Source organism: Phascolarctos cinereus, unplaced genomic scaffold (genome assembly GCF_003287225.1).
Source record: "Phascolarctos cinereus isolate Bilbo 61053 unplaced genomic scaffold, phaCin_HiC Scaffold_726;HRSCAF=1367, whole genome shotgun sequence".
Lineage (NCBI taxonomy): Eukaryota > Metazoa > Chordata > Mammalia > Diprotodontia > Phascolarctidae > Phascolarctos > Phascolarctos cinereus.
The window spans coordinates 79,347,328-79,491,506 of NW_027556098.1; the positions used below are offsets into that span (position 1 = coordinate 79,347,328).

At 36.3% G+C, this 144,179-nt stretch overlaps 1 protein-coding gene across 2 annotated transcripts; it reads right to left on the bottom strand.

Moving 5' to 3' along the window:
- Positions 1–10,062: 10,062 nt before the first annotated feature.
- ZFX (zinc finger protein X-linked) lies at positions 10,063–67,869 on the bottom strand. 2 transcript variants are annotated; one of them, XM_020989873.2, is made up of 9 exons: positions 67,779–67,869; positions 61,608–61,754; positions 52,179–52,267; positions 42,698–43,267; positions 16,986–17,135; positions 16,648–16,791; positions 15,892–16,026; positions 15,176–15,316; positions 10,063–14,137 (listed from the first exon to the last, which is right to left on the bottom strand). In XM_020989873.2, exons 3-9 carry the CDS (start codon positions 52,237–52,239, stop codon positions 12,954–12,956), a joined length of 2,385 nt encoding a protein of 794 aa, XP_020845532.1. In that variant the 5' UTR covers positions 52,240–52,267; positions 61,608–61,754; positions 67,779–67,869; the 3' UTR covers positions 10,063–12,953. The 2 variants fall into 2 exon arrangements, with proteins under 2 accessions (XP_020845532.1, XP_020845533.1); XM_020989874.2 differs by lacking the exon at positions 67,779–67,869 and adding an exon at positions 67,561–67,670.
- Positions 67,870–144,179: the final 76,310 nt, after the last annotated feature.

Consider the following 144,179-nt stretch of genomic DNA (forward strand, 5'->3'; position numbering starts at 1 on the left):
GTTTAACTTTCCTTTTAAGAATTTAGATACTATGCCATTTGGTGCCTATCCAGTATTAATATTAATTCATTGCCCATGGTACCTTTTAGTAAAATGTGGTTTCTCTATTTTTTTAAGTAGGTCTATTTTTGGTTTTGCTTAGTCTGAGCAACCTTTGCATTTTTTTTCCTGCCCTCCACTTCTTTATAATGGTGGCTGTTAAATTTTGTGTGATTCTTACTGTGATTCCATGGTACTTGAATTGTCTTTTTAGCTTTTTGAAGTTTTTTTTTTTTATCTAGGAGTTACAGATTTTGGCTAGAATATTCCTGGGAGTTTTCATTTGGGGATTTCTTTCAAGAGATGACTGATGAATTCTTTCAATTTCTACTTTGCCCACTAGTTCCAAGATATCTGGTAGTTATCCTTCATAATCTCTTGAAATATGAGCTTAGTCTAGGTTCTGTTTGTTTGTTTGTTTATGGCTTTCAGGCAGACCAATAATTTTTATATGAGCTCTCCTCAGTCTTTGTTCTAGATGAGTTGTTTCTTTCTATCAGATATTTCATATTTTCTTCTATTTTTTCAGTCTTTTAATTTTGTTTATTTCTTGATGTCTCAAGAAGACAGGGGCAGTTAGGTGGCACAGTGGACAGAGCACCAGCCCTGGAGTCAGAAGCACCTGAGTTCAAATCTGGTCTTTGACACTTAGGGGTAAGTCACTTAACCCCATTGCCTAGCCAAAAAAAAAAAAAAGGAGATATCAGCCTCCACTTGGCTAGTTCTAACTTTTAAGGAGTTTTTTTCTTCAGTAAGATTTTGTACTTTATTAGTAAGCTGTTATTTCTTTTCATAACTTTCTTGATTAGTTCTTGTTTCTTTTCCTAGTTTTCCTCTACCACTCTTATTTAGCTTTTCTTTTCTTTACTTTTTTTTTTGCTTTCTTTAAAATCCTGTTTTAGCTCTTGTTTTAACTCTTCTAGGGATTCTTTTTGAGCTTATGTCCAATTTGCACTGTTCTTTGAGGCTTTACTTGTAGTTTTCAAGTCATTGTCTTCTGCGTTTGTGTGTTAAACTTCCCTATCACCATAATAGCTCTTCATAGTGCTGTTCCTTTCTTTCCTCATTCTTCCACCCTACTTCTTGACTTTGGACTTCATTTTAGTGCTGGGCTCTGATCTTTTCTGGCTGAGGGATGGGAAAAATGTTTGGCCTGAGCTTCTGCTGTTTTCACAGCTCAGTCTGACGACCTGAAAGTTTTCTGTTCTGTTCAAAGTTGCACGATCCAGGGAGAGTGTTATGTACAGCCCTCCTGATCTTAGTTCCTGATTCAGATTTAGGTCTATTGGCTTACATGTAATTGAATTTCCATAGACTGTTGTTTGATTCAGTCATTGTTAGCCCTCTGGGGCTGTTTGGGTTTTTTGTCTTCATCTTAATCCATTACTGAGACAAAAATAAGACAAAGTGGTGAGGGCAGAATGGTGGAAAGGAAGAGGCAAAGGGAAGGCTACAATACCATTAGACTTCATTCTCCTTGTAGCGGCTTTCTACTCACAACCTGTATCCACCTTAGTTATTGGGCAGGCCCAGCCCTGACTGCTAGTCCCTGGGAGAGTCTTTATAATTGTTTGTTGTTACTAAGGGCAGAGTCCAATCCCATCAACTATTCCATTAAAGATGTTTTTCTCAGTCTAAGTGAAGTTAAGATAGCAATTTTTGTGGCTGGTGGGATGGCAGTGCAAAGGTCAAAAGGTCCTTCTGATCTTCTCTATCTAGCCCAGCCCCTGAGATTCGTTTGGAACCCTGGAAGCAAGATGGGGTATAAAGAGGTAAGAAACATCTCCTTAGTACAGTTTTACCCAGCTCCTATGTATTTTGTTAGGTAGAGATCGTGGTAATCATAATTTCAGGGGTATGGTAGGAATTAAGAGATTTTCTTACAGATATAACAGATAGAGTACAAAAGATAGGGGATAAGGGTTGGTTCAAAAAATTAACTTACAGATATCTAAGAGATTCTGAAGCTAGCTCCTGGAGTGCTATTTGTTGTGATTCACATTTAAAAGGAGATGGCTTCCGGGCCATCAAATTTGTTTGTCCTCTATTTTTTATGAAGACCAAAGACATCAATGTTGGAGTAAGGGTCTGGTGTGTTCAGCTGTGATTCATCAGTCCAATATGAGTTTGGAAGGCACCTCCACAGGTGAGGCACAAGTGCATCCATTAGAACATTTAGAGTGGAAGTGGCTCTGGATTTGTGCAGCTCACATTTCCTTTCTGCTTCTATGAATCTACGATACTTTCTTTGATGCAACCCTCGATGGTCCTGTGACAGCATCTCCTATGCTGTCAATATTAAAGTTCTTCAGTGATACGTTGAGAGTGTCCTTATACCACTTCTGATCACCATGTGAACACTTACCTTGTGCAAGTTTTCTGTGAAATAGTCTTTTGAGTAAGTGTGTATTTGGCACTCAAACTACATGGCCAGCCCATTGGAGGTGTACTGTCTGCCGCAGAGTTTGAATGCTTGGTGGTTAAACTCTAGAGATGACCTCAGTGTCTGGTATCTTATTTTTATCTTTATTTTTTGCTTTTTTTGTGTGTGAGGCAATCAGGGTTAAGTGATTTGCCCAGGGTCACAAGTTAGTCTGATATCTTATTTTGCCAAGTAATCTTTAGGATCTTCCTGAGATAATCAATTCAAGTAGCAGCGGTTCCGTTTTCTGGTATGGCACTGACTGTCCAGGTTCCCAGGTATACAATAGTTGTAGTCAGCACAATAGCTCTGTTAAACCTTCAGTTTGATATGTAGCCTGATACCACTTTTCTCTCACACTTTCTTTCCAAATATTGAGTTAGCTCTGGCAGTATGCCTCATCACCTATGTGGACAGCCCTGGCAAGTAGACTGCCAAGGTAAATGAACTTATCCACAGCATTCAAAATTTCACCATTTACTGTACCCAATGGTTCTAACCTATGGATGGTGCGGAGTTGGCTGGTGAAGAAACTCTATTTTCTGGTTGTTGATTGTCAAACCAAATTAGCTTCAGGCAGCAGAGAATCAGTCCATACTCTGCTGCACCTTGGCTTCAGAGGCTGTGTTGAATGCACTGTCATCTTTGAACAAAAAGTAAAGAATTGACAGAGTCCCCACCTCATCCTATCATTTCGTAAAAGAGAAGAGACTGCATTGTAACAGAAGTCCAGCAGATGGTAGCAGAGAGCAGCAGCCACCCTAGAAATTCCCAGCTGATAACACAGCTCAGGGCAGCGAACAACATGGAAAAGTGACCAGAGCAGCAGAGAAAACAGATCACTCAGTGATATGAAAAGATAGCAGCAGCTTTTCAGTAATCAGGAATGAGTTGCTGGGTCAAATGTGGGTTCCTTAGCCATATATATCCCCTGAAGAAAGGAAGAATGGCAAAATGAGCTGGATCTGGAATCAGAGAGCTTGGGTGTCCATGCTGGTTCTTCCACTTACTAGCTATAGGATCTTGGAAAGTTATTTAACCTCTCGAGGCCTCAGTAAGTTTCCTTTCCAATTCTAAATCTATGGTTCTATGTTCAACACCTGTATCATCTTCCAGCTGAGGCGGTGGCAGGTAGATTGTGAGAGAGTATACCCCTGAGTGTATGAGGGAAATCTTTGTCATTTTTTAAAAAATGCTATGTGATTAAATGTCTTTTGCTTTGAACTAATATGTCCTCTGATTGTCCAGTAAAAGATGCACACACACACACACACACACACACACACACACACACAATCAGTGGGAGCTCATAAAGTGATGCTCTCCCACAGCTATAATGTGGCTCGGACCTGGGGTAGTTTTTAGGGCAGGTCATATGCAAGGGAGGGTTTCAAATGTTACATATGCTGTGACAAACTTTAGATTATCTTTTTTTCAAATAAGCTATGTATCCACCCACAATAGGAGCATAGTATAAGTGCTGTTAAAATGGGTTGAAGGAGAAAAGAGGGAAAAGAAGATACAGACAGAGGACATATACGAGAAAGAAGAAAACATAAAGAAGAGATGTTATAAAGGTAGAAATGAAAATACTCAAAACCAACTGGATTATGAGGGTGAGAGAGTGAAGAGCTGAGGATGTCACCTAGGTTGTGAGCCTGGGTGACCAGGAGGATAGTGATACCCTCTACAGTAATAGGGAAGTTAAGAGTGGCAGGTTTGGGGGAAAGATAATGAATTTAGTTTTGAACGTGTTTAAGATGCCCATGGACATACAGTTTGAGATGTCCAATAGGCAGCTAGAGATGAAAGGCTGCAGATCAGGGCTGGACAAATAGATCTGAGAATCAACTGCATAGAGATGACAACTGAACACAAGGGAAGGTGGAAAAGCAGGGAAGCTATCAAAACGGGAAAATAAAGACAAGAAGGAAAATGGAAGGAGGAAAGAGAAAATGAAAAGAGGAGAGCTGAGAAAGCCAAAACCTTAGATTAAAGTTTTCATGAAGCTGCTCTTAGTTCTCCTCTTACCTGTATGACCATACTTTCTCCGTCTCCTTTCCTGGATCTTCATCTAGGTCATGCTTGCAAATCATGAGTGTCCCCCCAAACTCTGTCCTGGACCCTTTTTCTTCTCCTCCCTACTGAAATATACTCTACTCCTAGTGAAATATACTATTTCACTTGTCAATCTCATCGGCTCCCATGGATCTCATCATACGGCATACAAATCTAAATGTGCTCTAGTTGTGAAGCATTTCTTGACTGTGATTCTCAGAACAAAGATGAGATTTCTTGGTCATGAAAGGCAGTTTCTGAAGCATATCACAGAGCTTGCTACTGGTGACAGAAATAAATTAGAAAACTGGATTTGAGTCCTGGCACTTACTAGCTTAGAACATGAGCAAGTAATTTAACTTCTCTGACTCCCAGTCTCTTCATTAGTCAAATGAGAAAAATAGTATGCAGAATCGTAGTGCACTTACAGTAAGAAATGTAATATGAATGAGTGCCAGTTTTCTCATGTGTACTATGGAGATACTGGTGACTCTCTACTGAGAGGAATGGAGGCCAGTCAGTTCTCCAATCCCCCAAGAAGAAAAGGGTGCCTGGCCCGGGAATCAAGTCCAATCTGAACAACAAACATGCTTCTTTGTGCTGAATTTTTCCAGGTCCAAAGCTTGTGCTAACAACAGTATGACTTATAGCACAGTATACACAAAATGGGAAAGGGGGTTAAAAAGGAAAATAATGAGGATACTTAAAAAATAAAATGATGTGATAAGTGAATTCTATTGGCATTCATGTCGTCTTTTTTTTTCCCTTTAATACTTATTTATTTTGACCACTGAAAAAAGTATACCTTGCTTTGCAGATGTTTTCTTTGGCACTCAGTCCTGGGATCTCAGGCAAATGTATGCTATCTCCATGTAACAGATGAGATGACTGGGGTAGAATAAAATGGAATGACTCATTTGTTGCCTTCTGACACAGGCTAGTGTTCCAAGAAGAAAAAATACTAGTTGTACCACCTACTTCAACACAAATAAGTACAAAAAACACTTCATAAACCTTTAAGTGCTATAATGTACTTATAAGGCTCACTGCAATGATTCTGGGCTTTTTTGGGTGATGCTAGTACAACATGAACTCTCCCAAGTCCTCCCAATCTGAAAAAGGCTTTTAATATGGGCCAGCGATGGACTATATGCCAGCCACCTGAGGCCCGATCTAGCAAAGTATGGAGAGGCTCATCAGCCTGGTTTTCAGGCAGAATTTTTTGGCCACAGTCACTTTAGAAGACAATCTAAGTTAAAATGAACACTGGAGGCAGCTGTTAGTGCAGTGGGCCTTGAGTTAAGAAGCCCTGAGTTCAAATCTAGCCTCAGATACTTTCTAACTGTTCGACCCTGGGCAAGTCACTTAACTTCTGGTTCCTTATCTGTAAAACACTATATACTTATTCTCTTTCCTTTCCCTCTTCCCTAGATCAATTGAAATATGCATCAGTGGATTGATATTCTTGAATTGTAAAGGTATTATCATTATCAACATCATGATCATTACGACTGCTGCCTTGGTACCATTTGGTTGTATATATGCTGAAAGTCATTTGAGACAAACAGGTAATTAGTAAAGTAAAAATAATGCCTTCACTCCTTTCAGCCTGACGGTGCTTCAATTACAAAAGTAAAGGAAAAGTGCACCAAATCAGAGTTAAGGGGGAAAAATGTTTAAAGCAACTAGAAAAAAAGACAGGACTTATATTTGCTCTCCTTTTGTTTTGTTTTGATTCCTCTTTCTTGTGGTTCCTCCCATTGGTTCTAATTCTTCTTTACATCCTGACTAATGTGAAAATATGTTTAATATGAACATGTAAATAGAGCCTACATCAGTTTGCACGCCCTCTTGGGGAGGGGGGAGGAGAGAAAATTTGAAACCCAAAATCTTACGAAAGTGAATGCTGAAAACTAAAAATTAATAAATTCTTCAATAAAAAAAGACATGACTCAGAAATGATTCTACTGAATTCTACCTATGAGAAATCATACATATGTAAATATTAATAATATTTATGTTCGTTTTAAGAAGGAAATATTTGAAAGTCTCAACCTTTTATTTAATAATATTGCCCCTTTAAGAATATTTTTAGAACATAAATTCAAACATATATAGTCCATCTGGCAGAGTGGATTGAGCCAGCTGCAGTCAGGAGGACGAGTTCAAGGCCCAGCTGTGACATATACCAGCTCTGTGATCCTGGGAAAAGGGACTTAACATCTCAGTTCTCACTCCCCATTCTCTAAGACTCTAAATTGTAGAACAATTGCCTATCTTTGCTGATGGTTTATTCAACAGTTCCCTGTATCAATGAAATCACAGGTCAAAAAACCCAAACAATTCAAGAACACTGCTTTGGTTGTTATAGACTACATCCTTCTAAATCCACACAACTGACAAAAGAGTCTTCTTAAGGTGTTAGTCTCACTGCTGGCAGTCTTCCCTCAAAAGTGTTCAGTGGTTCTCTATACCTATAAGATTAAAATACAAACTCCTTACCAGCCTCACTTCATGTTATTCTCCTTTACAAACTCAGTATTCCAGAAAAACTATACTAGCTGTCCCTTGAACTCAACATTCCATCTCTTTGCAGCTGTACATGCCTAGAAGGTATGAGGATTCATCTCCACATCTTACAATTCTTGTCTTCCTTCAAGGCTCAGCTCAGGTGCCATCTACTGCACTGAAACCTGCTGAGCTCCCCAATTGCTAGTGTTGTCCTTCCTTCCTTTTTTCACAGCCCCTTCCCCTTTGCCCTCTTCTTTCCCAATGTAAAATTTCTTGGGCCAAAGGCTATTTTATCTCCATATTCTCAAGTGCCTAGGATATTTATTTTTGGTTTTAACATGTGATTTCGTGTGGAACTCCTGGTATGGAAACCTTCTTCACTACTGTGGCTCTGCAATCTGTCTCGAGTCCAGGGAACATTCTGTCTACAGGTGATTTGCATTTGGTGCTAGTATTTCAAAGGCAGAACTTGGACTCAAATATTCCCTACCCGAAGTTCTATCCATTACATCATGCTGCCTCTTTATCTGAGATGGGACAGAAAAAGGGAAGAACTCCATTAAGATTTAATGCTGGTGGTCATCCCACTTATTATGCCCTTACAATAGGAATTAATCATCCTAGAACATTTTTATGCTTCAGATTTTCTTGAAAATACCTTTATTATACTTGCCTTTAAAGATTTTGGGGTGAATAGAAAACTCGATATTAGTTTTTCAGAACAAGCAAATGAAAATACAGAAAGTAGATTCTACACTTTGAACAAAAACATTAATAAAGCTAGGATCTTTTCAGGGAAAGCAATATGAGAAATGTAATCTTAATTAGCAAGTATCTAAAAGAATAAGACCAAGGCATATTTAAATGAAAAACTCTGCAAATATTGGATATAGGACTATAAAACTTCAAGGATCAGCAATTCCAACATGGGTAATCACTGCACTTAGAAAGATCACACCTCCTCTGTAACTTAATAGGGTTACTATGGTTGAAAAATTCATCACCAGTGAGTGAGCCAACTTGGTGAAGAGCTTTCTTTGAAATTAGGTGGATCCTCCTTGGAAAGCATTCATTACTGGAATCATAAATGCATTAACTACACAACTAAATGCCATTTGGAATATTTAAGCTAAGTATCCAGATTCTCTAACATGACGAGAATTTTTCCAACTAGTTTCTTAGGTCATCACAATGCAAAGGCCGGTATATGACAAAGTTCATCTGGTCTACCTGATACATAGGAAAAAAAAATAGGAGGCTAAGCGGATAGGAAAGGTCATTGAGATAATTCAACAGTTTTGGAGATTTGGAGATTTGCCCTCAAACTAAAAAATCAAATCATTTGCTATACACCTACACTTCGTGGGCATGTTGTGGCAATTAAAATTCTAAATTGTACATGCAAATACAAAAGATATCTTAGTGCTATGTAACAGTACTTACTAAATAATTAAAATGGTAAAATAGCTCCTTTATACCATTAGGAGTGGAACAATATTCTCACCTCTCTCAGCTCTGAAGTTAAGAACAAAATCACCTCACTTCGTTTGCTCATACACAAATATGCCTTTATCCATAGCCAACACTCTACTAGAATAGCTTAAAACAAAATAGGAATTTATTTACAAACAATAGCAAAGCTGTCAAAAGAACAAGGAAGAATATGTAACAAATTCAAGAGTTACTTTATAAACAAAACAAACAATATATACAAGATGGAACATAAAATAACATAAACCAACAGGGCAAACTTTACCTTGACCTTACCTAAAAAACAACTGCAAGAGGTGGAAAGTATGGGGTTTTTTTTTATTTAAAAACTTTTAAATACCCCTATGGTAGTAAAAAAATAAAACACAAAAGCTTTGTCTCTACCTTTTACTTAGTTGACCTTCTGTTTATACCCTTTAAGGAATGTAACATATCAGAGGCTATGTAAAATTTATGAAATGGGAGAGATGTTAACAAGATAGACATCTTATTGAACTTTTATCATCCAAATCATACAAGGTAAGCATGAAGTTCAAACTTCACAAGTATGTTTCACCTCCACTTCTTCATTCTGATGTTTTGTAATACTTTGCCTTCTATGTCCCATATAATGAAATGTCAGACTAATGATCCTAATTTTCTGCCAGTGCTCTAATGTTGCTTTTCCTTTCAAAATTAAGGGGGGAAAATAACAGCTGTTAATGATACCCAAAGGATAAAGAGAGAAATAGACAATGTACAGACTCAAGAGATGGCTAAACCTATTTATTAGCTATCTTATTAAATTAGTTAGCTGAATCCTGGATTGCTATGGTTTTTACATTTGATTCACAACTTCAAATAAGTTAACAATTACAATATTTTGTTCCATTTAACTGTTTCAGATGGTAGTTTCAATTACTAAGATTTTTTTCACTGAAGAATTATTTTCTCCATAATCAGATAATGCATCAGATGAGCAAAGTTTAATTACTACTTTATATTGAGAAATGATTACACTTATTTACTAAACTAGTCATCGAATGTTAGTAATTCTGTCACCTTAATCCTGTCTTGTCAGGGTTGCTATTAGGACTCCTGCTAGCTAACTTCAAACTAGCTTCAAATTTGACAAGATCAGTTAGTCCTTTATTAGACTAGTCATCTGAAAGAGTGAAAAACACGTGGAATGTTTTTCTGTCATGGACATAAAGAAGGCTCATGAAATTAAACACTGATTTGATGTGTTGTGGATTTGTGGCAAAAAAAAATTTCTAAATCCTCTCAAAAACAGCTTTATGGACATTGCGGCACTAGTCTGTACAATATTTTTCTTCTCTTTATCGTTTCCTCTCAATGGCTGCTAAAGAAACAAAAACCCCACAAATGAATTTCAAGGACATACTCATTAAAGACCTCACCAATTACCTCAAATTTTATAAAATATTACTTGCAAAATCACAGAACTAAAGGATTCTCAATATATGCATTTGTGTCAAAAATTCAAAGCAATGACATTTTGCATTCCAGTACTGCACAAAATGAGTTAAGAAAGGGGGAAATGAAAATAATCCACTGTATTTTGTTTATTAGGTTTACAAAAACTGTACATTTTTCTTAAGAAAAAGCATTAACTTAGTACTGGTATCAAATAGACTAAACATTCATTAACAGGAAAATATTCTGATTTTTATTTTTGCACGTTATTCTCAAGTACACAATTACAATAATGTCACACTTCCCTATATGATTTTCTTTTTATGTATTTTACTTTTTTACAAAGTGTACAGAGGGAGGGACATACAATATTTAATAGGATATTTCTACAGAACAATAACTTATATTATGTCCTTGTAAAAATCTGTACCTCTTTAAAACATTTAACTGAAACATCCATTTTATAGCATTTGCTAAGCAAATTGTTTTAAGAATTAAAACTATCCTGTAACTAATGTCAGTACATAACAATAACTACAATTTCATTTTCTCTTTATACAGACGAATACATTTTACAAAATCCACTTGACCAAACCCTTAATTACCTTTTAAAGGTTTCAATATTGTGCTTTAAAAAAAAATTGTGTATGATTCCAGACTATGTAAGAGAAATACAAAGTGTGTAAAGTGTTGTGTTCTTTATCTTTCAGTTTATTTAAAAAAATATAGTTAAAATGGCTACTTTTATACTAATTTCATTTTTACAGCATGTTCTTTCAGTTCTTTTACACTGTTTAAAAGAAAATCAAGATTACCAGGGGAGACTTAAAAAAAAGATTGTGATGAAAATATTAACATTTAGTTTTCAAGGACAATACTAGATATCGATGGATTGCACAAGTATATGTGACCAATGAAATGTATTATGTGGGGCGATGTATTATGGACATTAAAGTACCAGAAAACATATCTTAGCTTTGATTACCACTGGTCCAACTGCATAGCAGCCTGAAGCACTTAACTTACAACTAAATAAATCTGACACCCTGGGGATTTGCCAAATACTTTGAAAAATGTAGTATTCTATACAATTCTGAATCCAAATACTGGGGCTAAAAGGAAAGATGATGAAAGATGAAAATCAGAAAGCAAAGGTAAGACAGAGCAGCATGACAGTTAACAGGCAGCACTGGTATCAGACTTGAGAGGATAGCAGGCAAGGCAATGGGAAGAGGCATTTGAAACGTCCAAAAAAATGCCAGAAACAGAAGGGAATTGAATTAAGTGGCAGTAGCCATTTCTGGGTACTTATATGTATTTCCCTCCCCCATCTCAAAATCCACATTAATTTCAAGCAAATTTAGGTTAAGAATGTCCGGAATCTACTATCTATTACATCCTTGCTTATTTAGATTGATTTAGACTCGTTTAAAAATTCAATTGCAATGAAAGACAAAACAATGAAAGACTTGGCTAATCGATACAAGGCCGTAGCTCTTCTTTCTGTATACTTAAAAATGCCTTAATCTTTAAATCAGTGCTGACTAAGGTGTTGAACCATTTACATTTTCACTCACTGCAGTTGTTTAAGGTATAATAACTGGAACTTGCTATGTTTATACAGTATTCAGTACTCATTTATAGAGATCTATAACTCCTTCATTCTCTTCGTACTCTTAGCTTGATGAGAGAGATATATAGTGTTCTCTCAAGGTGCTTATATCACAGAACTGAATTTAGTTGTGTATGCATAATAATTACTTTTCTGGAATAATATGAAGCTGAAATATCATGAAAAACATTCTATTTAGAAATGTATCATTTCTATTTCTCAATTATTAAGGATATTTATTGAAAATACCTTTATTCTTTTAAAAATACTACATATGTATTGTCTTTCTACTTCTTTACCTGAGGTCTCTTCTCTAAATAGCATGTTTTACAAAATGGCCTATCAAGTACATCCCTGAATTTCTCACAAATTATTGTAAATTAAGTCCTTTTTAGTTTGAAATTTTTAACTCGGCCATCATCTTAGGATGTGTGTATAAATGTGTAAAATAAGTAATACACAGATATATATGTATACATAAAATTTGGGGTACACTTACATACAAAGTTGCAAACTACTCTATGAGCCATAGGAATGATCTCTCTCAAATTCCAAAATTCATAGTCAGTACTGTTTCATTTGTAGTATACAACCATTCCAAGACAAAAAAGCACAGATGGAATAGCAGACACAATAGTAATAAGCAAAAATCTTCAGTATGTCTTTTTAAAAGTTTGTTGTGCTGACAAAAGATGTAAATACTCCAAAAAAGACCCAAACAACTTTTCTGCTAAAAATGAAAATTTAAAAACAACCACAGCTTTTTCATTCAGTAATGTTACAGACTTAAAAGCTTAAATGTAAAGTTTTGTTGTCACGTGATCTTAAGATAGTAAACAAGACAATTAAATGAGTTCCATATTATGACAGCTAGATCTGACAATAAAATCTCCCATATATATTTATATATGTATATACATATATATTAGATGTGTCTATGACAATTTCATCATGAGAAAATGCAAAATACCTTTAAAATTTGTGACACAAATGAGTCAACATGAACACTTTGCAAGTTACCAATCTTAAATTATCTTTAGTTAAATGGTATTAGGTGAGTACCAACAAGGTAAGCAAGGTAAGCAAGGTAAATATTTAAATAAATATAAAAACTACTAGGATTGAAAGATTCAGTATAGAGGCAGGGATTACTTTATTAAATGCAACTTTATTGTTGCCATCTTTTCCTCATTTATTAAACAAACTGAATAGAATCCAGAACACGCTATTTAACAAAATGTAAAAAAAAAAACCCAACTAGAAGCAATAATCCTATTTGTATACAGCATAAATCAATGCACAGTATTTTTTTGTAATCACAACTGATTGGCTTTAAAATGAATTGACTGTCTCAAGGCCAATATTCTTTACAATTCCACTCCACAGAAGTCAGTGAAATAATTTTTATGGCAGTCCAACATCTTTATGATGTCGCATGATGTGCTGGTTCTTTTCTGAGGGTCTTCGAAACCCTTTCTTGCAATACTCACACCGATGGGGATAGTCTTTTGTATGAATGGAAATAACATGCCGCTTAAAGCCTGAGGCATCTGTAGTGCTATACTCACAGTACTCACACTGGTAAACTTTCCTGCCGCTATGCGTCTTCATATGTTTTTTGAGCTCATTTTGCTGCCTGAACCCCTTCCTACATCTCTTACACCTAAACGGAAGATCCTTTGTGTGAACAGAGAGAATGTGGCGACTTAGAACAAATGGATCTGCAATCTTAAAGTCACAATGTCTACACTGGTGCATTTTTTTACCCTTGTGGGCAGCCACATGTTTCTTGAGTTCTGAAGGCCGATGGAAACCTTTATCACACATGTCACACTTGTGGGGGTAGTCCTTTGTGTGAACTGAAATTATGTGTCGTTTCAAATCACTTGAGTTCGAGCTCTTGTGATCACAATGCAAACACTGATGTGTTTTGCTTTCTTGGTGGATAAGGGCATGCTGCTGCACCTCTTTGGTATCTGAGAAAGTCAGAAGACAAATCTCACACTTGAATGGCATCTCTTTACTATGTTTAGTCTTTACATGAGTTTTCAAGTTAGAAGAGTCAGCAGACCTATATTCGCAGTACTGGCATTGGTATGGCTTCTCACCAGTATGGATTCGCATGTGTTTCTTGAGCTCAGATGGGTGACGGAAACCTTTGCCACATTCCACACAAATGTGAGGAAAGTTCTTGCTGTGGACAGCCAGAAGATGGCGGTTCAATAACCCTTGTTCAGCTGTCTCATAGTCGCAAAATTTACACTTGTGCATTTTGTTGGCTCCTTTTTCCTTATGCACCATTTTGTGAGTAAACAAAGCTCCAGCATGAGAGAAATGTTTCCCACATTCATCGCATTCAATTGCCTTTTCAGTTTTGTTGGTCAGCTTGTGGCTCTCCAGGTGGTTGTGTAAACTAATTTTTTTATTAGTAGTGTAATCACAGTCTGTGCATCGATATTTTTTCTTGGTAAGGTGCTCTGGATGGTTTTTCATATGCCTCTTCAAGAATCCTCTAGATTTAAACTTCTTTCCACAAATCATGCAAGGATAGACAGTCAATGGATGACCATCAGGGCCAATAATTATTGCTAAGCAGGAAGAAAAAAGAAAAGATTATGAACATCAAAACAAAGATTTAAGAGCATTTAAATTATATGTTTTATAGATTATTAGACAAGTAACTTTAAATTACATTTAAGGCATTTTTTCTACAATTCTCCAACACTCAGACATCCTCATCAAAAAAAGTTATGTCCATAACTATGGACATAGCCTTTTCCTCCACTGAGTAGTATTAGATATTACTTCACCAAGTATTGCCCTACCATCTGCCAAAGGTAAATGCCAAAAGCTCAAAATAGCAAATGAAGCCATCTCAATGTTGAGATCTACAGTATCAGATCAAATCATAAAGGAAAAAAGTAACATAATACTTTTCACATTTCTGTTTAATTCTTCCAAAACCGTCATTTAGACTGAACTTAACATATAGCTAAAATACTTTAAAAAAAAAAGCCAAGAGACCTTAAAATATTCCTGCAAAGAAATTACACTGAATGTCACTGTCATACCTAGACTGTCATAACATGGCTTCTTGTTTCTTCTTTTAAATAGCTTATGTTACAAGCTTGGCCCAGAAGAGTAGAAGAAATGCACCTCCCACCCCACTTTACAGAACTATGGGACTATGGGCGGCATATCCACATGTTGTCAGACATGATTAGTTTTACTCTACTGTTCCCCCCTTAAAAAAGGGGGGGACCTTTATTATAAGGGACAGTCTGATAGATATGTGACCAGGGAGGGATATATTTAGAAATAAACACGATGTAAGAACAAAAGATATCACTAAGTTTCTAAAAAATAGTGGTATCATGGCAGGGATAAGGAAAAATTTTTCATCTGAATTAGAAGCAGTCAAGTTAATAATCCTCTTTTCTCTCCACATCTTGAAGTTATCTTGCATTTTCAAATTCAACATACAAATCCATGTTTTTGCTACTATAGCTTAAAAAGTATTGCAATACAGTGGTAAGCCCAAGGTCATACTCTTCCTTTTACCCAAGGGATGACTGTCAAATCCCCAGAGAGTGAACACTGCATTAATGATGTCATTAACTTCTCACCTGTTTGGTACTGCCTGGAATCAGGTCTTCTCCTCTTCTTTGGTTTTTGTTTTGCCAGTCTGCCAAGTCCAGCAGACTCATCTATGTGCAAGAGGGCACTTGCAGTGCCATTCCGGTTTTCAATTCCATCAGTATTATTACCTAACAATGCGCATTAAAAACAAAATTATACAGTATTATCACTTTGAAGACTATTTGTATTATGGATTCTTTATTAATAATAACATTGCAAAAATAGCCATGATCCTCACGAATGACAGAAATTCCCCATCCTAGGTAATGAATTATAGGAAAAAAAATTTTTTTTTTTGGTGATGGGGGAGGTGGGTCTAGGAAACTCCTAGTTGTCAACTTAAAAAAACACATTACAGCATTTTGCCCCATGGAATCCCTTGTTGTCTCCCAAAATTGTAAAGCCACGGGGCAGATATTATCAAGATGGAAATTTTCAGCTTGGAAGTCTGTGTACTTCTTGCAGTACTTCCTTCTACGTAATATAGACATGAAGGAAATTCCTGTTAAAAATAGAGACAAAAAGTAGACTTTATAATCTTCCTCTATCCTTGCTGAAATTAAATAACCTTTATAGGCACTGGTATTTTAGCTTACTGGGACTTAAACCACAAAGAGGATTCTTTGAATGTGCACAGATGTTTATAGAAAAAGCACCAGCTTTTTGTTGTTCCCAGGACTTGAAGAGTTTTCCTGAGACTTACCATAGGCTGCTGCCCAAGCTATTGGCATGAAAGTTTTTATTTCAGTGTCATCAATTTGTTGTTCATGTGCCACTGCTGCATCTTCCTCACCAACAATCACTTCCATATAAACTTCATCAGCGATTTCTGCAACATCTAAAAAATAAAGAAATAAGCATTAACAACATTTTCCACAAGCAGATTTCTAGATATCCACAGAAAGGCAGGTAAAATGTAGGACAATAATAAGCACATTTAGAATGAAAAATCTGAAAGCACAGGTTCTACTCCTCAATCACCGCTAACAATTTGTTCTGTGTCTGAAGGGATGTCACTTTGCTTCTCTAGACCTGTTTTCTCATCTGTAAAAATCAAGAAGCTGGACCAGATGATCACTGAGATCCTTTTTCTAATATTAATGTTGTATGAGGGTGAGTCCATAGCTAATGTCTCTTTCCTCCTCTAACAGTCTCTGAGTCTAAATCTGAGATAATGACTTTTTTTTTCCATTTTAATATAGTTACTACATCAATAAAGAAAAAAATAAATAAATAGAGGTCAAATTACAATCATCACCTGGTCTTTTTATGCACCAGCTACCCCCTATAAAATTTTAGGCACACAAAGAAAAGCTTCATAGAGCATCTTTATTTTCTAGCTTTTGAAGTCACATAAATTTTTCTACAATTAGAGTTGCCATTACTGTCAAATATCAAGTGAAAAAAAATTCCTAAAAATCATATAAAATTTTCTCCCACAAAAAGGCCACCTACTTACTTAAATCTTCATCTTCTTGCTGAGAGTCATTTACAGTCATGTAAACCATCTTTTCCCTTGGAACACGAATACTGCTACTCTGATCAAGTAGTCCAACTCCATGATCATTCTCAGGTTCACTCTCCACAATATCCACCGTACCACCTAGTGGAAATAATCAGAGAACAAACAATTTATTTTCAGGCTTCATATCTAGTTAGTTACAGTATTACACTGAAATGTTTTGTTCAAAGCACTGTCCTTTCACTGAAACACTATTTCATAAAAGACATATAAAAAGGGATAAGATTTAAGAAGTGGGTTAAGATATATAATACATGGTAAACATTTTATCTCACCTAAATCATCTTCTCCAGGATCTGCCTTAAAAATATAAACTTTGATGACTTCAGGGCAAGTGCCATCTACTTTACATGGGTCAATTTCAGATTCAGCATCCATGGTGATTTCAGAAGAGACGTCATGTTCTATCTTCCCAGCATCATCCACTACAAAAGTAAAATTGTAAAATAGGGCAAGTAAAACTAGGTTTCAATGAGGTTAGTAATAACAGAACTACAAATGGAAAATATGTGGCTTTCTGGAAAACTAAAAATGGGAAGAAAAAAAATATCTAGCCAACATGCACACAGACACATACACAAAATTGTAAATGTAACACAAAAACTACTTTTGTAATACTTAACACTAAAACTATATACCCATCACAACCTGTTCATTTCTATAGAAAGAATGTAGTAATGAAGTCAGGAAAAACAAAAAATACTTCCTAAGTCTTACTCATGACCTTTTGGTAAAATTTGCTTTTGATTATTATTAACAGCCTTGTAGAAAACACTTTATGAAAAGTTAGATTGTTTATAATATTAAACAGCTAAACAAAATTCAATTTATTTAAAAAGAATAAAAATAACCATATAACGTAGTATCAAAACTCTTTAAAAGCACATATATTTAGGTAGCATTCTTGGTGTACTTGGGTATAAACAAAGTAAATAAAGACTGATCTTGTACAACATCTAAATAAAACATGAGAGAAAAAATATTCTTTTGCATCACCATGGAATAGAGGTGACCATCAATCTCAAAGGAGATACTTACTAGTGAACCATAGTATGGAAAGGCTTCAAGTATGCATGAGAGATTGAGAGTCTATACTCTAAAGAACACGAGCAAAATTCATAAATGCTGTTCACCAGAAGGTTGGTCACTAGGTGATAATTTTTCTTTATGACTATAGGAATTCATAAGGAGCATGTGCTTTTACTCAAGTATGAAGGGTATATAATCTCTTGTTGGAAGAAGTACCTACACCAGTGAAATCAATGGCTCTTTGGAACTATTTAAACAAATACTTTACTTATCATTATATAGTTATTAATAATACATGCCAGAGGGAAAATTTGTTCAATTTTTTAAAAATTAATTGCCTTAAAGGAATATTTAACAAAAAAAGCTAAATAACATTTCCTAATTTGACTGGTTTGCTCACTTACTTTAACTGATCTGGGATCTTTCCAATACAAGTATTATTGCTCCTTCAACCACCAGTACAAATCCATTCCTACCTTTGTAACCTATGAAATTTTTATCCATGATCTCACCTAAATCCACGGTAGTCTTTTAATATTTTGTAGGTATTAGTATAACCACTGAGAACAATTTGCTTGATCTTGCCACTAGACTAAGCCATCTGTTTTTCCAGTCACATGTCGTGGATGTTTTCTACATCCTTTTTGCATGCAAGTCTCTGTTAGTGACAGGATGTAGCCTATTTATACCTACCGTGCACTTCTCCACTGCCCTTTGGTCATTTGCAATTTTGATTCCTTGGAGAGAATAGTGTTCCATGATTTGCAGCTATATAGCAACCCTAGAAGAATGTAGGTGCCAAAACCATAAGCTTTTGTGCCAAGCAGCAGCTTAAAATCACTGGAAGCACCAGGAAATTTTCCATATGCAGTTCAACCTATTCTCAACCTATAACTCTAGATTTAGGTTACTCTTCAGTTCCTTCTTCAGTTCCTGCCCAATGTGAATACACTGATAGATTAAGGATACTTATCCAACTTCATATATAATCTGAGGAATACCATTTCTTCATGAACTAACGGGCAATATCTTCTCATTGAAGAGAAAAGCCATACAGTATTCAGCGGCTTGATTAATCAGCATAATGTTATCTGCTAACAAAAGTATCTAGAAGACCTCAACATGAGTAGAGACTCTTTCATCTCTTTGACTTCTACAAAGACATGAGTGAATACCTCTAGTGACTATGTCCCCAGTTTTATGTCTCAGAGAGCCTTTAAGGTTGGATTTTGCAACTAGAGTTATGATTTACGATTAATACTGGTCTTTTTTTTTCTTTTTACTGTTGTATGTGTGTACAATTACAATGATATGGTCAATGTGGCCACCAAATTATATGCTGTCTGAGAAAGATCTCAAAACTCCACAACCAACATAGGCAATCACATGAATATTCAACAAGATTTCCATAGGCTCATTTTCCCCTCTGCTACTTTCCATTCTTTTGTGAAGTAAAACTGTTTAAAATCTCCCATCATTCTATTGATTCACTGATACTACAGGATGACAGATCTAGAGTTGGGGCATTTTACATATGAGAAAAATGAGACTTAGCTTACATAACTTGTCCAATGTCATACACAGAATAGTACTGCCCTCCTAACTGCTTTGTAATTGGGCTAGTACCTCAAACCAAGTTAATGTGTCTCTGGTAAAGATATCAAATTATTTGGCCTGTTTAGGTAGTTTTTAAGCTCTCCTGGCTTTCTTATGGCAATTACTTTACACAAACTGAGCTTCTCTAAGAAATAGAGATAATTGATGATAATAGTTATTGTCATCAATCTCCCATTTTTCAGAATCAACAGCTTGCATATAAGGACAGTAGAATTCTTATAACTGCATGATGTTCCTTCCCTCCTTCCTTCCATCTACTCTATTATAACTTTTAACTCTTCTCTAGCCAATTGACAATCCAACAGAACATTGCCAATTGATTCTGAACAACCATGTTGGTAACGAGTCATTCCCTTTCTGTTAAGATATAAGCAATTTTGTTTTTCAAATGACAACATTTAGTGCTTCCTATATACAGATCCAGCCAGCTATAATTTTCTTGAAAAAATTATTCAGGATATACTGCAGCATCTGCATAATCCAGGTCTCATGAATTTCTGGGATCAAGAAAGACCACATTTTCCAACACATTTTTTGCTGTCATTGAGCCTACCTTTATCATGAAGTCACCAAGGAACATTCTAAATGGTCACATGACCTTAACATTAAAAATTATACTATAAAAGCTCGGAAGAGAAGCAGATCATCTGTTTTCACAGTATTCTTAACCAAACAAGAAACACAGGAAATTATCTTTTAACTTTACATACAACCAAAAACCATTCCTCAATAGTTAACTGGATAAAGGAGTTTTCAAAAGCAGAATTGCAAACTATTAACCATATAAAAGAATACTAAAAATCACTAATAAAAGAAATGCAAATCCAAACAACCTGAGGTTTCATCTTACACCCTAAAGATGGGAATTTTGGTCAATGTTGGAATTTGTATATGTTCCTAGAGGCTATGTGTTGCCTCTTAAGCACAGAAGTGATGACGTCAAACTTTTCCTTACAAATATCAAAGACAGTTTCATGGGAGATAAATGAAGAGAGACTGGGGAAACAATTATGAGGCTATTCCAAGTTTCATATTACAGACATGTTCCACTAGACAGCTCCCTCCAAATCAGCATCAATCCATTCATTCATGACTGACTACCCTTTGGGTATAGTCATACCACCAATTTTGAATCCAGCTAATTGCACATTAAGCCTATTTTGTCCATAAAGAGATTAGGAAAAGACTAGCTAATGCTTTGCTAAAACTTACATAAATTAACCTACAGAACGTCTAGTAAATCTGTCAAAAAAGGAAATCATATTACTTTGGCATGATCTGATCTAGATGAAATCATGAAGCTCTTTTTGATCACTACTTCCTTTTCTAGTCTGATAATCAAACTTTCATCAGGAATCATAGCTATCTTTACCAGCTTATCATTTTACAGACTCATTTGGGGGGAGGGAGGAAAAATGGGAACAATCTTTATCCTCTCCAATCTATAATTCCATAATCAAAGATCATGCAATGGTGACTAAGCAATCACACCTTGTTCTCTCAGGTTCCTACCCTTAAAAGTACTCACATCTGGATAGCCAAATAAGCCTAACTTGTCATAGCCCTAAGCTATCTCTGATGGTGAGCTCTTACTTCAAAATAGCTTTACAAGTCAAACTTTTTTCAACTAAAAAACATAATTATCCTAGAATTTTCAGAGCTTATTTATGGATGGACAAAATAATTTTTTTCCTAGTTGTTTCCAAAATATTTTTCATGCCTTCAGTGAAAGAATATTTCCAAATCAGAGGCTAACCTGATAGCAAAGCTCCTCTCTTTCACTAGACAACTACTGAGAGCTTGATCTAAGAATATCTATTAATATTTTCCCTATCTTTTGTTCCTGCCAATGTTACTTCACTTACTCACCCAGGGTCTTATCCAGAATGCCAAATGTTATCACAGAGGGAATGTCACAGGAAAGTTTATCTAAGATTTAAATGTTGCTTATGCTTAAATTCTCACAAATCACAAACATTACAGGGTAATTGTGGAATAATAGAGTACTGACTCTTGCCTGAGGACCAGAGTTCAAGTACTACCTCTGATGATTTTTACCTGTATGGGCTTGTGCAAGTCAGTTTCCCTAAGCATCCATTTCCTCATTGATAAGGTTGGAGGGAATGTGGATATGATGGTGGTGTCTGATGTCTCTTTTAGGTCTACATCTATGATCCTATGGATAGTCTTGGGAAAACTGTTGCCTGGTATCTTCTCTGAAGAAGGATATTTTTCTAATTGTAACTAGAGAGAATTTATATGTGATAGCTTATAGCCTTCACAAAATACACATTCACATATACTTAGAATTCACACCACATCAACAAAAGTAATGCAATGTTTATGGTTTGATGCAAACTAGGAGATTAAGGTGGGACATCAATAATATAGAAATAACAATATTTTAATGATGCTAAGAAGTCAAAGGACATGATAAGTGATAACCCATTCAGTCCTTTGTCTCACACTATCTATAAAAAGATTCCTGTCTGTATCTACTATTATATTAACAAATGATGCCTGTCCATAATGATAAGATCTTAAGTACGTAAAAAAGAAAAAATTTATAAAGTATACCCTGTATCCTAAGGCAAATCAGCACGCTTTAGAAAGATCTCCACCAAGAACCATTATAATGGAGAGATTTAGGTTAATTAAAATATATAATAATTATCAATTTTCTGGATGTCTCATTTATACAGAACACTCCAGTCCTACTTTCAGGAAAATGAGGTATTATTTTAATAGGAAATGAGTTGCTCAGATCTCTTCTCATCCTAAGAGTTTAAATTAAAATACAGTCTGAAGGTCTGAAGGTACTTTCCTCCCCTTGTTAAATAAGTAAATACATTTTCTAGGAAATCATACAGATTAAAAAAATAAACCCAATTATCTTCAAGGGAGCAAAACTCAATTACTAACAAGTATATCTGTGCAGTGAAAACACACTAACTAGAATCAGGAGACCAGGTTTCAAATCCCACCTATAACCCTTACAATGTATGTGACCTTAAGTAAATCATTTCCTAGGTCCTAGTTTCCTCATCTGAAAAATGAGGGAGCTGGACTTAGATGATCGATCTTTGAGATCCCTTCCTACTCTAAATTTGTGCTTCTATGTCCCTTAGTCTACTTAGGGACTTCCTCCTGAAGTCAGTTGATGGTGATGATGATAATATTACTTATATAGATTGCTTACCACGTGCCAGGCACTACGCGAAGCACTTTACATTTATTACTTCATTTGAACCTCACAACAACCCTGGGAGGTAGGTGCTATTATTATTCCGTTTTACAGACAAGGAAACCAAGGCAAACAGTGGTGTCACATTGCTAGCAAGTATCCAAGACCGCATCTGCACTCCAGTTTTACTGATTCATGTAATTTCCAACCTTATCACCTTAATGCCAAATATCCAGTGTATTTTATATTAATCCGATTCACCACATACATATATATATCCAAATAGGAGAACATATTTCAATTTACATGAGACCACAATACAATTTAGTTTCAGGACAAACTTCTACCAAATCAAATCTGAACTTACAATCACAACTGGTTAACAGTCAAAATCTCAACTTTCCAAATTTCCCCAGATTCTCAATTTTTCATTAGCTGCTAGCACCTCAAATTAGAGCTCATTGTTTTCAGTTACCTCACTTTCAAAGATGCATAGTGGCAGCCTCACATTCTCATTTCCCTCTTTTGGGTCCCATAAAATTCTAAAAATTGGAGAGAACCCTTCTAATGATCTTTTAAGGACCTAGCACATGATATTCTGGAGCTTTTTGCAAGTCCTAGAAATTAATGATTTAATGTCTGACACCTCTTGTCCAATCCCTTTGTGCAAGGTTAAAAACCTCCAATTAATGACACTTAAGAAATGAAAATTTGCCTAGATCTTTATAAATTGCCTCTTTAACAACAATGCAACTTTTCTTCAGTTCCTAATTAATTTCTCCTGCAGAATGCAGGCCTTTACTGCTTTAATACAATCACGGCCTTAAAAATCACAGGAATAAATTATCCATATTGCCAGCAGAAATTAATAAAAACTTCAGGAAATATGCAAAAACAAGTTATCAATAAAGATCTTTTTCAAAAAACTCAAAAACCCCATAAGTTCTAGGAAAAGGAATAGAATGAGAAAGAAAATTTAGTTCAAGTAAATGACTAAGTTAAGGAAAGTTCTTTATAACTTGTAGTATCAACTTGCCCAAGGAAAGTATCGTTAAGACAAATTCTCAGATTGATTGATCTAAGAAGATTAGGTTCATCCCTGTGGGAAACTGAACACAAAACTCAATATTCCTAAAAACAAAGTCCTGGTTTCATCTCACACCTCTGAAACTGGTAAAGATAACAAAATGGGGAAATGAAGGCAATTGTGGGAGAGACTTTGAGGTGGAAGGCACAAATGTGATACACTTATCAGAGGTGCTGAGACATTTTCTAGCCTGACTAGTGTGTTGATTTATTTTTGCTTGAGTATACTTATTTGTTCTAGAGAAAGTTTCTTTTTTTATGGAAGTAACTGTTGATAAGTCAAGATAAATTAATTTCAAAAATAAATATAAAAATAAAAAACCAAAATAGTCATAGCTGTACTCTTTGTGATAACAAAAATATTGCAACTAAAATGAGACTAATCCCAAGTAGGGGATGGCTAAAAATAGTGGCATATAAACGTGTGGTAGGAGAAATTCAAAGAAACATGGTAAGACCTGAAGTGATACAGATTGAAGAAAAGAGGACCAAGAGAATATTAAACAATATTATAATAACATAACTTATCACTAAAAAAAAAAAAAGTTGAACTTAAGTGAACTGTGATAGAAAACTAGAATACTGACAGAAAAATATCATTTTCTTCCTTTCCCTAGAGAGGCAGAGATTGTCACACACAGTTGCTGGGTAGGAAGCGTTCACTGGGGCTGAGAGGACAGAATTTAAAAGAATGACTGGATTAAAAATAAAACAGTAAATATTTTATGTTAAAAAAAGCAGCCAGAGGCATTTAAAATAACATGAAGTTATTCTGCTTTAAAATGGCATTTCATTTATTACAATCTTTTCTAAAGAATATGGTTATTAATGATTTTGTGAAGTTTCAGTAAAAAGAAAAAAAAGGCAGCATTTTAACAACAGATGCACTAAATACAACAGTGGTTGCATGTTCAAATTTCAAAATATATGTACTTGTGAGAATGGCAGAACACGTTTAAATGGAAAAAGGAACAATCCATCTTTTCTTCTACATTGATCTGTGAAACCTAAGTTTTCATAATCAAGGCCCAGAAAGCAATAAAATGGTTTTTACAAAAGAATCAGAGAATTTTAGAATTATTCAATTTGAAAAATGTCACCAGAAGTAACCATTAAATGAACACAATAAATATTTATTGCCTATATCCAAAGTGCAAGCTATTTTATACTTCATGGAGAGAAATAACAAGTTAACAAGTTTCTCCTAAAGACTAAGTACTATCCATTAGAAAACCATAAAAGAATATTTTAAAAGTATTATTTGAACAAGATGGGATAAAATTTAGAAGTCATTACATTTGAAAATAACAATAGCATGTCTATGGATAACCATATGTCTACAAACCATCAAGAATGAAGCTTGAAACAAGAGAACCATTTAGAAAGAAAATTAAATATATGACTCAGATTTGAAAAAACTATTTTGATCAACTGCTATTCTCTTTCTTTGACAAAACTGACACTTTAAACAACAGAAAATAGTACAGTATTTCTCTATAAGTATGCTAGTATTAGTTTAGAAATTAGCAATATACTTCATAGCAATTAACAAGCACCTCCAGTCCAAAGCTAATTAACCTTGGCAGTTTTCTGACATGTGGTTACAGCAGTCATTGTAAAATGGAATTCAATGGCGGTTAAAATCTATTCTATGATCCTGTCCCCAAACTCGAAAATTTCCTAGGGTGGACCATAGCATAAATAGCTGAAATCTTTCCTAATGCAAACATGTACCTACTACTACATACAGGGATGAGATAAAATCAGATCAATCTTTACAGGGGTATGTGAGTAGTTGTGTTTGCTGGGGGAAGAGGATCAGGATGATAAAACAGTGTTTATTCAGGCTGAAGTATGCTAGAAGTAGGTTGGCACTGTTGGGAGAGATTACTAGCTGAGGATGTACCTGTGAGTAATTCTACTCCAGAATTAAGAATGGCTTTCTGGGTATTTAATTGAGGGCACTGTATGGCTGCTAGTATCCTACTGGTTTGAGTATTACTTTGGAGCATGAGATGAAGGGAGAGAGAACTAGTACCTCTGGAATATGCCAGGGTCCCATCAGTCCTGGAGTTGTGCATTTCACCCTTAAGGGTCTGGTTGTTGATCAAATCACAAGAGAAATGCCTAAGTCTGTATTCTACTTCTAGGGAATAGCAGATAAGAGATGGTGCTGGTCTTTTTTTTTTTCCCATAAGCACCAGACACTACACAGCTTAACTACAGTACAAGCCTCAATATCTGATGACGTCACGCTTTTGTACAGCCTTACAAACCTGTTTTTAATGGAAGAGATAAAACAGCCCCTGACAAGGGTATTTCATAACATTAATTCATCTCTGGCAAAAATGGGAAGGAGTTACCTGAATAGTAATCATGTCTTTTCTATCAGCTCTACCTATTACCAGCAAGGAAATTAAATGAATGGATGACCAGTATAAGCAACTAAGAAAACAAATTTGGTTCTTTGTTTATACAAATTGTTAAGAGATAATTGCTTACTCAAAGTCACACTTCCAGCCAAAAAAAAAAAACAAAACCCAAAAATCAGGTTAATTTTTCCATGGAAATTAAAGAAAACCAAAAAGAAAAGCCTGAAAAAATGAATTCTGAATATTCACACTGATGCAATCTCCTAGGAAACTAATCTGTTCTAAGAAACCTATTCTAATTTAACAGCTGACAGACATAATAACGATTGCCAGTGGCAACGAGGTTTTTCAAAGAGATAGCTACACTTGACTATCTCTCCTGACCAATGTAATGCCTAAAAAAATTTTCAAATTAATTACTGTACCCTTCTCATTTAAAAGAATATGATCCAAAGAGATTTACTCCAAAAGTATTCCAAAATTTCAAAGAACAATATGGAATTAAGAGTCAAGAATACAAATATCAATTTAAAAAGGTTACAGAAGGAAAGAGAAAACTATAATCAATTAACAAAAAAGAAGCCATGACACAAAATAAAATCATCAAGATATAAAGAGATATAGTTGGATAACTGGAGACATTTTTCTCAGCTTAAATATAAATGAAAATAGGCATCTTTTCAAAACACAGTTCTAATAAGCAAATTAGATAATTGAGAATTTAAATTGTTACACTGAATAAATATAAATTGATAGCACAGTTAACAATGCATGTATAATATTTCAAGAATCCGTAATTTGTTGGTGTGGGTATTCCCTTCAATCACTCAAATCATAACTCTTCTGCGAATGTCATACATAGTATTTGAAAGCTGCTATTGCCAAAAAAATGTGGTGACAAATCTCTCTAAACTTATCAAGGCTGTTTCTGTAACAAAAAACATACAGTCTGTCACCAGGCCCACATTGAAAGACTTTACAATATTTTAGGAACTGCCAGAACTTCCACTATTCTAGCATAGCCCTTGAGAACCCAGGATGATCATGTGAGAATAACTTTAGTAGAAGGCCAGAAAACTTAAGTTTGGAGTTGGATAATGTGTGTTCAAATCTTAACTCTATCACTTTTTGTTGTTCAGTCATGTCTGACTCTTCATGACTATCTGGGGTTTCCTTGGCAAAGGTGCTGGAGTGGTTTGCCATTTCCTTCTCCAGTTCATTTGACAGTTGAAGAAGCTGAAGCAAACAAGGTTAAGCAACTTGCCCAGGGTAACACAACTAAAAAGTGTCTGAGGTCAGATGAGTATTCCTGACTCCAGGCTCAGTACTCCATCCACTCTGTCACCCAGCTGCCCACTACTACACATAAGAGAATGGGAAAAGTCACTTAACTTTGATCTTTAAGTTTCTTTCCAAGGCGTAATAACAAAGTAGAAAAAAAACAGTTTTTTAAAAGCAAAGGAAAATAAATTATCTATATGGATTCTATTGGGGAAATTATGTCAATAGGCATTCTTTTTTTTTTTTAATCTCAGGCAACTGAGGTTAAGTGATTTGCCCAGAGTCAGACAGCTAGTAAGTGTTATGTGTTTGAGGTCACATTTGAACTCAGGTCCTCCTGACTCCAAAGCCGGTGCTCTATCCACTGCGCCACCTAGCTGCCCCAATAAGCATTCTTAAAGTGATAAATTAAGATGAAAAGGGAGGAGGTGGTGTGGTTACAGCAGAAAGAATACTGGCTTGGGCATAAGAGAATATGGGTTCCAATCTCTTTTCTGACATTTCCCACTTGTGTGACAAGTCATTTAATCTTCATAGGTCCTGGTGTGCTTAACTGTAAAATAAAGAGACTTGGAACAGATGGTCTTTAAAGTCCCCTTCCAGTCCTATTTCAGTTATTTAGATCTTCACATTATATTTTTGACAAGGTTCCACACCAAAGGCTTAGGGAAAAAAAATACCATGAGACTATTCTGTTCTGTCACTTAACAGGGAACTGGTTCAGAGACAGGAAAACAAATAAGGGTTAAATGGGCACGTCTTTGGAAGGAGAAGTATTAACAGTGAGGTCTCCTAGCGATTGGTAGGAAACCTAGTTTAACATTTTTTATAAATAATCTGAAAGACAGGGTACCCTGTGAACTGACCAAAGTCTGTAAGTCTGTGCTCTTCTGAGTGGTGAGACTCAAATCAATAGATCAAAAAGCTGAAGATTTTTTAAAAAAATCTCTATGACAAGAAAAAAAAAGTGGCAAATAAGCATGTATGAAGTAGTTTAAGGGGAAAAATAGCCTGGCTGTACTTTGGAAATGATGGGCTTTTAGTTATCCACTATGATCAAGGGATGGTATCTCAAAGAAACTGTTCCTGTAGACACCAGTCTAAGTAACATTTTGACTCAACCCAATATACTACTACAGGTTAAAAAAAAAATCAAAACTACAGGCATCATTAGGAGAGGCACTGGAAACAAAACAAGTAAATCTGCAACATTTCATTCAAATCCACAATGACTCATACTTGAATAAATTACCATATCTCATATTTCAGGATTTGAAAGAGTTGATATGGTACAAGAAGGAAAACTGAAATGATGAAAAACAGTTTAGAGAAAGTGAAATTCTCATGACAACAGATTAAAAATTAGGATTCTTCACTCTGGAAAGATAAAATTGACCTGGATTATTACTGGAGACAACAAAATCATGAACATTATTTATTAATATAATTGAAACTGCTGGGTAACATAATAGAGTGCTGGGTTTAGAGTCAGGAAGGTTTGAGTTCAAATCCTTCCTCAGACATCACTAGATGTTTGGCTCTGGGCAAGTCATGTGATCTTCTTTAGCCTCAGTTTCTTCATCTATAAAATGGAGTAATAACAGCATGGTTGTCTTGAGGATTAAAAAAAGATAATATAAGCAAAACAGTTTGTAAACCTTAACACACTTTAAAAATAGCTATAATTAATACAGAAAAAATGGATTCAATATTTGTCAAATTGCAGTTTCCTGGAATTAAGTGGTACTTCATCCAACTTTAAAAAGGTCAATATAAAGGAATAAAAAAGGAAGCCTCTGATCTTTTGCTCTTTACCTCTTTCTTATTTGGAAATTACATTCACTACCATTGCTTCAACTACCACCTGTAAAGAAGTAACTCCCAACTCTCTCTTTAGAACTGACATTTCTTCAGAGCTCTAGAGCAACACTGCCAACAGCTTATATGTCATCTCTGTCTAACAGTCCTACTGGCACCCTAAACAAGGCCTTAAACATTCTCCTTTTCTGAACTTTAATTTAGCAATTTTTGATACCCCTAAAGCACTGTGCTAAGGTGTTAAGGATACAAGAAATAAATAATTTATTCTCAAGGAGCTTACACTCTCCTAGAAATTTGGGGTTGAATATCTTATACACAAATTAGTAAAACATAAGGAAGACTGAGGAAAGAGAGAGTACCAACAATTGGGGAAGTCCAGAGAGGTCTTCATGGAGGTTATGAGTTTATTATTTCTGTCTGCCGCACTGCTATTTTTATCCATGCTTCCATATTCAAAAACCCTTGGAACTCCTCCATCTTTACCACTTCTCATAGATATAATCAGTTCCCAGGTCCTGCCAATTACACCTCTGCACTAAAATTTCCATCTGTCTCCTCTCCACCCTCACTGCCACCACCTCAGTACTGGCTTTTATTACCACTAATAGCCTAACAGATTCCTTGTCAACTCTCCTCCCCTTCCAATTCATCTTTCATTGCCATACTAATGACCATGCAGAGTTCATGATCATGTCACTCATGTACTAAGAAAAGTCTTCAGTGGTTCCATGTTGCCTATGGAATGAAATTCTAACCCCTTAGCCTGGTGTGGTGGATAAATCACACTACAAGAATCAGAAGACTTGAGGGTCTGAGTTCTGGCTCTGATACTTTCTAGCTATTTGTGGTCAAGTCGCTTAACACCTCTCAACATCATATCATCTATAACATATAAATAATATTTATGCTATCTCTATCACACAGCTGTTTTAGAAAAAGCACTCGGTAGATGATGTTAACATTTCTTGAAGAGTGTAAAACTATAAAAATGCAAGGAGTTACAGGATTATAGACTTAGAACTGGAAAAGGACTTCTGATATCTATCTAGTCCAACTCTCTCATTTCACAGATGATGAAACAAAGGTTTAGAATGGAGAAGAGAAAAGATCCTATAACTGAGGTCAGAAGAAAAATCCAAAGGCTATGGCTGTCATCATGAAGCTGGTCATGAGGATTTTGTGGCCCTGACTCTGACGTCTATTCAAGGCTGTACATTCTAGTCACAGTGGACTATCTGCCCGTTGAACACTCTCTGCATGATCCAAACCTCTTTCTTGGCTCGCACTCTTTCCTATGACTGGAATACCTCTCTTTCATCACCACCTCCCCTAATCCCACCTTTGCCTTGTTGAATTTCTACCCATCCTTTAAATCCCAACTCAAGTAGCCCCTCCTCTGTGAAACCTTATTTGATTCTGTCAGCAACAACCTTCCTAACAAAAATCAGATTGCATCTTCTTGTTACTTTCTAGTACACTGACCACATAATCTTGTTTTGTAGTTACCATAGCTTGTATATTTCCCTTTCTCCACTATCCTACAAACTCCTTATAGGGCAAAAACCAAATCATAATTAAACTTTATTATCTCCCCTTTGCCACACACAGCACTTTGTACATAGTAGGCAATTAACAAATATTTGCTAACTGAATTAATGTAATAAAAGATATTGTTTCTCATAATGGGTATAATGTATATGGATCTAGTTGTCCCAAGATATGGAACAAGCTTAATACAGAAACAGCTCCAAAATTGTCTAGCCAGATTCACAGAAAACAGATCCATAATTGGTTATGAAGAAAAATGATAAGTTTAAGTAGTCTGTCACTAACCTTTTAATAATGAGGCCAGGAAAAATAAAACAGGCCTTTCCACAAACTATTCTTTGGTTTACCAAGCTAAGAGATAAGCCACTAAACTTGATGTATCCTAAGCCTGACTAAGGCAATTCTCTTAATTGTTTAATCCCAATTTTGGTCTCCACTCTAGAAATATATTAAAACAACTTGTTTAAGAAGAGAAAGTTAAGTATAACATAATTCAACATGTATAAGCAGGCTGGGGTAGGCACTACAACTTAACCTCCTAAAACTGCAAAAACATTTTGGTAAAGAGGTAGACCATACATATCTCTTTGTATCCTCCAAAAATAAGATTCTGTTCTTCATTTGTTGAGATTTTTTTTTTTTAACAGTAAGATCTTCACAATAATATACTGTTAAAAGATATAAGCAAATTAGCAAAGGATTACTATATGAATAATTTATCAAACTTATATATGCTAACACAATTTATTGCTCAAAAAATGATGTACCTTTTGCTGGAGTTTAGCAGTAACATATACAAGTGGACTTTCCCATTAAATAAAAGGTAAGGATAATGGCCTTTTAACTACACAAAGAGTTGGTAGTTCTGTTCAGGAAAGATATGCCATTGTGTAGTTTTCTATTTAAGGTAGCGTGCTGATTTGGTTGGCAGTAGAAATTATCAATCCACAATGCATATTGATGACTGTCATGGTGAAGAAGAATAATCAAAAAAGATTCTCTAAAGAGACTATACAAACATGAAGTTATCAAGATTGCTAAGCTCTCTCTAGGGCTATAGAGCTCCAAAGGATGACAGAGACTAGCATTCCACCTAGCTAGGTAGGCCTTTAGCTCCTAATTCCCTTTTCCCCTACTCAAAGTCCTTTTTTCAGGTCCGTCTCTGGTTTCTAAGATGGACCTGAAATCTCTAGTTGCTAGAGAAATGGGAGGGGTCTGAGGAGAGTAAAAGTATTGTTTAGCAAGTGGCACATTCAACTAAAGTAATATGAATGCCACTCAAGGCAACGAGGAAAAAAATCGAAGATTTACATGCTATAATAAATAACTGCTGCAAATTTTTCCCTCCTTATTATATGGCACAGGTACATTTTAGAAAATTTTACATCTTATGGATGAAATCTCAGAAAAACAAGACTGAATAGGATTCTAACAAAGGGCATCTGGGGTAGCTTCTATTACTGTTAAGTAACAATGAAAATTATTTAAGCTAAAATTTCCTGATTATTCTTAAAAATTTAGAGATTCCCCAACAATGGAGGCCTTGGATTGACATAAAGGACCTTTGAAGTCTCTTCCAAATCTGTGACTCTAAATCAGAAAGATGGAGAATTGTGGAGCCATGGGAATAAGCTGGCTAAATTCAGAAATAGTAAACAGTTTTCTTTCTAAACTTGACATATAACCCTTCAGGATTTACTTCAATTTCTCCCCACTCTTTGGCCTAAAGTCTATTATAAGTACATTCTTTCTTTTCTTTTCTTTTTTTTGGAAGGGGTGGTGGTAGTGTTTCTATGCTGTGTACCAAAAATCTCAGTGTAGTTTCAAGTTCTAGTAACTTTTGGCACACCACGTTTAAAAAATCCTCAGTTTTTTAAACCTATCTGTATAACTACCACAAACTCAACTTAAAGGAATAGTTTGATAGTAAAATAACTTTTTTTTAAAAAGCAAAACTTCTCATATAGATACACTTCTAGATAATAAAGCACAAGATATATCCTGAATTTTTCTTCAAGAGGACCCTAACAACATTAGAAAAGGCATTTGCTTTTTGTATAGAACTGCTGGACAAACAAAATAGGACAAAATCCAGTTGACTTGAGTGAATCAAAGAATGCAATATTGCCTAAAATCTTCCTTGAATATATTAATTAAATTGGCTCACAAAATGACAAACACTAACTTAGGCATCATAAAACCAAACCAAGTTAATGATTTAGTTATCATTTAATTCACCTATGCAGCCAGTATGCACACTGCTTGGAACTAGTACAGTTATAGTCTTGGGATATTGTCCAATCATCTTGGCCTTGTCGTAGTCATACATTCATTTACCCTGAAGCTACCAAAAAGTCTTAATACAAACACCAGGATTCCCAGGACTAGAATAGATCTAAAATGGTCACAATAGGAGTGAAGTTAAATTTTTTAAAAGTCTGCTCATTTTAAGACTGACAAGTACTTTAAAAATACATTTTGTCTTGTCTTATTTTAGAAATGGGGAATCACTAGCCTAGAGAAGAAGGAAATATCACACTAGGTCAGCCCTAAGATCTATTCGAGTTCAATCTTTGTCTCTGCCTATCTTCCTTACCATCATCTTTAAAGGTGAGAGTTAAAACCCTAATAACATACTAGTTTCCCCCTAGTAACTCAATATAGATCTAGCACTCATTTGTCTAAAACTGCTTTCAAATCAAAATTTTATTTTAAAGCCTGAATGACTTCTTTAATGAGCTTCCTTAGATAATAAGCCACTTGAGGGCTGAGACTTATCTTTTGCCTCTTTTTCTATCCTTGGCACTTAACACAATACAGTGGCTCACACATAGCAGGTACATAATAAATGTTTATTGAATGATTTATTGAACTTCAAAGACTCATTCTTCATTCTACTTTTATTACCAGATTTGATGAATAAAACCCTTGCCAATACCATTTATGATTTTATAGACTTCAAATCATATCTCTGCTTAGCCTTCATCTATCCAGGCTAAAATTTTATTCTGTTAAGTTGTCTTTATATAGTAAGCCCTTCATCTCAATCATTTAAGATGCTCTTTTTAGATCTTTTCTAAGTCCATAACATTTTCTTGAGGATCAGGGGTAATCATGAGTGTACTTTCTGCAATAAATGTAAATAGCACGTTAATCAAATTTTGTGCTCACATTAAAAAAGATTAGACAGTTAAAAATAATGCAAACAAATGTAAGCACCTGCCTCTTGTCACTCAACAGCCTAGAACTTCCTAATTTGAAACTAAAGCCAAGAGTTAACCATTATTACAAGAAACTGGATTTTAAGAAAATCAAAATTAGAATGAAACTGTAGTCACAAAAAAGCTTTTTCACAATCCCAGAATATTTTATTAAGTAACAATTTAATCATGACATCCTTCCCTAGATAACTTGGAAAATAGCTGACTCATGATGAGAAGTGATACTAATGCCACTAGGAAGCAGAATGGAAAACCTACTCACCTATTCAGTAAACCTCCAGTTGTCACTCCTCTCTGCTCAGCTGTTTCCATAGAAACTGGGGCAGGGAAAGCATCAAGGACAAAAAGCAGTCGGGGACCAACTACTGTTTATTATAAAAAGGGACATGGGAGCATATTTTGTGCCTTTGTATAAAATCTCTACTACTCTATTCAATCAGCTATGAAATTAAGTGCACAAACAAAATTAAGACATGAAGGAAACAGAAGAATAGAAAGGCACGAAGAATAATGAAAAGGGAAATGAGAAGAGCAATAAACAAAGTCTTTATGGTACTGGTTGGATAACTAGTAAATTTTATTTGAAAATGTTCATTTTCCTTTTTAATAATTCTCTCTTTTCTGTTACTAAAATAAGCAGAAGTAGAATCAATCAAACATAGATAGAATCTCAACTGGGGAATCACTAAGCAAACACAAATGCAGTGAAAAATTATTGTACCTTAAGAAACAATGAATCTAAAGAATTAAGAGAAGCATGGAAGATTTCAATGAAACCAATACAGACTGCAATAAGCAGAACCAAAACAATATCTACAAAAACATCAATAAAAAGAAAAAGAAGAAAAGCTGTTTAATTACAGTGACCAAGCCAGGCCCCAGAGAAGAGCAGAGAAAATGCACCTCCCTTCCTTCTTATTTAATATTATATATACTATCAGACATGGTTGTCCTGCTTGTTGGTTGTACTGCATGTTTTTCTCTTTCCTATAGGGATAGCTCAGTAGGGTAGGGCAGAGGAAATGACAGAGTTGGATAAACAAAACATTTCAATAATATTAAAGATTTTTAAAAAATCCAACACACATATATATGGATGAAAATTGTCCATTTTCAAAGTATGATGAATATAAAAAGGCACTTAATAAACATTTGTGAATGAACTTAAATACGTGATAGTCAAAGTAGAGCCAGAGAAAATTAAAAGTCTAAGAAATTTTCTCCCTTTCGGTACCAAGACTTAATAGACATTAAAAACACCATGTAAAAGCATTTCAGGTAAAGGATGACTTTGACACTTGTGGCAATAATAAAGACTATAATAATGAAGTAACTAAACCTTCAAGGACTGAAAAGCTAAACCAAAGTTTAATATTCCATGCATTAGTCCCCAATCATGAACACAATCTATGTACTGAAAGACAGTGTGGAATAGCGGAAAGGATGGTAAAGTCAAAGGGCCTGGGTTCAAATATTGGCTCTACCACTACAAATGGCTCTACAAACGTATGATCTCTTTGCAAGGCATCTTTACACCCTCTACTCATTGGTTCCCTTATCAGTAAAATCAGGGAAACGAGTTAGAATACCTCTAAGGTTCCTTCTCGTTCTAAATCTTACAGTTCCATGCAATAAAATGACATCATGGGTATAAACCTAGCTCTAAACATCAACAGATATCCTAAAACACTTAAATTCTATAGCTGTATAAAGGAATTGTGCATAAACTGAGTATCATCTGATCTGCTTCTAACTTTTCCACAATATAATTGTCATAAAGTGGCAACCTGTCTATATGCAACATGATGCTCCTGAAAAATGAAGATTCATTCAAGGAGCTTTGTGACAACTCAGTAGCAATCTAGAATCATGGACTATATTTCCTAAGTGGGTTCTCCAATGAAACATAAGAAATAACACCATTACAGGTTCTTTTTTTTTTTTTAACAAGACCCTCAAGGCATTAGCTGCAGGAAAAAGAGAAGTGTATCTATCAATCCCTCATAGCTTTTTGTTCCAGAAACAAGAAGATCAATTTCTGTAGAAATTTGAGGATGCTATTTATTCAACAAATATTTAATGAGCACATATTATATACTAAACACTGTGAAGGACTGAAAAATAAGAGATAAATCAAAGAAATATTTAAAGAACACACAGAAGTGAGCAGAAGGAAGTTTTGAAGGAGTCATAAACTGCGCAGGTTTGGTGGAGTTCTTTTGCTATTGTTTAAAAGACCTACATAATAAAAGTTCAGTTTCATATACAATCTTCTTTTCTGTTCCTTATACATTGAAATATTCAAGTCTAAGCTTACAATAAAAATATAATCATAAGAATTTAAAGACAACCTCTTCTCTTAAGCAACTTACAAATTATTGATCAAGTTATGAAGCACATATGGACAACACAAAGACCAAAAAAGATACTCATTTATCCATGTGCCCTCAAATAAAATTCATATATAATACCTTACAGTGTACGTATATGTCCATATACACTACCATGGCATTGATAAAGAGTTCATCTTAAGTATAGATGAAATTTCCTGGTGAAAAGAATCAGTCAAAGTAGGACAATAAGAAAACTTTCAAATATTTGGAAAAAAATCAGTTATGAAGCTCCTGGGCATTCCTGATATGCAGTCTGCTTTACATGCTGTATAATGTACCACTGTCTATCACTGCTAAGATTCTCATTAACAGTTTTATAGACTACTATACTGAATACAAAACAATACTAATCCTAAATTGATAGCCTTAAGTGGTAATGCAAGATAAAGGAAAATAATTTTTTGTTGTGAGACAGATTATAGGACTATACCAAGAACACAAAAACTACCTGGTGTAAATAGAAATTTCTAAAGCCCAGAACTTATGTGAATTGATGCAAAGCATGAGGAAAGCAGGGTCAAAATAACAATATACGTAACTGCAACAATGTAAATCAAATGAACAGTAAGAGGTAGTCAAACCTGGGGTCAAATACAATGGACGTGGTAGGATCATGCTACTAATTGTGAGCCACAACATCTTTCCTATTTTGTTAACAATACAATCAACAACCAATAAACATTAGTTACAACCCTGCTATTAGGTGATACAGCTTAACTATTTCAGGGATAGAGGGCATTGTTTCTGTGTTCGCTGGTTTAAATGTTTGTTACATCAAAATAAAATGAATTATTAAATTTATAAAAACAAAGAAAGCTTATTGGTGTCAGAAAACCCGGGTTTGAGTCCCAGTTTTCATATATCTCTGACATTTCAAGTTTCTTTTCTGTAAAATGAGAATAGCAGCAGCTCCATACCTGCCTCAAAGATTTAGTGAGAATCAAATGAAATAACATGTTAATGTACATCATTAAACTTTGAAGCACTATCCAGCATCACATATTTAAAGCTGCAATTTGTTTATATGCTACTTTAATCAACATTTCTACTTTTATGTCCATTTATAGCACCTATCATAGCCTTTAGCACAGAGAAGGTACACAGTAACTGTTGACTGAACTGAGGCCTAGAATTAATTAAGCAAATCAGAATAACTAAAGAAATCTACTAAAATCCTATGTCTATTCCATGATGCCAGTCATAATGGAAACGACACTCATTCCCCATCAAGAAGTGAGAGCAAGATAAAGCTCATCTGTCAGGAACATAATTTGTCAGGAACATCAAAAGCATATGTGTGTACATTTACACCTATCTTCCACAAGCATAGTATTCGGATTCCCTATTATGGTAATGAGGTGAACCTAGGTCCTTGAAGGGCAACTAGATAGAGCAGTGGATAGAGTAATCAGAAAGACCTGAGTTCAAATCCAGCCTCAGACACTTACTAGCTCTGTGATCCTGGGCAAGTCACTTAACCCTGTTTGCCTCAGTTTTCTCATCTGTAAATGAAATGGAAGAGGAAATGGCAAACCACTCCAGTATCTTTGCCAAGAAAACATCACGTGGGGTCATGAAGAGTTGGACATGACTGAAATGACTCAACAACAAAAAGGTCCTTGAAAGCAATGTATTAGCAAATCTCTAGTCAAGTTCTACCCAGCTGAAAAGCCTTTAAATATTGGTCATGGGAATGAAAGGTTAGTTCTATCACCCAAGGACAGACAAGTCTGGAAAGGTTCATCCACATATTTCTTGCAAGGTGAGGAAATCTTAAAATACAGTAATTCCTGAAGACTACACACTAAATTGTAGAAAGGGATTGCAATCTGCATCAATAAGAAAAGTAACCACACCAATAAAGGACTAGATCCTTAATGTATACACACATATACAAATGTTAAAAGGTAGCACCAAGAAAACTGTCCTTCCAAAAATATAAAGCAACTAGTCAAAATTATTTGGTAATAGATTAAAGATACGTAAACCAGTAAAAACAAATAAAATAAGCCAAAAAATAGATCCAAACCTATTTTAGAGTTTAAAGGCAAACCAAAATTTAAAAAATGAAGAAAGGAATAATTATTTCATAAGTACTACTGGAAACACTGGGTGTAAATAAGAAAAAGAAATACTTAACTACAGTTGGATTAAGAATTTACATTTAAAAAACAAACCACTTAAAGAGTAATAATGTACATATTCCAATTCTGAGGAGATAATTTCTTGACTATTAAAACAAGAGAAATAATTACCAGCAAAGGAACACAGTTAATATTGCATAAACATAAAACATTTCTGCACAACGAAACAAAATTTTAAAATAGGAATATATGTATGTATTCACAATTAAAATTACAGATAAGATTTTGATCCCTAAAATATATAGACAACCAATTGATATATAATCTCCAAAGGACAAAATAATGCTCATATAAAAAGAAATACAAATACTAAGTACCTATGGAAATGATTCTCACTCAGTAATAATTAAAAACAAGCATATTAAAAGTACTATCACACTCACTAAAATAACAAAAATAAATGAAAATAAAAAAGCACAATGTTGATGAGGTTGAAGAAGGAAAGAGATAGACTTCCACACTGTTGATGACACTAAAAAAAACTTCTTGAGAAACATCTTGCTAATGGGTAAAAAGAGTAATAAAAATAATCATATCCTTTGACTCAGTAATGCCACTTTGGGCACGACATTCCAAGAAAACAAGAGGAAAAAACTGTACAAAGATGTTTGTATCTGCACCATTGTGTGTGTACTTGTGGGTGCATAAAGTATAAATGCTCAGCACTGGAATGCTTATGTTATGTAAATCTGTATGCTAATCTGACTATAAATTCGCCTTGGAATAAATCATTCAATCAATCAACATTTATCAAGCACCTACTATGTTCCAGGCACTATACTAAGTGCTAAATGAAGACATATGTAGAAGCAGGGAACAGCCAATAATAAGTAATAAGAAAACAAAGGAGAACTCAGAATGAAATCATTCTGACACCTTGATGACAAACTTTATAATACTATGTCTAAATAAACAGGAGATTAGAATACAGAGCTGGGTAGTATTTGCTTTCTACTTTACCAGAGCTGTTGTTTTTTGACATTTCTGGTTAATTTTATTTTTAGAATTGAACATGTATCTAGTTTTAGCTAAATTCTTCAGCCATGTTCAATGCTTAGAATTAGGTTTAGAATACAGAAATCCTTTGAACACTGTAGTTTATGAGAATAATATCCAAATGCTAGAGCTGCTGTTTTCAGAATTTTCAAGCGTATATGGGGATTATGGACAGCTCTGTAGAGCTTGTTTAGCAATGACAGACTGAAAGTAAGTCTACAGAATGAGGTACCAGATTGTACCAGGAAAATTCTACAATCTATAAATACAACAAGTATTTATCATTACTAACACTACTTATGTAGTATGCCATACATGAGGTACCAAGGAACAAAGTAAGCAACAAAACCAGAAAAAGAGTAGTGTCCTCTGGAAGCTTTTTCAAGTATAATATCCACCCACATAGCAACAAAGTCCTAACCATTTTCAATCTTTCATGTAACTGGAAAAATCAGAAGCTGCTAGCTATTTCATTAGCTATGGCACCACAACTAGTTGAATTCAGAGAGGATAATTCTAGAAGCTAATTCTAGAATATGTACACATAACAGCTGGTAGGGAAGAAAGAAACTAAAGATTGTAAAAGACAGAGAAAATAAAGTCATACTTTTTCCAAGGCAAATGTTGGTAACTGGCACTTCTGCTAACCTTCCCATCCAAGGATACTTAGCTACTTTTACCACTGTCTTAGTCCTTTACAGTTACAGTTACAGTTATAGTTTTCCTTAGGTACTATGCTCAATTTGTAATGAGACACTGCTGACAATTCCAAAACCACCCAGATCACTGACAGAATGTAAGCTCCTTGAGAGCACGGACTGTTTCATTTTTGTCTTTGTGTCTTCAGTACCTAGAACATAACAAGTACTTAATAAATATTTGATTGAAAAAAAAAAGAAAAAAGAAAATAAACCATCATCACAGAATCACAGTTTTAAAAAAATTAATGCAACCATCTCAATGGTTTTCTTAATGTTTATCAAATGTGTAATTAAAAGGTAAAAGAACAAGTGTTTCTCCTTTGGTGTCAGTTTATATTTGGGTTATTAGAGGACAATTAGACATCAGCACCAAATGTAAGCCCTCATTATATCTTGGAATTTCAGTTCAAATTACAAATTATTTTCAAACTGCTGATATTAAAATATACTATATGGAAGTGAGGCAGTGTGGTATAGCAGAAAAAGAATACACTGGGAGTCAGGAAGACTTGGGTTCAATTCACTCCTCAGACACTTATTAGCTGTGTAACCCTAGGGAAATAATGTAACCTCTCTCAATCCAGTTCTTCATCTGTAAAATGGGGATAATAGCACTTACCTCATTAGGTTATCTGAGGATCAAATGAGATAATATACAAAAGATTTGCAAAAGTTAAAGTGCTATATTAATGTTAACTATTATCATTACTAACAGCTAGATTATGGAAACTTTCATTCTGAAGGCTTTAGATTAGTTCTTTTTTTTTTTAAGCTAAAAGAGCCATTCCTTCTTTAATATGTATTTACTCAGTGGAAAAAAAAGGGGGGGGCGAGCATCTTTAAATTAGACCCAGGGCCTAAAATAAAGCTAAATAAAAACGTTAATAAAAAAAGAACAAACTACATAATAAAGTATGAAACAAATGATTCACTATTACCAGGCCCTACCCCCAAGTAAAGACTGTTTTTCATGAGCCCCTTAAAAAGATGTGAAAGGTGGGGGTGGTTGGTGTTAGGCTGTACGCTATTAAAAAAATGCTGACTCCAAGTATTGTACTCCAGGGAAAACTAAATTTGGGTTTTTGTTTTCTTTGAGATGAGGAAGAAAAGGCATCCAGAACTGGTCAAGAACACTAGAGGAACTCCTTTCCCAACTGGACTACCACACACCATATGCCTGTCACTCTTTATTATCTTGATTATAGTATTTGCTATATTTGTAGGATCCTTTGATCTCCCATCCTCCGGTCTCTGCTCCCTATTGAATCCATTTTATATAGTAGTGCCACTTTAATTTCCCAAATCCTGATATGTTCATGGCACTATGTTGCTCAATATCTTTCCAAAATTCTCTAACTGCTATCCAAAAAGAGTACAAGCTCTGGTCATTCAAAGTCCTGGTTCCAGACCATTCTTCTAGCCTTATTCTCTATTTCCTTCATTTACTTATTATTATTATTATTATTATTTCCTTCATTTACTCTGTTCAACTAAACTGGACTAATCATTGTTACCTGAACATGTATATCCATTCCTTCATTCACACCCTACTCTCCTTGGAATTTCTACCTCCCCTATCTCTGCCTATTGAAATTCTATCCCTCCTTCAAGCTCAAATCACCCCTCCTTCCTCCACAAAACTTTTCCTGATCCTCCCCAGTTTGAAATGACTTCGTACTTAAAACTGTCCTAGAACTTTATTTGTACCTTTTATAAACTGAGTGCACTTTTTTGGGGGTACCATCATTATTTTTTTATCTCCTTTCCCTTGTAAGTGCCAAGTGGGGACAAGACTTTATCAATCTTTGCATCTTCCTTAACATCTAACACTTTGCACAGAATAAAGACAAAAAATGTTTGCAAAATTATACTGAACATATAGCCCTTAAATATTATAGGTTTCCTATATATTATTATTTAACAATGCTCTGTGTTTAAAAGAAATAGTCATATAAGACTTTAGAGAAGCAAACTGTTTGCAATCATTTTCTATGGAAATTCATTCTAAAACCATTAAAATTTCATATAACAATTAGAACTGTGATACATCCAATCTTATACTCTGTTTCTGACAGCAGGACTAAGAAACATTTTGTTCAAGGGCACAGCTTGCCTGTCAAGCAGAAAAGATAGGAAAGTAACAAATATCATAGTTTCATTCAGTCATCAATTTGTCCAAACCCTTTTGAAGATGCTTCTACTTTTCTCTGTACTCATCTCTTATCTGTTGTATCGTACATTTCCTTTTATTCCTCCTAAATTACCCCATTTGAAATTTCAGGCATTGCCCCCTAGTTCCAGTTTATCAAGATTAAGTGGTCCAGCTTCAATTAACCTTCATGATTTAAGGAACCAATTAAAAATTCCCTTTCAATGTCTATCTTTCTGAACTACCAGCAGTCCCTTAAGCACTTTAATTTTCTTAAGATTCTAACTTAATAGGATCCAACTGAAACACAAATACAGATAGGTTTATGAGATTTACTTTAATTTTATAGAAGTTTCAAGTAAAGTAAATATCATCCCTGATATCATTTAGAGAAGACATCTTTCAAAATATATCTTTAACAATAGAGCTTTACCCCAAAACTTACAGGAAATCATAAGGTAATCCTCACAGTTGCTTTTATCATCATCTTGTTGTTCCACAGGGATTCCATTGGCATCTATAACAGCTTCTGAGGCACAGTCTGCTACCAATACTTCTTCTGAAACTACATCAGTTGTCAGAGGATCTGTGACAATTTCTGCTTCTACAACATTGTCATGAACAACATGTTCCACATGTCCAACATCAGGTACATGCATAGAGTCACTTGTCAATACGTGTTCTGGTATGGACATAGTAGCTGTAGTTATGTCAGAGGCTAAAACATCATCAGGCACAGTGCAATGTGCTAATGAGACTTCTTCAGTTACATCTGTGTCCAGCACTTGCTCAGGAATAATGACTGTTTCAGAAACATCTGCTTCTTCCATGATATCTGGGCACTGAACGTCCTCTATAACAACGTCCTCAATAACATCTTGGATTACTACAGAGTCTGGGTCATCAGGGACAAAGTTATGCACAGTTATGTCTGAATCCACCACATCTGAAACAAAAACAGTTTCTTGTACTTCCACAACAATTTGATCACCATCCATGTGTGTAGCATCAGCTCCTTTAAAAAATAAAAACAAAAATGAACCACTTGCAGGCGTACAAACCTATTTCAAATGATAATTACTTTTTTAAAAAATTTCCACAGGGAATACTACTGACTTCAAAGTTTTCTCTTGTATTGAATAACACTAAAACAATAAATGTGTGATTTATTTCTACTTTTGGGAGGAGGTTGGGAGAATACAAACTTATAACACATTGATCACTTTTTGACCCATCATGGGTTTTTTTTTTAATTTTAAAAAATGTTTTATTTTCAGTTTCAGATTCTCTCCCTCCTCTCTACCATCCATTGAGAAGGAAAAATATATGATACCCATTATACATATGAAGTCATGCAAAACATTCAAATAATATTAGAAAAAATGTTCTAGAGAAATCAATGACCAGAGGCAATCAGAGAACATATTCATAGGAAAAATACTTCTGGAAACACAAGGATAAAAAGTTTAAACAGTATTAATACTAGTAATGTCACTGAAGTATTTATAGATGACTATAAAATTAAAAAATTAAATAGGTACCAGAAATTTTATCTGCAAAACACACTTCCTCCCTCCTTCACCATACATTCATTTTTCCCCTTTTTCCTCACAAAACATTCACCCTCTTCTGATTTCTACTTTCCACTTCTTTCAGTAGAATACTGTTCCCCTTATCCCTTCAAATTTCTTTCCTACTGTTCTGACAATGATTTGGATTACAATGCTAAGTATGGGCATACATATTATACATTTAAGTTGAGAAAAAGAGATATCTTAATTTATAGTATAATAACCATGATATAAGTAGCATGAGAGAAGTAGGAAAGATGATAAGCAAGGCCTTTTGAAAAGGAAGGGATGCTTTGGGAGAAACTAGGTTCAGGAAGCAAATAGGGCAACATTCTTTGATAGTTAAGGACTAGGATAAGAGAGAAAAAACTAAAACTTCAAGTTGGAAAAAACACTAGTCTATTCCAACACCCATTCTTACCCCTATACTTAAAAGTGACTAACCCAGTGTTATACAAAGCCAAATTAAGCAGATGACCTAGAAATAGAAGCCAGGTCTTTTGACTCTCAGACCCAGTGATCTTGTCATTACAAGAAAAATAACTTTAGTTTCTTAACCAAAAGACCACTCCTTACTACTTTTCGCAGGCGTATAAAATTAATCACTACATCACTACTCAGAGACACAGAGATATTTTTGGTGAATTTCTTTAACACTCTATTTGTTCTGAAGAATAGGTCAAAAAAAAGACATTTTATTTGTCAAAAATTATTTTAAATGAGCTGAAACAGTAAATTTATCTTCAATTTAGAAGGTATTTTAAGTTCTCTAGAATTTCTTCTGTAAAATACTTTAACAATTTATATCCATTTTTCCTTACATTTATATAATTTGTTCTTATTAAATCAATCCCACAATTATAGTTTCAAATATATTTACATGTTGAGGTACTAAAAGTATTGGATTAATGTCAGGGGACCTTGGTTCTAGTCATAGGCTCTGCCATCCAACTTGACAGTTACAGAACCTCTCTCACTCTGGTCCTTCATTTGTTAAACTGGGATGATAACTTCTATGCCTATCTCACATGGTTTGAGCACCAAATGAAAGAGGGAGAGAAATAGGGATATACGTGTGATTTCACTGACATATCATACTCCCAGATGACAGAACTCCCCCTATCAATGCAGCTCAACACCTTCTCTGCAACTTAGTCTTAAAAAGCTGCCTAGAGCACTAAGAGATTAAAAGACTTGCCCAAGGTCACACAGCTAGTATGTGTCAGAGGTAGGACTCGAATCCAGGTCTTCCTGGCTTTGAGCTCAGCTCTCTATCCATTATGCTATGCTGCCTATCAAATGAGAGAATGCAGATTAAAGTCCTATGCAACTATAAGATGATATAGCTATTCTATACTAAAATTACTTTATACATTAAAATTTCTATATCCCCAAATTTAACAATTTACTCAAAGGCAGACAAATACTTTTAGTATTTAGAAATTTGAGACACCCTTTTCCATTCTCTGAACTACATGGACTTGTCATGCTATTCCTATTAAATTAATTTCTCCAAAGAAATTATTGTGATTTAAAGATAAAGTTTAACCATCCCATATATATTGCAATAAAATGGGCAAGAAAACATAATCAACCCCTATTTAACAATATCCTCAAAGTGAACTATAAAAATTAGTTTTAAAAAAAGGAATTTACAAGTAATATAAACTTGTCAAATTAGAAAACTGGCAAGAAGGTTAGATATAGCTGTGATGAAAAGCTTTAAATATCTGGAAATCTCCTAAAGGACTCTTTCTGCCAAGAGCTATACATCCTACAAATTCCTAATTTGTTTATAATTACCTATTTCAGAAGGTAGAAAAAGTGTCTAGGGAAAATGCTATTCCAAACTTTATTCTAAATAACAGGAAAGTACTGGCAAACTAGAAGAGTAACCTTGAAAGAAAATGGTCATTTGAGAGCCTGTGAGAGCCAAGGGAAGAATGCTGGTATAATTTATTGTGTACCCTAGAATTTAGGAGAATGTAACTGACAAATATCAGGAAAAAAATAAGTTATACTTGAAGGACAATAGCCTGTAGAACAGTGGAAAGAGCACTGGTTCTGAAGTCCATTCAAATCCTGCTTCTGGAGATGCCTGTCAATTGGGAATAGCTGAAACAAGCTGTGGCATATAATTGTAATGGAAGAATACTATTGTGCTATACGAAATGACAGGCAGGATGGTTTCAGAAAAACCTGTAAAGACTTACATAAACTGATGCAAAATGAAGTGAGCAGAACCAGGAGAACATGGTACACAGTAACAGCAATACTATACCATGGTCAACTGTAAATGACTTAGCTATTCTCAGAAATACAATGATACATGATGATTCCAAAGGACTCATGATGAAAAATGCTATCCACATCCAAAGAAAGAACTGCTGGTGTCTGAATGCAGATTGAAGCACACAACTTTTAACTTTCTTATTTTTTCATGGTTTTTTGATCTGTGTTTTCTGTCACAACATGACTAATATGGAAATGTTTTACATGACTGCACATGCATAACCTATATCAAACTACTTACCATCTCAGGGAGGGGGGTGGGGATGACGGAAAGGAGAGAATTTGGAACTCAAAATGTTTTAAAATGAATGTTAAAACTGGTCTTTATATGTAATTGGGGGGGATATACATATATTTCTATATATGCATATATTTTTTAAATCCTGCCTCTGACACTACCTGTGTGATGTTAGGCATGTCACTAAACTTCTCCGGACTTAATTTCCTCACCTGTAAAAAGACGAAATTGGACTAGATGACTGACTTCTCAAGGACCTTCCGGCTCTAGCTCTATGAGCTTGGTCTATGATCATGAAGGGTGAAAAGACTCTTAAGCCGGGGCGTTGAGGTGGCGCAGTGGATAGAGCACCGGCCTTGGAGTCAGGAGAGCCTGAGTTCAAATCCAGCCTCAGATACTTGACACTTACTAGCTGTGTGACCCTGGGCAAGTCACTCAGCCCCAACTGCCTCACAAAAAAAAAAATTAAAAGACCCTTAAGAATTGTATTGCTCAAAAATGAAATAAATTCCAAAGAGGGACCTAAAACATTAATAAGGCCATACAGAGATTTTTAAAAGATACATACGAAATACGGTTCAGTCTTGGGCAATGAAAGAGGCCAAAGGCTTTTAGACTCACACCTACATCACTAGCTTCTGAATCAGTTTTCTTCAGGCAAATGGACCACTGACTAGCTAGAGCAAAGATCAAAGTCTATGAATAAGAACATTATTAAAGATGAAAAGTCACCCTGAATAATTAAAACAACTTCAATCTTACCCATTCAAATTATCCATCAATGATGAAAAATTGGAATGAGAAGAGAAATAATGACCTCAATTATTACTATTTTTTGCAAAGAGCTAACTAGTATAAAACAACCAGTGAAAGTAGGAAATCAAAAGAGCTCAGGAACTACAATAACAAGTAAACACTTGATCTTCTTGCCAAGTAGAGTTAAAAGCCAAGGGCAACACTGATTTAGACTATAAATCCATTTGTAAAGCAATGGAGAATGATGGCAAAAGATTACAAACAATAAAACCTCATAAAAGAGCAAAAAGCAATGGAAGCAAAAGCAAGTCAAAGGATAGTCTGGCATGTGATCCAAAAGAGCCACATCACTCCAAGAGTAAACTGATGTAAAATGGAACAAATTTATTAATATTTTTATAACAAACTATTTTCATCATCATTGATAAAGGGCTCTAACACCTATAGCCAATGTAATCCAAAGTTAGAAACAGCATATAAGATGAAGTCAGGAAGAACAGATAAACCAAATTATATACATCTTGAAATCCATGCCAGGGTCACAGCTAGTATCTGAGGCTGGATTTGAACTCATATCCTGAGCTCTATCTACAGCACCACCTAATTGCCTCATACATATATGTATACACACACACACACACACACACACACACACACAATCTAGGGCTGGCACGATAGATAGGCAATAAGCGGGGTTCAAAAGTGGAAAAAAAGTTAGTAAACTAGATTACTTTGATACTCCAATTGATCTCTGATATTACTGATGTGGGTGTTCTTTCTAACAAGGTAGGCTGCAAACCATCCATCCTTCCCTATCCTCTGTAACTCTTTTCCATGTCCCCTCATAAGTACATCACAGGTTCACTCAGTATAGTAACAACTTTACAAAAATTCTCATAGCAGGTATGCAGGTTTTTCACTGATAATCCTCTATTTTAGCCATACGGTTAGCTCATCTTTTTGGAGAAACTTATCTTTTATGACATCCTTAACACCACTTCTTCATAATTACTTGTTTGTAATATGGTGCAAACCTACTATAAGCCTCTTGATTGTCCTTTGGATGCTCTTTAACTTCAGTTTTTTGGAGCCTATATTATCTCATAACTCACAACCATACTAATATTATAAGGATGGGCCTTTATTTTAGAGAAGCTTGGGGCCATTAAAAGAATTTTGCAATTTCCCAGAGACAACCCAGCTCATTTGTCTCTTGTTTAAGTATGATCACAATTCTCGAGACATTTGTAGTGTCTAAGATATTTACCGGTGGACAATGGCTAAAGGCTGTCCATCCAAATACATATAGTCTAGACCTCTGACTCCTGCCGGTTAAGAATGGTCTTTATGTTTCAAAATAGTTTTGTTGTATTTTAAAATGTAAAAACCATTTTTAGCTCACAGGCCACACAAAAGTAGGTTGAGATCTTCTGGTCATAGTCTGCCCACCTTGACTAGACAATAAGCATTCTTCATCTACTTTTTCCTGTGTGAGTGGTTTAAAGCTGTTTTGAATTATCATGAATTTAATTTAGGAAACTATGAAATGTTCTGGGGCTTAATGTAATGACTTCAGTCTTCATCCCGGCACAAACATCCATCTTTTAAACACAAATTTTCTTCAATCAACGCTCCTGGTTGCAAATATGTAAATATCACAATTTCTAAGGAATGAAAGTTATAGGTGACCCACAGGGTAATAGATACATATGGTGAGCTCAAACAGTTGCATAAGGTATATCATGAAATAAATGTATGGTCAGAAAAGCAAGTAGGCCAGTCACATGTTGAAAGCAAAGAATAATAAATGGACAGCCCAAGTATGCTACTGGGACACACAAAATATAAAAAAGACTGAAAGAAAGGCTCCCAGGAGTCTGGGTAAATCCTAAGGAGATGCATAAAAAATACAGCCAAGAATCTAATGAAAAGAATATCCATATTGATTAAGATCTCAGATCCACTGAAATATTAAAGTCTACGTTCAAAATATGGCATTAGGAACATTTAACTAGGAATGAATAAAAATAAATGTAGAAATGGTGTCAGGAAGACTAGAGCCCTAAATAAGTTGAAGCTTGTGAAAAATTCTAATAATGATTACAAAAATACCCTTTCAGTTTGGAGCAAAAAATAGGAATAGAGAAGCTCTAACACTTAGGATCAATATGTAGATGACAGAAAATCAAACTATCCAAATATTTCTGCTTTTTATATACCAAGGAAAATCATTTCAGAGTAAAAGGTAAAGTAAAAGTGATTGAGATGAAATTAAAATCCAAGACAAGTGAGAAAGTAAGAGACTGCCTGGCTGATCTCATTAAATGAGTTAAAGTCACTTAGAATTGGAGAATTCCTAAGTTGCTTAAACGGGACAGCTTAAATCACTGTTTATCTTTGAGGAACCACGTACAGAAGAGGTGCCAGGACTAAAGACTGACAAATATTTCAATTTTCAGAAAATGAGAGAATGTAAATTTGTTCAATTATAGACCAGACAATGTTCATGATCAACAAAATTCTAGAACAAATTATAAAATTTTAGCACTTGTAAAGGATATTGGTGACCATTAGGAACCACAAGAAGTCATGAAAAATAAATGTCAGACTACACCCATTTTCTCTTTTGACAGTGTCATTAAGCAGGTATATCAGTATGAACATGGTATATCAAGATTTCAGAAAGGTATATCATTATGGTCAGCAGCTAGCAATGCTATCTGGATCACAAAATTAAGTGCATTCAGCATCCACTGAAAAACTGGATCCAAAGAGTATTAATGAATTTATATCAAAAGGAACTGAAAAAACTTTGTTTCCTCCCATTTTACAAGTTTTTATGGTCAAAAAATTAACCACCTTAGGTCTAATCTTCTAGTGTTACATATGTTCCAAAAACAGCACAAAAGACACTGGAAAGAATATGTATGACCAGAAACGACCAGGTATGTACCAAACACAAGGGGGGGAAAAGGTGAATATTCTAAATGTAATAGATATTAAAAACACATCAAATGAACTGGACTGATCTTCTATGGCAAACATATGGAAAAGATACAGATAAATATCACAAAGGATAAGAAAGAATAGAGGGATTACAGTGCAAGTTAAGAATTGGGAACAGTTAGCCTGAAAACTTGAGGCAGATAAGGTAAATGCCTTTGATATTTAGAGGGCTATCTGGATGAGGGATCATCAGACTTATTCTACTTGTCTTCAGAGAAAGTAACAAGGGCCAATGGGTAGAAATTTGAAGGAAGCGGTCTTAATCTTATCAACATAAGGAATATCCCAGCAATTAAAGCTATTTGAAAATAAAAGGAATTGTTTCAGGAAGTAGAATTGCCTATTTACAAAGAGACTAGATTGTCATTTGTCAGGGTTAATGTAGAAGGGATTTACCATTCAAGCAGGTGATTGATCAAAAAACTCTTCTAAAGCCCCTTCCAACTCCAGTATTCTGCAGCACTTCACAAGTGCAAAAAGTTTAAGAATCTAGAGGATCATAACATTTGTAACTGGAAGGAATCATGGAGCTCATGTAGTCCAGCCCTTTCACTTACAGAAAACTGAACCCCACACAAAGGTTAACTGACTTGCCCCAGGTCACAATGACACTAAGTAGTAAAGCCAGAGTTTGAACATAGGTCCTACAACTCCAAATCCAAAACTCCTTGCACACACCATGCTGTAACTCTATGATTCTAGCTTCTTTAAAAGCAAATTTAAAAAGCTAACAAATTTCTTGGTTATGTACATTTATTTTTTAATAATTTTATTTTAATAATAATATAAAATTTAACTTAAAAAAAAGCCTACAAAATTGAGCCTACATTTTAAAGTGTACCTCTTTGCAACACTGATGGTTTGGGCAGAAAACTTAATTCTTTGCTACAGTGTTAAAATATGATATTAAGGGGTTTTGGACAAAGTGGTTACATTTCCAAATTGATAATGTCCTATGAATAAATTACAAATATTTTTCTTTTAAAATTCATTCATTTAGCAAGTATTTATTGAAGATCTGTTTTGTTTTGAGCTCTTAGAGAAGCTGTGAAAAAACAAAAGAATTATAAAACATAGTCTTTTCCCTTAAGGAGCTCATATTTTAGCTGGAAAGATAAGACTTAACACACTTGAACTAATCATATGCTATCCTGTCAAAACTATAGTTTTGATATAGTCAAAATAAATACTATCAAATAATAAATGCTAATAGTTCAAAGGAAGTTAAGACCCATGTGGGCTTCATAGAAGAGGTGGACCTTGAGCTGGGCTTTGACTATTAACGGATCATATTTATATACTGCTTTACAATTTGAAGAATAAAAGACTTAAACAATCAGAAGACATTTCAAGTAAACAAAGAAAAAGAAAAATTAGTGATGCATGTTGAGTGAAAGGTAGGCAGTGAAAAGATTCCTTTGCCTGCTAGAACATATTCCTATTGTGACTAAAGTACAGAAAGCAAAAATTAGATTGCACAGAGCCAAGATTGCTATATTGGAGGCAATGGGGAGTTACTGAAAGCCAAAGAACAGAAATGGAATGATAAAAGCAGTTTTAAGATAATCAATCTGATGGCAATGAAAACTCTTGTAGGGAGGAGAAACTGGAAGCAAGGAAAACAATTAAGAGATTATTATAATAACACAGGAGGAAGGGAAAGAACAGGAAAAGCAGCTGAATCTGATTAGCAACTCGAATTTGGTAAGGTTATTGACTGGAAAATAGCATAAAAGCAATAGTAAAAATTGGCTCTAAGACTCATAAGACAGAAACAGGGAAGTTGAGAGGGAAAGCCAATTTAAGAAGAGATCACAGGATTTAGGACTGGAAAGGGCCTTAGATATCATGCTCCCTTGTTTTATAAATGAAAAAACTGAGGCCCAGAGATGGTTAAATTACCTGCCCAAATTTTGGTATACATATTGACTCTAAAGTAATAATAGTTCAAATATCAAAATGTGTAATCAAAAGCATCGCTTATTAACAATTTATCCTCTTCATAATCACCTTAACATCTTTAAGTGATTAAGTTAAAACAACCCAAGAAGTTGTTGTGATACCTGTTGCATCAAAAAATGAGTTTGGCTCTTGTGGCTGCAATTCAAGTCCATCTTCATCCATGGCCTTTAATTCTCATCAGTCACTGATCCTGAGCCAGGAAAAAACCAAATCCCATATTAATCTTTACACAGTAAGTCAAAGTTATAGGCTTATAAATCATGAAGTTATTTTCCTTGCCTCAGAATGAGTATTTCTTTTTCTTTGATAACACTAATTACTATCAAAAACTTGTTGGTCGAAATCAAAAATAAAGAAGCCCATACTCTTAAAAATGGGTATGTTTGAAAAAATAACTAGGAAAACCAGATAGCCCAACGAGTAACTCAAACTAACTATCTCCAGTCCAAGGATCTTACTCTAACCTTTATTTCTTTCCAGAAGTTTAATTTTAACCCTTTCTTTAACTTAAGAATTCTCACAATCAATCAATGAGTACTTATTAAGCACCCACTACAGTTTCATGAATTGGGCAAGGTGCTAGGGATACTTGTACAACAAAACAATGCCTACTTAAAAAGCACTTAACATTCTAACCCAAGACTTCCAAATTGCAAGCCTAAACCTACTATGCTTTGCAATATTGCTGCAACAAATCCTGAGGATAAAAATTCTAAATACAGGTAATAATAGCATAAGTGCAGAAGTTAGCAATTTTGGTTTACTTCTATTGGGGACAAGAAAAAGCTTATGCTCACAAAAACTTAAAAACTCTAGGTGTAAATGTAAGACAATGTAAAATTTTAGCTCTTCTGAAGAAAAGTGTTAAGTAAAAGGTGGTAGGATATTTCTATATAAGATAATTACATTGAGTATGACGTCAATAAAAGGAGTGTCATCTTATGATATTGATATAATGAAAAAAATGAGAAGTAAAAATACTGTTTATATACATCCGTAAGCAAATATGATTTTTATCCAGGAAAAAAGTATCAAAAATAAACTGAACATGCAAACCAAACAGAGAATTCAAGGTAGTATTTAACAAAACAATATTAATTGTTTAATGAAAAAAAAATTTTGTCAAATAAATTGATATTCCAAAAAGAAGATAATTGCTCTGAAATTCCACATAATGTGTTTTCTCAAGGCTATGTGCCCACAGTTCAGAAATCCTGCAATTTTATTTTACACTTATGAAAACTGACATGACTTTATCCTAGATTTTCTTCAATAATATAAAATCGCAGTCTTTGGATACACTTCAATTACACACAATGCAAATTAGTTCCTTTTATATGATTAGAAGCAGGCTACAATGTTATGGCAATTGTTGAAAAAGCAATGTTATCCAATACTACTTGTAATTAAACAGGGCACCTCAGTCTGGATACAATTTATATCATTTTAAAAAGAGGAATAAATTTGAATACACACACACTATACAATAATATTTACACAAAGATTTTTACTGAAACAAGGAGCTATTCAATCAAAAGCTGAATAACCATCTTTTAGGGAAACTATGAGATATTATATTTGGTTAAATAATATTGGCTTTAACTCTAAGGTCTATGCTAACTTAAAATTGTATTATTTCAAGACAGTTTCATGAATAATGTAAGAAGCCATTTCAAACCATTTATTCCTATTACTTTTTATTGAAAAGACAGCATGTTAGCTAAAACAACAGCCAAAAGAAAAACACCCTGGAATTTTCAATCAATGGAGCACTGTACAAAATAAGAGAAAATTGGAAGACCTTCATTTTAATCTTGCCTCTGCTAAGTCCATAAAGTTCATGGATCTGATTCTTCCTCTTTCCAATGGAGCTAAACTAAATCATAGAATCAAAGTCTTAGGCTACACCTCTTTTCCCTTCACTGAGGAGGTGGGGGACTACTCAATGAAGAGATGTGGAACGCTGGATATGCTGTCAAATGTTGTTAGTGGGCTGACTGGTGTCGCTGACCTGGTTTTTATTTCTTAAAAACTTTGTTATAAGAAATAGATTAATGGGGAAGGAAAGATGGAAAAGTTTTATCTGGAAATTTAATATAAAACACGTGATTAAAAAAAAAGACATTAGGACTAGAAGGACATCAGGTCATTTCGTTCAACCCCCTCATTTACTAGATGAGAAAACTGAGAGCCAGAAAGGTTGATTTACTTACCCAAGGTCACACAGGGAGTAATAACTTCAACCAAGGTTCTCTGGCTTAAATTTGCTAGTCTTTCTACTGCACCAAGGCGCAACATTTAGGTCTTTCCATATAAACAAGTTCTTATCTTGGTCCTTTCCTCCTTATTGAAACCCTCTTCATACTTGGGTTTCATGACACCAACCAAATTTAGTTACATTCCTACATTCCTACCTCTCTGACTTCCCACTTACATTCTTCCTCTTATTCACTTGTTCTCTATCACTCCCTAAAGTGTGGGTATGTTTCCCTCAAAGGTCATGGGATTTATTTTCTTTTCTCTACATTCTCTCTCAAGGATCTTATCCTTTCTTATAGCTCCTGCTACCACCTTATCTCCGGAGGACTCCCAAAATGTCTATCTACTTACACGCCTAACTTTGCTCCAGAGCACCCACGCCACATTTTTTAAAAAATTCTTACTGATATCTTGTTATTATATCACCTAAAACTTCCCTGTATACTTCCCCATCTGCCCAGAAAATCATTTCATAAAACAAAAAATATTTTTAAGAGAATAAAGTCAGAAAAACTAAAAAATACATTGAAAAATTCTTAAAATACATGTCTTTCCATGCTTCTCTATACTCATCATTTGTCATTTCTTAGAGCACAGTGATATTTAATTACTTTCATGTACCACCATTTGTTTAGCCATTACCCAATAAAAGGAAATTTACTTTGTTTCCAATTCTTTGCCACTACAAAAAAAAAGAGTTCCTATAAATATTCTGATATATATGAACTTTCTTCTTAGTAGTGATCTCCTTGTAGTAATGTGCCTAGTAGAGGAATCACTGGGTCAAAGAGTTATGAACATTTTAGTCACTTTATTTGCATAATGTCAAATTGCTTTCCAAAATGATTGTACTTATACATAGTTTCATCAACAATGCACTCACTGGTCTGCCTATCTTCCCACAATCCCTCCAACATAGACTATTTCCCATCTTTTTTCATCTTTGCAATTTGCAGGGCACAAGGTGAAACCTTAAGGTTGTTTGGATTTGCATTTCTCTTACTATTAGTGATTTGGGGCATTCTTTCATAGGGTTATTTATAGCTTGCAATTCTTATTTTAAGAATCGTTTGTTCATATTCTTCAACTTCTTATCTACTGGGAAAAGGCTTCTGTTCATATATGCTTTAATCTATGTGGATGTGGATGTAGATGTGTGTGTTTGTGCATGTGTATGTTTCTGTACACACTTTATTTGTTTCAAGGCAATGGAGAAGATAGGAAGCTACCCTTGAAACCAGGAAAAACCTAGGTTCAAGTACCATATTACCTCAGATACATAATGGTGGTGTCACCCCAACAAGTCATTTAACCTCATTTATCTAGGCAACTTTCTAAGACAATAAAGTAAGTTTCATAGAAGGTGTCAGCCTGCATTGGTAGTGGAAGTTTCCTCAAAGAGAATTCCTTATACATTGAAATCACAGGTCAGGTCCCTATCGCTATTACCTATCATTTCGAAACTGAATTAACTGTTAATTATACAGACATAGTAATAAATTGAGAAATTAGTAAGATCAGTTTTCTTCTCCTTAAATATTAACAGACTATTGCAAGGTCCCATAATGTGGGAATTGCTCCTTCTACATATACTAACCGTCTGGTTGAAAATGAATTCCAAGATAGCATAGCAGAAAAACCACTGAATTTGCAATCAGAGGCTCTGTACAAGTAACTTTACCACTCTAAACCTCAGTTTCCCCATGTGTAAACAACTCTAAATGACACTAAGGTCCCTTCAAGTTTCCAGCATCCTCTTACTCACAGAAATAGAGGGGTCCAGAACAAAATTTGTAATCAAATCTATGAATAGCACTTACATGGCTGAAAAAAGAGAAAAGACCTCAAGTAAGGGTCTCACTAACAGTAATGCTTCCTCGATAAACAAGTTCCCATGTCTCACTTCAGTTCCAATTATTTTTTCATAGGTCTGGTCTGACCATTTAGTCAAACATCACAATTTTCTAGTTTTATTAAGATAGCATGGTATAGTAGATAGAAAGTCGGACTTGGAAGTCAAGAAGATTTGGGTGCAAATCCTGCCTCTGACACATGCTGACTGTATGATGCTGGACAAGTCACTTTACCTCTCAGTGCCAACAGGCAATTCTCTAAGACTGTAAATTGCAAAGCAGTTGTTGATATGCATTGATAGGGGGAGTTTCCTCACTGGGAATTACCTATACCAATGAAATCACAGGTTCAGACCAAAAAAAAGTTATTAACTTTAAGTAATAACAAAACCAACTGATAATAGGTTCAAGACACAGAGGCAGCAAAATGAGGATATTGGGCAAAAGGTGAAGGGGATGGCAGATGATGAGATGGATAGATAGTGTTATAGAAACAATAAACATGAGCTTGAACAGATTTTGGGAGATAGTGAAGGATAAAAAAAAACTTGGCCTACTACATGGGGTCACAAAGAGTGACACACAACTGAACAACCACACAGCAGCAACAACAACAAATGAGGATGAATATAAAAGAGTGGCAACTTCCTATAAAAAATGCCACCAACACCAAAGCATACAGGATTACCCAGGCTTTTCATGAATGCTAAGAACCAAGAGAAAGCTTTTTTCAAGATCTACTTTGGAGGCAGAAGGAAGACGACAGAGGTGTCCTCATCAGATCAGTCAGTCACCCAGGTTTGCAACCTGGAAGTCATTCTCAACTCTTAACTCTCCCTCCCTCTCAGTCTACCCCCATATGATTTTATTTATACTGTTTATAGCTTGTTTGTATGTTTGTTACTTGTTATATCCTCTATCAGACTGTGAGCTCCTTGAACGTTAGTCTTCTGTCTCTTTTTGTATCCCCAGAACATAGCACAGTGCCTGGCACATCGCAAGCACTTAATAAATGTTTATCGATTGACTTTAGTCCCAGTCATCTCTCTGATATGGGGCCTGTGGCTGCTCCCTCTGGGCAATGGGCCTCTTGGTAACATGCCCTGGGTGATTTTAATAAACATGACTTTGGAATTGCAACCCTGGGAGACGTGCTTTCCTGAATGAAGAGTCAACTAGCATAAATGGCTCACTATATCTAGACAGTTCCAGACTATTCACTGGACGATGTTTCACATCCCATATGACTATCAATCGTCTCATTTCCTTTCCATCTGCTCACCCTCTTGGCTCTAACATAAAAAACAAACTTCTTAACCTGACATTTAAGGCCCTGCGCCATCTGGCTCAGACTAGATTTACTTGTATTCCTCCCCTGGTCTCAAGTCAAACTAGCTGTTACCCTGCTCTTGACATGCCATTTCCCATCTCTGTGCCTTTCTAAAGCCTGTCCTTCATGTCTTTTCTTCCCCCCACCCTCACCTCTTAAAATCCCTAGTTTTGGGGGCAGCTAGGTGGCGCAGTGGATAGAGCACCAGTCCTGGAGTCAGGAGGACCTTAGTTCAAATCTGGCCTCAGACACTTGACATTAACTAGCTGTGTGACCCTTGGCAAGTCACTTAACCTCAACTGCCTAAGCAAAGAAAAAAAAATCCCTAGCTTTTCCACTGCACCATGTTTTCTCTCTTCCCCTTCCATAACTCCCCTCCTTCTTTCCACCTTCTTCTTTCCCCCTCCTTCTTCTTTTACCCTGTCCTCTTCCCCACTCTTTGTATTCTTTCCCTCTCTCATACTTCTTCCTCTTCCTTTTCCCATTCATTGTTCTACTTACCTTCTTCATTTCTCTCCTCCCTCAGAACTTCCTCCCTCTTGGTTGGCCCTAACCCACCCTGGCCCCAATTATTACCTTAAACACAAAACTTTTAAAAATACTACCTATACTCAAATAATCTTATCATACTAATTATTCTTTGCTTATTAGCCACCTCTGCATTTGTGTATATAAACATATATATAATGTCCTATTACATAGTTGGGTTATTGGGGGGAGGGGGGGAAGAGTGGATGGGGAAGCAGTCTAGATATATATAATAATTTCAATTGTGTAAGAAGAGGCCCAGAAGGAGACTCTTTGTATCCATGCAGATGGGCAACTCTTCTACAGCTTCTCATCTTATCTTCCTGGCTTTGAAAGTGACCTCTACTGACTTCAGCAGACTGTTAGGCTGCTAACAGATACAGACTATCAACTAATTGGTCTTCTGATTGTCCTTTCTTCACTTTGCATTACTTCATGTCTTTCCATATTACTTTACATTCTTCATATTTGTGATTCTCAATTGCATTATAACGATGACCAATTTACAGCTATAGTTTCCCGAATAATTTTCCATTTCAAATTCAGCATATCCAAAAACCAGCAGTCTTAGAATGACTTTTCTCCTAATTCAACCCTCCATCTAAATTTTTCCATTTTATTCAAAAAGCACCAGTATTCTCCCTAGCACTAAAGTCCAAGTTGTGCTTCATTCACTAATTAATCTACCAATAAAATCTTCTTTTACTACTTCTCTCAGTTCTTCCTTTCTCTCCATACCCAATGACCCCATCTATATCATCTCAAATCTAACTCATCTCACTGTCTCCAATCATACACTGTTAGACCAAGGAAGGCATCTAACCCAACTCTCCCATTTTAAAGACAAAGGTCATACAACTAGTTAGTGGCAGAAACTGAAGTTGAACCCAAGTCTCCTGACTCTCCTAGTCCTGTGGTAGACAGAAGAACACAGTAAACGAAGTTTACCTCAATTTTAGTAAAGCTTTTGATAAAGTATATTATCAGACTAATCTTCAAAGCACCACTTTATCATCTTACATTATTAATTCAAGAACTTATAACAGATTCCACACTGCCTAGCTAGCACATAATACTTAAGATTTGTGGAAATGAACTGAATTAACCAATGCCAATATACAGTAAGTCATGTAACAATAATAAGTTGAATATCTGCATTAATCTGAAAGTAACAACAATTTACCTTGAGATTAAGAATTCTTATACAAATAATAAACCATTGAAGATAGGAGAGTTAAAATGACTGCCAGTAGTCAGTCAACTAGCACTTATTAAGCACCTACCATATATGTGCCAAGCATTGTGCTAAGCGCTGGAGATACAAAGAAAGGCAAAACAGTCCCTGATCTAAAGGCACTGACAGTCTAATGAAGGAGACAACATGTACAATGAGAGGACAGTCTTGGAGGGAAGGCACTAACATTAAGGAAAATGAGAAAAAGACAGGCTTATTGCAGAAGATGGAACTTTAGCAAGATTTGAAGGAAGCCAGGAAGTGGAGATGAGGAGGGAGCATTCTAGGAATGAGGAACGGCCAGTGAAAATACTCAATAGTCAGGAGATGGAGTATCTTGTACAAGAATAGCAAGAAGGCCAGTGTCATTGGATCACAGGGTACGTGGGAGAAGAGAAAAGATTAGAAAGGTAGGAAGGGACCAGGTTATAAAGGGCTTCAAAAGTAAAGCCAAAGTTTGTAGTAAGAGGTGCTCAATGAAAAATAATAAGTTGAAAGTAAGAACAACCACTGCAGAAATTCTTACTACACAAACAAGGAGAAAGAAACACAAGTTCCAACATGAATTACAAATGAGCAGATGTGAAATCAAAGTTCATTTTACTAAAATAACATCTGATATTTTTGTAGTTCATTACAATTACTTTTGTGCATTAATATTTAGGTCCTAGGCTTTTAAAAAAGCCAAGACAAACATCTTTCTTAAAATTCTCAACATCCTTCTCAAATCATTTTTCATAATTATGTAGTACCATGTTGGTAATTCACGAGATCAAAACTATTTTTTGATAGCAACCAATTTCAATGTTGGGTCTCCCTTAATTCCAATATTCAATTAGTTAAAGCTAGTTTTGAATTCAACTTTACCTTCTGATGATTAAAAAAAGCATTTACTAGAAACATATTTTAAAAGATCAACAAAATCAAGCTTATTTTTATGTAATACATAGAACTATAAAGAAGTTGACATAAAAGGTAAATTTGAATTAAGAATTGAATTTTTCTGAATAAAGAGCAAAACTGTTAAGTGTTACCCTTATTCTGAATGAATTACTAATAAAATCCACAAAAACACCAACAGAAAGTGTGCAAAGTAAAGTTGTGTTCTGCCTGGATTATAGTCAACAAGCTCACAAATACATTTTAAATTAATTTATGTATTTACAAAAAGTCTTTAATCAATCCAAAATGCCCTGGTCAGAAATTATTTCTTCACTGGACCCATCATCATTGAGATCTAGCTATCCTATTTAGCATCACTGTACAAAATTCCTCTATTCTACTAATGCAAATGAAATATAAGCTGAATTTTCAACAAATAAGATCTCATTTTGCCATTTATGTATAATTTCTGAACTTTTTTTCCTTCATTTTGGATTTATCTTTAATTACTGGCACATCTCTCCAAACATCTGAGCTTTTAATTTCTCTTCTCACTATTCATGGATTTAAGCATTCATTTCATAAATATTTATTAAGAACCTACAACTTACAAAGCACCATTCTAGGAGAGTTATAACCACTAGGGTCATATACTTAATGAAATATATGCCTTATTTTGTAATATAAATCATTAAAACATCCTAATATACACTTCTTTGCAAATTCAAATTTTGATGACGTCTCCACAATATGGAATCTATATTATTTAATTCACCCAAAAAAATGACATAAAATGATTCAATAAGATATTTCCTTTCTCTCATTTAAAACTCACAAATGCTATGTCCTTCAGGAAATATGTATGCTTACGACACGTAAGTTTCCATTCACATCACAGAATAGATAAATATTTTAAATGTTCAAATTAGGAAAACAATAAGATTAAAAATCAGTAACTTTGGTCACAATCATTTAGAGAGAAAATAAAATAGATTTGGCTATGATGAAAGCATTCAACAATCCTTCTTAGGATCATAAGTCACAGGATCTAGAGTTAGAAGTGACCTCAGGGACTAATTTAGTCCAATTCTTTCATTTTACAGATGAGGAAACTGAGGCTGCTAGAAGTTAAGCTGCATAGGTATAAAGTGGCAGAGATAGGATTCAAACACAAATCCTTGGACTCCAAACCTATTGCTCTACAGCAAATCTGAAGGCTCAGGGTAAACCATTCAAGAAAGTTATTCTCTAAAATGCTTTTAAATAAGAAAAGACAATAGAATTTTTACTTGACTACCTGAAGTCATGAAATGCTTTTCAATCCAACAATTAATATTTAATATTTAAGCCGCAATTTACATGCAAAGGGAATAAAAGATGAGTAAACTAGAGTGAGTCTTCAAAGAGCTTATGATATGATCTACTGAAGTAGAATCCAACTTACAAAAGCTTTATCTGCCAGTGAAGAGGCAACAGGGTCTGATGGAGAAAGCACTGGATTTGTACAAAGGCCTGGATCCAAATTCCGGCTCGGCCCCACCATGTGGTGGTCAACAAGTCACTTCACCTCTCTGGGCTTCAGTTTGCACATCTGTAAAAGCAAGGTTGAGATTAAGATTATCTAATGCCCCTCTTGGCTCTTCTTTGATACTATGAGCAAAAAAAATTTTCTTCTTTAGAATAACTTTCTCTGAACTGAAAAACCCACTTAGAAACTCACAAAGTAAGTTAACTTCATCTTATTTTTCTAGTCTACAAATAAACTGGAAAAAAAAAGACAAAGTTTAGTTCCATAACTCTGAATTTTAAGTGTTCACTTCCAAATCTGCTGTCTGCGAAGTAAGACTGTCAAATTATAAGAGCAAAAATCAAAATATCAAATTAGAAAACAAAAAGACAGCACATTGAATTAGACTACCTTCAACCTCACCTATCCAAACAAGCCACTGAAGCCAATAATTGGGAAATGAATGAAAGAAGAACCAACACATAATACGCTCAGTTGCTAAGAAAGTGAATACATGAATTCCTTAAAATGTACAACAAGAAGACCAAAAAAGCTTATTAGATACCATCTCAAGTAACAAACATATTATCTCCCTGAACAGGAGAGTTATATGGCAGGCAAGGATAACACTAGCTTAATATAGAGAAGATGATGGTAGAAGATTATGAACATCTCATTTTAAAAAGAGCAATAAGCAGGTAGGGAAAAAAACAAACTTATAAAAAATTGATAGGAGGGTCAATTAAGTGAGATAATTTCTAGAGCATTTAAGGATGAACTTGGAAGACACTAAACAAGTGGATATCAAGTACTGACCCAAATGCCTCCTTTCTTGTCTCTATATAAGCTAGACAAGCAGTCAGTGCATCCTTAATGAAGAGTAACAAGCAAATGATATCTTTCAGATGCTCCTATTTGTGGGATGACATTGTGCTGATTTCATCTAGCAACAAAGCACTGCAGAGTCCACAAAGGAAATTTATGATCTCTTACTAGAGATCAGCCCAACTAGTCATACATGAAAAAAAAGTGGATGAAAGAATGTCTGTTGTCTGGACTATGAACGGAGAACCCACAAAGCTGGTCCCTATCTATTAAGATATCTATCTACAGATAGATACAAATATAAATATCTACGTGTGTGTGTATATATGTATACACACACACACACATATATACATATATGTTATATTTACATGTAAATACATATATAGATATGTATAAATACGTATTGCTCTATCTTTATCTATCTACATAGAGACAGAGAGAAAAGTATCTCTATAGACAGGTCTTGGACAAAAACTGCAGATAAAAAATGAACTGAACTACAAATTAAATAGAAGGAATAGAGCTAGCTGAATTGTATCTGATAGATTATGTGTGCTTTCAACATCCTAATTCTCCCTGAAACAAAGTTCTATCTTTAAATATATATATATATATATATATATATATGTATATGTATAAATATAAAACCAAATGAAAACAAATGGACAGCCCAGATTTTCTTACACTGGTATCCAGGTAACATCAAAAGAGCTGGAAGGCAGACCCAGCACACTGAGTAGTTGTCAACACCCCCTCCTCTCCTCCCCCCAACCCCCCCCCCAGCTCTCACCTTTGGACCATCATCAGAATGACATGAACAAGAGTTGTCCAAGGAAGATAAAAACTTTTGTGATCTGCACTATTACAGGAGGTCCCCAAAATAATGAGATCAAAGATCTACTTAAGTACTTACTGACATACAATATGCTAAGCCTGTTCATATTCACTGGAACTCTTTTTCTTCCCAAGAAACATATTTTACCTAAGCATAGTTTTTAAAAATTCAAAAGAGAAAAACTATTAAAACTCACGTACCTTTCTTTTGTTTGTTTTCATATTCTCATTGAAGAAAAAGCACTACTTTAGGACATGTTTCCCAAATACGGGAAAAATCTATGATTTGGGGAGCACAGGAAACAGTGTGGGAATTCCTTCCACAAACAGGCAGATAAAAATTCATCTATGGCTTAGTAAGTAACTCATAGGAAATTATCGGTGTCACAAAGAGGTTCAGTGACTTGCCCAAGGTCATAGAGCTAATAAAGTATTGGAATGGTTTTTGAACCCAAATATTCTTGACTATGAGCCCAGTACGCTATGTACTATACAAGCTCCTTTTCTTTTAAAAACATGTTTCACTTAAATAAAAACTGCACTCCTGTTCACAGTGAGTGATGGTAGTTGTCCTACCTAATAACATGGCAGAAAACATCCCTTAAAAATATACTTAATCTACTGAATAGGAGGTGGCTCCTTTCCCAGTGACTTCAAAGGCAACTATTCTAATTAGCTTTGGTAAATATAATAATCCAATCAATTTTCTTAGAGTTGCAAAATGTATCTCTCCCCTTGCCCCCATATTAAACTGGCTGAAGAGTATTAGGGTTAAAAGGGTTTGGACTATTTTTGTTTTTTGAAAAGGGAAAATCTAACAGAGGGAGACCACAGGAAGGCTGTAAGATGAAAGAGAAATGGGGGATAACTAGTGGAGAGGGAATCAAGAGAGGTACAGGGTTGAAGAAACAGAAATTTTTTAAGCCAAGAAGAGGGAAGTTACAGGATCTCTCATCAGATGGCACAGCTTTCAGCAATTCTTAGAATTCTCCAGTTAACTGAAGCTTATCCCTTCCAGCTCCAAAAGAATGTTGGATTAGAAGTAAAAAGACCAAGGTTCTGGACCAGGCCCCACTATCTTAGCCACATCTTTAGACAATTCAGTGTTTCCAAACCTTACACTTTGATCTATAAAATGAGAAAAATATTTGCCCTTAACCTTACAGGGTTAAGCATCAAATAAAATCATTCATATGAATGTGTTCTAAATTTTGCAGAGCACAATATAAATGTACAGTAGTAGTATTGTTAACAATTTCTTATAAAACTCTTTTGCATATAGGTATGCTTCCTTTAAAAGTCTTAATGAGATGTTTTTACACCAACTAAAATAATCAAAATATCCCTCCATCCTCTCTAGACTACAGCCATTTCTTAAAAGGGTGGGTAAGGGGAGAGGGAAACAATTCAGCAAAACAACAACATATAGACCAAGTCCAACATTATATGTAGTGTTTCACATCCATAGTCCCCCATACATGCAAATGCAGAAAATTCCTTGCCTTTCTAAATAGCATAATTTAATCCCTTCTCGATGATTCTGTCATTATCAACATGCATTATTGTAATAGGATAAACACTATCCTCAGTATTTTTAGCTGTTCTGCCTTCCTCTCTACAGGTCAGGCCATCAGCTGTCAGTTTTGCCACAATTGTGTCTTCCTCTAACTTGCACACCTCTCTGGGGTCTCTCTGATTAATGTAACACAGGGTGCTCTCATCTCTTCTAGTTTGGTGTCTCTAATCTGTGGGAAACCAGAAAACCACATTTAAGGTATGTTTAATGCAGTCAACTTCAAGAATGTTAATAAAGCTGAGTGGCAGTCTAACATATATAGATTGCTTGGCTTTAACTCTCCAGATAAGTGAGGTGTAAATATATATGGAACATAACACTTGCCCTATAGTTTATCCCCAGAACAGCTATCACTTCCCCCCATACATTTCATATTAATTTTCATTTAAAAAAGAAAACACACCTACACAAATGAAAAGTTAACTGTGCCCAACTTTAATCACTCACCAATTTGTTATTCTAAGTTTGGGTCCTCTTATTCATTTTATAAAAGTTACCAGATCTCCTTTATGCATCTCCAGAGCACTTAAAATGATTCAATTTACAAAAACATGATTCATACAACCCCTCAAAAACACGTCTACTTCATAAAGACTGAGGAACCCATCTGTTTTTAAAAACCAGGCATACCCAGAAGAGGAGAAATCTCTGAGAGATCCTTTTACTTAAAAGTTGATAGACTATTGGTATACTAGCAGTCACTCTGCCAAAAGCAGTTTATATCACCACTGCTACAATTTTGTGTTGGAATTATCTTTTACAATGTAACCTGTCACATAGATTTAGGTCCAAAATTCTAGAATATAAGGATTTTTTATTCATCCCCTAGTTTTTAGGACAATCAACTATCATGTAAACATTGGCCAAAGGGCTAGATGAACAAACCGAATTATCCTTTCAAACAAAAAGATGATTAATAATTCCTTTATAACCAAGTTGAAACACATTGGTTGAATGAGGCAATCTCTAAAGTCAGTGCTTTTTTAAAAAAGGGCTTTTCTACACTATAAAGAACTACAAGACCTATCAAATTCACTAGAATTCTCATAGGACTGATTCCCCATAGTGTGAATTTGACCTGTAGCATCACCATTCCTTCGAGTTCATGATAGACAACAGCTTCTGAGCAAAGGTTACTTGGGGTGCGCAAAGGCTCGAATGGAAAAAAGCAACAGGGGCAACAATCCACCAAAGGTATTCAAGAGGTATCAACTTTTGGCAGGGTCATCACACTATATATCTCTTTACTGTCCTACAACTGATTCAAAATTCTGAAAAGGCTTTCTGGTGACAACAGTTCAAATTGTTTCCAGAATTTCTTAATTCTACAGAGAAACGTTGCTAAGATTTTAAAAATAATGATATGGAAGAAAGCAGCCTTTAAAAATGTTACAAACAGGTAAGAGAAAGAAACCATATATATGTACTTAGGCGACAAACTCCGCATTACATCACTGTTCTCATTCTATTAGAAACCCTTCAAAAACTTCCATCTCGTCTGTATTCTATACATCTGAAAATGCACCACCGACGGAAAATGATCTACAAAAAGGCAGTAATCTCTAGATTTAATTTTTATTTTTAAGATAAGAATTTTATTAAACGGATATTTAAATCGTGATGACGTTTTATCGGTCTGTGTGATTTGTACTTTTTCTGTACGGACAAAATGAGAATAGATCGAACTTCTTTCCTAGCCAGTTAGTTTCTTTTTAATTCTGCAGTAACCCAAAGCAACAATGTTTCTCGTTGTATGACTGAGGCAAGAGCACAGGACCATCCGAACGTGCCTGTAAAATCAATCTACAATTTCTCCTTTCTCTTTGATTCCGAGAGATCTTTGTTTCCTGGACAAGACCACCTTTGAATGGTCCAGTAAGTTACAGGAGCACAGTGAGCCTCGGGGCAACGGGCTGGAGGACGCGGGACCCCGGGGGGGAGGGGGCAGTGAAGGACCCCGCGGGAATGGGGGAACCCCCCCCCCCGCCCGACCCCAAGCCCACATCAGGGCTCCGGCTCATCGGGGGAGGACCAGAGCCGGGTGCAGTCCGTGGGAGGCACACAAGCGTTGGAGGGAGGCGGTGGCGGCCGCCTGAGGCTGCACAGTTAAAATTCCGCGGAAGCTGCAGTCACGGGTGCCCGAGGAAGAGCAGGAAGGTGGCGCTAACGCCAAGAATTTGGAGGCAAAGTGGGAATGATGGCGGCGCCGGCTCCGGCAGTCCCAGGGAGAAGAGAGAGCACGCCCCCATCCGCGCAGACTCCGCAGCTCCGTTTCTCCCGAGCTCCTAGCGGGGGCAGTCCTCGCCTACCCTCCCCCCACACCCTCTCACGGTCTGTAGCGGAATTTTCTATCCCGACGACTAATTCAAGATGGCGGCTCCCCCGCTTCACCCCCCCAACCGCCCTCCTGCAGCAGACAGCGAGCCGCCGCCATCTTGTCCCCCAACCACCCCCCCTGCGGATATTTACATAGCGAAAAATCTCCATCTACCCCTAGCCCGCCTGCGGCCTTCCCCCCACCCCTGCAGCCTTCGCCTAGTCCCGGTTCTGCCCCGTGCACGATACCCCCGGCCCCGGTTGTAGCACCGACCTTGTGTCCCCCCCCACCCCGCCTCTCACACTAACCCTCCCCCCCACCCCCCTCCCGCTTACGGAGCGCGCCTCCGCCGGCCCCGCCGCCGCCGCCGCCGCTCTGGGCACACGGGCTCCTCCCTGGGCCTAGCTGCGGCCTCCTCGGGGCCTGCACCGCGCCGCGCGCCATGCCGCCCGGCCTAGTGCGCGGGAGGGGGGGCCTTGCGGCCGGCCAGGCCACGACCAGGCCGCCCTCCCGCGCACTAGGCCGGGCGGCCGTCACCGCGCCGGGGACTCACCGTGCAGGCGTGGAGGGATGTCGGCGGCGGTCGCGGGTGCTGCAGGCCGGGCTCTCTCTGGAGCACTGGGCCGGGCTCCGGCTGGTTGGGGCGGGCGGAGGGAGGGAGGAGGGGCCGAGCTCGGAGCTGACAAAAAGCGGCCCAGATCCCCGGCACGGGCCCGCCGTCAGCACGTCACGTCACCGCCCGGGAGAGAGACCCAGGAAAATGCGGAAGGGGAGATGGTCTCTCACCTCCCCTCCGGGTCTCTCCGTCGCCCCGGCCCCGCCGCAGCCTGCTCCCCTCCGCCGGGGGAACCCACTTCCCTCGCTGCTGCGGGGTCCCCGGCGGCACCGGAGTCTCCGTGACAACGCTCCCCCCTCCTCCCCGCTTCTTTCCAGCACCGACGCCGCCGCCACCTCCCTCCTCCTCCTCCTCCTTCTCCCGCCCGCCCGACACACACGCACCGCCACTGCCGCCGCCGCCGCCGCCGCCGGCGCCGCCCTAGCTCGGCCGTAAAAACCCGCTCGGGGCTGCGACTTGCTCATCTCCCACCCGCTGAGACCCGGGGAGACTCTGCCAGGAGGCTACCCTCAAAGCCCCCCCTCTTCCTCCTCGCCGCCAAAAAGGCTACCCCAGTGTAGCCCCCGCACCCCTTTCCCCCGGAGAATCAACCCTGTCCCTTCACGTAGGACTCACCAGCAGCCTAGCTCCACGTCGGGATCGAGGGTTTCAACTCCATTTGTTGAAGGCCTCAAACCGCCCCCCCCAAAGCGGATTTATTCATCCTTCGTGGCATGGGAGGATAAATTTTGCATCTCCCCCCTCCTGATACATTAATTTCCTTTTTAAAAATAGTATTGCTCTGATTTTAAAATGAAAATGAACTTACCAGTGTAAATGGATGGGGGAGGGGGGGAAGGAGGAAGGGAGGGGAGGAAGGCCAGCCTAGTGCAACTGCAAAACAAATTAAGTTAAATATTTTAAATTGTTCATTGATCCATAAGACCCAACTGCTTCTGTTATTTTGCAAAAAAAGAGAAAAGTAGGGGGGAGGAAAATGACTACAATTTTAAAATGGCTTTGCACATGTGCAGAAATACATGTAATAAAGATTTTTAAATTGTGTATTTTCTACATGTATATTATTTTTTTTCCTATATTGTAGTGATGGTAGCATGGAAATGCCCAGGTCTTATGCTCATAGTTTTAGGAGCTCAAGGGGACCTCAAGTCCATCCCCCTCATTTCACTGATGAAAAAACTGAGGACCACAAAGGTAACTTATCCAAGGTCACATAGATACTAAACTGGTAGAACCAAGAATTTGAACCTAAGTCCTTAACCTGAGGCTTCAAAAGTTATTTCCCCAATGTTTAAAATATAATAAACTGACTTGGTTGCGGTACTGAGGTATGTGTACGTTAAAATGAAAAAGCACTGCCATCTTCTAGTTTTAAATAATTTTGTAAGAAAAATGATATTGTAAAACAAAGCAACATTAACAAAAATAATCTTCCTTTTCCTTTTTTTAACCTTTATTTTTTTTAAGTGCATCATTTTTTCCATTCTAAATACCTGAGCCAAACCATGTGAATGTGAAAGATTGAACTCTTATTTTTACTATAGTTCTGATTGGCTACATTCTATGTGCTCTTTCAATCTAAGTTTAAGTGTGTGATCAAGCACAGAAGACCAAAATTATAAAACAAAAAACTGATAAGAGTCCAATCACTTTGTATTCCACAGACTGATTTGGCTGTTTCAGCATTGCTCTTTTTTTGCCAGTATCATAAGAATGTATAAAATATATGTATATGAATGAAGTTTCTGGCCTCAAAACCCTCACCATGCATTAAAGCACTAAAATAGAGCCTTAAGAAGTTTATGAGAAAACAATATTTTTAAATTGAATATAAGAGTTTTTTTAAAAAATCTTAAAGGGTAGTATGTTAACACCTATTTCAGTAATATTTCCCAAGTGTTCTAAGTGATATAACTTTCCCAATATTTTTCATTCCTAAAGCTATAAATTTGTTTCATGAAAGAGTCAAATAATACCAAGCATTAGTTTTCAGATGGAAATTTAAATAGTTTTGAAGTACTAATTTTTTAAAATATTTTTTAAAGGTCTATTTTCAAGAGATCAAATACCTCAAACTTAAGATATTGATTGAAATTCAAGAATAATATACATTGTAACACTCTCAGGTAGCCTTATAACTCTAGTTAGGACAGAACCAAACTCGAAAAACTTCAACCAAAAAATTTTTCCTTTGCCTACATACTAACTAGATTTATTATTATCATTGTTGTTATTATTACCATCACCATTGCTCTGTGATCACTACAAGACTCTTAAGGAAACTATTAACTGCATGAAGAAGCAAAAACATTGTACCTACTGTCAATAGTCTTATTTAAAAGGCCGGAAACTTAGTTTGAGGGTTGTTACTCAAATGCATGTTTCTTATTTGTATCTATCTCCATAAAAATACTTAAAATTTATAGGAAAAGCAAGGAGGAATGGTTGTGATTGTATATTAAATAATCCAAGTCAACAAACATGTATTAAGTATCCACTTTGTGAACAACACTACTCAAACTGCTGAGGATACACAGATGAAAACACAACAGCCAGAAAGTTGTTTGCCTGGGATGGAGAATTCATGAAGGAGAATGATATATCACAAGTATGGAAAGGTAGTTTGGAGTCATATTCTGGAAGGTTCTCCATGCAGAGTTTGAATTTTGTTCTAGAGGGGACACTGAGCCACAAAAGGTTTTTTAATATGAGAGTGTAATGGTCAGATGGGTTCCTCAGAACAGTTATTTAACTCTGTAAAGGATGAATTAGAAGAAATATTGGAAACAATAAGTCTAACTAGAAGGCTATTAGCATAGAACAAGGCTAGAAGTGATTAAGGAGTGAACAGTTTTCAACAAATGGTGACAGCTCAGGAACTACTGAGAAGGGGACAAATATGCAAGATATGTTACGGAGAGAGATGGCAGGATTTGGCATTTTATTGGATATGATGAATAAAGAAGAGGAAAGAGTCTATCAGAGTGACTTAAGATCATGAACTTGGATGGCAGTACCCTCAACAGAAACAGTGAAGTTAGGACAAGGGCAATATATAAGAGAAAAGATGGTGAGTTTAGTCTCTAGACATGTTCAATTTGAGATGCCAATGGTTTATCCAAGTGAAAATGTGAAACAAGTCAATTGGGAAGGGCAATGCAATGAAAAGATTAGGGATGGATACTATATAACTTTATAAGTAGTAATATAATCTAACGAGAAAACAATGTGGTCTGTTACTATGTAGATAATTATAGTCAGTGATTTTTTTTTGTCTTTGGAATAGGAGAGGATAAAAAACATTTAGAAGGCTTTAAAGATACACTAAAATCATTTAAATAAAAATGCACTTTAATGTATATTATAAAATGAGTTTCACAACAATATTAATTGATTAAGGGAAATTTAAAGGATATTGTTTTAAGTAAAATTGTAGTCATCACAACTCATAGGTTTATTATGATGATATAACAAAGTGCATTTTATGAAAGTAATGACTCATTCTAAGATAGACAGTTAAGCTGACAACTATACTTCTTAGATAATTGAAGATTCTTGGTTATCTCATACCATAGTGCACTCAAATAGGCTAAATACTACTTGTTGTTGTGTCATTGTTAAAGTTAATAAGTCCCTATAGAGTACTAGCCACTATACATAGTAACAAAGGTATGGTACTTGCCCTTGAGGAAATAAATATACAATAAAACTAAAGAAACTAGAAATAAATCATTCTAAAGTGCCATCATTTCACTACAAAAGCACGCAAAAATGCTTGCTTATTTAGAACATAAAGAATGTACAACTAAAAAGCGTACACAATACAAAAATAGCTAGATTCACAGCAGCTGAAAGAATTTATTATGTACTGAAATACTTATATTTACTCCTTCCAAGCTGTTAGTGTGTGTCAGATAGTTACAAGCATCTACTGACGTTCTTGACAGCTTTTTAGTAACTAAACACTTTTTTAAAAAAATCCTTGACATGTTTATAGATCCTTCAGCAAGTAACAATACAGTACCCTGTGATTTTTTTTTAACTCAGACGAGAAATTGTTCAATTTTCCTGGTAACTAGACTGACAAAAATCCAAATCATAAAGGAAAAAAAAATCTGTTAGCTTATGGGGAAATATTGACTTTCTCAAGTGAGATTTTTGACTGTTATTTTATATCCCAAAGGTTATAAAATAATTACCTTCTTCCAGGGTAATTTACTGATCTAAATATGTCTTATAAAATAAACTTATTTGTCTCTCACACTGTACTATGAAGTTCCGTATTTCCACTACATTGTAGCACATGTAAAAATCCAGTATTCTTTCCACCAAAAAATTTCCTTAAGACTTTTAAAAAATTTCTAGAGGGCAGGAATAGCCTGGAAGACACTGTTGACTAGACAGATCACTTGAAACTGGGGTCAAAAACCAAGTTTTGATCCCAGTTCAGAGACTGTTTTGTTTGCTGACTAGACAGGGGTATAAACTCAGCAAACAAACAAAAGAACTGAAAATGTATTGGTTAGCCCCAGGCATATTGTCTAGGCAGTCTCACAAAAGGGAGATAACATCAAGATCTTCACCTCACCCAATCTTGGTATCTTTTCACTGGCAAAGATTCCTAGCCTGGAATACACTCTCTCTTACAGAGTGCATCTCTTCCTTTAAGATGCAGCTCAATCAATACCATCTTTTGAATAAAGCCTTTCCTGACCCCAAATGTTAAAGCTCTCCACCTCAGATCTCCTTGTGTTTATCTACTTTGTCTATATGTACATACACATTGTGTCTATGTGTGTGTCGACTTTATATTTACACAATATATTTATTTTAACTTTATATTTACATAACTTTTTTTAATCTGTACTTGCTCTCTCTCCCATTAGAATGTAAGCTCATTGTGAGTATGGATGACTTCATTCTATATACTTATACCCAGTGACTAGCATGGTGCCCAGCACCGTAAATACTTATTGATTGAAGGTAGTTTGGATAGAGAACATTAGCAGTTGGGGGTGGGGGGAATCAGAAAAAGTTCTATGTAGGAAGAGAGAGAATCTGAAAGGAGCAGGTGAGGTTGGAATAAGTTCCCATGCATGGGCATGGGTACATACAAAGCATAGAGATAGGAGATGGAGTTTCCTGGCTGAGGAACAGAGAGAAAGCCAATTTGTCTAGATTATGGAGGGCAAGACAGGGAGTTCTTACCTCTCTCTCACACCAAGTATATAGTCAGTTGCCAAATCTTGTCAAATGAGAACGCATATTGATTATTCATTAACTATGACTATGAGGCAAATATATCTCAAAGAATTTTTTTTGAAAAGAGGAATAGGACCTTTCTATACAAAATTACTTATAGCAGCATCTTTTGTTACAATAAAGAACTAGAAATAAAATGGATACCTAACAATTGGGGAAATGCAGAACAATTCATGGTATATAAATGTAATGAAGTATTACTGTAGTATAAGAAACTATGAAGGGAACAAATTATGAAAAACCTAGACCAACTTGTACATATTCATGCAGAGTAAATTCGGTGAAAAACTTATACAGTGACCACAAAACTATAAAGGAATATAACTTTGTAAACTCTGACCAATGCAATGACTAATCTTTAACTTGAGATGACTTATGATGAAGCCTACCTTCCATCTCGTAAGGGAGAGGTGGACTGTTGCCTCAAAATTAGATATAATCAATACAATACAAGCTTGTGTTGTTTGATTATACTTACTTGTTACAAAGGAGGGCTTTTATTTAGGGAAGGAGTAGTGGGAAATATTTGGAAGGTAAATGGTATTATTGTAATGAAAAAAAGAACGTTAATAAAAAAAATTTTTAAATAAGTAAGAGTAGAAGGAAGTTCATAAGAGAACACAAATAAGGTAGTGTACTACCATCTTTCATCTGGTTGGTGTTTTGGGTTTTTTTTTGGCACTACCATCTTAAATATAATATATATACTTTTAAAAAACAATTTATATATAATAAATTCATAGTTTCATATGTGATACTTTTAATGCATTTATTTATGGAAATGTTCATGTTTCTTAATTATTGTCAAGTTCATAACAAAATGTATAGATATATATAAAATAAAAATTAGGTTGGAAAGTTATAGCATCTTCTGAATGGGAGTGTTAAAGCATATATGAATTTTTCAAGGTTAAAAGACCTTTACAAGCATTGATTGCATGCAATGCAAAGAAAGCATAAATAATTTTAGAAACATTAAAATATTAAACATATCCTTTATAGACATAGTACAATAAAAATACAAAGAAATACAAGAAATGTAAGCAAAAACAAGGAACTAAATGGAAACTAAGTAACAATGTACTTTGTAATTGTCAAGTCAAAGAGTAAATCATAAAACAATAGACTGGTATGTTAAAGAGAATGGCAACAATGAAACAACACACTAAAATTTATAGGATTCAGCTAAAGTAATCCTTAGAGCAGAAGTTCTTAACCTTTTTGCATCAAAAGCTTTCTTAGAGAATCCTAGAGAATCAAGTAAAAAACTACTTGAAATAATAAACATCTTTAGCTAAGTTGCAGGATATAAAATAAACCCACATAAATCATCAGTATTTCTATAAATTATTAACAAAGCCCAACGGCAAGAGATGGAGAAATTCCATTCAAAGTTACTGCAGATATTATAAAATATTTGGGAGTCTACCTGCCAAAACAAACACAGGAACTATATGAACACAATTACAAAATACTTTTCACACAAAGTCAGATCTAAATAATTGGAAAAACATCAGTTGCTCCTGGGTAGGCCAAGCTAATATAATAAAAATGATAATTCTACCTAAATTAATTTACTTATTCAGTGCCATACCATTCAAACTACCAAAAAATTATTTTGTAGAGCTAGAAAAAATAATAACAAAATTCATCTGGAAGAACAAAAGGTCCAGAATATTAAGTGAATCAATGAAAAGAAATGCTAGGGAAGGTGGCCTAGCCATACCAGATCTTAAATTGGATTATAAGGCGGCAATCATCAAAACTATTTGGTACTGGCTAAGAAATAGAGTGGTGGATCAGTGGAATAGATTAGGTACACAAGACACAGTAGTCAATGACTATAGTAATCTACTATTTGATAAACTCAAAGACCCCAGCTTCTGAGATAAGAACTCACTATTTGACAAAAACTGCTGGGAAAACTGGAAAAGAATATGGCAGAAACTGAGCATAGACCAACATCTTACAGTGTATCGTGTAACAAAGTCAAAATGGGTACGCAATTTAGATATAAAAGCTGATACCATAAGCAAACTGGGAGAGCAAGGAATACTTTACCTGTCAGATTTATGGAGAAGGGAAGAATTTATGACCAAACAAGAGATAGAGAACATTATGAAATGCAAAATGAATAATTTTGGTTACATTAAATTGAAAAGTTTTTGCACAACAAAGCCAATGCAACAAGATTAGAAGGGAAGCAAAAAACTGGGAAAGAATTTTTACAAGCAGTGTTTCTGGTAAGAGCCTCATTTCTAAAATATATAGAGAACTAAGTTATATTTGCAAGAACACAAGTCATTTTCCAATTGATAAATGGTCAAAGGACATGAACAGGCAGTTTTCAGATGAAGAAATTAAAGCTATCTATAGTCATATGAAATAAATGTTCCAAATTACTATTGATTAGAGAAATGCAAATCAAAACAACTCTGAGGTACCACATCACACCTATCAGATTAGACAACATGACAAAACAAGAAAATAATAAATGTTGGAGAAGATGTGGGAAAATTGGAACAATAATACATTGTTGGTAGAGTCGTGAACTGATACAACCAATTTGGAGAGCAACTTGGTACTATGCCCAAAGGGCTATCAAAATGTGCATACCCTTTGACCCAGAAATAGCACTTCTAGGGCTGTATCCCAAAGAGATCATAAAAATGGGAAAAGGACCCACATGTACAAAAACGTTTATAGTAATTCTTTTTGTGGTGGCAAAGAATTGAAATTGAGGGGATGCCTATCAATTGGGGAATGACTGAACAAGTTGTGGCATATGAATGTAATGGAATACTATTGTTCCATAAGAAATGAGGACCACACAGATTTTAGAAAAACCTGGAAAGACTTGCATGAACTGATGCTGACTGAAGTGAGGAGAACAAGAACATTGTGCACAGTAACAGCAACATTGTGCAATGGCTGACTTTGATGGATTTAGCTCTTCTCAGCAATTCAGTGATCTAAGACAATGCCAAAAGAAGCATGATGGAAAATGCTATCCACATCCAGAGAAAGAACTATGGTGTCTGAATGCAAATCAAAACATACAATTTGCTCTCCTTTTCTTTTGTTGTTTTGTTTTGTTTCTTCTTTCCCATGGTTCCTCCCATTCATTACAACATGACTAATGTGAAAATAGGTTTAATAAGAATATATATGTAGAACCTATATCAGATTGCATGCTGTCTTGGGGAAGGGGAAGGGGAGAAAAATGGAGAAAATTGAAAACTCAAAATCTTATGGAAGTGAATGTTGAAAACTAAAAATAAACTAATTAATTAAAAAATAAACTTTCTCAGAATATTTTTATGCAAAAAATAAAATCAAAGGACTACAAAAGAAACTTACATCAAAATATGGTTATAAATGTATGTAAAACAAGTTCATGAACCTTAGATTTAGAACCATTGCTTTCGAAAGAAAAGTTTAGCTCTGATACATGTTAACAAACTGTTTAAAAGAGATATTAATAAACTAAACATGGCACTGAGGAAAAACTAGAAAACTAACAAAATAATGAGCCTTAAACAACAAAGAAGAAATTTTGCTAATTAAAGGTGAAATAGATAAAATTGCAAGTAAGAAAATTATAGAAATGATGAACAAAACTAAGAGGTTTATGTTAAAACTACCAAACTGATAAACCATCACCTAATGATAGAGGGAAAATAAAATTACAAAAATAAAACCATGAGAGAAGAAACAAAAAATTATGAATAAATGAGAGAAAAAATTTTTTAATTCCTTATTCTATACAAAGCATTAGGTCTTCAAATTAAAAAGTAACACAGTCTTACAAAGCTCACATTCTAATGAGGGAAACCCCCACAGTTATCAGAAACAAAAGAGAGACAATAGATAATTACTCATAAAAATAGAAAAAAATCAAAATTAACAAAGCAAAAAAAGGAAATCTTGGAAAACCTAGTTCCAGAGAGCTATCAAGTATTCAATCATAAATGACTAGGGTAAGCAAGAGGGAGAGATGAAAACTCTGGTCCAGATGGATTTATAAGTGAATTCTATCAGATGTTTAAAGTGAAACTAATACCTATGTTTTAAAAATCATTCACAAAAATTGAGAAAGAAGCCACTCTACCAATCACCTTTATGATACAAACATAGTCCTGATGCCAATAATACAGAGGGATAAAGCAGAGAAAGAATTATGGACCAATTTTACTAATGAAAATTTAGGAAAAAAAACCTTAACAAAGAGACTACACGGTATATAAAAAAATTCACTATCAAATTGAGTTTAAAGAAAGGATGTTAGCATGGATCAATATTAGGAAAACAATAAGCAGACTTATTTATGTAAGCAATAAAAACAACAAAAGCAATCAATGCAGAAAATACATTTAACAAGAAACCAACAGTCATTTGTATTAAAACAAAAAAACAAAACTCAGAGAAGTGTAAGCCTCCATGAACCTTTCTTTAATGTAATCAAAAGTATATGGCGAAATCCAAGAGCAAGCATCATGTCCAATGGACAAAGCCCTGAAACCTGTAAGGTTAAAGGAAGAATGACCCTTCTCCCCAATATTATTTGAATTAGCTGTAGAAACAAAAGCAATAGAAATAAGACAAGACATTTAAAATAAAACCCCAGAAGGGGGATAAAATTATCTTTGTAAAAATCATGCAGTTTACTTGGAATTCAGAAAATTAATGAAGAAACTAATACAGATGATTAATAGCTTCAGTAAAGTAGAATCTCACAAAATGTATCCATAAAACAATTAGTGATTCTAAGCAATATTAACAAAATCCAAGAACAAATGATAGAAAGAAAAAATACATTCTAGGTAGAAGATATCTGGAGGTGAACCCAGTGATATTCACTGAGAAATTGTATACATACTACTACAAAACATTCTTTAAAACAATAGAAACTTAATAATAAAAACCTAACTCATGGGAGAGAGTAGTTCTTTATGGTTGGGGGTATACAAATTTAATGAAAATGACAATACTCTTTAAATAAATTTATAGATTGTAGTACTATGATAATCTTCGAGATATTGTGGGTTTGGTTCCAGACCATCACAATAAAGGGAGTCACACAAATTTTTTGGTTTCCCAGTACACAAAGCTTATGTTTACACAATACTGTAGTCCATTAAGTACGCAATAATATGTCTTTCAAAAACAATGTTGGAAGATAATGGAAGAAGTTACCTTTCAGATCTATGGTTATATGGAGAATTCTTAAACAAGACAGAGGTGATCATAAAAAATAAATTATATAGCTGATTACATAAAATTTTTTAAAACTTTATAATAACAAAATCAATGCCCCTTAAATAAGAGAAGCTATAAAGTAGGAAAAACATTTTATTCATGTATCTTTGATAAAAGACTGATACCCAAGATGTATAAGGGGTTGATGCAAATATACGACCAAAATCCATTACCCAATAGATAAATGATCAACGGATATGAAGTTTTCAAAAGAAGAAATGAAAACTGCCACCAACATTTTAAAAAAATATCCCTTGTCACTAATTAGGAGAAATGCAAATCAGAATAACTTTGAGGTGTCCCCTAAAATCTATTGAATTGAAGATTATAAAATATGGGAATAGTTATTGTTGGAAGGTATATATTCCACTGCTAGCAGAGCTGTAAAATGGTCCAACTAGTCTGAGAAACATTTAGAAATTAGGTAAGAGAAGTTGTTAAATGGTTTCTACCCTTTGACCCAGTGAGTTAACTACTGGGTAAACAGTCTAAAGAAATCAAAACCAGGAAACTTTCATAGATTAAAATAGGTAAAGAATAAAAAAGATTTCATAGATAAAAATTCTTAGTGGGATACCAACAAAAAGTCACAATGAGTCATTTTTCCAACCCAGGGCAGCTTAGGAGAACAGGGGGGGAAAAACTGGTTTATAGACACCAGGGGAGGAGGCAGAGCACAATACAACAGAAGGGTTACCAGTTTCGGGCATTGGAAGCAGGTAGGCAGTAGAACAGCAGAACTGGAAGCACTCAACACCTAGGATTAGTAAGGAGACTGAAACTCTGGTCAGAAAGAGATTTCAGGTGGACCCTGTGCTAAAATTGGTAGTGGGATCAGGCCCCATTTGACAGCTCCATCATCTAGTACCTAGTTTCCCATAGCAGTCCCAGGATGGAGTGGAGCAATCTCAAGAGAACAGGAGCCTTATCTGAGAAAGGACCAAAGGGCAGAGCAGAAAGGAAGTGGACACACCACCTCCCTAATCATACCACTTTGTTGTTGTTGTTGTTGTTGTTGTTGTTTTTAGGCAGTTGGGGTTAAGTGACTTGCCCAGCTAGTAAGTGTCAAGTGTTTGGTCTGAGGCTGGATTTGAACTCAGGTCCTCCTGACTTCAGGGCCGGTGCTCTGTCCACTGCGCCACTTAGCTGCCCCCCAAATCATACCATTTAGGAAGCATCAAAAACTTACAAGGTTCCAGATATAAGTATAAAAACAGCAGGACATAAAAGCCTGAAGCTCAATCTAATCATCCCTCCAGAAGTGAGCAGAGCCAACTCTAACATGAAGTCCAAAGTCAAGAAATAGGCTGGAAAAATGAGCAGACAAAAAAACAAATAAACTCTGAACATAAAAAGCTACTATGGTGACAGGGAAGTTCAAGACATAAACTCAGAAGAAATTACTTGAAAACATCTACAAACAAAACCTCAGAGAAAAATGCAGATTGGATACAAGTTCAACAAGAATTCTTATGAAAGTTAAAAAGATTTTTAAAAGCCAAATTCAAAGTGGTAAAAGATAAACAAACAAACAAACAAAAAACCCAAAGTGATAGAAGGAAAAACAGTGGGTGGGGAGAGAATGAGAACAATACAAGAACACAATAAAAAGAGAATTAACAATTTGGAAAAAGAGGCACAAAAATACTGAAGAAAATAACTCCTTAAAAATTATGAATGGCCAAATGGCAAAGGTAGTAAAAACAAAAACACTAAAAAAATAACTAAAAAAAATCAGAATTGGGCAAATGGTAGAAGAGATACAAAACCTCCCTGAAGAAAATAATTCCTTAAAAATTAGAATTCAGGGGCAGCTAGGTGGCGAAGTGGATAGAACACTGGCCCTGAAGTCAGGAGTACCTGAGTTCAAATCCAGCCTCAGACCAAACACTTGACACTTACTAGCTGTGTGACCCTGGGCAAGTCACTTAACCCCAATTGCCTTAAAAAAAAATTAGAATTCGTCAAGTGGAAGCTGATGATTCCATTATATATCAAAAAACAAACAAACAAAAAGTTAAAAGATTAAAAAAAGTAGAAGAAAATGTGAAATATCTCACAGAAAAAACAACTGACCTAGAAAATAAAATGAGAGATAATGCAAGAATTATTGGACCACATATAATAAATAAATATAAAAGATAATAAATAATATAAATAATATAATTTTTAAAAGATATAATAAATATATAATAAGTAAAAAATAGAGCCTAGATGTCATATTTCAAGAAATTATAAATGAAAACTGCTTAGATTTCTTAGAAGCACTTTGCAGATATTGTGGGTTTTTGGTTTTGGGTTTTTTTTTTATAAAGCAGAAATTGAAGATATCCACCAATTATCTCCTGAAAGAGATCCCAAAATGAAAATTCCTAGGAAAATTCCAGAGCTCCCAAGTCAAAGAGAAAATATACTTCAAGCAACTAGAAATTCTAGAAATAACTCAATTGCCATGGAGCTACAGTCAGGATCATACAAGATTCAGCAGTTATCACTATAAAAGAACAGAGCAAGAAGCTTGGAATATATTCCAGAAGGCAAAGGAGCTAGGATTACAAACAAGAATAACGTTTCTAGATTATCTGTGTATAATCCTACAGAGTAAAAGTAGAAATTTAATGAAATAGAGGGCTTTCAAGTATCCCTGATGAAAAGATCAGAGATGAATAGAAAATCTGACATTCAAACGTAAGACTCAAGAGAAGCATAAAAAACTAAAAATGAGTGAGAAAACACAAGGGACTTAATAAATTTAAATAGTTTACAATCCTACATAGGAAGATGATACATGAAATCCCTAAGAACTTTATCATTATTAGGGCAGTTAAAAGAAGTCTATTTAAGATGGAGGACATAGATGTGAATGTATTTTACTGGGATGATCTCAGAAGAAAAATGAAAGGGTAAGAAAAAAAAGATGCACTGGGAAGAAGATGAAGGGAGAACAAGATTGAAGAAAACAATCATATAAAAGATGCAAGCAAGGAAGAGTTTTTACAGTGGAGGAGAAAATGGTGAGAAGAGAGTAGACAATGCTTGGACTTTAATCTCATCTGAACTGGTTAAAAGTGGGAAGAATGTAAGTAAATATACAGTTGGGTATAGAAATATATCTTACTCAAGAGGGAAACAGGAGAGGAAGGGGCAAAGAGAAAAGAGGAGGAGTGATATGAGGGAGACAGTGATCAGAAGAAAAATAGACTTTTGAGGAGGGGACAGGATAGGAAAAAAAGAGAAGAATAAATAGAAGAAAATACAGTGGAGGGAAATACAGCTGGCAATCATAACTGTGAGTGTGAATGGAGAAACTCACCCATAAAATGGAAGAGGATAGCAGAATGGATTAGAAAGCAGAATCCAACAATATGTTGATACTAAAAATGTACTTGAAACAGAAAAACACACACAGACTTAGAATAAGGATGTGGAGCAAAATCTATTCTGCTTCAACTGAAGCAAAAAAGGACAAGAGTAGCAATCATTAAGCAAAATAGACTTAATTAAAAATAGACCTAATTAAAAGAGATAGTAAGGTGAACTACATTTTATTAAAGGCACCAAAGATAATGAATTAATATCAATATTCAACATGTATGCACCAAATAACATATCATCAAAATTCTTGAAGGGAAAGGTTTAATTGCTTTACAAAAGAAAATAGACAGTAAAACTATACTAGTAGAGGACCTCAAATTACTCATCTCAGACATGAATAAATCTAACCATAAAATGAACTAAAAAGAAGTTAAGGAGATGAATAGAACTTTGTAAAAGTAAAAACAGACATCTGCATAATATTGAATGGGAATAGCAAAGAGTATACCTATTTCTGAGCTGTGTGTGACACCTTCACAAAAATTGACCATGTATTATGGCAGAAAAACCTCACAAACATACAGAAAAGAAGAAATATTAAATGTTCCCTTTTTGGGCTATAATGAGATAAAAATTACTTTAATTACTTTCAAATTATTTTACTTTTGCCAAAAAACAAAACAGGATCAATAATTTCATCAAATATAATGACAACAATGAGACAACTACTAAAGTTTGTGGGATACAGTCAAAGCAGTATCTAGGAGAAATTTTCTATCTCTAAACATATACATCAATAAAAGAGAGAAAGAGCAGATCAATTAATTGGTCATCCAAATAAAAAAACTAGAAGACCAAATTTAATATCCCCAACTAAACACCAAAATAAAAATTCTGAAAATCAGAGATTAATGAAATTGAAAGAAAAAAAATAACACATTGAACTGATAAATAAAACCAGAAGCTGGGGGGGGGAGCCAATAAAATAGATAAACCATTGGCTAATTTGATTTTCAAAAAAAGAAAGAAGAAAACCAAATTACCTATATAAAAAAATTAAAAGATGACCACACAACCAATGAAAATGAAATTAAAGCAATTATTGGGAGCTATTTTGCCCAATTATATGCCAATAAAACCAACAACCTAAATGAAATGAATTAATGTTTACAAAAATGTAAATTTCCTAAATTAACAGAAGAAAGAATATTTAAATAGCCCATCTTAGAAAAAGAAATTAACAAGCCATAAATGACCTCCCTAAGGGAAAAAACAAACAGATGGATTTACAAATGAATTGTACCGAACACTATGATCACAAAGATGATAGACTGTGGGATTTATACCAGGAATGCAGGGCTGGTTCAATATTAAGAAAATTAGAAGCATGATGACCATATCAATAATAAAAACAACAAAAATCATGTGATTATACCAATAGATGCAGAAAAAGCTTTTGGCAAAATGTAACACCCATTCCTATTTTAAAAACAGTAGAAAGCATGGGGATAAATGGAACTTTAAAAAAATAAGTAGTATTCTATCTAAAAGCAGGAGAAAGCATTGAAATGGACATAAACTAGAATCCTTTCCAGTCAGATCAGGGGTGAGGCAAAGATATCCATTATCACCATTATTATTCAATATTGTGCTACAGATGGTAGCTATAGCAATAAGATAACAAAAAGGAAATTAAAGGAACAAAAATATACAATGAGGAAACCAAACTATTGCTTTTTTTATTAATTTATTTTGACTTATCAACAATCACTTCTATAAGCTTTTTAGTTTTAAATTTTTCTCCCCCTCTCTCATGCTTTTTTTTTTTTTGGTGAGGCAATTGGGGTTATGTGACTTGCTCAGGGTCACATAGCTAGTAAGTGTCAAGTGTCTGAGGCTGGATTTGAACTCAGGTCCTCCTGACTCCAAGGCCGAGCTCTATCCATTACGACACCTAGCAGCCCCTTAAAACTATTGCTTTTTATAGATGATATGACAGTATACCTCAAGAACCCTAGAGAGTCAACTAAAAAACAATGAATAACTTTGTCAAAGTGGTAGGATATAAAATAAACCCATAAAAGTCATCAACATGTCTATATATTACCAACAACACCCAGCAGGAAGAGATAAAAAAGAAATTCCATTTAAAATTACTGCAGACAAAATAAAATACTTGGGAATCTATTTATCAAGACTCACACAGGAACAATATGAACATAAATAAAGACCACTAAACAATTAAAGAAATATTAATTGCTCATGGACAGGCCCCACCAGTAAAATAAAAATGATAATTTTTATTTAATTATTTTAATTATTTAATTATTAAATGATAATATCGAGGGAATCAATGAAAAAAAAATGGAAAGGAAAAGGGCCTAGAAGTACCAGAACTCAAGCTATATTATAAAGCAGTAATCATCAAACCAAATTGGTACTTGATAAGAAATGGAGTGATTGATTAATGGAATAGATTGAGCATACAATATGCAGAAGCAAACGACCATAATAGTCTAGTGTTTGATAAATCCAAAAAACCCCTTTTGGAGCAAGAACTCACTATTTGATAAAAACTGATGGGGAAAATGGAAAGTAGAATTCCAGAAACTAGGCAGAGACCATCATTTCACACCATATACCAAAACAAGCTCAAAATGGGTATATGATATAGAGATAAAGAACAATATCATAAGCAAATTAGGGGAGCATGAAAGGAATTATCTGATCTATGGATGGGGGAAAGTTCATGACTAAGCAAGAAACAGAGAAGTTCACAGGAAGTAAAAATGAATTATTTTGATTATATAATATTAAAAAGGTTTTGCACAAACAAAACCAAAGCAGCCAAAATGAAAAGAAAAGTAGGAAACTGGAGAATTTTTGCAGGAAGTTTCTCTGATAAAAGTTTCATTCACACATATATAGAGAACAGAGCCAAATTTATAAAAATGGGAACTATTCCCCAACAGATAAATGGTTAAAGGATATAAATAGGCAGTTTTTAGAGGATGAAATCAAAGCTATCAATAATCATAGAAAAGTGTTCCAAATCACTAATAATTAGAGAAATGTAAATTAAAACATCTCTAAGGTAACACCTCATATACATCAGATTTGACTAAGATATCAGAAAAGAAAAATGACAAATCCTACAGAGGATGTTGGGGAAATAGGACACTAATGCATTCTTGGTAGAGCTGTGAACTAGTCCAACTATTATGGAGAACAATTTGGAACTAGCCTCTAGTTCCTCTGCCTCTTTGAAAGCCAGCCTGCTCTTCTGGTAATTCTCAGTTCACATATTGCTGAAGCCTAGCTTGCAGAAGAATCTTAAGCATAACCTTGCTGGTGAAATTATACCTAAGAGGTAAATTGTGTTGGAGATTTACTGGCCATCACATTCCTATATAAATGAAACAATGCCACAGAGATCATTCAACATGTTTAGCAAAAATATATAAAGAAATTTCCATCTATAAACACTAATAGTACATAATATTGAAAAGGAGTAAAATTAGTGTTGCGGAAAGAATTCTGGACAAGGAGCTAAAAGTCCTAGCCTTCTCATTTACTATCTGACCTTGAGCAAATTGTTGACCCTAAACCTAAGATCCCTCATTGGTTAAAATGTAGCTATTAATACGTGCAGGGGATTCATATGTAAACTCTTCGACAGTATGTCACCCTTATTGCCCTATTAAAGTAGCCTATTTGTTCTGGCATTGACTCAAGTTATCGGTTTCATTAAATGCAACACCAATAAATATCAATAAATTGACACCATGAACTTGGGGGCTTTTTTAATCAATTTTTATTAATATATTTTGTTTTATACTGCCTAAATTTCCCATTGTATCCCTACCTTCACCTCCCCCAGAGAACCATCCCTTTTAACAAAAATTAAAAAGAAAGAATAAAGAAGAGAAAAACACCAGCAAAATCAATCAATACTGTACACTGAAAGAAAACTAATAGTGTTCTCAGTGTTCCACATCTATGGACTTCCCATGTCTGAAAAAAAAAAGTAGAGCCAGGTGACTTTTTAATTATCTCGTTTTGGGGGTCAAGCTTATTCTTTGTAATCTTCCATATTCTTTTTCAATTGTTTTGTAGTTATTGTCTTTTCCAATTACATTGTTGTAGTCATTGTGAATATTGCTTTCTTGGCTTTGCTTAATTCACTTTTCATTGTTTCATGGAACTCTTTCCATGAACCTTGGAATTCACCCTATTTGTCATTTCTTACAGAACAGAAACATTCCATTACATCCGACTATCACAATTTACTTAGTCGTTTCCAAAATCAATGAACATCTACTTTGTTTCCAGTTCTTTCATGCCACACAAAAAAGATGTTCCTTTAAATATTTTGGTGTATATGGAACATTTCTTTTTGTTAATGACCTCCTTGGGCTATATGCCTAAGCAGTGGAATTTCTCAGTCAAAGAATATGGACATTTTAGCCACTTTATTTGCACAATTCCCAATTGCTTTCCAGAATGGTTGTACTAAATCACAGCTTCACCAACAATATAATAGTTTGCCTCCAATATTTACTATTCTCATAATTTGTAACCTTTGCCAATTTTCTAGGTAGGAGGAAAACTTCAGGTTTGTTTTGATTTGACTTTTTTTCTTATAAATGATAATATTAGTGATTTGGGGCATTCTTTTATACAGTTTTTAACAATTTTAAATTCTTCTTTTGGAAATGTTTGCTCATATCCTTTGACTATGTATTTATTGGGGGAATGGGGAGTTTTACATATTTCTATCATCTGCCTATATATTTTGGATGTATGGGCCTGGTTTTTAAGAGAGAGGTCAACTTGAGAGAAGTGAGACAAACATGGATTTGGTTCCCTGGAGAGAACCCTACTTAACCACCACATGCTTGAAGTGAGTCAGAGAAAGAAACGTGAGGCCAGTGCAACTGGGTGACTCCCCTGGAGAAGTCCTGGCACTAGAGAAACAGACCAAAGAGGAATTAGGTGTAAAAGCAGAAAATGGCCAATTACTTAAAAGAGATATGAGGAATTATTGCTAGATGGAAATACAAAGAGGAAGCATTAGCATAGCATAAGAGGAATTCAAGACTATGGAAATGAAACTGTACCCTGGCTGGTATTGTGGGTCATGTGAACTACATAGGACTAAATGGATATAGATGATAGACAGATAATAGATTAGAGAGATAGATGGATAGATAGGCAGAAATCACAAATGGAACATTTATTAAGCACACATACTTAGTGCTAGGGTACAAATACAAGCACTATGCTAACTGGTAGGGTACAAATACAAGCAAATAAAACAGTCCCCCTAGGATTTAAGAGTTATAATCTAAGTATATAATTGGAATCTCCTGACTACCTTACAAAGTTGTCAGAGCTAAATAAAATAATAGAGCACATATATAAGTACTTTGCAAAATTATTTTTTAAGAAAAAAGACAGAAATGGGAGAGGGGAAAGGACTTTTATTGTGACAGCTCAAATTATATAATAAAGCAGTAACTATGAAAATTTTCTGGTTCATATCATTGAAAAACAAGAAATCTAAACTGTCAACAACCACATGAAAAAGTATTTCAAGTTCTCTAATAATTATAAAAATGCAAATGCTGAGATACTGCCACGTCTTTTAAATGAACAGATCCTTAAAAATAGTAAAATTCAATGCTGATGCAGTTATGGAAAAGTAGGTATACTGCTGGTGGACTTCAGTCTCTGGAGAGGCATTATGCTTGATTAGAGAGTGCTAGATTCTCTCAGGAAAACCCGGGTTTAAGTTTTATCTTTGACTCTTTATTAGCTCAGTGATCATGAGCAAGTCACTTCTCTGAATTTCAGCTTTCTCATAGTTACATAAGAAAATTAATCATTTATTAAATCACTACTGTGTACTAGGAAGTATAAAATAAGGATAAAAATACCCATAGTAATCATGATAACTGATATTTGTCAAGAGCTTTAAGTTTTGCAAAGCACTTTACATAAATCATCTTATTTCAGCCTCCTGCTATTACTATGAGGTAAGTGCTACAGAAATTAAATCCAGAAGATAGTGGAGGTAAGCAGTAAATAGCCATAACTCTCTCATATTCACCTCAAAACAACCATAAAATAGCATCCAAAAACAAATCCTGGAACAGCAGAACCAGCAAAAAGATGAGGTGAAACGATTTTTAAACCCAAGAAACTTGAAAGGTCAACAGGAAAGATCTGTCTCACTGAGGTAAAAGGGGAGCACAGTCTAGGACAGGAAGTGTCCCAGCAAGCCAGAAGCAAGTCCCATCTCAGCAAACCAGCAAGAGATCCTGAGCCCCAGTGCAGAGTATCAGGCAAATGCCAACACCAGGACCCCACCATGTGCCTCAGCATAGCCAGGGCAATGGGCAGACTCCAGTAGCCAGACCTTCATGTGCTTGAGTGTAGCCCCAGAGAAATACCTGGACCTCCAAGTGCCTCAGTGAGGGCGGGGAACCGGTGGAAACCAGCTCAGAAAACCACCAGGAGTCTCGGCAATCCATGGCAAAGGAATCTCCCGGTGCATTAGGAGACAACACTGCAGGGGGCCCCAGGCAGATAAACATCCTGCAGCAGCCATCTAAAAGGAGCAGAAGAAAGCTAAAGGAAAGGAAAAGCAGGCAACCTAGAATTGCCTGAAAGTTCCAGCCTAGCTGATTCCAGCCCAACACAAGGTAAGCTGCCAGAAACCTACAGCCTTCAATTCCCAGCATAAGAGGCCCCAGAACGCAAAGCCAGTGACCAAGACCTAGGCTCCCAACACAAGAAGCTTGGGTCAGTACCCTCTGTGCCCCAGCAGGAGAGCTCAATCTCTGTAAAGGCCAGGGAATAAAGAAACACCATGAATAAAAAGAAACGTACCATAGATTCATATTATGAGAAGAGTGAAGACCAAGACAGAAATTCTGAAGAGGACAATATTGTCAACAAACCCACATCTGCAACAACAAAAGGGAATATGAACTGGTCTGAAGCCCAAAAAGCCTTCTTAGAAGAGCTCAAGAAGGATTTTACTAGTCAAATAAGAGAGGTAAAAGAGTCCTTCAAAAATACATTTGGCCAGTTGGAAAAAAAATACACTGAAGAAAACAAGTCCCTAAAAAACACAATTGGCCAGTTGAAGAAGGAAGTACAAAAACTAACAGAAGAAAACAATCTGTTAAAAACTAGAATTTGACAAATGGAAACTAATGTCTCTATGAGAGAGCAAGAATCAGTCAAACAGAAACAAAAAAAATGAAAACAATCAATGAAAATGTAAAATACCTCATCAGTAAAACAACCGACCTTGAAAATCGACTCAGGAGAGACAATTTAAAAATTATTGGACTACCTGAAAATCATGATGAAAAAAAGAGCCTGGACAGTATCTTTCAGGAAATCATAAAGGAAAACTGCCCAGAAGTCCTAGAACCAGAAGGGAAAATAACCACAGAAAGAATCCACCGATCACCATCTGAAAGAGATCCCAAATTGACAATGCCAAGAAATAAAATAAAAAGTACAATTGGCCAAATGGAAAAGAAAGTACAAAAGTTAACTGGGGAAAACATCTCCTTGAAAGTTAGAATTAGGCAAGTGGAAGCTAATGACTCTATGAGATATCAAGAATCAGTCAAAAAAACTCAAAAGACTGAAAAAAAATAGAAAAAATGTAAAATACCTCATTGAAAAACAACTGACCTGGAAAATAGACCCAGGAGAGACAATGTTGGAATCACTGAACTACCTGAAAGCCATGGAATAGTATAGACAAATTTTAGAACTATAAGGTCAAGGAAAAAATACTGTAAGTGGCCAGAAAGAAATAATTCAAATATCAGGGAGCCACAATCAGAATCACACAGGACCTAGTAGGTGCAACATTAAAGGATCAGAGGTCATGAAACATGATATTCCGGAAGGCAAAGGAGCTAGAACTGCAACCAAGAATCACCTATTTTGTGAAATTAAGTATAAAGCTTCAAGGGAAAAAAATGATCATTCAATAAAATAGAAGGATTTCAAGCTTTCATAAGGAGAAGACCAAAATTGAACAAAAAATTTGATCTCCAATATCAAGACCCCAAGAGAAGCCTAAAAATGGGAAAAGGGAAAAGAAAATATAAAAGATTCAAAGGAACTGAACTGTCTACATCCCTACATGGGAAGATGATACTTGTAATTCTTAAAAATTGTATCACTAATACTACAGCTAGGAGGACCATACATAGACAGAGGGTATAGGTATAAGGTGAATTTGAGGGAATGACATAAAAAAAAATTAAGTGATCAGAAAGAGGAGTACACTGAGTGCAGAAGGAAGGAAGAGGTAGAATGGGGTAAATTTTTTTCACACGAAGAACTACAAAAAAACCTATTACAGTGGAGGGAAAGATGGGAGGGTGGGCAATGGGCATCGCTTGAACCTTAATCTCATCAGTATTGGCTCAAAGAGGGAATAATATACACAATTAGTTGAATACAGAAATCTATCTTACCTGACAGGAAAGGAGGGGAGGAGATTAAATAAAGGTGGAGGGAAAGGGGAGGTACTGACAGAAAAGACTGCAGACCAGGAGAGGCAGTAGACAGAAGCAAAACACTGTTGAAGGGTAAGGTGAAAGAAGAGGACAAACAGGAGGAAGAATAGGATGGAGGGAAATACACAGTTAGTAATCATAACTGTGAATGTGAATGGGATGAACTCTCCCATAAAATGGAAGCAGATAGCAGAGTGAATCAAAAATCAGAATCCTACAGTATGTTGTTTACAAAAAACACATTGAAGCAGAGAGACACATACAGAGTAAGACTGTCTTATGGAGCAGAATATATTATGCTTCAGCTGAGGTTAAAAAAAAAGCAGGAATAGCAATCTTTATCTTGGACAAAGCAAAAGCAAAAATAGACCTAATTAAAAGAGATAAGGAAGGGAAACTACATCTTGCTAAAAGGTACAATGGATAATGAAGTAATATCAATAAAAACATATATGTGGCAAGTGGTATAGCATCCAAGTTCTTAAAGGAAAAATTAAGTGAGTTACAGACACAAACTAGGTATGGACTAACATCTCACACCATATACCAAGCTAAAGTCAAAATGGATACAAGATTTAGACATAAAGGGTGACATCATATGCAAATTAGAAGAGCATGGAATAGCCCACCTGTCAGATCTATGGAGAAGGGAAGAATTTGTGACCAAACAAAGATAGAGAGCATTATGAAATATAAAATAGATAATTTTTATTATATTAAATTAAAAGGCTTTTGCATAAGCAAAACCAATGCAACCAAGATTGGAAAGAAAGTAGAAATATGGAAAACAATTTTTACAGCGAGTGTATCTGATAAAGGCCTCATTTCTCAAATATGTAGAGAACAGAGTCAAATTTATAATAATACAAGCCATTACTCAATTGTTAAATGGTCAAAGGATATGAACAAGCAGTTTTCAGATGAATAAATCAAAGTTATCTATAGACACATAAAGAAGAGCTCTAAATCACTTCTGATTAGAGAAACGCAAATTAAAACAACTCTGAGGTACCACCTCACACGTATCAAATTGGCTAATATGACAAAAAAAGGAAAATGATAAATTTTGGGGAGAATGTGGGAAAATTGGGACACTAATGTACTGTTAATGGAGTTGTGAAATGATTCAACCATTCTGGAGAGCAATTTGGAACTATGCCCAAAGGGCAACAAACTGTGCATATCCTTCAATCCAGCAATACCACTGCTAGGTCTGTATCCCAAAGAGATCATTAAAAAGGGATAAGGACCTACATGTGTAAAAATATTTATAGCAGCCCTTTTCATGGTGACAAAATACTGGAAATTGAGGGGATGCCTCAGTTCAATTGGGGAATGGCTAAACAAGCTGTGGTATATGTAACGGAAGACTATTGTGCAATAAGAAATGATGAACAGGTAGATTTCAGAAAAACCTAGAAAGACTTGTACGAACTGATGCAAAATGAAATGAGCAGAACCAAGAAAACATTGTAGACAGTATCAGCAATATTGTGTGATGATCAACTATGAATGACTCAGCTCTTCTCAGCAACACAATGATCCAAGACAAATACAAAGGACTCATGAAGGAAAATGCTATCCACATCCAGATAAAGAACTGATGGACTCTGAATGCAAATCGAAACATGCTTGTTTCACTTACTTTATCTTTTTTCTTTTTGATGTTTCTTCTTTCATAACTGTGACTAATATGGAAATTTGTTTTATATGATAGCACATGTATAACCTATATATCAAATTGCCTCTGATTTTAGGAAGAGGGAAGGGGAAGGAGAAAAATTTTGAATTCAAAATCTTGTGAAAATTAATGCTAGGGGTAGCTAGGGGTAGCTAAGGGTAGCCAGTAGATAAAGGTCTGACCCTGGAGTCAGAAGGATCTGAGTTCAAATCTAGCCTCAGACATTTGACACTTACTGGCTGTGTGACCCTGGGCAAGTCATTTAACCCCAAACGCCTCACCAAAAAGAAAAAAAATTAACGCCAGAAGTTGTCTTGACATGTAATTGGGGAAAATACTATTAAAAAACAGCAAAAAAGAAATTATTAATTCCTCTTTATAAAATAATCAACTTTGAAAGACTTAGTAACTCTGATCAACACAATGGCCCACCATAGTTCCAAAGGACTCATGATGAAACACGCTCCCCACCTCCAGATGGAGAACTGATGGATTCAGAGCGCAGACTGAAGCATATTTTTTCTGTTTCTTTCTTTTTCTTATCTTTTTTTGGGGGGAGGGGAGAGTTTGTGGCTAGTGCATAAATTTGTTTTGTATAACCATACATATGTGTATAGGTACCTAGTAGGTACTTAATGCTTATTGCATTGCTAAATACTATTTATTGATTGATTCTTATCTGAGTAAAATCAATGTATGCTGCATTCTAACATTTATTTTGGCTTCCATGGGGAATAAAACCAGTCAAAAGGAATTGGACATAGCCAGTGGGTGACAACTCAGAGTTAGGTTCTTATTGGTGTATCCACAAATCCACATACCCCTAGACAAGACGGAATAATATACACATCTCATAAAGATGGTGTTGGAAGATTGAAGAACTCTGAATACCTGGTCACCTAGGAAGCACAGGAGTTACTCAGCGCTTCCACTTCCACAAGGCAAGAGACTCCCTAGTTAGTGGCCCTTAGTGCCACCTGGTGGGAAAACATGTATAATAATTAGCAAACATTAAAATAACTGTTTTTGAGTCATTTTTTTCTCAGTTGTGTCCAACTCTTCATGACCCCACTCGTGTTTTCTTGGCAGAGATATTAAACTGGTTTGTCATTTCCTTCTCCTTCTCATTTTACAAATGAGGAAATTGAGACAAATGGGGTTAAGTCACTTGACCAAGGTCACACAGCTAGCAAGTGTTTGTGGACAGATTAGAATTTGGGAAGAGGAGTCTTCCTGACTCTAGAACTGGAGCTCTTTCCACTATGCCACCTATGCATAAATATTAATTATTGTTTTTTGGAAAACAATATGAAATCAGACAGTAAAAGCTACAAAACTGTTCATTCTCTCTGACTAGAATAATGCACTAAAGATATAACTGACATGGAAACAAGGTCTATCTGTACAAAAATATTCTTAGTAACATTATTTGTAACAGCAAAAAGCTGTAAACAATTGTGTCAAATATGGGAGATGAAAAAATTGTAGTATGTCAATATGATGAAATCTTGTGCTGTAAAAAAATGACATAAAAATGATGCTTCCTGAAGCCTTTCCTGATTTCCCTGATTATTAGATCTACTCTTACCACTCCCACCAAAAAACTCATTTGTATATTTATCTTGAATATACCTCACATTTATTAGTCTGTGAATATGTCGCATCCCCCTAATAGGACATAATCTCTTTGAGGTCAGGGACTTTCTCACTTTGTATTTGTATCTCCAGGACCTAGCAGAGCTGAAGTAAAGCAGTGAAGAAAGTAGAACTGAAGAATAATATATACATTAATTGTAACTCTATAAAAGAGTTAGAAAAATACATGAAAGCAAAGGAAACTGAGAAACATGGAAAGAAACAGAATGATTTTGTTACTACCTTGTTAAAGTTAATATACTTTTTAAAAAATGGAAAGTGTAAATAATAGATGTGGTTTAATGTAAAATATTTTGGTCCTATTTATATATTTGAATATTTTTCTTTATTGGTGGTTGTAAAGTTTATAATTTGACAAATTCAGAAAGCCAGGAAAAAAAAGTATTTTGAAAACTATAAAGTGATAATCAAATCTAAAGAATAATTATTAATGTTATGCTTCTCCATTAAAGTCCACCTTTGATGATTCATCTTAGGATGGAGGTGACCCTGTGTTGTCAAAGGCTATTAAAGGAACACAAGCTCTATCAGACTAGAAGAACTTTGATGCTCCATGGATGGAACATGGCTTTTCTGTCTGAATATGACCCTAAGCTACAATTTAAAAGACTCATCGCCATAAATCTAGCCACCAGATATTGATTTTCTTTTTTTTAGGTGCAGCAACTCAAAATACCAAAGTTGCAACAATGGAAGGAATGACCACACCAATTAAATTACAGGTGTTTGAATTGTTTCAAGGCTTTGACAGATCTGTTATCTGTTAGATAAAGGTATTGCCTTTCAATGTAGGGCAAAACACAACTCAACTGTGCTACCGTCAGTCTCTCTGCTGACCTCAAATCTTGCATCTCCAGCTGCCTTTCAGACATCTCAAACTGGATGCCCAATAGATATCTTAAACCAAACATGTCTAAAATAGAACTCATTATATTTTCTCCTAAACTTTCCCCATCCCCTTCCCTATTACTATAGAGAGCAACCCTACTCTCCCAGTTCTTCAGGATGGCAACCTTGTGGTTATCCTCAGCTCCTCACTATCATTCATGTCTTCCCCCAACCCCCATCCAGTTCGTTGCCCAAGGCCTGTTGATCTCTGTATAATCTCTGTTACATCTTTGCAATATACGACTGTCTCTTTTCTGACGCTGATACCACTTTAGTGTTGGCCTTCATCACCTCACATCTAGAATACTGCAAACACCTACTGATATGTTTGCCTGCCTTAAGTCTCTCCCTACACCAACCCATCCTCCTCCATTCAGCCAACAAAATGATTTTCCTAAAGCTCAAGTCCAACTGTGTCACTCCTCTTCTCAATAAATGCCAGTGGTTCCCAAGTGCCTCCAGGAGCAAATACAAATTGCTGTGTTCGTCACTCAAAGTCCTTCATAATCTAGCCCCCCCTTTCTTTCCAATCTTCTTACACCTTAGTCCCTGCTATGTGTCTTTGATCCAGTGACACTGGCCTCCTGACTGTTCCAGGAGTAAGACCTTCCATCTCTCAGCTCCGGGCATTTTCTCTGGGTGTCCTCTATGCCTGGAATGCTCTCCCTCCTCAACTCCACCTATGGCTTCCCTGACTTCATTCAAGTCCCAACGAAAATCTTATTTTTTATAGGAGGGCTTTCCTAACCCTTCTTAATTCTAATGACTTCTGTCTGTTATTTCCTATTTATCTTTCATATAGCTTGCTTTACATGTATTTATTGCATGTTGTTTCCTTCATTAGATTGTAAGCTCCTTGAGGAAAGCAACTCTCTTTTCCTCTTTGTCTCCAGTACCTGACACAGTGTCTGGAACATAGTAGGTGTTTAATAAATGTTTATTGATTGATTGATTGATTATCATAAATTCTCCACAAGGGATCACCCAGTGTCAATCACAGAATCACAGAATTTGAGAGTTGTAAGGGACTTCAGCAGCCATCTAGTCTAAACTCATTTAAATAGGAATCTCTACTATACTATGCCCAGCAAGCAGTTATCTAGCCTCTGGTTAAAGGAAAGGGGGGAACTCATCACCTCTCAAAAGGCAGCCCATTTCATCTTAAGAAAGGTTCCATTGTTTTCTAGCTTTTTTTTTTGCTTGTTTGTTTGTTTTTTGGTGAGGCAATTGGGGTGAAATGACTTGCCCAGGGTCACACAGCTAGTAAGTGTCAAGTGTCTGAGGTTGGATTTGAACTCAGGTCCTCCTGACTCCAAGGCCAGAGCTCTATCCACTGTGCCACCTAGCTGCCCTGTTTTCTAGCTTTTTAATATGAATGGATGTTGTATTTCATCAAAACACTTTTTTATCTATTGATACGATCATATGATTTTTGTTGTTTTTGTTATTGATACGATCAATCATGCATCTAACTTTCTTAGTATTGAACCAGCCCTGCATTCCTGGTATAAATCCCACCTGGTCATAGTGTATGATCTTTGTGATATATTGTTGTAATCTCTTTGCTAGTATTTTATTCAAATTTTTTGCATTGATATTCATTAAGGAAATTGGTCTATAGTTTTCTTTCTTTGTTTTGCTCTCCTTCATTTAGCTATCTAAACCATATTTGTGTCATAAAAGGAATTTGGTAGGACTCCTGTACCTATTTTTTTTTAAGTTTCCATAGTAATGGAATTAATTGTTCCTTAAATGTTTGGTAGAATTCACTTAAAAATCCATCTGGTCCTGGGGATTTTTTCTTAGGAAGCTCATTTATTGCTTATTCAATTATTTTTCTAAGATAGTATTGCTTAAGTATTCTATTTACTTTTCTATTAATATAGACAGTATATATTTTTGTAAATATTCATCCATTTCACTTGGACTGTCAGTTTTACTGGCATATAATTGGGCAAAATAACTCCTAATAATTGTTTTAATTTCATTTCCATTAGTGCTACATTTTTGTTGTTGTTTCCAACACTAGTAATTTGGTTTTCTTTTTTTAAATCAAATTAACAAATGATTTGTCTATTTTTTCCCATAAAACTAGCTTCTATGGGGTTTTTAAAACTTTTTATTTTATTAATCTCTCCTTTGATTTTCAGGATTTCCATTTTGGTGTTTAATTAGGTATTTTTAGCTTTTTTCTAGTTTTCTTTTAGCTGCGTGCCCAACTCACTGATCCCATCTTCTTTTATTTGATGTATGTGTTTAGCAATATAAATTTTCTCCTAAGTACTGGTTTAGCTGCATCTCACAAGTTTAGGTTTGCTGCCTTATTGTTGTCATTCTCTTTTAATGAAATTATTGATAATTTCTATGATTTGTTACTTGAACCACTCATTCTTTAATTTGGGACAACTAGAATTACTAGGATTCTTCCTCTAGATGTCTTGACACTACAGGTACTGGAGAACATAAGCACACCTGATTCGACCACTCCATTATTTCTATACCACTTCATTCATTATTGGTAATGTGTTTCTTTTGTCTTATTTACTCTTACTTTGTACCTCGTTCACCTACCTTTGGTTGACCTGAAACTTCAATTTTTCAGAGAGTGTTTTATTTGAAGACTCACAGCAATAAATCATCACCAGAAAAACATTGTTAAAAGATGATCATTTGTTTCAAAAAAAGTTTGGGTTTTTTAAAAGCAAGTGTCATGGAGTAGTGAGTAGAAAGTTGGTCAGGAACACTTGGGTTCAAATCCCACTTCTGATCCATAATGGCTGTGTGACCCTTGGCAAATTATTTAATTACTCAGTGCCCTAGACATCAAAGACCAGAAGTCATAGATAAGGTGCTGACCTGCATTAGTAGGTTTCCTCACCTAGGGGTTCCTGTTACTAATGAAATCATAGGTCCAGTGCCAATCCCTAACCATAAATTGCACATTGCATAATTTTGCAAATGCTATCCAGCATGCTGTCTTCTTCATTTTTAGTTCTGGGATAGATTAGGAGTGTCTTAAATGCTGGAATGAGGAATTTGTATTTTATCCTAGAGACAACAGAGAAACCAATTAAGGTTTTTGAGGACAGAAACGACATGATTAATAACTCTTGGGAAGTATATTTTAGCAACTGTGGAGAACGGATTTGTGAGGGGGATACATTGGGAGCAAGAACACTAATTAGAAGACTATTACAAACAACTTTGAAAGACTTGAGAACTCTGATTAATGCCATAGCCAATTTTGATTCCAGAGGACTGATGATGAAATATGCTACCTGTCTCCTGACAGAGAGATTTGATGGACTCAAAATGCATAATGACACATTTTCTGACACAGCCAATGGGGGAATTTGTTTTGCTTGACTATGCATATTTGTTACAATGGCTTAACTTTTCTTTATCATTTTTTTCCGATGAGGGGAAGATCAGTAGAAAGAAAGGCATAGGAGTATAGTAACAAATTTAAAAAGAGAAAAAAATAAAAGAAATGAGAGTTGTTGAGTCATCTTTTATTTCTTTTAAATATGGAGAAGAGAAAAGAAGAAAGACCAAAAAGAAGCATAGAAAAACAGTACAGCTTTGAAGGCTACAGGTTTAAGTTAAAAAGAAAAGCAAGCTGTACATAATAGAGATTTACAGTGTCATATACAATCTTTTTTTTCTATTCTACTATGTATATCAAAAAGCTCATTTTATTTGGTGTTTGCTTAAGTTCTGGATAAAAATAAAATTTCATGACTAGAATATAAACTGAATCACAGTTCACATCTTACTGTGATGATATAATGGAAGAACTCTTGAGAGGAATAATCCTGGCAGTGGTCACGGACATTTTTACATGCAGCTTGCTGGCAGTACACAGCCCATAATATTAGGCTCGCAACACTCCTACTGTGGCTGAATGCTACCTGAACCAAATTAAAATGTATCTCCTATTTGACTGTAATATGTTAATGTAGTAATTTAAAGAAGAAATATATGAACATGTATGTTTTTCTAAGTCAATGTGCAGCCCATAGAGAGCTTTATGTATGGTTTAGTGGCTCCCATTTCTATTTGAGTTTGACACCACTGTTTTACCTTATGCCATGTCAATGAAGGTGCTGGGAGAATGAAGGGAAATACTGGTTGGCCGTGGCCCTAAGTCCTGCCTCAGGATGAATGTGTACTCATCATTGATGACATGGCCAAGAATGTTAGAATTAGCAATGTTGTACCTGTAGTTGTAGGATTATAATTGATATACATTGGCTGAACTGCTGAGAAATTTCTATTATCCTTAACCATCTCTTTTTACAAGATTATTTGAAATATCTATATCATATGACATAACTTATGAAATCCTAATTTTTACCTAGGGCTTTCCCTTTAGAAAAATATTTTTGTTATGGAATTGTTTCGGGATTTTTAAAAAAACTTTTCAAAACTGCATTCCCAGTTCATGAACTCTCTATTTTGTTATATGTTTTTAGAGATACAACTTTCCCTCTGAAGTTTGCATTTGCTGCACCCTACAAATGCCAATATAGTGTCTCATTTTTATAATGCTCTTAAACATTTTTATTGTTTCTATGCATTTTTGACTCACTCATTATTAACTGACCTCATTACTCAAGATGTCAGTCTCTTCATGGCCTATTTTTTTTTGGCTTATGTTTCATTTATTAAATATTATTTTTGTTGAGTATGGCCTAAAAATGTTGTGCTTGATATTTCCGTATTTTTATATTTTTAAAATTTGTTGGTATATGATCTATTATTCTAAAGATATTGTGTGATGTTGAAAATATGTATATTCTTCAATATTCCCATTCATTTGCTACCATGTCTTTTAAAAACAACATTTAAATAGTCTCCTCAATTCTACATTTCCTATTTTGCTTATTTTTTTGTATTAATTGTGCAATTCTCAAATAGAAAATTTTAAATTTATAATTTATAATTATTGTGTCCTTTTATTTTAACTGTTTGGTTTCTCTTTAGGACCTTATATTTTTAAAAATCTAATTGTATATTTGGGAGTTTTACACATTAAAATGAAGTAGAAGTCAATTTAGAAATAACTTTTGAATTAGTATGTTTTGAACTTAAAATTTTGCTGTAAATTATATGAGACCCCCTCCCATTTTTGTAATAAAAGTATGTATTTGAACTTTTGAGAAGTGGTTTTCTTGCCCACAAAAAGATAAACTTATTTAAGAAAGCAACTTGAAATTTACATGGAATTTATTTGGATAATTGCTTTTTTGTTATTGTCTGAATAACATACCAGAACTTAATTGCTATTTGAATAAAGCAAGTTTTGGGGTTTTTTAATTGATAAGAACATCTTAAAGGACTTTTGGTACTTCTAACTCTCAGGCAATGACAGAATTATAACTGACTAGATTCTAAGTAAAATGAAAGTCTTTAACAAGTCGTTGGTTTTGTTTTGCAACAATGTAGGAATGCAATAAAGTAAATATTAGAAAATAATAGCCTGAAATATTATTAGGTTACATAAGAAAGATATGGGTTTTCAGACCACAGAAGAAATGTATACAATGTATACAAGAAAAGATGTTGAATGAAAGGTTTGAGGGAAGCTTTGGCTTAAAGTGGGAAGGTTGAGTGGAAACTACAGTAATAACAATTGCAACTTGATTTGAAAGTAAATAGAGAAAAGTTTATTAAATACATAACAATAAATAACTGAAATTACAACTTGAAATTCTGTGTGATGCCATTTGGGAAATAGATCTAGGTGTAATTGAATTTATTCTGGTCTCATTTCAAGTGAAATATGTCTCTCCTAAGGTGCTGTTTTTAATGTCAGTTATTGGGCATTAAGACAAAGTATTTTTTAAAAATGCATGGATCTGGAAATTTGTTAATTGTGTGATCTTTAAAACAGTGCTCATAACCATTGTTCTGAGAGAAATTAATATTTTACTATTATATTAATAACTAATTATTAATTGTGATCCATCCTTTTTCCTTCTACTTTCTGTAAAGGCTCAACTGTTTTTAGTCAGTCAGTCTCTGCAAGGTATGGCTATTGATGAGACTGCTCCTAGTTCTCAAAGCACATGCTTGTCAATTTTGGGTGGGACCCCGACCAACTAGGAGACCTAATTTCTGTTTAGTGTAGAAACAGAAAGCAGTCTCAAGTGAGCCCTTACCCTGAGGAAAGAAAGCTCTGTCATTTGTCCTCTCCATGAGAGTTTATGGTGACCCAGCTGGTGAAGGAGAAAACCAACCAGAGAGGCCTGGATGGAAATGGCTTCCCTTGCCCAGATTACTGAAGGCTGCTGAGTCTCATGATCAAGCCAAATTCTCAGCAGGAGGAATAGGAGGCCACCTTTAGCCCACTTTAGACCACCTCCTCATTAAATGTCTACTAATCAAGGTTGATTTTTACTTGTCAGGTAATTTCCTTTCAGAGGGTATTTAAGGCTTCTCAGAGTCTCCCTTGTTGTTCCTATGAGAGAAACCACTGATCATCAATTTATTCATTATTAGCCAGCCTAATTCATAAACTGGTTGTTAATTACTCAGAAACTCTGTCTCTAGAGGATTTCATTCATCATAGTTCCGACTGGACTGTGATTAGTCAGACTTTGCTGTCTGAGGTGAAACCTTTTGGGACCATGAATTTTCTTTTTGAGCTTCATTTTTAGGTTGGTTGTATTCCTGCGCAAATATTTCACCACTTCAGAGAAAATGCCAGCAGCTTAGTGGCACTGAGGACCATGACCTACAACTGTCCCTGGGAAAAATGTTGAGATGGTGACCTTGGGAAAGCTAAGGTAGGACCCTTTTGACTCAGCTTCCCATACATGAAATCTTCCCACCTGGTTAATTCTGAACCTAACAGTAGTATCCCTCCATACACTTGGCTGCTTATGCTATTTTCACCTGAAACCAATTGAAACTAAGGATGTTTTAGTTCTGTGCCCTTGGGCTTCAGCCATGAGGCTGCTATAGTGGTCCCAAACTGCTTCTTCCTCTCATAGCAAAATCTCTATAACCAGGGCAAGAAATTTGCTGTATAATTTTTTGTTGCAATACTTTAGCACTTCCTGTGGTTTTCAGTCTGAGATTCCATACCCTGGACAACTAAGCAAATGAGTACTTGGCCTTGTCATCTGCCTGTTTATAACTATGAACATGTATAAGATAAGGTCCTTAAATTTTTCAAAATGTTATATTGATTCATGAAAAAGTCATTGGTAATATTTTCATTATTTGAATTCATGTCTTTTGTACTGTTGTATTAATCACAGTTTATTAATCTATTAGATCATTGTTGCTGCAATACTGTACATTTATTAATTGCATTATTATTTGTGTATTAATATAGGCACACATAGAGCAATCCCTAGAAAAGATGGTAGCTAAGTTAACTGAACTCTCTTGCTTTTGCAGTTGAAAAGCCTAGCAGTCTCTTAGTAGTAGGGGTAGACCCTCACCTTAAGAATAAAGACATATGAATGTTGAAAACTAAAAATAAATTAATTTAAAATTTTTTAAATGATTAAAATATAGAATTACGGGCAGCTAGGTGGCTCAGTGGATAGAACCCCTGCCCTGGAGCCAGGAGGTCTTGAGTCCAAATCCAGCCTCAGACACAATAACACTCACTACCCTGGGCAAGTCACCTAACCCCAATTGCCCACCAAATATATATACATATATATATATATATATATATATATATATATATATATATATAGTATTTACAAATAAAAAAATAAAGACATCTTGAAGAAATTAAAGTTATATGTCATATGAAGAAATTAAAATTGTAGTTATATGAAAAAATGTTATGAATCACTATTGATTAGAGAGAAATGCAAATCAAAACAACTCTAGGTACCACATCACACCTACCAGAGTGGCTAACATGACAAAACAGGAAAATGACAAATGTTGGAGAAGGTGTGGAAAAAGTGGAACACTAACGCATTGTTAGTGGAGTTGTGAACTGATCCAACCATTTTGGAGAGCAATTTGGGACTATGCCCAAAGGGCTATAAAAATGTACATACCATTTGACCCAGCAGTAACACTTCTAGGGCTGTATCCCAAAGAGATCATAAAAGTGGGAAAAAATAAAAATGAGACACATATGTATAAAAATATTTATAGCAGCTCTTTTTGTAGTGGCAAAGAATTGGAAATTGAGGGGATGCCCATCGATTGTGGAATGGCTGAACAAGCTGTGGTATATGAATGTAATGGAGTACTATTGTGCTATAAGAAAAGATGAGCAAGCCGACTTCAGAAAAACCTGGAAACACTTATATAGACTGATGCTGAGTGAAATGAGCAGAACCAGGAGGACATTGTACACAGTAACAGCCACGTTTTGCAATGACTATTTTGCAAAGTCTATATTGATAGACTCAGCCCTTCTCAGCAATGCAAGGATCTAAGCCGTCTCCAAAGGTCTCATGATGGAAAATTCTATCCACATCCAAAGAAAGAACTATGGAGTTTGAACTCAGATCAAAGCATACTAATTGGTGTCTTTTTCTGTTGTTTTGTTTTGTTTCTTCTTTCTCATGGTTCCTCCCATTGGTCCTAATTCTTCTTTACAACATGACTAATGTGAAAATATGCTTAATATGAATGTATAAGTAAAGTCTATATCAGATTGCATGCCGCTATCTTGGGGAGAGGGGAGAGGAGGTAGGAGGAGAAAATTTAAAACCCAAAATCTAATGGAAGTGAATGTTGAAAACTAAAAATAAATAAATAAAAATAAAATAATAAAAATATCTTCAGGGTATTGGGCAGAAAAGTGAAAAGACTGGGAGAATGTAAAATTAAGGACACTGCTGTTAAAGACAAGTCAGACAACTCAGGAAGTTTTCTTAGTCATGTGTGAGGATTTTTACCACAAAGATATACCTGAGGAATTGATGGCAAGGAGATGTTCCTGGGAATTTCAGACTTGTCCACTCTCTGAAGATGAGGAATTACTTAAATTGTCCTTTTAATCAAAGGAGGCATTCCTACAGAAAAACTGAATGTCACAATGAAATCTAGGAATTCCACTTACCTATGAAAGAAAATGGGGCCACAGACCCACCAGCCCCAAATTTTCTCTTGACATAAACCATGTTCCCCAAGAAAAGAATCTTGGGAGATTTGGGTTAGGCAGGCAAGAGTACACCTGGGACACTGGATGAGACTGACAGGTAGCCCAAGAAGAATAGCTGTTGTGGCAGTGATTAAGCTCGTAAAGACAAGGCCAGATGTTACTTGGCATGACTGCATAAAAGCTTTAGTTGAGATATTTGAGGGAGCAGATCAGAAGACTGCCTAATCTATTTTTGTCTCTAATATTGTACAGCACAAAGGAGAAAAACCTAGTGAGTTCCTCTTCAGGATGGAGCAATGTGTGCAGAAACTGATATAGATAGGCACTGTGGATCCTGAAAATACAGGAAACAGAGACAGTTCCAGGGCTTGGTCCATAACCTTCATACATCTGATGTCATCAGATCTAAGCAGTCCCAGAAACCATTGCCAATAATGTCTGAATTGAGATAGATACTCCTAAACTTCAAGGATCAACATAATCCACAGGACTTGAGACTCAGGCCTGAGTGAGTATGAACCCCAGGAGCAAAGCAGGCCAACAGCACCACCAGTGCTGAGTTGTAGTCATAGAACCTGAGAGAATCAGGGGAGAGATGGAGCAGTGCACAGTCCTGTTCTTCATGGAGAGGTAGAGGACCAAGAGAATGGAGGGCACAAAAATCTGGAATAAGAACACTTTTATATGGAGTGCTTGTGGTCACTCATAGAATAGAGCCTAGGCCAGGAAAGGAGTAAACATCTTACCCTTGAACATACCACCTTGGAAGAAATGAAAATTTACAGGCCCCTAGAAGTATCTCTGCAAACAGCTGCACAAAACCCCTAAAGCTTGGGACAGTACATTCTCCACACTGGAAGTAGACCCCTACCATAACAAAGGTTTAAAACTCAAGTAATTGGCTGGGAATATGAGTGAACAGTGCAAAAAAAGTCAGACCATAGAATCTTGCTTTGGTGACAAAGAAGATCAAACCATATATCCAGAAGAAAACAACAAAGTCAAAGCTCCTACATCCAAAGCCTCCAAGAAAAATATGAACCAGTGCCAGGCTATGGAAGAGCTCAAAAAGGATTTTGAAAAGCAAGTAAGAGAAGTAGAGGAAAAACTGGGAAGAGAAATTAGAGTGATGTAAGAAAATCATGAAAAACAAATCAACAGCTTGTTAAAGGAGATTCAGAAAAATACTGAAGAAAATAACGCCTTAAAAAATAGCCTAACCCAAATGGCAAAAGAGGTCCAAAAAGTCAATGAGAAGAATGCTTTAAAAAGCAGAATTGGCCAGATGGAAAAGGAAGTCCAAAAGCTCACTGAAAAAAATACTTCCTTAAAAATTAGAATGGAGCAAATGGAAGCTATTGACTTTATGAGAAATCAAGACACTGTAAAACAAAGCCAAAAGAGTGAAAATTAGAAAACAATGTGAAATATCTCATTGGAAAAACAATTGACATGGAAAATAGATCCAGGAGAGAGAATTTAAAAATTATTGGACTATCTAAAAGCCATGATCAAACAAAAGAGCCTAGACATCATCTTTCAAGAAATTATCAAGGAAAACTGCTCTGATATTCTAGAAAAAGAGGGTAAATAGAAATGGAAAGAATACCTGATCACCTCCTAAAAGAGACCCCCAAAGGAAAACTCCTAGGAATATTGTAGCCAAATTCCAGAGTTCCCAGGTCAAGGAGAAAATATTGCAAGCAGCCAGAAGGAAACAATTCAGGTATTGTGGAAACACAATCAGGATAACACAAGATCTAGCAGCTTCTACATTAGGGGACCAGAGGACTTGGAATATAATATTCTGGAGGTCAAAGGAGATAGGATTACAGCCAAGAATCACGTACCCATCAAAATGGAATATAATCCTTCAGGGGAAAAGTGATATTCTGTGAAATAGAGGACTTTCAAGCATTCTTGAAGAAAAGACCAGGGCTAAACAGAAAATTTGACTTTCAAATACAGGACTCAAGAGAAGCATGAAAAGGTAAACAGGAAGGAAAAATCTTAAGGGCCTTATTAAGGTTGAACTGTTTACATTCCTACATGGAAAGATGATATTTGTAACGCATGAGACCTTTCTCAGTATTACGGTAGTTGGAGTGAAAAAATTATATGGATAGATAGATAGATAGATAGATAGATAGATAGATAGATAGATGGCACAGGGTTAGTTGAAGATGAAGGGGTAATATCTGGATAATAAAATTAAGAGGTGAGAGAGGATTATACTGGGAGAAGGAGAAAGGGAGAGAGAGAATGGGGTAAATTATCTCACATAAAACAGACAAGAAAAATGTTTTATAATACAGGAGAAATGGGGGAAAGTGAGAGGAAATGAGTAAATCTTATTGTCATTGATTTGGCTTATATACACTCAATTGGGTATGAAATCTATCTTACCCTATAGGAAAATAGGGGCAAAGGGGATAAGAGGAGGGTGATAATAAAAGGGAGGGCAGATTGGGGGAAGGAGTAATCAGAAGCAAATACTTCTGAGGAGAGACAGGGTCAAAAGAGAGAATAGAAAAAGGGGGAGGGCAGGATAATATGAAGGGAAATATAGTTAGTTTTCCACAACATGACTACTGTGGAAGTGTTTTGCATGACTACACATGTATAACCTGTATCAAGGTGCTTGCTTTCCCAGTGACAGTGGGTGGGGTGGGAGGAAGATAATTTAGAACCCAAAGTTTTAAAAAACAAATGTTAAAAATTGTTTTCACATGCAACTTGGAAATAAGATATACAGGCAATGGGGTATAGAAACCTATCCTGCCCTATAGGAAAATAGGTGGGGAAGGGGATAAGAGAAGGGGGGGGAGATAGAAGGGAGGGCAGATTAAGGGAAGGTATATTCAGAATGCACACTGTCTTGGGGTGAGGGGAGGGACGAGATGGGGAGAAAATTTGGAACTCAAAATCTTGTGTAAGTGAATCTTGAAAACTAAAAATAAATGAATTAATAAAAAAATAAAATTATAACACACACACACAATAGAACACTTTTATCTGGTAAACATCAGAGTAATGGATCCACCATTTGTCATAATTGCAGATTAGATAGTCATATTTACATTGAATGTACTAGCAAAGAGAAGGCTGTATTGATCGTGAAGAACTTATAATCTTCTGATCTAGCTTTAGGAAACCTGAGCAGGGCTAGAGAAGGAGGTTATTATGGGCTCCAAGGTTAGTCATATTGACCTTATTATCAATTCTTTATGAATCTTTTCCACCTGTATTCACAGGACCTCATACAGACGTCAAATAGCACATGGCTAAGAACAGATCTCTGGATGGCTTCATTAGAAATTACTTTATAAATTGACTCTGAGAAAGGGAGAGGTAGAATGAGGTAAATTATCTCACATAAAAGAGGCAAGAAAAAGCTTTTACAGTGGAGGAGAAGAGGGAAGCAGGTGAAGGTAACTGAATTGGCTCAGAGAGGGAGTAGCATACACACGCAATTGGGTATAAAAATCTATCTTACCCTACAGGAAAGTAGGAGAGGAAGGGAATAAGAGTGGGGGGGTGAGGTTGTGATAGAAGGGATGGCAGATTGGGGGAGGAGGTAGTCAGAAGCAAAACACTTTTGAGAAGGGACAAGGTGAAAGGAGAGAGAGAAGAGAACAAATGAGGATGGGGGAATAGGATGGAGGGAAATACACTTAGCAATAGTAACTGTGAAAAAAAATTTTGAAGCAAGTTTCTCTGATAAAGGCCTCATTTCTCAAACATGTAGACAATTGAGTCAAATTTATAAAAATAAGAGCCATTCCCCAATTGATAAATGATCAAAAGATATAATCAGTTTTCAGATGAAGTAATCAAAGCTATCTATAGCCACATGAAAAAATATTCTAACTCACTACTGATTGGAGAAATGCAAATTAAAACAATTCTGAGGTACTACCTCATACCTATTAGATTGTCTAATAGGTCAGAAAAGGTAAATGACAAATGATGGAGGGATGTGGGAAAAATGAGACATTAATGCAATGTTGGTGGAATTGTGAACTGATTCAACCATTCTGTAGAGCAATTTGGAACTGTGCCCAAAGGGCTATAAAACCAGGCAAAACCCTTTGACCTAGCAATACCACTACTAGGTCTACACCCTAAAAGACATAAAAAAAGAAAAAGGAAAAGGATATATATGTACAAATATATTTATAGCAGCTTTTTTCTGGGGGTAAAGAATTAGAAATTGAGTGGCTGCCCATCAATTGGGGAATGGCTGAACAAGTTGTGGTATGTGATTATGATGGAACACTATTGTACTATAAGAAATGATGAGCAGGATGCTCTCATAAAAGCCTGGAAAGACTTACATGGGATGATGCAAAGTGAAATGTGCTATGTACAAAGTAACAGCAATATTACAAGATGAGCAGCTGTGAATTACTTAGTTATTCCCAGTAATACAACAATCCAAGACAACTCTGAAGGACTTATAATGAAAAATGTTATCCATCCCCAGAGAAAGAACTGATGGTGTCTGAATACAGATTGAAGCATACTTTTTTTAACTTTATTTTTCTTGAGTTTTTTTGTGTGTGTTTTCTTTCACAATTATAGATATGTTTTGCATGACTATACATGTCTAACCTATATCAAATTGCTTGCCTTCTCAGTTGGGGTAGGGGGTTAAGGAGAAAGGAACAGAGAGAATTTGGAACTCAAAGTTTTAAAAACAAATATTAAAAATTATTTTTACACGTAACTGGGAAAAAATAAAATACTAAATAAATTTTTAAAAAATAGACTCTGATACATTAATGACTGTTCTTTGAATCTGGCTAATAAACCATTTCCAAATTTATCTAACTGTACCACTGACCCATTTCTTTTCAAAAATAGCATAAAAGAATTCATCAGATGCATGGCAAAAACCTAGGTAAATTTTATCTACAGTGTTCTGATCTACTAGTTCAGTAACCCTGTCAAAAGAGGAAGTAAGCTTCATTTGCCAGGACTTTTTCTTGATCAAACTATATTGCATCATGGGGCAGCTAGGTGGCGCAGTGGAGAGAGCACTGGCCCTGGAGTCAGGAGGACTTGAGTTCAAATGTGACCTCAGAGACTTGACACTTAATAGCTGAGTGACCCTGGGCAAGTCACTTAACCACATTGCCTAGCCAAAAAAAAAGCTACATTAAATCCTTGTAAGCATCATTTCCTTTTCTAGATGCTAATTAACTATCTCTTTAAAAATAAATCCTAGAATTTTTCAGACTTTGAAGTCAAAATTGCTAACCTGTAATTTGGAGAATCAATTCTTTTTCTTAATTGGAAAATCTCCCTTCTTAAGTCCTGTATTGTTTCTTTCAGTCTCCATGATTTTTAAAATATTATTAGCTATAGTTCAGTAGTCACACCTGGAAATAATTTCAGTACCTTAAAGGTGTAGTTCCATCTGGACCAAATCAATGGAATTTGGCAAGGGCGTCCAGGTTCTCTCTTAATATTTTCTATGTGATTTTTATCTCTCACCAGCCTGAGATAAGCCTATATAGCTGGCACCATGTGTTTAGCCCCAGGCCTGATGACTCAGTTCACCAGGTTACTTACTGTTCCAGATGCCCAACCTGAAATACTTACTACTTCTAGCCCCTTGACTCCTGGTTCTCGAGTACAGAACATGGAGAACACTCCATGAATGCCAAACAATACACTGTTTGAATCAAACCAAAAACTGGAGGCTTCAGCTAACGTACTTTCCCTTATTCTATAACTCATTCCATAAACTCCTGCTTCCTGCTTCATAAACCTCTTAACTCAAGAGTTACAATTTATAGTGGTGAAAACCATCCACTTTGACCTCTTCCTCCATTTTTACTCCCTGTTTAGTTTAGTCCTTTTACACAGTTTCTACTGTTCTCTAACTTCCTTTCACTGTGTCCTGTGGAACCTCTGCTCTGTCATTAACAAACTGTTTCATCCTTGATCTCTTCCTTATTATTTTCTTGGGTTCACAGGAACCTGACTCTTTGGAAGGTATCTCATCCTTTCCACTCTCTTCAGTACTGATTGCTAATTCATTCCCCTGACAGACTGAGCCAGTAGACAAAAATTGGTATATTCCTTACTCCCCCCTGCCACTTCCATATTTTCTCCTTCTGTCACCATCACTTTGTAACTTTTCCTTCTTTGATGGCCAGTCTACCCATCTGCATCATCTGTTCCAAATTATTGTTACTGTGTTCTATTAGCATCGAAGTAATTCTTTCCTTTCTCAAGGAGTTTAGTACTTAGCTTATAGTCTTTCTCTCCAATCAAACCTATTCCATTATATTTGGAGACTTCATCAACCTCCTCAAATCCCATATTTCCATAACATTCATTCCATCTCAGCCACTCACATGGGTTATCATCATGCCTTAGCTCTCACCATGAAACTTAGTTGTACCATATCCATCCTTTTGAATTTTGACAATTTCCCTCCCTGATTATAAATCTACTATCTGCCCAACTCTTGATCTTCCTCAGTCCTTTAAATCTCTTCTTTGTCCTTTCTGTGACCTCTGTGACCTCTAGTGTTTCATGCCTCTCTGCCCTTCCAAGCATACCTGTTTTGATCTCACTTTGCTCCCTTCGTAGGCATGACCCCATAACGAAGCAGGCCAACAATACACTGTCCTCCACCATTGATAAACTTGCTTTCTTTGGCCTTCTATCATCATTCATGTCCCTCCATCACTTATGCTGTGCCAATTTTCAATCTTGGTTACTCCCACCAACCTTCTCTCACTCCACTTCAAAGCTGCTGAATGCTCCTGGAGGAAGGCATACAATGATGCCAACAAAATCTTGTTATTTAATCTCCACTGGGTGTTCTCAGCTACACACCAATCCTCTTATTCTGCCCTGACAGACATTCTTTTAAAAATTGTTATTGATTCAGAAAAAAAGTAGTAAGGAGTTTTTCTACAACCTCACAAGATGATGCAAAGGAGTATAAAAGAGTGTTTAGGAGTTTTCCTACAATCCCAAAATAAGCCTTGAAGAAACTAGCTGTATGACCCTGAGTAAGTTACTTAACCCCATTGCCTCACTAAAAACAAACAATAAAAAAGAAGTTCCCTAATGAACCTGAGAGGATTAGAAGGTCTACACCATTGGATAGAGGCCATTGACCCAATAGGATAAAATGTAGTGATGGAAGGAATTAATTACAGCCACGAAGCAATTTGAAAGTGGGAGGCAACAAAGGCACAGAAAATTTGTCCAGTGAGCTCCCTGAAGAAGAGATTTTTCTCTCTCTTCTCCCTTACAATCAGCCATGGAGTCTAGAAGTGAATTTAATCTCCCAGAAAGAGGTATCCAACAATAGCGTGAGAGACAGTTCAAGAGACATGCTTTCCAACGTGAGATGGCAGAGATATATGTTTCAGATAGACGCAGTTACAGAGAGACAATCATCAGAAGGAGGAAGAAGCTTCAAGGAACATAACTCCTAGAAGCAGAAAAGAGACTTAGATATAGATGCAAAATAGATAATGACAATTGTTAGAAAGATGAGTTAAAATCCAGCTTCAGACACTTGCTAGCTGTGTGACCCTGAGCAAGTCACTTAACCTCTGTTTGTCTCAGTTCCCTCAATTTATAAAATGGAGACAATAGAAACACCCAGCTCTCAGGGTTGGTGTAAGGATCAAATGAGTTAATTGTAAAGGCCTTAGCATAGTGCCTGACACATAATAAGCATTATATAAACATTAGTTATTAATAACTTAAAGTTATGGGCCGCAGAAAATAACTACATGAGGAGAAAAGGACTTCTAGGCTCTGCAGTTCTAGCATAAGTTGCCTTGATACATGTGTTCCTTACATCATTATACACTATGCCCACTCTTCTCATGGACACTGTGTGGGAGTTGATGCTAGCTTTTTGTAGCTACTCTTTTCACTGTACAATCTTAATAAATGCTTTTGCTAAGATCTTTTTTGTGTCCATTGCCTGACTGAGTCAGAAGAATTCTGGGACTTTTGAGTTATAGTAGTAGGAGCACAATCCCACAGGGTTACCCCTAGAATCTGAGGACCCAATCTGTGAGTATAAGTGCAAGTTTAGGAAAAGAAACTAGGGTTGGGGGCTAAAGATGACTTTGGCTTTCTTTAATATTATAATTATTCCCCAATATACTCTCCCTCTCATCAAATCATGATTTGTAACAAGAATAACATCCAACAAGCATCTGAAGACGTTTGTCACATTTCACATCCATATTCCCCTACCTTTCTACTGAGAGTAGAAAACTTTTATTATCTCTTCTCTGGACCAAGAATGATTATTGCAATTTTGGTACTGAATTTGTCACACTTCCTATCTTTTTTTCTCCTAGCCCCTTTTAACATTTCCACACCACTCCATGCCCAATCTCTCTTATCCTAATTTCCTACTTTACTAAAAAGAATTGACACTATTTATCATAAAGTCTTTCATCTACTCTTCATTACAGCTCAAAACCTCTCAACATCATAGCCCACATAATTCTCCTTTGTTCCAAACTCTTGAGAAAGAGGTGAGGGCCCTCCTCCTTGATGGGATCGGAACTTCTATTGTGTCCTTGTTCCCATATGGGGCCATCTCCAGTTGTCCTGATGTATATCTGGCCACTGGACCCAGATGGCTATAGAGGAGAAAGTGAGATTGGTGACCTTGCACAGCCCTACCTCACTCAGATCAAAGTCAATTCCAAGTCATGTCATCATCTACCTGATGTTATGGTCCTCTTCGAGAATGAAGGACAAAACAGCCAACAACCCATGCATCCTCATGTTATCATTCCCCATCTGTTCTTTTTTCTCTCTCATTTTCAGTCTCTCCAATTTACTATAAATAATCATCCAAATTCCACTCTATACTGCCTTCCACCCAGTCCCTCATTCCCATCTCTCTTGACTCTCTCACCTCAAAGTTTCATCTTAACTCCAGTACTCAGCCCTTCCACTGTGCCTTCTGGAATGTCTATTCCATAGGCTTCCTTCGTTTTAAATCTATTCCGCTCCCACTCCTTCCACCTATTACCTCTTGCTGAAATCTAGTTTTCCCCTGGCCACCCTTTTCAGTACTGGTTGCACCTTTGCTCATTCTCCTCAGCTCCACTGGTCAAGGTGAGGGAGTTGGAATAATCCTTGCTCCCTACTACCACTTCTACATTCTCCCCCTTCCTCCATCACTCAGTAACCTCTTTTCCTTTGAGGTTCACGCTACTGATATCTACCACCCAACCACAATTCTGATAGCTATTGTCTACAAACTCCCAGGTTACTTCCCTTACTTCCTAAATGAGTTTGACATCTTGTTCATAATTTTCCTCTCCTACCCTACTCCTTGCCCTCATATTAGGGGACTTCAAATACATATGGATTCTCCCTCAAATACCTTTATTGCTTAGTTCCTCAGCCTCCTCACCTCCCACAAGCTACTGGTCCACCTTGATCTTGCTATCACCCACAAATGTACCACTTCCATGTTCAAGAATCCTGAAACCTCCTTATCTGACAATAATCTACTGGATTTTCACCTCTCCCTCTACTTTTTTTTCCACGTAATTCTACTCTTCTCTCCTCTTATTCTTCTCATATTATTCAGATGCCTTCTGCTACCTTCTCCTCCTTCACCATTTCATATGATGAAGTGGCCTTACTCCTTTCAAAGTTAACCTTTCAACTTGTTTACATGATCCTATTCCACTCCATCTCCTCCAACAGATTGCCCCCTCTATCATCCCCACACTTTCACTTATTTTCAATTTTTCCCTCTCTACTGGCTCATTTCCTATTGCCCTCAAACATGCCCATGTCTCCCCTCTTCTGGAAAAAAAGAAAAAAAAACTTGATCCTTCCATCCCTGCTAACTATTGTTCTATACCTCTTCTGCCTTTTGTACCTAATCTGCTTGGAAAGGACATCTACCATAGGTGCCTCTACTTTCTCTCCTCTCACTCTCTTCTTAACCCTTTACAATCTGGCTTCTGACCTTATCATTTCACCAAAACTCCTCTTTCCAGAATTATAAATGATCTCTTAGTTGCCAAATCCTGTGACCTCTTCTCAAACCTCATTCTCCTTGACCTCTTTGCAACCTTTATCACTCTTTCCTCCTCGATACTCTCCTCTCTTTAGGATTTTGGGATTCCACTCTTTTCTCCTGGTTTTCATCCTACTTATTTGACTGCTCCTTCTCTGTCTCTTTTGTGGGATCCTCCTCCAGATCCCATCCTGTAACTGTAGGTGTGCCTCAGGGTTCTGTCAAGGGCACTCTTTTCTTCTCCCTCCATACCACTTTAATTGGTGATCTCATCAGCCCCTATGGGTTTAATTATCATCTCTGTGCTGATGATTCCTGCACTAATCTCTCTACTGTCCCCAAGTCTTGGATCTTCGACTGCCTTTTAGATATGTCAAGCTTGATGTCCTATAGACATCTTAAATTCAATACGTCCAAATCAGAACTCATTACTTTTCTCCCTAACCCCCCATTCCCTACATTTCCTATTACTCTAGAGGGCAACACCCTCCCCCCAGTCCCCTAGGCTCACAATCTAGGAGGCATGCTGGATTCCTTACTTTCTCTCACTTCTCATGTCCAAAATGTTGCCAAGGCTTGCTGATTTCATCTTTGCAAAATCTCTCCAATATGCCCCCTTCTGTCCTCTGACACTGCCCTCACCATCTCATCCCATGATTATTACAATAGCATGCTGGTGAGTCTGCTTGCCTCAAGTCTCTTCCCACTCCAATCCATTCTCCATTCAACCACTAAAGTGATTTTCCTAAAGTACAGGTCAGATATGTCACTCCCCTACTCAATAAACTCCCTATCCCTAACGTGATAACCAATCAATTGCTGTATCCTTGTCATTTTTAACTAACTTTTCTGACTAGAAAAAATCTCTCCTCTTTGTCCCCTTCATTATACACAAAGTTAACTACTCTATCATAAGCCCTCACCACCACTTAGCCAAATTATTTTACTAGACTCCTAATTAGCCTCAATGACTCTGGTTTCTCTCATCTGTAATTCAGCTATCATTAAGTTGCCAAAATAATCTTACAAATGCACAAGTATGAGTATATTTATCCCTGACCAAAAAGTTTTAGTGGTTTCCTACTGCTCATTATTAAGAAACAGCCTGAAATTTAATTTCTTATATTGCAAAGGATATGAAGGAGAGTAGTTATTTAAGTTACTTAAGATCCCTAAGATAGGGGCAGCTAGGTGGCGCCATGGATAGAGCACCTGCCCTGGATTCAGGAAGACCTGAGTTCAAATCCAGTCTCAGACACATAACATTTACTAGCTGTGTGACTCTGGGCAAGTCACTTAACTCCCAATTGCCTCACCAAAACAAAAAAACAAACAAACAAAAAACAAACACATATGCCCTTAGCGGATGGAAAGAGAATGGTGAAAGAAGACTGTGAAGGAATCATAGCTAGATAAGAGATGCTGATCTATTAGGAGCAGAGAGAGGAGAGTCCAGAATTAGGGAGTAATTTACAATGTCAAATGTTACAGAGAAGTCGAGCCAGATAAAAGCTAGGGGTGAGGGTGGGGAGGAGGAGGAAGAGCATTGTGTTTGGTAGCTGGTTTGTTGGTGCTGGTAAAGGCAGCAAGATGGCACAGTGGATAGATTTTCAGGCCTGAAGTCAAGAGGACCTTAATTCAAATCTGAATATTTTCTAGCTGTGTGACCCTGGACAAGTCATTGAACTCTATTTGCCTCAGTTTCCTCATCTGTAAAATGAACTAGAGAAGTAAATGGTATCTTTGCCAAGAAAACCCCAAATGGGATCATGAAGAGTCAGACATGACTGGAATGACTGAACAATGACAAATATAGTCTGGAAACATCTTATGAAGGATCTCAAATATCTAGCTAAGGAGTTGATGCTTTATCTTACTAGAAATAAGGGGCCTCTGAAGCTTTTAGAGCAGGGAAGTTGCATGGTCAGATTTGTGCATTGGGAGGATTATTTTGATAGCTGTAGGAATAACAGATTTCAAAAAGGAAAGATTAGAGCTACAAAGACCAATTAGGAGGCTATTTATAATGAAAAAAATTAGTGGTAATAGAGGTTTAAACTAAAGTGGTAACAGTCTAAATGGACAAAATGGGATAGATATATTATTACCAAGGTATAATAGCCAGGACTGGTAACTGATTGAATATAAGGGTGAGGGAGGTGAGGGGTGAAGAATCAAAAAAGACTCAGATTTTGAGCCAGAGTGATTGAGAGGATGCTGATACTATTGAGAGAGAGAGAGAGAGAGAGAGAGAGAGAGAGAGAGAGAGAGAGAGAGAGAGAGAGAGAGAGAGAGAGAGAGAAAATCTGGGAAAAGAAGTAAGTTTGAAGAAAAGGATGAGTTCAACTTTGACTACATTGAGTTTGAAGGATCAATGAAACAGCCATGTAGAAGTCCCATACACATTTAGAAATATGGTACTAGAACTCAGAAAAGATACTGTGTCTTCATGTATGGATGTGAGTTATCTTCACAGAGATAAAACTGAAACCATTGGAGTACATATATGAACTTGAGGGGACATATGCCCTTAGCGGATGGAAAGAGAATGGTGAAAGAAGACTGTGAAGGAATCATAGCTGGATAAGAGATGCTGATCTATTAGGAGCAGAGAGAGGAGAGTCCAGAATTAGGGAGTAATTTACAATGTCAAATGTTACAGAGAAGTCGAGCCAGATAAAAGCTAGGGGTGAGGGTGGGGAGGAGGAGGAAGAGCATTGTGTTTGGTAGACTTCATTGACCATACAAAAGCCTAATTCTTTGCTCATTTCCTTCACTTATACCCTAATTTATCTACTATTCCCAATTTTCCTCTTCTTATCACCTATCTGGCACCTCTATTCCATCATAGCTCCTTTCTACCTTCTCTACAAACTCAGGCTCTTATATTGATTTCTTACCTCCATACTATAATAATAGCTAGTATCTATATGGTATTTTATGATTTTTCAAAGTGCTTTACAAATGTTATGTTATATTTACAACAATCATGTGAGGTAGGTACTATATTATCCCCTTTTACAGTGGAGGAAACAGAAGCTCATGGAGATTAAATGACTTGCCCAGGATCACACAGCCAGTGAGTATCTGAGGCCATATTTCAACTCAAGTCTTCCTGATTCCATGTCCAGTATTCTCTCTACTGCACGACCTTGCTGCCTTATCTCTGAATAAGTAGGGGGGCAAGGAATGGAGAGAGCAAGATGAGTTGCTAAGATCACTAAGGCATGATGAAGTTACTTTCCTAACCTTGGGGTAAGGATACATATCAACCCAAGTTTTCTAAAATATGATATAGATTATCTGAATAGTTGCCTCTCTTTATGATCTAAAAATTTATTGAGGGAACAGAATTTAGATATGTATACAAATTTTCTCATGAGGAACAAAGCTGCATTAGGCACTGTGAAACATTGTAACTTATTTAAATAAACCTCACATTTAGGATAAGGACAAATATTAAATTCATAAAAAGAAGGAAAGATAAGCACCTTGGGCATGTATGTAAGATTATCTTTATTAGTATATAACTAGGCAAGTTTCAATAAAATTAGATGTGCTTAATTCATGCTTATATGAAATATTGATGTTTTTCAATAATACTGAAAAAACAATGTCCCTAAATAATTAATTACATCAATCAACCACAGAAAAGCAATCTGTAATTCAATTCCCCCGTGCTTAAGGATGCCACTTCTCCAATCTAATTTTAACTAAAGCAATAAGTCTCGCCATGACACAATTTATTTTACATTTACAAGTAAACAGTGCTTTCTTATGTCATGATCAGCTCTGGTCATCTCCTTCACGAACACTAGAAATTTAGAAGCACCACTAGACCACTCTAGGGTCTAAAAGTGCCACAGGAAACACCATCCTCCTAGAACCCAATTACCAGAAGCTTTCTCTTGAATGCCAGTCATAGAACCATGGAATCATAGAATGTTAGAGATGGAAAAGACCTTAGTCTCAACCTCTCATTTTATAGATGAAGAAATTGAGTCCCAGAGAAGTGAAGTGCCTTGCCCCAAGGTCACACAGCCTCTTAGCAGCCAGGACAGAATAAGAACTTAGATCTTGACTTCCATTCTCATACAAACTTATTACATAAATGAAATACTTCTCTTTTCAGTGAATAGATATAATCATGAAATATTTTTTGCTGAGGTTTTTTGAAATTATTCCCTATCTATTCCCTGCTTATATTTTCCATAAAAATAAAATAAGACTCACATAACTTGTTACTCCTTCTCATGAAACCATCAGTTGCTTTGCTGTTCCCTTGACCTGAACTTTTCATCAGCCCAAAGGACCTGACCAGTCCTGCAGCAGTTGTGCTCAACTGTCAAGTCACAACCCACATTCTCAACTGCCATGATTCCAACATTCCAACATGAGCAAATGCCAAATCTGCCCAAAATTCCACTTGCTCTTTGGTTAGAAGTGAAAAAGGAAACACGATTTTCTCAGTAGGCTCACAATCCAGACACGTGAAACAGTTTCTACTAGTCTCTAAGTTCTGGACAGAAGTAAAAAGTATATCTATGGTCTTTGGCTTTCTGTGCTTCAATTAAAACTTAAAGAAAAGTAAGGAAGAAAGAGAGGGAGGGTAGAAGGAAGGAAGGAAAGAAAGAAGGAAAAAAGGAGAGTCAGGATTTATTATTCATTTATTTTCTGCTTTTCTGCAGATTACTATGTTGTGAGGATAGACAATAAGTTATTAAAATGGAAACTAGAGAAGAAACTGCTTTTCTCCATGAGAGTTCAAACTTCTTTCATCTGCCCAGATCACAGTGTAATAACTAATACCTTTAAGATAAGACATAGTGAATTACCTGAGGCACCCAGAAATTCACCCAGCTTGTACCAGATGTGAGAATTGAACCCCAAGTCTTTCTGACACCAAATCTAGCACTTCATCCACTAGCACACTATCTCTTACTAATAGTATTTAAGGTGGTCACAAATTTGATAATTCCAAAGAGTCTATGTCATATATGTACAAACATGGACACGTACATATACCTGCCTCAATTTGTCATTTAAGTATTTTTTTGGCATAGTAAGTCACCTACAGTGTTACTTCATCTCCAAATGACAAGACCTAAAAAGAAAAAGGGCCTAGGGTCCAAAGTGGTAAACTAGGAGCTATTAATGAAAACAATCAAAATTTAACTACAAGGGACCTGAATTTAGAAGTCTCCTTAGAAAGGTTAAAGAGGGGAGTAAATAATCAAAGTTCTCTATTAAGTATATTTACTAGGATTCTAGCTTTAGCAGAATTAAGTTGGGAGGGAAATAATCAAAGTTTTTATATATTTAACTCTAAAGATTCTTTAACAAAACAGGAAAAAGGAAACTAGATTGATGGCCAAAGTCATAAGTGGGAGGTAAAAGTGTACAATTTATTTCTAGTTTTTTGCATTTCAGAGGTCTTTCTTTTTAGCTTTTATAAACAGAATCCAAGATAGTTAATGGTCTCATCTATGTAAGAAAAAGTATTTTATCAAGATGAAATAGACATACTGAAAAATGAGCCTCCAAATTCACTATCACCAAATTTGTACTTTGCCTGAATCAAATGCTTAATGTCTTGGGATAGACTCACACCGTGACCAATGAATCAAATGTCTAATGTTGTGTTGGAGCTTGTAGGATACAAAAGAAACATGAGTTAAGATTTCTGACCTCTAAAGAATTTACGATATGACTGGAAAAAGAAGTCATACACCTGATTTTGAGCAAATCACATAATTTCTTTGGGCCTAATATCTAAAATGGGGTTGTTGGACTAAATTATTTCTAAGGCCCCTTTTAGGTCATGAACTCAAGGAACAATTAGTTAAAAGATATAAGGAGGGTTATATAATATTATATAATGATATATGTATCCACAAAACATCTATATCTAAATACATCTACATATAAAAACACATATGGCCATGTGGCTGAGTGGATACAGGGCCAGCCTTGGAATCAGAAAGAACTGAGTTCAAGTCCTACCTCTAATAATAATGGCTCTGTGACCCTAGGAAAGTCATGTAACATTTCAGTTGCTACCAGCAACTCTGTATGATTTCAAATAGCAGGTTAGTTGCTGATCCCTATCGGAAGAGGAATTCTACACTAGAAATTCCCCATGCAGATAACATGACAGGCCTGGACCAGAGCCAGCAACAACAAAACACATGCAAAGGTACATACACATGAACATGGACACACATTTTTTTTAAATCTACAAAATTGTGCACTACGTACTGTTAGAGACCTTTTGTTGTTGTTCAGTCATTTTTCCGTCATGTCTGATTCTTCATGACTGCATCTGGGTTTTTCTTGGCAAAGATACTGGAATGGTTTGTCTTTTCCTTCTCCAGCTCATTCTATAGATGAGAAAACCAAGGCAAACAGGCTTAAGTGACTTCCCCAGGGTCATACAGCTAGGAAATATCTGAGGCTGGATTTGAACTCAGGAAGATGATTCTTCCTGATCCCAGGTCCAGTGCTGAATTCACTATGCCACCTGGCTGACCTATTAAAGACTATAACATTACAAAATAAGATGCCAATTGTTTAGCACAGAACAAAGGAGTTGGCAAAAGCTAAGCATTAAGAAGGGAAAGATAAGTACGCTTTGGTGTCGTCGCAGAAGGCTTCACAAAGATTGAGAATTTTAATCCTGGGCCTCACAGGATGAATGAGACATAAATAACAGGAACAGCAGCAACATAAAGTGCAACACCAAAATAATGTGGATCTGGGAGATTGTCTAGTCCGGTTGAAAACAAAGGAGTTGAAGTCTATTTGAGTCGTAGATGTAATAAAAGACTCTTGGAGTGACTTCAAAGGTACTTCATAGGATCATAGATTTTGAGCTGAAAGGGACCTTAGGGGCCATAAGTCCGCCCCTGCCCTCCCCCAGGAACAAAGAAGTTGAGTGATTTTTCTAAGATTGCATAGCTAGCTATCAAATGTCTAAGGCAGGATGTGAACACTCAAAGTCCAGTGTTCTCTGTACTTTAGGAAAAGAACAAATACTAAATTCACAATAAGAAAAGATAAGCATCCTACAGCATGTAAGATAGTTATATAACTAGGCAAATTTAAGTAAAATTAGATTACTTAATTCATGGTTACTATATAAAAAATTGATATTTTACATAATATCCCACACTCGATTTACTCTAACTTCCACCAGAAGTCAACATTCCTGGCAAGTGACAATCCATCCTTTGCTTTAAATTGTACATTAATGAAGAAATAAATTCTTCACAGAGCAGCTAATTCTATTTTTACTATTCTTGGAGCCACAAAGACTGGGAAAGGCCAAGTTCCATCCTATTTGAGGCCTTATACTCTAGCCTGCATGCCAAAAGGATGAGAGATTTGGATACTGGCCTCCCAAATGCACAAATGCATGCCCCATATGTGAGATATCCTTTGGGCATGCCTCAACTCTCCTCACCAACTCCGTCCCCCCAGTCTTGGGAAGTAACTACTGAGCAGGTGTCCTGAGGTAGTTCCCAGTATTGTCCCTGGGTATCTGCTACTACTCACATAAGTTTCCTAGTTTTTAGCGTGGTAAGACTGTACCACCACCACCTCCATCATCATAGGATCCTAAAAGGTAGAGGCTTCAATATGTCTAGTGCAATCATGGCTAGGCACCTCTTCTTTCTCTGGGCCCTCTTCTTGGGCTGCGCTGGATCATTCAATCAACTGTGGCACCCAGATGCACTCCTGAGCCTCCACTGACGTGCTTCACAAATAAGCCAAGATGACACCATTAGCTCTTTAAACATGAAATATTTTCTAACAGAAGTCAAAGTGATAGTAACTATAACACAACAGTCCATTCATAAACCTGGGTCATACTCTCCCACCAATGTACTCAATGTCCATGGGGAGAATGGACATAAACCTACAGGAACTGAGCAGTGAAGCATGTAACTCGATGTGCCTGGAGCAACTCACAACAGCTGACTGGACGACTTAATGTCCTGGGTCTCCTTAGAGAACAGTCTGTCAGACCAGGCACTTGACACTTTATAACTGTGTGACCCTGGGCAAGTCACTTAACCTCAACTGCGAAAGAGAGAGGGGGGGAGGAAGAAAGAAAGAAAGAAAGAAAGAAAGAAAGAAAGAAAGAAAGAAAGAAAGAAAGAAAGAAAGAAAGAAAGAAAGAAAGAAAGAAAGAAAGAAAGAAAGAAAGAAAGAAAGAAAGAAAGAAAGAAAGAAAGAAACTGACAAACAGTCTGCATCACACATCACCTTCTGGGAAGTATTCCTCCTCTTCTGGGTTTCTCTGCTCTCTGGCTGGATGAAACCATTTCTTCAGTACTCTCAGGGTACTGAGTCAGTATTGTGGCAATTAAAAAGTTTCAAGAACTATTCCCAAAGGGCTATAAAAATGTGCATACCCTTTGACCCAGCAATAGCACTTCTAGGGCTATATCCCAAAGAGATCATACAAATGGGAAAATGACCCATGTAGACAAAAATATTTATAGCAGCTCGGGATGGCAAAGAATTAGAAATTGAGAGGATGCCCATCAGTTGGGGAATGGCTGAACAAGTTGTAGTATATGAATGTAATGGAATGCTATTGTGCTATAAGAAACGATGAACAGGCTGACTTCAGAAAAACCTGGAAAGACTTGTATGGTCTGATGCTGAGTGAAGTAAGCAGAACCAGGAGAATGTCGTACACAGTAACAGCCACATTCTGAGATGACTAATATGGATAAACTTAACCCTTCTCAGCAATACAAGGATCTAAGACATCTCCAAAGGCCTCATGATTGAAAGTGCTATCTACAAAGAATAAAGAACTATGGAGTTTGAATGTGTATTGAAGCATACTGTTTGCTATTTTTTTTCTTCTGTTGTGTTTTATTTCCTCTTTCTGGTGGTTCCTCCTATTGGTTCTAATTCTTACTTACAACATCACTAATGTGAAAATATGTTTAATAGGAAAGTATATGGCCTATATCAGATTGTGTGCCATCTTGGAGAGGGAGGTGGGGAGAGAAGGGGTGAAAATTTTAAAACTCAGAAGCTTATGGAAGTGATTGTTGATAAATCAAAATAAATTAATTTTTAAAAAGTTTCAAGAGAAATAATTTCTGGGTAACTTAATCATTTTATTAATAATGCCAGCATTTTCATAAAGGATGGTCATTTGGCCATCTCTCTCTTAAACCAAAGATTATCATGGCTGTAGGCTCAGGCTCACTACTTATATGCCCACTGGAAGAAGGATGTTCCTGAGGATGGCAATCAACTTTGATTGGTTAACAATTAATGAGAGAATAAATATTACAATGAGGGGCTGAACCTGTTTAAATGAACTTTAATTGTGTCATTTACTTCTAAGTTACCCCCAGCCTTGGGCAATCTATTCAAAAAATTTATCCCCACCCAAACCTGAGTAGAGCACAATTGCTTCCCTTCCTGGGTGGGGTCTGGATAAAGGAGAAGGTTAACTCAGCTTTCTGAGTTAACTGAGGTCTTGAAATGAAGATAAAAGAAAAAGGGGGAAATCTGAATCTCCCCAAATCATTGGTTATTAATAATAATTTCTCTCAGTGTTAAGCTTTTTTTTTTCCAAGCAAACAACATTTTTAAGCTTGGGATCTACAGAGTTTTCCAGGCTTGTTGCCTTGACTGGGTGCTGAAGAAGCATTTCACTATTTTAGCGAATTCTATCAGTTTCCTTAAGCCTGGGTTCTGCATAGCTACTTAATTTTGCTCTCTGGGTTTTGAGGAGTTTCCCCCTCTTGATCCATAAAAGGCAGCTTAGGCAAGACTTAAGCATCTTGAGTCTCTCTCTTGAGCCTTAGAGAGAAACTTGCTAAGTTTTTAAGGGGTTTCCCCTTTCTCAAAATATAGATGATGCTAGAGATGGGGTCTTCGCATGGGGCATCCACATTAGCTTTGGGGCAGCTAGCTGGCACAGTGGATAGAGAGCCAGGGCCTAGAGTCAGGAGGATTTACTACTCAATTATGAGCTATGTGACCCTGGGCAACTGTTTGCCTCAGTTTCCTCATCTGAAAAATGAGCTGGAGAAGGAAATGGCAAACCATTCTGGTATCTTTGCCAAGAAAACCCCAAATAAGGTCACAAAATGTCAGACACAACTGAAATAACTGAACAACAGCAAGAGACAGTGCCTTACCCTAGTGAGTTCTTCAAACAGCAGAGGATTCTACTTTTTCCAATCACCTCCCAATATCAAATCTTTCCTCAGATCAGATCATCTACCCACATGAACTACAGAAGCTGTCTGTTCCTGGTGATCTGGTCTCATCTGAGCCAAGCTTCTGTTGGCTTCTCAGTTTTGTTAACTGCTGTGTTCTGTGTTCTGGCTTCTGTTGTTTCATCTTCTGTGAAGAGCTTCTCTTCTTGGCTTCTACTTTCTAACTCCCCGGCTTCTCAGTGTTACATTGCCCCAAGTCAGAGCCTCCTCTTCTGCAATGACTCACTTCTCTCTTAGGTTCAGAAACCCCAAATTAACATTTGTGTCAGATATAACAGAGTTAATATACAATTGTCCCATAGTCCACAAAAAGCTTTTGATACAGAGTTTCTTGGGGATAAGCTTCCAAGTCCTAAAAAAGTCACACCTAAATTAGCTGCTGAAAAACAATATGCTCACTGCAGCTATCCGTGAGTTCTTTCGCCTCAGAGAGGGTCTGCTTTCACTCCATTTCTCTCAGAATTCTTTGTATCTCTCAAGCTGATTTCTGTGTTTTTTACACAAATATTTTTCTTTCTGCCCCATTCAGGAAATAGAATATCCATATAAGAAGGGGAACTGTCTGGCAAATTTATATCTCCTGCTTCCCTAATTCCAGTGATTGACAGAGTTAAAGCTTTGTTCTACAATTCCCTCCTACTCTCACTTCCATCTAATTCAATCTTACTACTTCTCAGTCCCCTTCTTTTTCTACTCTCTTCTTCCTGTGTCTGCCCTTAAGCCTCCTTGCCCATAATGTCATCAATTATTAACCAAATTTACCTGCATTCTTGATGTCTTCATTTCACATTCTTTCCATCTTCTTGACTTTCTGGAAACCTGGCTCTCCAGAAAACATAGCATTATTGATCAAACCTCTGCTGTGCTGGTCGCTCTTTCTCTTGTGTCCCCTGAGAAATTAGGCCAGGACTAGAAATTGGCACTTTTTTGTCCTTCATTGGCACCTCTCCACTTTTCAGGTTCATTCTGTCCATCTGTATATTCTAGTCCAGATCTGTAGCTTCATCTGTCGTACTCAGCTCCAGCTCCTGCTCTTAGACCGTGCTTCTTCAACCCAGCCATTTTCTGCTCTGCTATGGGCACATACACACCTGACCTCCCTATCCCTGTCCTGTCCTCCACCTCTTTCTTGGAGAATTGTTATCAAATCAATGATGCCTCCAGAAAGAGCATGTCAATGGACTTCCCTATTGTTCTACCATACTATCCCTATGACTTCCAGACCAAAACAACCTCCCTGTACCTTCACTCACCTATATGTGTTGTCTCCTATCAGAATTTAATCTCTATGAGAGTAGGGACTGAGTCTATTTGTATTTGCATCTCCAATACTTAGCATAGTGCTTGGCACATAGTAAGCACTTCATTCACTCATTCATTCATTCATTCATTCACTTATCCACTCATCCTTCCTCTTTTCTCATCGTTTCCCCTGGATTTGTCTTTTTCTTTAGCACAATCCTTGCCCTAATACTTAGGAACTTTCTCACAAATGGAATCCTCAGATAGCTACTCTAGATTCAAGGTACTTTATGGTACCACAGCTGGTCAAAACAACAGTTCAAGAGCCCACACTGTCTACTTTTTTCTCTAGTCAGAGGATGTAATTAGAAGTAAAGGCATTTAATAAAATAGATCTGTAATAGAAGATTCACTGTATAAATCTAGGACACACTGCCTAGTCATACTGTTATATTATGTGGAAAATATTTCCTAAATGTTCATCAAAACTAGGCAAAAACCAAGTAGTAACTGTTATTTGCTCACTTTTGCTGCAGAGAAAGAGTATGCCTATAGTACTTTTCTCTCATATGCGGAGCACACTGAGAAGAAAAAGAATAAATTTAGGAATGAGGTCAATGAGATGGAAGGACAGGAGACTGTGATCAGGGCCCCCCTCTGATCAAAATTGTGGGGACAACAACATACTGGATTTGCTAATCTGGTTCCTTGCCCTGAATGATCTTTGTGGACTCATTCATAGAAAATCAGAAATGATTAATAGTATATAATAGAGGATTATAATAATGATGCCATATACAAAAACATCTAAGATATAAAGGAAAAATTTCATCCCTGAGAACATGTACTAACAAAATAAATAAGAGGATTAATGAGTTGAATGTTTAATCGAAAAATAAGAAAATAAACAATACCAAAATGAGAAACCCAAAGAAAGAAATTTTGAAAAATTAGAAGAAAAGTAGGTACATTGGAAAATAATAACTGATAAAATTCAAAGCTGGTTTCATAAAAAAACTAACAACATTGATAAATTTTTAGCTAGTGAATAAAAATAGTGAGGGGAAAAAAAGATTTTTTTTAAAAAAGGGGGGCAGCTGGGTGGCACAGCAGATAGAGCTCCAACATTGGAGTCAGAGCACCTGAGTTCAAATCTGGCTTCAGACACTCAATACTTACTAGCTGTGTGACCCTGGGTAAGTTACTTAACTTTGCCGATTGCCTCACAAAAAAAAAGATTAAAAATAGTGAGAAAAGTCAAATTAACAAAGCAAATATTGAAAAAGATTAAATCACAAAAAAGAAATAGAATTATTAATTTTATTATCCATAATTATATGCCAATAAAACTGGGAATATAGAGAAAAGAGAATTTATCTACAAAAATACGAAATATCCTTAACAGAAGAACATCAGAGAGAGATCCTTGTTAAACAATCTCACTTCAGAAAAGTAAATTGAACTACCAATACAGGAACTATCAAAGGAGGAGGCAAACCTAGAACCAAATAGATTTGTAGGATAATTTTATTGCATTTAAAATTTGAGAAAGAAAACACTCAACCCAATTCCTTTCATGATATAAATACAAACCCAATACTATAAGAAGGATAAAACAAGGAAATGGAACTATAGATGAATAACATTAGTGAATATTTATTTCAAATATTAAATCAAAAATTTAAAATAAGATTCTGAAAAATGTTCAATTGGATTGGATTCATATCAGGAGTACAAGGATGATTCAACATTAAGAAAACAACAAACAATCATATTAAAACCAAGACCATATAAATCTACATAGTTATATTAATAGATGTAAAAAAAAGCCTTTGACAACATATGACATTTTTGCTAAAAACAAACAAAAAATATTACAAAGCATAGGAACAGAATGACCTTTATAACATAACAAAAACCATACATTGAAAACCAGAAGCCAACATTCTATCCAATGAGGAAATACTAGCAGCTTTCCTGATAAATACAGAACTATGGCAAGGACGATCCAGAGTTTTCCCTGATGTGATTTGACATACTTCTACACATATAGAAAATGGCATGGTGGACAGAGATTTGGCCTCAGCAGAGAAGACCAGAGCTTAAGTTCTCCCTCTGACAGAAAAGGTATGACCCTGAGCCATTTATTTAGTGTTCCCAATACCAATTAAATCATAAATCTAATTAATCTTTATCTTTATCTTAGAAAGTCTAGCAAAAGCAATGAGAGAAGGAAACTAAAAGCATAAAGAGAAGCAAAGAGGAGAGAACACTATTCTTTATTTTATTGATAAAGTAATTGTTTATATGAAAAATCCAAGAGAATTAAGAAAAAAAATAATTCAGATAGTTAACAGTTTCAATAAGGTAGCAGGATAAAATAAACATAGGAGTTAACAGCATTTCTATGTAGCAGTAACAAAAAACAAGTAGAAACAATAGCAAGGGAAGTATCTTTAAAAATTGTTACAAGGGGCAGCTAGGTGGTGCAGTGGATAGAGCACATGCCCTGAAGTCAGTAGGATCTGAGTTCAAATGTGGCCTCAGACTTGTACTAGCTCTGTGACCTTGGGCAAGTCACTTAACCCCGATTGCCTCAAAAAAAAAAAGAAAGATAAAAATTGATAATACATTAATCTGCCACTCGAGACTGGTATACACACAATTTAAAATGCTCTGTAAAGAAATAAAAGAACAATTTGAATAACTAGAAGCATATTAGGTACTCGTGGCTTGGACATACTAATATGATAACAATTATATTATTTAAATTAATTTATAGACATAGTGGCACCTACAAATAGGATGCTTTACAGAGCTTGACAAAGTTATAATCAAATTCTTATGGAATGGAGACAAAAAATAGGACAACATCAATTATCAAGCTAGACATTGATTTAATTTGGAGAGTCTTGCCAAGTTCTTCCTAGAATTTTTTTAATTTTTTCATCCTCTGCAACACATGTTGGCACATATGCAACAGTTAATTTGATTGTGATCTGATTGCTTACACCAATTATAAGCATTGAAAGGCGAGATTTACGATTGTCCAATGAAGTGATTTTTCTTGTTTCCTTTTGGATGTAAGATGAAACTAACTTCTCCAAATCCAAAGCAGGCAGAATTGCTTTCCTTCAAGCTGAACTGACAATTCAGCATGGCCCACGTAGAGACAGTGAGCCTTCATTCATCTGAATGAATGCCATATCTCTACTGACTATGCTTTCAATGCTATGTCTAAGTAAACTTCCTTTAGTTAGCTAGTAGATGTTCTCTAAGTCCAGTTTTAATTGAAAGTAGAGTTTGAAGCCAAGAAACCAGGAAGATCTTGGTTCAAATCTAGCCTTAGACGCGAGCAGCCAAGAGGCATTAGAATAGAATACCAAGCCTGGAGTCAGAAAGACTCGAATTCAAATCCAACCTCAAACACTTATAAGCTGTATGACCCTGGACAATTCATTTAACCCTTGTTTGCCTCAGTTTCCTCATCTATAAAATGGAGGTGATAATAGAACCTACTTCCCAGGGTTGTTGTGAGAATCAAATGAAATGATAATTGTAAAGTGCTTAGCACAATGTCTGGCACAGAGTAAGTGCTATGTGAATATAAGCTATTATTTTTTATTGTTGTTATTACTAGTTGTATGACCAAGGGCAAATCACTTAACCCCTCAGTGTACTAGACCAAACAGAAATGAGGACCACTATACCATACATGAGGATCCCCGTGGGCCACAAACTGGCTTAGAAACATATTAACATTATCCATGTTCTATTACACTTTAATTTGTTAAATATTTCCCAGTTACATTTTAATCTGGTTGGGGGGTTCCTGGGATTGTGGTGGGTAACATGGCCATGTGTTAGACACCCTCTGAGCTAGACAATTCCCTAAGACTACGCGTTGTGGAGAAGATACCAACGTTCAGTGGTAGAAGATATTTCCTCACTCACACCAGAGAAATTTCAGGTCCAGTCCCTATTTCTATCCCTATCTGAACCTGAAGTAACAGAGTAGTTTGAATCAAGCCAGATCTACAATTGGCAATAGGTGGCAGTATTGGACCAGAGTCGCCATTGAAGTAGAAGAAAAGGATAGAACAGAAGGTGAGCCACTTATGTTGCAACATCTCCCATTTCCCCTGCAGGATTAGAGAGTAAACCATGGCCAGTCAACAAGTAGAGATAGCTGTGAGTATGCTCCGTGGCTTTAATACCTGTTCCCTGAAGGATAATAAATGCTACGAACTATTATTTGTTGAATTTATGCAATCTTTAAGTAGTGGGGGAGGGTGTATGTGGAGGGGAGCAGTGAACTAATAGTTATCGTCAAGCCTACTGCCTGTCCTAGGCCTAGATCCTCTCTAAAGGCTGGATCTGGGGATTGTCAGCAACCGTACACAAGGAACTGCTTGAGACTTTTCATATGGCATTTGGATGACCATTGAGAACTATGCAAGATGCTGAGGAGGAGGGACAGCTAGGTGGCACAATGGATAGAGCACCAGCCCTGGAGTTAGGAGGGCCTGAGTTCAAATCTGACCTCAGACACTTGACACTTACCGACTGTATCACCTTGGGAAAGTCACTTAACTCCATTGCCTAGCCTAGTGAGCGTTGGGTGAAAGGCCTCCAAGGAGTGAGCCCTGACACAAGTCCCAGCAATGCCCATCTGGGCCCAGGAGGCCAAAGCTCAGACCTCCACAGTGGCATCACTTGTTGTAGTGCTTCGCCCAGCACTGGGAGACAATAAAAGGCCCTGACACGGGGAGACATCAGCCCAGAACAGTGAGCAGCACCCACCTCTCCCCACCCCCCACTCCTGGTAGTCAGGATCGTTGTAAGACCCATTGGCAGTGGACAATGGAGCAGGCACAAGCAGCAGCAGGTAGTGGTGTAGGCCCCAGTAAAGTAGGCCCTGGGACCCACAGAAGCACAAGCAGGCCCATCATAGCCCTTTGCTTACTATAACAGGGGACAATAAGGCCTCTCCTGATTGTTGGCAATACAGTATCTAGTGGTCAATAGGCAAATCGCCAGGAGGCAGCATTAGACCTGGATTCAGAAGACCCCAGTTCAAATCCTACCTGTGACACCTTCTACCTCTGTGACCATGAGCAAATCACTTAACCTCCCTTGGTCTTCTTTCTGTAGAGTGAAGGGGTTGGACTAGATGGCCTTGGAGGGCCCTTCCAGCTCGAGGTCTATTTCTCTTCTAAGTAGTAGCCTAGAGAACCGAGGGCAAAATTGTGGGGAGATGAAGCTAGCTCCCCAGTCCCCTGTGGAAGGAGGGGGGAGTCCCTCAGCAGAGGCCACGGAAAGGAAAGAGATTTGGTATCCCTCCCATGGCGGTCCCAGGGAGGGGGCCCTGGCTAGTGGGTTAGGGAATGTCAAGTAGGCACAAGAACTGACCCTGGCACCCAGATAAGCTGCATGCAAGGAACTCTCCCTCAGGCTTGGCCAAAAGACCAAAAGGCTAGTACTGAGGTAGGGATCTGGTGTTCAACCAAATCGAGGCTGTATCTTGGTTGAGTATCTTTTCCAGCTACAGCTAAACAAATTTCTTTTTGTTAACTGTTAGATGGTCTACAGGAGTCCACAGGTGTTAAGGGAGAACTAGTACCTCTGGTATGAGGGCTACCAAGCCCTTTTTCAGGGCTGCTGGCCCACCTTTAGGTCCACCTGTCACCCAACTCTCACCTATGGCTCTAAGAAGCTGTAGCAAGCACAGTGGCTACACCCCCATAAACCATTCTGGTAGACAGGTTAAGGATAACCTACAGGCCTCCAATCCACTGGTGAGTTAGGGGATGTGCCCTAAGTATGTGAAGACTTCCCCAAGCAGAAGGAACAGATGAGAATAATTTGTTCCAACAGCCATGAAGGTGGTTAAAGCAGATGCTGAGGAGGGCTGAGAGCTAGCTTAGACGTGGAAGACGCCAAAGTCATCCACTACATTCTGAGCCATCACCAGTCATCTTGACTTTTGTCTTGCCACTGAACTTTGATGACTCTGAATGAATGAGGCTGACAGCTTCAAGCAGTTCTCCTTCGCTTAAATCCAATGTATGCAGAAGTCAAAAGACATCACCCACAACATTTTACCAGTTTTAGCTACCTCAAAGTCCGGTGGCAACAGGCAAGTGGCAAAGCAGCAGGTGCAGACACACTGAGAGCTGCAGTCACAACCCTGCACACTGGCAGCCCAGACCTTCTCATTGGACTCAAGCAACAGTGGATTTTGGCAGCCCCTGGGTTCTGAGCAGCACTTTTATAAGGACCACACTGTTCACCTCCTCTTGTGAGGAAGGGGCTAGAAAATGTGCCCTAAAAATTTCCTGCTTCACCCAACCCTGGCCTGCTTACTGCAGCAGGTGGGGATCACACCCTGCAGTTGAAACAAAAAAATTATACAAAAACTTTTGCAAAGATGATCCCACTCACCATTGGTCAGTGGAATGTGCACATGCACATGGACAACATGAAAGATAAACAGCTCTTGTTGCAGGAGAATTCAGCAGGTATCACATCCAAATAGCAGCCCTGGGTGAAACAAGGCTGGCAAATGAAGGACAGCTTACCAAAGTCAGAACTGGATACACATTTTTGTGGAGTGGTTGCTGTGGTGAGGAGCGCTGAAGCTGGTATAAGTTTCACAATCAAAACTAATATAGTCATCAAGTTTGTATGCCTCCCAAAAAAGAGGGAATGACAGGCTCATACTAATGCAACTGCCACTTGCAGGAAAGCAACACACCACCATGATCAGTGTGCATGCTGCCACCATGATGAATGCTGATGAGGTCAAAGAAAAATTTTATGAAGACCTGGAGACCCTCATCATCAATGTACTGAAAGAGGAAAAGCTTGTAATTCTGAGTGACTTTAATGCTAGCATAGGCACAGATTATTAGACATGGCAGGGAGTCCTTGGGAGGAATGGAGGCCAAAAGAGCAACAGCAACAGTCACTTACTACTGAATTCGTGTGTGTCTCATGACCTTCTCAACACCAACATTGTCTTCTGTTTACCTAAATGCAATAAAACATCGTGTATAGTACTCTTGCAGCAAACACTGGCATTTAATAAACTGTATCATTGTAAGAAGATTCAGACAGAATATGAGAATGGTGAAAACAATATGTGGCACAGAATGCTGGACTGAACATAGACTTATCCACTCCAAGCTAAACATATACATTCTACAAAAGTGAGGGCCCAAGGCAAGATGACTACCAGAAGACTTAATGTCAATAGATTAAAGCACTTCCCCCTGTGTGGAGTTTGTTGCTAACTTGGAGGGAAAACTGAGCCAACATTCAGTTGGCAACAGTGGGGCAGAAAAGGAGTGGGCAGTTTTCAGAGATTTGGTGTGCAGCACTGCATTTACTCATGTGGTCCAGAACATTGGCAAACCTCAAGACTAGTTTGACAAAAATTATGGGGAAATTCAGAATGAATTTCAAATGAAAGACAAGAACACCACAAGGTTTACCAGTAGGATAGTTCACCCATCTCTAAGAAGACTGCATTTAACTCCATTAAAAGTAAAGTGCAAGTGAAGCTTAGGAAGATGCCAGATTCTTGGCTCAATAAGAAGGCAGATAAAATTCTGTTTTACACTGACAGTAATAATCCAAAGCACTTTTATGGTGCCTTGTAGACCATTTATGGACAATGGTGCATCTCAACTACTCAGCACTAATGGAACCACATTGATTAGTGTTAAGGAGAGATGGGCTGAATACTTCCATAGCATTCTCAACAGATCATCATCAACCAATGCTGAAGCCACTGACCATATATCTCATGTTGAAGTCAATCCCTCTCTTGCCTGACTTCCAACTGAAGAAGAGGTTTTTAATGCCATTAGGCTCCTCTCATGTGGCAAAGCACCTGGTGATGATTCTGTTCCAGCTGATATTTAGAAGGCAGAGGGTCCACTGCTCATACAAAAGCTGACTAAAATCTTCTGGGTTATATGGCAAGAGGAGGTTAACCCCGGGAGTTCAAGGATGCCTCTATTGTACAGCTCTATAAAGGAAAGGTAATAGGTTGCCATATGGCAGTTACAGGGAAGGTCTCTCTCTTAGTCATTACTGGCAAGATTCTTGCTAGAGCCCTCTTTAATAGACTGATCCTTCAACTAGAGGATGGTCATCTACCTGAGAGCCAGTGTGGCTTCAGAAAAGGCCAAGTAAAAGTCAACATAGTATTTGCTGCCTGACAACTCCAGGAGAAATGTCAGGAGCAGAACAGAGGTCTGTGTACAATGTTCATCAATATGACCAAAGCCTTTGATACTGTCAGTCATGAGGGCTTGTGGAAAATCATGGCAAAATGTGGTTGCTCAGAGAAGTTGATCAGTATCATATGCTGGTTTCATGAATGCATACTTGCACAGTTTCTAGATAATGGGTGATGTTCTCATGCTTTCCTAGTCACCAATGGAGTGGAGCAGGGCTGTGTGCTTGCTCCTGGGCTTTTTAGTGTGGTGTTTTCAGATGCGTTCAATGAGGATGAAAATGGCAACAAAGTCATCTACCACACTGAAGGTAAATTATTTAACTTGAAGAAGCTACAAACCAAGACTGAAGTGAAGGGAGACTTAGTGGTCCACTTTTTGTTTGCAAATGATTGTGCACTCAGTGCAGCCTCTGAGGCTGAGATGCAACAGAATAGGGATTGATTCTCTGCTGCTTGTGCTAATTTTGGCCTGACAGTTAACACCAAGAAAACAAGTTCTCCACCAACCAGCACCACACCATCCACATGTGAAACTATCAGTTACAGCAAATGGAGAAATTTTGAATACCGTGAATAAATGTATTTGCCTTGGCAATATACTTTCCAGGGATGTACACATACATGATGAGGTTGATGTATGCACTGCCAAAACAAGCTCAGTGTTTTGGTGGCTCCAAAGGTAAGTGTGGGAGAAAAGGGTTATTGGGCTGCCTGCCAAACTGAAGGTCTACAGAACTGTTGTACTGACCTTATTGTTGTATGCCTGTGAAACCTGGATAGTATACTAGCTTCATGCCAGAGAATTGAATCACTTCCATTTGAATTGTCACAGGAAGATTTAGAAGATCACTTGGCAAGATAAAGTACCTGACACTAAGGTCCTTTCTCGAGCTAAACTGCCAAACATTCAAACTCTACAGTGAAGAGCACAACTCCTATGGTTAGCAACATTGTTTAAATGCCAAATACACATTTGCCTAAAAGACTATTTTTTGTTTTCTTTCTTTTATTGTTTATTCAGTATTTTATTTTTCCCCAATTACAAGTAAAAACAATTTTCAACAATAGTTTTAAAATTTTGAGTTCCAAATTCTCTCCCTCCTTCCCTCCCTATATCCCTCATTGAGAAGGCAAGCAATTTGATATAGGTTATACACATGCAGTCATGAAAAACATATTTCCATATTAGTCATGTTGTAAAAGAAACTATAGACCAAGAAAGAAAAAAAAAGAAAGCTAAAAAATAGTATGCTTTGATCTGCATTCAGACTCAATCAGTTTCTTTCCTGGGGATGGATAGCATTTTTCATAGTCCTTCAGAACTGACTTGGCTCATCGTATTGCTGAGAATAGCTAAGTCATTCACAGTTGATCATCTTACGATATTGTTGTTACTGTGTACAATGTTCTTCTGGTTCTACTCATTTCACTATGCATGAGTTCATATAAGTCTTTCCAGGTTTGTTTTGAAACCATCCTGCTTATCATTTCTTATATCACAATAGTATCCCATCACAATCATATACCACAACTTGCTCAGCCATTTCCAAGTTGATGGACATCCCTTCAATTTCCAATTCTTTGCCACCAGAAAAGAGCTGCTATAAATATTTTGGTACATATAGGTTCTTTTCCTTTTGTTTTAAAATCTCTTTTGGAATACAGACATAGTAGTGGTAATGTTTGGTCAAAGGGTATGCATGGATTTATAGCCCTTTGGGCATAGTTCCAAATTGCTCTACAGAATGGTTGGATCAGTTCACAACTCCACCAACAATGCACTAATGTCTCAATTTGCCCCCATCCCCTTCAACATTTGTCATTTTCCTTTTCTGTCCTATTAGCCAACCCAATAGTTGTGAGGTAGTACCTCAGAACTATTTTAATTTTGTACCTCTCCAATCAAGAGTGATTTAGAGCAATATTTCATATGGCTATAGAAAGTTTTGATGACTTCATCTGAAAACATACTGTTCATATCTTTTGATCATTTATCAATTGAGTAATGACTTCTATTGTTATAAATTTGACTCAGTTCTCCATATATTTGTGAAATGGGGCCTTTATCAGAGAAACTTGCTTCAAGCTTTCACTTACACTTTTGCAGTTATGATTGCTAACTATATTTGTCTCCATCCTATTTCCTCCCTGTTTGTTCTGTTCTTTCTCTTTCACCCTGTCTGTCCTCAAAAGTGTTTTTCTTCTGACTACCATCTCCCCAAATCCACCCTCTCTTCTATCAGCCCCCTCCTCTTATCCCCTTTCCCTCCTACTTTCTTGTAAAGTAAGATAGATTTCTATACCCAATTGAGTGTATATGTTATTCCTCTTTTGAGCTAATTGTGATAAGAGTAAAGTTCAAGAGCTCCCCACCATCTCCCCAGCATCTCCTCTACTGTAAAAGCTTTTTCTTGTCTCTTTTATATGAAATAATTTACCTTATTCTACCTCTCCCTTTCCATTTCTCCCAGTGCATTCCTTTTTCTCACCCCTTAATTTTAGGTTTTTAGATATCATTCTTCTATATTCAATTCATACCCATGCTCCCTGTCTATAAATACTCCTTCTAACTGCCTTAATAGTGAGAAAGTTATTATTCCATATAGGAATGTACAGTTTATACTTATTAAGTCCCTTATGATTTCTCTTTCTTATTTATCTTTTTATGTTTCTCTTGAATCTTGTATTTGAAAGTCAAATTTTCTATTCAGCTCTGGTCTTTTCATCAGGAATGCTTGGAAGTACTCTATTTCATTGAACATCCATTTTTTCCCCTGAAGGATTATACTCAGGTTTGCTGGGTAGGTGATTCCTGATTGTTATCCTTCCTCCTTTGCCCTGCAGAATATCATATTCCATGCCCTCTGATCCTTGAATGTAGAAGCTGCTAAATATTGTGTTATCTTGACTGTGGCTCCACAATATTCGAGTTGTTTCTTTCTGGCTGCTTGCAATATTTTCTTCTTGACCTGGGAATTCTGGAATTTGGCTAACATATTCCTGGGAATTTTCATTTGTCTTTTAGGAGGTAATCAGTGGATTCCTTCAATTTCTATTTTATCCTCTGGTTCTAGAATCTCAGGGCAGTTTTCCTTGATAATTTCTTGAAAGATGATGTCTAGGTTCTTTTTTTGATCATGGTTTTCATGTCACCCAATAATTCTTACATGCTCTTTCCTGGATCTATCTTCCAGGCCGATTTGAGATATTTTACATTTCCTTCTATTTTTTTCATTCTTTTGGTTTTGTTTTATTGTTTCTTGATTTCTCATAAAGTTGTTCACTTCTACTTGTCCAATTCTAATTTTTAAGGAATTATTTTCTCCAGTGAGCTTTTGTACCTCCTTTTCCATTTGGCCAATTCTACTTTCTAAGGAGTTTTTTCTTTAGTGAATTTTTGTGCCTCTTTTTCCATTTGGCCAATTCTGCTTTTCAAGGTATTCTTCTCCTCACTGGATTTTTGTACCTCTTTTACATTTGGCTTAGTATGTTTTCTGAGGTGTTATCTTCTTCAGTATTTTTGTGCCTCCTTTACCAAGCTATTGACTCATTTTTCAGGATTTTCTTGCATCGTTCTCATTTCTCTTCCCAGTGTTTCCTTTACCTTTCTTACTTGATTTTCAAAACCTTTTTTAAACTCTTCCATGGCCTAAGACCAATTCATATTTTTTTCTGGTTTTTGTTTTTTGTTTTTAGTTTTTAGGCAATTGGGGTTAAGTGACTTGCCCAGGGTCACACAGGGTCAAGTGCTTGGTCTGAGGCTGGATTTGAACTCAGGTCCTCCTGACTTCAGGGCCAGTGCTCTATCCACTGTGCCACCTAACTGCCCCTCAATTCATATTTTTCTTAGATGTAGGAGTTTTGACTTTGTTTTCTTCTTCTGAATGTGTGTTTTGATCTTCCTTGTCACCATAGTAACTGTCTGTAGTCAGAATTTTTTTCTATTGATTGCTCATTTTTCCAGCTTATTTCTTGACTTTTAACTCTTTGCTAAAGCATGACTCTGCTTCCAGGGTGGAAGGCACACTGTCCCAAGCTTTAGGGGTTTTGTGTAGCTGTTTTCAGAGATAATTCTAGGGATCTTTAAGTTTTCAGTTCTTCCAACATGGTAAGATCTAAGGAGAGATGCGTTTACTACTCTCCTGGCCTATGCTCTGGTCTGTGAGTGTCCACAAGCATTCTCTTCTGCCCTGGAACTTTTCTGCCCAGCTCCACTCTGGTGGCAAGCTCTGGTGTGCTAGTGCTCCTCTTCTCCCTGAGATTACCACCCAGGACTTCAACCTGGATCCGAGTATAGACAAAGCAATGGAGTCCTGTTCCCAGTGCCAGTAAAAGCACTCCAGTAATCTCCTGACTAGTTTTCCAACTCCCTAACCATCTGTGGGCTGAGAGGTCTGGAAGCAGTTGCTGCCATTGCTAATTCACTCCCAAGGCCTGTTCATGGTTTGCTGGGGCCTAGTCTGAGCTGGTGTGGCCTGCATTGGACTGCACTCTACTCTCACTCTACTCTGGTGCAACAGACCTTTCCTGCTAACTTTCTAAATTGCCTTTATTGGAAAATTATTCCACCTTGCCCTTTTGTTCTGCTGCTCCAGAATTTTATTTAAAGGTGTTCTGAAAGGTTTTGGGGAGAGCTCAAATGAGTCCCTGCCTTTTCTTTGTCATCTTGGCTCTACCTCCCTAAAAGTCTATTTTACAGAGAACTCACACAAAGAAAGAACTCACATGGTGGTCAGAAGGTGATAAAAGGACACTCTCAGTGTCTCTTTGAAGAATTTTATCCTTCATTGTGAAACATGGGGAAACACTGGCACAGGACCACTCAGCATGGCATGCCCTCACCAAAGAAGGTACTGTGCTCTACGAGCAAAGCAGAATTACAGTAGCTCAAAAGAAACATGAGATGTGCAAATTTAGAGACTCTTCACTCCAAATGTTCATATGGACTATTTGTGGTAGAGTCTTCTGAACTTATATTGCTCTGATCAGCTATAGCTAGGACGCATTGTACCTTGACCCCAACATAGTGATGTCATTTTGGTCCTTTTCAAGCATGAAGGACAACAACCAGCCAACCAACCAGATTATCTACAAATGTCCTCAATTTGTTCCAACTCCAAACCTGAAGCTCCAGACCATCCTGAATTAGAGCTGGCCCTCAACAGCATGTTAGGAAGGCCAAATGGTCAAAGTTATCATTTGTTGACTCTCTAATCTGTGGTTATTAGCATTCTCTGATCCCTTTTCTGACACTGTGCCACTGTCAGTGTGAAAATAGAAGGGTGCTTCATAGGACTGAAAGATATTTTGTATTTTTAGATACTTCGAGGATTTCATAGCTAAACTATTTTTCACTGAGCAATTAACCTTCTGGTGATGATCCTCTTTATACTTAACTAGTCTTTTCACTGACTAGTGACAGAAATGATTATTAACAACCAATTATTTTGGGATATCCAGAGTTCCCCCTTTTTCTAAAGTTCTCATTTTAAAGATTAGTCTCTGCAAGTGAATTAACTTTCTCCTCAATCCTAGTTAGATCCCAGCCAACCCTGTAGGGAATTTAATCTAAGGTAAGGAAGCCCATTGTACTCTACTGAGGTTTGGGTGTAGATAAATTCTTTGATTAGATTGACCAGGGCCAGGGGTAATTCAGAAGTAAATGATATAATCAAAGTTACATCCCCAAGCCCTTCATCAGAATAGGTCCACCTCTCAGTATAATATTCATTCTCTCATTAATTGATAACCAATCAGAATTGATTGCCACTCTCTGAAAGACCTACTTTTCCAAGAGCATATAAGCTGTGAGCCCACAGAGGTCTTTGGCATTCAAGAGTGCCACTGACCTCTTTTATTAACAAATTCTAGCATTGCTAGTAAAATGATTAATTACTTAGAAATTATATCTCTCTAACTTTTTAAACATCACACTAGCAAATATAATATATTTCCAGGACCATAGTAAATGCTTTTCCAGCTTGTGCACCCCTGGAATCATCTTTAAGAATGAAGGGTCATGTTTAGCCTTTAATGAGGCATTGCACAGGTAGCAATAGGGATAGGATTTTATGGAGGAAACTTTTCAATGTTCTTTCCAAAACTTGTCATTGTGTTTCCCAGAACTGAGAATGATATTGCAGGTGTAGTCTATCTAGGGCAGAGTACTTTAGGATATCACTATTCATGTTTCAGATATTGAAGTCTAAGGTTGTTTGATAGATAATGAAATTTTTCTTTTCTCCACAGCTGAGACAAGTAGATTTTTACATTTTCTTTCCATTTTCTAAGATGATTTTTTTAAAGGAAATTGGGGTTAAGTGACTTGCCTAGGGTCCCACAGTTAGTAGGTGTCAAGTGTTTGGTCTGAGGCCAGATTTGAACTCAGGTCCTCCTGACTTTAGGGCCAGTGCATTATCCACTGCGCCACCTAGCTGCCCCAAAATGATTTTTAAAAACTTTACTGTGGCCAAAAAATTCTTCCTAGGAACATAGGGTTGAATCTGGAAGAAACCTTGGAGGATTAGCCAGAAGAGTGAGAAAAAAAAATAGAAGGAAATGTGAAATTTCTCATTCGAAAAATAACTAGGCTGGAAAATGGATCCAGGTGAGAACATTTAAGAATTATTGTAGGATCTGAAAGCCATGATCAAAAAAAGAACCTAGACATCATCTTTCAAGGAACTATTAGGGGCAGCTAGGTGGCATAGTGGATAGAGTACTGGCCCTGGATTCAGAAAGACCTAAGTTCAAATCTGGCCTCAGACACATAGCACTTACTAGCTGTATGACCCTGGGTAAGTCACTTAACCTCATTGCCTAGACAAAAAAAAAGAAAAAGAAAGAAATTATTAAGGAAAACTTCCCTGAGATTCTAGAAACAGAGGGTAAAATAGAAATTGAAAGAATCCACTGATCACTTCCTGAAAGAAATCCCAAAATGAAAACTCTGAGCTTCCAGGTCAAGGAGAAAATATTGCAAGCACCCAGAAAGAAACAATTCAAATATTGTAGAACCACAGTCAGGATAACAGAAGATTTAGCAGCTTCTACATTCAGGGATCAGAGGGCATGGAATATGATACTCTGGAGGGCAAAGGAGGTAGAATAACAGTCAGGAATCACCCAGCAAACCTGAATATAATCCTTTAAGGAGAAAAATTCAGTGAAATAGAGGACTTTCAAGCATTCCTGATGAAAAGACCAGAGTTGAATAGAAAATTAAATTTTCAAATACAAGAGTCAAAGAAGCATAAACAGGTAAATAGGAAAGAGAAATCATAAGAGATACAATAAGGTTAAACTGTTCATATTCCTGTATGGGAAGGTGATACTTGTTAACTCATAAAAACTTTTTCATTATTGAGGCAGTTAGAAGGAATATATATAGACAGAGAGTATGGGTATGAATTGAATATGATAGGATAATTATCTAAAAAAAAATAAAATCAAGGGGTAAGAAAAAGGAATGCACTGGGAGAAAGGGGGAAAGAGAGGTAGAATGGGATAAATTATCTCACATTAAAGAGGTATGAAAGAGTTTTTACAGTGGAGGGGAAGCTGAGAGAGGTGGTGGGGAGCACTTGAACTTTACCCTTAGCAGAATTGGCTCATGGATGGATAACATATACAGCTGGTTGTAGAAATATATCTTACCCCACAGGAAAGTAGGAGAAGAAGGGGATGAGAAATGGGACAGACCTCATAGAAGAAAGGATTGATTGGGGGAGGCAGTAGTCAGAAGCAAAATATGTTTGAGGGTGGACTAGGTGAAAGGAAAGATAAGATAAATGAGAGTGGGGTGGCAATAAGATGGAGAGAAATACAGTTAGTTATCATAACTATGAAAAAAAATATACAGCAACTTTCTCTGATAAAGGCCTCATTTCTCAAATATATAGAGAACTGAGTTAAATTAATACAAAATAAAAGCCATTCCCCAACTGATAAATGTCAAAGGATATGAAAAGGCAGTTTTCAGAAGAAGAAATCGAAGTTATCTATAATCATATGAAAAAAATGGTCTGAATCACTATTGATTGGAAAAATCCAAAATTAAGATACTTCCCTATGTATATATTTATTTAGACACTATATAAATGTTTACTTCCTTCCCTAATGTATATGTATGTGTATATCTCACCAGATACACACACACACACACACACACACACACACACACACACTCATGGTCATTGTCTTCCTCCCTTCCAGATGTAAATTCCTTACAAGTAAGGACTTCATTCTTTGTACTTGTATTCCCAGCACCTAGTACAGTGCCTGGAACAGAATAGGCACTTTAGTAAATTATTATTTACTGACTCATTAAGTAATTATCCCGCCCCCTTCCAATTTGGAGAAGTGCTGTTTGCTTATACTTCTAGGTGCCACTTAGTGAGGTCAGACACAGTACCTTGCCTGTAATCCTTGCTCCAAGGTAGATCCCAAGTGGATCTCCTCTGGCACCTGAAACTGAGGAGCACAAACAACACAGAATAGAAATAAACTCTCCCAGGTCCTCTCAGAAGCAAGGTAAAAGAGAGGGAACAGAGGAAGAAAAGTCCTTCTCCTCTCACTGGTTTAGTTCATGGCATCCGTGCTGTAGGTGAACTGGGATGCAACACCTTCTAGATGCAACAAACAAGAGAGCTTCATAAATATAGCAAATGGCTTGATCTCACCACTTTTAAAGGCATGAGCAATTAATCAATAGAACAGAGAAGACTTGGTAACTGATTGGATATGGGACCGAGGGAAAATGAGCTGCTGAGGATACCTACAAGGTTGTGAACTTAGAAAACTGGAGGAATGGTTTTTCCTTCAACAGAAATATAAAAGTCTGGAAATGGGGCAGGTTTAGGGTACAAAAATAACAATAGCAGCAGCAGCAACAATGATATTACAGAAATGGGATAAAGTACATAATATCCCCTTCATCCTGGCTACTACTAGAGCTGTTCCTGAAAGGTTTTCAGTGAGCCTACAAAAGATAAATTTACATCTCAATACTTTTTAAATTAAAATTTTAAATTAAATTTTATTTTATGCTCAGTTCTGAATTCTCTCCCATTTCCTCTTCCCCTACCCATTGAGAAAGCAAGAAAAACAAAACCCATAATAAATATATAGAGTCAAAACTAATTCCTGCATTAATTATGTCACAGATAATATGCTTCATTCTTTATTGTGAGTCCATCACCTCTCTAACTGGAGATGGATAGCATGTGTCCATCATGAGTTCTCTGGATCTGTGGTTGATTCTACTGTGTTTATCAAAGTTCCTAAATCTTTCAAGCTATTTGTCTTTATAGTATTATTATTGTATAAATTGTTCTCTTGGTTCTGCTCACTTCACTTTGCATCAGTTCATGTAAGTCTTCCCAGATTTTTCTAAAACCATCCCCTTTATCATTTCTTATAGCACAATATGCATTCTATCACATACATATACTATATCTCATTTGGCCATTCCCCAATTGATGGGAATGCTCTCAGTTTCCAATTCTTTGCCACCATGAAAAGAGCTGTTATAATTTTTTGTTTTGCAAATAGGGGTCCCTTTCCTTTTAAAAAAATCTCTTTGGGGTATAGACCTAATAGTAATATTGCTAGGTAAAAGGTTTAATAACTTTTCAGTTCCGTTTAATAGGTTTCCGAGCATAGTTCCAAACTGCTTTCCAGAATGGTTGGAACAGTCCATCACTCTATCAACTGTGCATTAATGTACATGTTTTTTCCACAGCCCATCCAGCATCTGTTATTTTCCTTTTTTTTTGTCACCATTGCCAATAACAACTGGTGGATGTGAAGCAGTACTTGAGAATTGTTTTAATTTGTATTATTCTGGGGCAGCTAGGTGTTGAAGTGGATATAGCACTGGCCTTGGAGTCAGGAGGATCTGAGTTCAAATTTGACCTCAGACACTTACTAGCTGTGTGACTCTGGAGAAGCTGCTTAACCCTGATTGCCTCCAAAAAATATTTTGCATGACTGTAATTATTAGTAATTTGGAGCATTTTTCCTTTCATATCCCACACTTTTCATAGCATGAATTTCCTCCTCTCAGAGCTGTTTATATCCTTTAACCATTTATCATTTAATTCTAACCATTTAACTTTAAAAAGAAGGAATTTTACCTACCTAATGTAATATTCCAAGGAACAATAAACATAAAAGAATAGCAGATTAGCTACTTGTCCTAGAACCATGTTCATGCAAACTGTTTTACAGAATAACAGAAGAATAAAATAACAGCAGTGATTGTTTTATACAGTGCTTTAAGCTTATAAAGTATTATATATATATATATATATATATATATATATATATATATGTTATTGGAGCCCAACAACAATCATTTGAGAGAGGTACTGCAGGTATTATTTATCCCTTTTACAGATGATAAAACTGGTACTCAGAGAGGTTAAGTGATTTACTCATGGTCACACAGCCAGTAAATGTCAGAGACAAGATTTAAAACCAAGTCTTCCTGATTCTAGGTCTGGCACTTAAACCACTTTTGACATGTTGAATTCCATGCCTACATACCACATCCTCTTTGCCTAGGGGAAGGAGGTGTTCAGTCACCACTTCTCTGGAGGCAGGACTTGCAATTGCATTAGTCAGTTCTGATATCTTTCAGAATTGTCTTTACATTATTGTGGTGATTGTGATGATTGTTTTCTTGGTTCTGCTTACTTCAGTCTGAAACAGCTGATATTTTCTCTGGATCCTTCCTCTAACAGAAAGAACTGGTGCTGAGCCTGAGCGGCTGAGTCACTCACTCCTCTCCCTTTTCTACTCAAATATCTTTCACTGTTGGACCCATGTATCCTATCCAGAC

Excerpts from the sequence above, each read along its gene's own strand:
- ZFX (XM_020989873.2), bottom strand. The coding sequence starts at position 52,239 with ATGGATGAAGATGGACTTGAATTGCAGCCACAAGAGCCAAACTCATTT. Across the intron at positions 16,792-16,985 it reads TCCTGGAGAAGATGATTTAG|GTGGTACGGTGGATATTGTG; the intron begins GTGAGATAAAAT and ends TATTTCCACTAG. Across the intron at positions 15,317-15,891 it reads AGCTTGGGCAGCAGCCTATG|GTAATAATACTGATGGAATT; the intron begins GTAAGTCTCAGG and ends GCGCATTGTTAG.